This window comes from Magallana gigas, chromosome 8 (assembly GCF_963853765.1).
Source record: "Magallana gigas chromosome 8, xbMagGiga1.1, whole genome shotgun sequence".
In the NCBI taxonomy this organism is placed as follows: Eukaryota; Metazoa; Mollusca; class Bivalvia; order Ostreida; family Ostreidae; genus Magallana; species Magallana gigas.
In genome coordinates, this window is record NC_088860.1 from 44591633 (window position 1) to 44735811 (window position 144179).

The window sequence follows — 144179 nt, forward strand, 5'->3', positions numbered from 1 at the left end:
GTGATATAACGGTAAAAAAAGTTTTGAATGTTTTATTCAGATGATATATCGCATTTATTTCTAATTTCTAAAATTAGATATTGTATTTTGTTTTGAACACCAAACCAGTCTCTGACTTTTTGTTTATACCCAGTAGAGAATAAAATAATATCCGTTTGCATGCATAAACAGGGACGATGAAGTACATTTACGTTAGGAAAAATCTCTTATTGAGTATTTCTTGTGAGGAAAGAAAAATAAAATTCATTTGCATGATTCATTCGTTTAATCAAGAAATATTGTATTCATAGTTTTGTTCTTCGTTTTTTTGTTAATGTTTATTTCAACATATAAGCTTAATTTTCAACTAAAAGCTAAACAAATAAAACCATTCTATTTTATAAAACTGCATAATTGCACATTGGAAGTGAATACTACATAAATAAATGTATAATTACAACAACAACAAAAGAAAAACAAAAACTTATCAATATTTTTTTACTACGTAGTCACACATCTCGTATCTAGTAACGACACATATTGATCTTGTTAATGATAGCGTGAAAGGAAAATCAATAGTAAAACATCTGTGACATTAGAATTTAAGAGTTTTATAACATTTTATTTGTCTGATACGAATAGATTGTTTTGCAGACGTGAAGACACTTTTAAAGAGAAAGTAGTTATTACCGTTGTTGTAGCAGAACAACTCCCTAAGACTTTCCTACTGACAAAAGTGGCTGTTAATACAGTTAGAGCCTCTCATATTGTATATGTATCTACTAGTAAATGGAATTTAAATGCATTCTATTACGGTAAATAAACCAATGCATAAATACGATAATTACTTTAAATAGAGCTCATCTTTTTGAAAGCAACGTAAAGGTGTTATCTCTTTTTTTCAAGATATTTATCTTCAAGCTCATCTTTTTGATAGCAACGTAAAGGTGTTATCTCTTTTTTTCAAGATATTTATCTTCAATAAATATGATAAAATTTCTTTTTGTCCTTGTCTAGTCGGTTGATTTAACCATATATGAAACGCTTCATAAAGGATTAAATCTGCGGCTTACGCTTTGAAAATGTAATATGAATAAAAAAAGGAATGGATGGGGTGGTAACTTATGTAGTACATCGATTAATATACTTATAATTATTTTAACCATGCTTGACCCTGGTAAGACCAAATGGCGTGGAATACTGCTGATATGTGCTATGAACAGTGACACAAAGCTCACTGGTTCCATCTGCTCCGCTGTGCTCTACTTATGTTGTGTGTTGTGTTTTTAGACAAAACGCCTTTTCTACACTGTCTTCATTACCAAGCTGAAAATGCGGACTAGTCTTTGGTGGGGGTTAACCTACGATTAACTGTTGTCCAATTAAGGAGGAGTATACGACCGCTTACTACCCCCAGAAACCGAAGGGAAGCACTTGCTCTATGCGCCTTCAAGGGTCACTGACTGATGCAACCTTTACATTTATATCTGAATGCAAAATGATTGCAAAGAAAAACAATAACCTGTGTATAAACAAAGCAACATTCGTGGTTATAAATGAAAATGAATCAGATATTTATTTGGGCATGGATTACGCATCCAACAGCCAAAAATAAATTTAATATGACTGTTTCATCAGTTTGCCACTATAGTTCGAAAAGAAAATCTTTTTGTCGGCCAATATTAAAACACAAGATTGTTCTTATAAAGACAGAAATCCGTATTAGTTTTGACTCAAGAATGACAAATATATCGGTATAGTAACGTTTAACGGTTTTTTTTTTTATTTTTTCAGGGAACAGACAGTACAAACAATCTCTCTTCCTTCAACATACGGTGGACACTTCAATGAACCACATCTTGCCTCCACCATATAGAGCAGGTAACCGTTGCTGTTGATGTTACCACCTCCATGTAAACTCTCTGGGTCGTTATCGATGCAAGTATATGATGTCCCAGCTGCGTGACCATGGTAACCAGCCATTAGGTAACCATGATACTCTAACTTCCAACCGTCTTTGCACACTTTTGTAGCTACAAAGGTTCGAATAATTTACAAAAACACAACACTTTTTTGTTAACTTTCGTTTTTGATTTTTAATTATTATTTGAAAAAAAAATCAAGATCATTGCAACTAGTTGCCGTACTTATTGTAAAGAAGAAATAGAAACAATGCAACATGTATTTTTGGTGTACTAACGTTTTACCCTAGTGGAACAATCATAGTATGTGTATACATGTATATAAGAAAACATGGAAGACAGGTTGGTTTCGATGCTATCAATATACGGTTTGGAGAAAATTCTCCAAATGTAGAAAATAAACCTGTGAACTTAATGATTTTATATACAAAACAATTCATATTTATTTGTCTGAAGCAGAATAATATTCCAAACTTTGTTGAGATATTACGTCATTTGAGTTTTAAATAGAAGATAGAAATATGCATGTTAAAAAATTTTAACTTAGGAAATTTGAAAAATGCTGGTGGACCGATGGAACGATTTTTTTGTTAATAATTGCGTAGCTATATTATACAGAAGTGGAATTAGCTATTAATATTATTATTGTATTATTGTATTTTTCTTAATGTTTTTTTTTTTTTAATTATTTTGATATACAACCTCGGGTCAATTTACTTTTGTTTTGAAAGAATGCGTGAATGAAAGTAATATGGAAAGAAGGTGATTAAAACTATCAAAAAAATTGAAATATATTAATAGATGTTAATAGAAATTTTGTATATTTAAATTTGAAATATGTAAATAAAAAAAAATATTCGTTTTTCAAAATATATAAATCTTTTACTTGAAATAAATCCATACGTTACATTGCTACCTATTACTAACTATTATAGTTGATTCTTTAAACGCGAAGAAGTACATGTTTAACTCTTACCTGGAAACATCTTTACTACGGATCTGTTACGAACTAAACACACAGCACACGGGACGTCATGATCATGAAGTTTGAGCCACTTGCCACTTAGATCACCTGTCTCGTATTCAGCTCCATAGATGTAAGCTTTTGCTCCGTCAGTACCATCCTTGTAGTTTCCCCATTCTGGTTTTCTTGGTAAACAAAGAGGTTCCACTGCTGCACCAGAATGTGTATGACGGGATCCCCCAACATACCCTTAAATAAACCAACGGTTTCATAGTTCAACTTTCTACATTTTTAGTTTTAATCAATGTTTAATCTATTTAGGATTTTATTTTTTTTATTATGGGGTTTTGTTTTCGTTTCTTGTTTTGTTTTGTTTTGATTTTTTTTTTTGTTATCATTGTTTTATTTGTTCGTTTGTCTCTTCACTCTTTTGTTTACAGATCTTGATAATAAAAATTACGGATGATGGAATGTGAAGATCATTTTTTTTTTCAAAATCTAATTAATTAATCTGAAAACAGTTATTTTGTGTAGAGGTTGTTGGGTACTTTATCTAGTTAAAAAGCTTTACCCGAAAGGACCAATTCTGCACCTGTTGGACAATTTTTCCTTCCCCATCTTGTGTAAACAACACTACTATTTGCTGTGTCTGAAAAAGAATGTATATATATATATATATATATATATATATATATATATATATATATATATATATATATATATATATATATATATATATAAACACAAAGAATAAGTCCAATGTTCAAACAACTTTTATCTGTAGCGCTTTCGCCCTACCGGGCTCTTCAGTAGATTTAAACAAAGACGTCATAATGCTCTTGTTTACCTTGTTTAAATCTACTGAAGAGCCCGATAGGGCGAAATCGCTATAGAAAAAAGTTGTTTGAGCATTGGACTTATTCTTTGTGTTTATTCATCCCCGGTACCAAAAAAAAAGGATTGATAGAATATATATATATATATATATATATATATATATATATATATATATATATATATATATATATATATATATATATATATATAAAAAGCACTGAATAGAATCAACAACACTAGGCATCTTTAAAGTGTCGGATCTAATAAATAGATACTAAGCCAGTAAACTGAATATAAAAAGCACTAAAAATGGCTAACGACACGAACAATAGAAATTGTCAAATTTTCGGGACAACCAGTCCCTTCTTCAGGACCAAAAAATAAATTACATGAGTACAAAACAAAGAAAACAAAATCTAAAGCTACTACTAAACTACTTAAGAAACTGTAAAAAAGAACAGCTACATTATAAACATTTGTTCACATTCTTAAAGAAGGTGTTGCTACTGTCGCCGATCGCTCTAAAGTAATCAATCGACTGCCAACTTCACGCCTGATTAAGTTAATTAGCTAATTAAAATTGGCGTCCGAGTTATCTAATGAAAATTTGAACCCCCGTAGTTAACTCGTACGGCACTTATAATATAGACTCGAATTTTGATTAAAAAGAGATAAAATTCAATGAAAATAAATAAATAAAATTGAAAAAAATGATTTACAAATAAAAGGTAGTAAAGAAACCAAAAAATGAATGAAAGAGGCGCAGTTGACAGATTTCATGAAATTAGTATGTGGGTGTCAGGTGATGTATGGCTATGAGACGTTCATTTTAGTGAAGTCCATTTGTTTGTTCATGCCATCAGGTCTGAATGATTTGAGTCTGTGCATCCAGAACTTTTCCTTGCTCTTCCTCTCCGCGTCTGTCCAATGAGGATTATGGTCAATAACCAATACTGTCATGTCTTCCCATTTGTGGCCACTTGTATTAAAATGTTCTCCGACGGGCTCCTTGACTTTTTTGGTCTTTATGGTAGAGCGGTGGTTGTTGATCCTTCTGCGGAGGTCACCTGTTTCACCGACGTATTGCTTAGAGCAGACTTTGCAACTGATGAGATAGATGCAGTTGTCTGTGCGACAAGAAGTGTTGCCAAATATCTTGTAGGTGCGACCTGTGATGGGGCTTTTAAAACTGTCCGCGTTGGTGCTGTGTTTGCACAACAGGCATCTGGTATCGGAACATGTTTTAAAACCACCATTTGGCAACGGGTTGTCTAATCTTGCCCTCACTACCATGTCCTTTAAGTTCCTCGGGCGTTTAAATGCAGCCATTGGTGGATCCTTGAAAAGATCAGCCATTCTTTCGTTAGTGTAAAGAATGGGCAGATTATTTTTAAGGATGGTGTTGAGGTTCTTAAGGGCGGGGTGATATGTAGTGACAAGTGGAACCCTGCTTTTGTCTGTTTTCTCTTTGTATTGTAAAAGGGTTTTCCTGTCTTTTGTAGTAATCTCATCAATTGCGGATTGAACTGTGTGGGCTTTATAGCCTCGATTACACAGATGGGATTTTAATATTCTGCTCTGTTCTTCAAAGATCTCATTAGAAGAACAGATTCGTCTGATTCGGGTAGTTAATCCTTTAGGAATTCCTCTAAAAGTATGGGGAGGGTGGCAACTCGATGGCTTGAGGTAGAGGTGAGAATCAGTGGGTTTGGTATGGAGACTGAATTTTATTTCACCATCTTCCAAGGTGGATGTAGTATCCAAAAATACATTTTTGGAACTAGATATGTCCACTGTGAATTTAATCGAATTGTGGAAGGAGTTGGCAAAGGTGATGAAGTCATTTAGGCAGTCTCGGTTTTCGACCCATTTCATCTCAATATCATCAATGAACCGCAACCAGCTCAAAGGTTTGAAAGGAGCTCTGAGAAGCAGGTTGCGTTCCAATCTTCCCATAAATATATTGGCGTAAGAGGGGGCCATTTTGGTGCCCATAGCTGTACCACTTATTTGTATGTAATGTTCGCCATTAAACATGAAATTGTTCAGCTTGAGAACATGTTCAAGGAGCTTGAGTAGAGATTCCGTTGACGGCTGCTGAATCGTTCTACTGTCCCATACCTCCCTGCAGGCCTCGATACCTTCATCGTGAGGGATATTCGTGTACAAGGACGTGACATCCATTGTAACGAGAAGAGTATGGTCTGGCAGGCCAGAGGAAGGTGTTTTATTCAGGTAATCTGTAGTGTCCTTGAGGTATGATGGCAAATCTTCTACATGTGGACGGAGATGTAAATCTAAGCTCCTGACCAACCAAAAAATCGTCCCTGACAATCTGACGAAAGAAGAGAGATCTGCTCTACAAAGGTTGAAAAACAGGGACGACATAGTCATAAAGAAAGCAGACAAAGGATCCACAGTGGTTGTCCTAGACAAACAAGCGTATTTAGCTGAAGCCAACAGACAGCTGACAGACGATCGTTTTTACAAGAAACTGGACTCTGATCCTACTGAAGAGTTTTCAGCTCTCATCACTAACACCCTGGACAAAATGTATGAAAATGATGAGATTGGTGTTAATGTTTATGAAACCCTTCGCCCAACCAACTGTGGACCAGGTCAATTTTATCTGCTTCCTAAAATCCACAAGGAAGGAATGCCTGGGCGCCCTATAGTCAGTGCCATCGGCCACCCCACGGAGAAAATATCTGAATTTATAGATTTACATCTCCGTCCACATGTAGAAGATTTGCCATCATACCTCAAGGACACTACAGATTACCTGAATAAAACACCTTCCTCTGGCCTGCCAGACCATACTCTTCTCGTTACAATGGATGTCACGTCCTTGTACACGAATATCCCTCACGATGAAGGTATCGAGGCCTGCAGGGAGGTATGGGACAGTAGAACGATTCAGCAGCCGTCAACGGAATCTCTACTCAAGCTCCTTGAACATGTTCTCAAGCTGAACAATTTCATGTTTAATGGCGAACATTACATACAAATAAGTGGTACAGCTATGGGCACCAAAATGGCCCCCTCTTACGCCAATATATTTATGGGAAGATTGGAACGCAACCTGCTTCTCAGAGCTCCTTTCAAACCTTTGAGCTGGTTGCGGTTCATTGATGATATTGAGATGAAATGGGTCGAAAACCGAGACTGCCTAAATGACTTCATCACCTTTGCCAACTCCTTCCACAATTCGATTAAATTCACAGTGGACATATCTAGTTCCAAAAATGTATTTTTGGATACTACATCCACCTTGGAAGATGGTGAAATAAAATTCAGTCTCCATACCAAACCCACTGATTCTCACCTCTACCTCAAGCCATCGAGTTGCCACCCTCCCCATACTTTTAGAGGAATTCCTAAAGGATTAACTACCCGAATCAGACGAATCTGTTCTTCTAATGAGATCTTTGAAGAACAGAGCAGAATATTAAAATCCCATCTGTGTAATCGAGGCTATAAAGCCCACACAGTTCAATCCGCAATTGATGAGATTACTACAAAAGACAGGAAAACCCTTTTACAATACAAAGAGAAAACAGACAAAAGCAGGGTTCCACTTGTCACTACATATCACCCCGCCCTTAAGAACCTCAACACCATCCTTAAAAATAATCTGCCCATTCTTTACACTAACGAAAGAATGGCTGATCTTTTCAAGGATCCACCAATGGCTGCATTTAAACGCCCGAGGAACTTAAAGGACATGGTAGTGAGGGCAAGATTAGACAACCCGTTGCCAAATGGTGGTTTTAAAACATGTTCCGATACCAGATGCCTGTTGTGCAAACACAGCACCAACGCGGACAGTTTTAAAAGCCCCATCACAGGTCGCACCTACAAGATATTTGGCAACACTTCTTGTCGCACAGACAACTGCATCTATCTCATCAGTTGCAAAGTCTGCTCTAAGCAATACGTCGGTGAAACAGGTGACCTCCGCAGAAGGATCAACAACCACCGCTCTACCATAAAGACCAAAAAAGTCAAGGAGCCCGTCGGAGAACATTTTAATACAAGTGGCCACAAATGGGAAGACATGACAGTATTGGTTATTGACCATAATCCTCATTGGACAGACGCGGAGAGGAAGAGCAAGGAAAAGTTCTGGATGCACAGACTCAAATCATTCAGACCTGATGGCATGAACAAACAAATGGACTTCACTAAAATGAACGTCTCATAGCCATACATCACCTGACACCCACATACTAATTTCATGAAATCTGTCAACTGCGCCTCTTTCATTCATTTTTTGGTTTCTTTACTACCTTTTATTTGTAAATCATTTTTTTCAATTTTATTTATTTATTTTCATTGAATTTTATCTCTTTTTAATCAAAATTCGAGTCTATATTATAAGTGCCGTACGAGTTAACTACGGGGGTTCAAATTTTCATTAGATAACTCGGACGCCAATTTTAATTAGCTAATTAACTTAATCAGGCGTGAAGTTGGCAGTCGATTGATTACTTTAGAGCGATCGGCGACAGTAGCAACACCTTCTTTAAGAATGTGAACAAATGTTTATAATGTAGCTGTTCTTTTTTACAGTTTCTTAAGTAGTTTAGTAGTAGCTTTAGATTTTGTTTTCTTTGTTTTGTACTCATGTAATTTATTTTTTGGTCCTGAAGAAGGGACTGGTTGTCCCGAAAATTTGACAATTTCTATTGTTCGTGTCGTTAGCCATTTTTAGTGCTTTATATATATATATATATATATATATATATATATATATATATATATATATATATATATATATATATATATATATATATATATATATATATATATATATATATATATATATATATATATATATAACTTATAATGATAACTTCGGGCGTATACTTTTGATATTGTTAAGCTTTTTCTCAACGTTTTGTTCAAGCTCTTTCATTGATTTCTCCATTCCCTCAGTAAAACTTTTGAATTCCCTCCTCAATGCTTCTACTTGATATGCTCCTAAAGCAGACGACAGTTGCCCTGTCAAATAACCCTGTAATATTTCTTTACAATTTCCATTATCTCCTTCGGCTTGTGCACCAGCAAAAGTTATCAATAACAGTATGAATTTCATCACCTATAATACACAAACAAAATTATATCATTAATCCTTAAGCATCGTTTTATCTTAAAATTTTATTTTGTCCTTAAAGGTATATGTAGCGTATTTGGAGTATAATTTTTGACATGAGTTTGAGTTGCTTTGCATGATTTTCATCAACTCATGGCCTATAGAACGTTCCATCTTTGGTTATTTGTTTTTAATCTTTGCTACACATCTAATGAATATTAATGTAATCCGCCATTTATATCGCCACTGCGCATGAGTGCGAAAAAACCTACGATGGAAGAACAGTTTGTTTAAATTTAAAATCACATTTAAATGTCTTAAACAAGATAAATCTGATATTATATTATACTCGAAGCATTTTTTTCCCTATAATAATCATGTAGAACGATATCAATTGTAAATGATGTGTAATAAAGGCTAAACACGATTTTTTGCATCATCGACACGGTAAACGGATTAAATACCCCTCTCCCTGAGAGATGCTTGTACTGAGACTGTTTATTTTTTCTTCATTTACAACTTTCTCTAGACCAAAATCCATTTGACAATTTAATTTATATCTTTTAAAGTAAAGACACGGAACACATGGAACACGAACCTGTCTACAGCAAATCCTTTACAACCTCATGATGGAAACTTAATTAAGTTCAATTCGGCTTAAATTCCTATTACGTAAATCTACATGGTCTCCAATGACGATGTTCCCTTTGTTCCTATCCTTGTCAGTCTGTCTCTTTTTTCTTCCCTTGCCAAATACAAATCTGTCAAACTTAACGGTCTACCCCTCTTTCTCGTCTTCGCCATTGATGTTGATAGACGGAGATCACGTGCCCTATTTAAGGCGGGGTTATTAAAATCTTTTGCATTTTTTAAGGCACGTAAAATGATAGAACATATGTTTTTTCTCTTATATTTGTTATGCGATTGACTTATTCAGCGTAATTTATCTGAAAACCATATCTTTAATTAAAGTAATGAAGCACATAATCAGGTCTTATTAATGTTTTTTACTAAAAAAACGCCACAAATACCTTAAAAGGGTTACAAGAGTTCTCATATTACTTACTTTTATTTATCGATTATCTAATTATCTGCGACGATATGTATAAATATATAATTGTGTATTTTACCTCAAAAAAGTTTTATCCAACGGTAATCATAAAAATCACTCGTGGTATCCTGAGATTCTTCACTCGTTTATATCTGATTTACATACACATTTGTTCGAATATTGTGGGATTGGATTCCATAATTAACACGTTAAAAATATATTAAAAATGCATTCGATATCAAAGTGTAAAATATGATATTCCATTTCAAATATATATATATATATATATATATATATATATATATATATATATATATATATATATATATATATATATATATATATATATATATATATATATATATATATATATATATATATATATATATATTAAATTTATATCTACAGGTGCATATGCATAAAAGTCCATAGTTTCTTGGTATTTCGGATACAGATTGCCTCGATGAATATTTTTTTTAATAAAACAGTATGTAATTATAAAGTAGATTTTAAAAGTCTACATTTTTATTAAATGACCACATGCAACTATAAACTTATCAAACATCTTTACACGATTCCCACACTGGTTACATTTAAGATGAATTAGATATAGACTGAGTATTTTTTTTTCTTAATTTAACATAATAATAATAATAATAGTCTAAGAGTAGAATTTATTGACATTTTCAATGACTGCATGTGTAATCTTACAAGAAAATAAATATGATTTTACACGCAAAATTTTATTTACATAGAATGTGAACTTAAATAATATATGACCCTCAAATGTATCTGAGTAAGGATTTGCAACCATGTACTGCACAAAACAAAATTATATTTTTCTTCATATGTTTTTAATCAATTATCTTGGTATTTAGCATTAGCTGCTGTTTCCTTGCGATTATCTCTCTTTTTCCATAGGCTACTTATATTCATAGTAGGTTAAAAAAAACTATGTTTAATACATATATAAATAATAACGATATGCTACTTAACGAAACAGACATTGAAATAGTAAAGAGGGGACATATACGAGGGTCAATCAAAAAATACGAAGACTTTTGTCATAGATATGCTACTTAACGTCATATCATTACTAAATTTGGAAAACATAATTTAGCAATAGTTTCAAACAATTTGCAAGAAAAAAGTGAATAAATTCCTTTATTTCTAAGAATTATTTAGAATCTAATCCTGCAAAATAAGGTCACGGCGCACGGTCAAAATTTGTGTAATGTCAACAATAAATCATATAATGTTGAAAGTAATATCTCTATAAATTGGGCGTAAAACCAAATAATATTGAAACCTCAAATTAAGTTTTGTCTTGGTATTCAATGTTCCAAATAATGACGGGATGCATTTTTTTGTCGAACAGATATTAGTAACTAAAGACAGATAGTCCTCTTTAGAATTGACTAAAAACATCTACGTCGCCGGACATCACGGCGCAACGAGTGGTACAAAAAAAATGAATTTAACCCAGGAAAAAGCCAACACAAGTTTTGAAAATGTTCATTGGTGCTAATAAAATAAGTCAACAATTATTTGCAAGTTTGTGTTTTACTGTGATAAATTTTGTTGGGGTGGTGGTAATTGTATTTTGAATATAAAACAGTCCCAAAGAGAGTCGAATATCTGTAAATATTTGGTGAAAAAATAAGTAACGTCAACCGATCGACGTTCAGGGTTATTCTTACTGTAAACTTAGAGATACACGGTTAGAAAATGAAAACTTTGAAGAACTAACTTATGATTCTCGAACAAATGTGTGCAAAGAAGATGTTAAGTGGTTCAGTGCAATCTTAAATTGTAAGGAGAAAGGCACAAGAGACTAAGCAAGATATAAAGATGGGGTATATCTATAAACTGTGCGTGTTCAACTTTAACATCATGTTTTGAACGTTACCGTGCGCCGTGGTGACAAAACATGTTGTTTTTAAAAAGGGGTAACAAAAATACCGTTTCATCAAATGGACTAAAACTTCGCATATCAATAACATAAGTGTTGGTGCGCAGATTAATCTGTTAAGTGTGACTTTCATGAAAAATATATGATAGACAGCCACATTGTCTTCGTATTTTTTGATTGACCCTCGTACATGTACCTAACAATTAATTAACGTGTCCGCAAAAAAAAAAACATGATTCGACCTCATGCAGGGATCTACATGCAGAAGGGGTAGCGGGTTCCGGACCCTCCTCTCCCCATCCGCGGAAAATTCAATCTTAATATAAATTTACTTAGTTAATTTACCAAAATAGGTTACAGACCCCGGGGTTCCTCCCCTTGACAAACACAGTAATGTATCTCCCCCTCCCTAGCGAAAAAAAATTATCTTGATCCTGCAACATCTCTAAATGTATATTCTGATTATTTATATTTTAGGTTTGATTCTAAATCCAATATATTTTTACATTTTTTATCCGACGGGAAGGTGCAATATATAAATATCATATGAAGAAGAGGGGGATACATATACTCAGCGGTTATAAACGTTACTGTCTATGTATTATAATATCAGAGTAACATTTCAAAAATTACTATTTGTTTAATTTCAATCAAATGATAAAAATTTCATACAAAAGCAATCCATACTTACAAGAGAAACAAAATGAATTAATAAAAAACAATTCTTTCACTTGGATAAAACGGAGTTTCAAGAACTTCAATGACTCGCATAACATTAAAGTAATGTATATGAATTTGTTGTAGAAGTTGTCGAGGTCTGGTATATAATCATAAAATTCCATATACGAGAGTCAGCAGTCATCTTCCAACTGCACTTCTTTCTTACAGCTTCCGAAATCCTTTGTGTATTTTTATAAACACTGACAAAACGTTAGACTATTTAGTCATTTTTAGGAGGGGGTCTTTAGATATATAACATGAAAAATGAAATCCAGATACTAGAAATATTGCTAGCGCTTTCGAGCACTAGCAACTACGTTAGTATTTTTCACTAGAATACGCAAGCTCGACTCCATAGTAGGGGATTCTGGGAATACTGTACTACTGCAGATAAACTGTACCATTTGAATTTCGTTTTATCATTTTCACATGAAGTTTTTGAAATGAAATGTCAAAAAGTAACAGTAGGTCTTATAATGCAAAGTTATGTTCAATATAATGATAGAAAGGTAGCTTTATCTTTAATTTCTTCAAGCTCGGAAAACAACTTCGGATAACTTTTCCGAGCTTACCGGAAAGGCCTGAGAAGATACGATTGCTACAAAACAGTACCAATGTTTCTTGAAAACTTTCACCTCGAAATTGAAATTACAGTAGTTAAGGCACAGTCAATGAGCTATGCCATGCCTATAGACTTCGGTTCAAACTTGGCTGAAATCATCAAGAAAACGTGGAAGAGATACTCGGACGATTGCTTCATTATCTGGAATCAGGAAATCCTTGATTTAGAAGCATTCCATGAACTTTTAAATAATATAGACCCTGACATCAAATTTACAGTTAAAGAAAGTCAACATGATATTTCATTGTAGGACATATGTATAACTCACGAGGGAGAGAGTTTATCAACAGATATATGCTACAAACCAACGAATACGCACCAATACCTTCATTTCAATTCATGCCACCCAAGTCCTACAAAACGTGCGATTCCATAGAATTTAGCACGGAGGATATGCATTATAGTGAGCGACGAAAAGAAAAGGAATCAACGTCTGGAAGAAATGAAAAAATATCTTCGCAAGCAGGGATACCCTATAAAAATAATCGAAGATGGAATTGAAAAATCACAAAATCTCGACCGGAAACAATTAATAAATACAATGCAAACTAAATGTAGCTGGCGAACTATTTCTTAACTGTTTCTCTTTCACCAGAGATATAGTTTGCAGGTTCAATACAGTGTTGATTGACGAATACTTTGCTCCCAAACAAACCTTTACTATATCCAATAATGATGACTTATAATGCTTGAATTTTCATTGTGATATAGGCACAAATGGTTTTTGGTCATCTACATTAAAACTCACAAGATTTTGTTTAAATAAAGATGGAGACGTACAAAAATAAGTAATAAAAGAATAACATGATCTGTAATGGTATATTTCCTTGTATCCAAAGAGTCCCACGTCGGTGTGTTTCTAGCCTTGTCAAAACAAGTATCATGACAGATCTTGTATTAACTACATATATCTTCATTTAAGAAGAAATGCATGTTGTTCTATTGAATTACTCTAGTAATTACCTAACACAGTTACATGTATATGTAAGTTATTAGTTTTATCACACATGATATCATCTGAAGACGACGATGGCACTGTATGTACTTTAACAAAACTAATATATTGTGGTTGAGAAAGTACAAGATACAGAAGACTTTCACACGTCCCATGCACTATTGTTCACAATAACTTTTTTGACCTTGTGATCAAGCGGTTTTTAACACACATGTTACAGTTTTGAACAATCGTATGTGCGTTATCACGTTTTCAATTCTAATTCATGTTATTTGGGTCAAATAGTCTAACGGATGACACTATGATTTTCTCTTAAATGAAATATAAAAATGTTCTTTTTAAAAAATTGCTGAAATTACGCAGGGAAATAATAAAAAAAAATTGATTGATACCGTACTAGATGACACAACACCTTTGATAAAAGAGCTGTTATGATGACAAGTGTTCATAACATACATTTTAATTGTAAATTTCATTTCTTAATGCCTTATTACTAAAGACGTTAAACGAATATCATTTATTTCAATGTACTCGATTCGAAGCAAATGAAGCTTTGTATCTCGCCTTTTATTTCAAAATTATTGGTCTCTTATACCTACATTTTTGCTATATCATATTCCCCATTTTACTACATTTGTTTGAAAATTGGTAATGGTCCTCAATATATTGAAAAAAGTGAAAAGCTGTCAATGTGACAGCAAACCGGGTTTTCTTTTATGTGAACTTTATCCATTATTCATGTCAACCCTGAATTGATAAACACTACCTACCGTGAAATGGAGTACCCATATGCAATATTTTGCCAAAAAATGACTAAGTTCAAAAGGTGGTATTTTTTTTATTATAAAGTATCAGAAATTAAATTCCTATTAATATACACATCTCTATTATATGTACAATCGATCTGCAAAAGAACAACTTCCTATCTTGAAAACTGTAAGAGGAGCTATCCGTACCATGAGGGTACCCCCTTGGCGGCAGCTACCCGCCAACCTGCCCGCCATTTTCACCATTTTAATAACCGGATTTTCCGTTGGAAAACCCGGTTAAAAATGGAGATATGCTGATTGCGTTTTCCAATAAATGGCTATTCATTTCTAACAACCCTATCAAATTTTAATTTTATTTGAATCACAAGCTTAAAATCATTTAAGGCTTTTGGGGTACCAAGCTCATATAAAAAATACATATTGATTTTGAGATTTCTCTTTTGAAAATGATAAAGAATTATTCTTAAGTACACATGCTGCCTTTAAATGACTTTAATGCGATATTTAACCGTAAAATCGCAGAAGGATATCTCATACATCACGGTGGCCCGTAATAACATTGATGTTCTTAATTTTGTTCAAAACACCATCCCTAAAATTTGAGGTCGCAGAATGGTGTTAAGTGTTGTAAACTCATACTTCTTCAAAAAATCAATTTCTAATTTTTTCGGACCTCACCGCTTTAGATCAAAGATTATCGCATTTGTTAAAATGCTATCTTGAAAACCTAAATGATTGTAACTTACAAAAGGTGGCAATAAGCTCTTCAGCTAATATTTTAAATGACTAAACTGTAAACTATCTGTTAGAAAGATATTATGAAACAACATTGACAACCTGATAACAAAGATTTTTTTGATCGGACTCATCTGAATGTACGTTGCTTTCATATTCATGTACACATTTTGCAGCAGGACACCGATCCAGCAAATTTCATTGTTTTGTAGCAAGAAATAAAAGAGCTGACGTTTCAAACACAATGTATCTGATAGTTTTAAATGTGCCAGCTAGTAAAGTATTTGCTCGTCTTGTTTTGTACAATGGTTTACAAATAATTGCCACCCGGCACCACGTGTGCCGACGGATGAGGACCTGACACTTGAATCGGTCTTTCGGGCACAATAAGGAGATATCCTAGGGTCTGTCCCTCATCAGGTGTCCAACCCAGGTTTTTGTTTAAAATTGTATATACCGATCGGTATAAGAACTGAAGATAATGTTTTATATATTATCAAGTAATACAACATGTTCATACGTGGCTCTGTGAGTCCAAAGCTGTATGCTTTTAACAAATTCAAGAGATAATATTCTCTAATGTGCGAGCTAGTAGAGTATTTGCTCGTCTTGTTGTGTCTTGTGTTTTTCTGTGGATCAGAGGTGTTTCTCTTGTACCGGATGATTTCACCCTTGATAAATCCTTTGAATGTAGCATTCGGGTACGCACTGCTGCGATGAAGGCACAGAAAAATTTCGGTGGGTTTTAGAAAGGTTTCAAATTCTAAGACTCCTAGCTATTTAAATATATGGCCTTTAAGTATGTTTGTGTCAAAAAACACAGCTTCATTTAATATGTGAATATTGTAACTTTAAGTTAAGTGAATTTGAGGTATTTATGCTCAAAGTTCGCAAGTTTAAATAACTGCATTATTTCAGTGTCTTTGGCCTTCATCGCATCGAACCCGTCGTCCTTATTCTTAAAGTGAGCTACACTACTTTTTATGTTATTCTCAAGAATATCAAAGAGTGTCTGTGGCCTTCATCGCATCGAACCCGTCGTCCTTATTCTTAAAGTGAGCTACACTACTTTTTATGATATTCTCAAGAATATCAAAGAGGCGGGGTCACTTACTTCGGGGGAGGGAACAGCCCCCATGCTGGCACCTGATATTTGTTTATAGAGGTGGCCATCTTTAAATTTAAATTCGCCCTTCTCGAGCAGAATGTTCAATAATTAAGCTTAATATTCGACCTGTGGGATTTTTATTGTAACCTCATTTTGTTTTAGTTTTGTGAGTGCTTTTGCATTAGATTGGCTGTCATATTGGTGTACAAGTAAGTTACGTCATAAGTAATAAGCCAGGTATATTTGCACATTCTCACAAAAGAACAAGAATGTAAACCCCTTTTCTCAGAATTACCGATTGTGTCTTACAAACGTAATAAAAATATTGGGTATACTCTCACCTTCTCAATAATTAAACAATAACTAATATATACTATATACATGGACAGACAGTTATGCAAAATAACTTTTGATGAGGCGGATTTGCAGCATTAAAAATTTTAAAAACGGAATACCTATATTATAAACCGATTCCTTTTTGAAAACCATTTATTACTCATTTACCTCGTATCACACCGCCGAAACAATAAATTAGTGTAGAGTCAAGTGAAGGGAGGTACACGGCTGATGGGAGCCACCTTTTTGAAAACGTAAGATTCAACTGAGAAATGATTTTGTCTGTGTGTGTGAACTAATATTAATGTCAAAATTAAGAGTCACATGGCGACAGTGTTAAACTCTTCTTTAATAAAAATATTTGCATAAAAGAAAAAGTGTGTTAAAATGACAAGTATTGGAAAGGTAACGTATGATCTAAAATATATTTTTTTTTTGTTTTAAAAATATGTCTACAAAATTACAATCACTTTTACTTCAGAACACTAAATATAACAAATGCGCCAGTATTAAGTGTTTGTGTTTAATTTTCTAAGGAACAAACAACGCAAACAAATTCTCTTCCGTCAACATAAGGAGGGCACTTCAGGGAGCCACATACTGCCTCCACCATATAGAACAGGTATCCGTTGTTGTTAGTTTGACTTCCTTGTAAGCTCTCTGGGTCACTATCGACACACTTATATGTTGTTCCAGCATTATGACCATGGTACCCTGCCATTAGGTAGCCGTGGTATTCCAACTTCCATCCGTTATCACAAGTTTTTCTTCCTAAAATATTTTAAGTGGCACAAAAATAAGCTTGCTCAAAAATTTTATTATGCGTGTAACTTAACACCAAATAAAATGACATTTTTCCAAAAGTATATATGATATTTTATTAATGTATTGACGAAGTGTTATCAATTATCAAAATAATACACTCTTAAGCGTACCTGGAAACATCTTGACAACAGATCTGGTGCGAACCAAACATACAGCACAAGGAACGTCGTGTTCACATACACATTGTGCCACTTACCGAACAATCCACTTGTTTCATATTCTGTCTTGAGTTGATATTTGAAGATGACCACATTCTGAAGTGTCAGTTAATAAAAAAAAATTGTGAAGCAACATTGACAACTTTATAACAAAAATTGTTTGATCGGATCAATCTGAATAAACGTTGCTTTCCATTTTATTGTAAACTTTTAGCAGCAAGGCGTTGATTCCCGAACAATTCTTGGTTTAGCCACATGAAATATATAAACTGATAACAATACAAACGCAATGTAAAACACACACGTCAGCCTTATTTTCAAATTCATATGACATTGTTAACCAGAAAGGACACTCTGTCTCGCGTGAGACACAATTCAAGGATATGTTTAATTGTGTTTGGGTGTAAATTAATGTTACTGTCAAAAGTAGGTGTCACAAGGCGGCATGTTGAAACTCTCCCTTAGTCAAAAATATTTGCATATAAAACAAAAACGTTTATTACATTGACAAGTATTATCACAGTAGATATATATGCTTTTATTTAGTATACCATACGCCTGTACATTGAACATATGATTTCAATTGATACTTTTCCTCTAATTTGATCAACCCTTAATTTTAGAAAGAGAACGTGTAATAAACATTGAACTATTTTGTCTTAAAGATATGTACACCAATTCCCAATAACGTTTACATAAGAGCACCGAATAAAACAAATGCAGCAGTATAAATTATTTGTTTTTATTTCTCTAGTGAACAAACAGCGCAGACAAATTCTCTACCCTCAACATAGGGTGGGCACTTCAGGGAGCCACATCTTGCCTCCACCATATAGAACAAGTAACCGTGATTGTCAGTATGGCCGCCTTGTAAGGTCCCTGGGTCACTATCGACACACGTATATGTTGTTCCCGCAATATGATTATGGTGTCCTGCCATTAGGTAGCCGTGGTATTCCAACTTCCATCCGTTATCACATGTTTTTCTACCTAAAATATTTTAAGTGGCACAAAAATAAACTTGCTCAAAAATTTTGCGTTTAACTTAACACAGAATAAGGTAACGTTTTCCTGATTTTTTTTAATGCAAAGACGACGTGTTATCAATTAATAAATAATACACTCTTGAGCGTACCTGGAAACATCTTGACAACAGATCTGCTGCGAACCAAACATACAGCACAAGGAACGTCGTGTTCATTTACACTATGCCACTTGCCAAACAATCCATGTGTTTCGTAGTCCGCTCCAGAGACTATGCTTTGTATCCATCTGTTCCATCTCTGTAGTTTCCCCATTCTGGATTACTCGGTAAACAAAGAGCGTCAACTGCTGCCCCAGTATTTGTATAATGTGATCCTCCAACATATCCTATAAAACATTTACGTTTAGATTTCTTTATAATTAATATCCTTTTGATATGAATACAATGCAAACATTTTTGTGGGGAAGATAACTTGTAAAAAGGATTAAAAAAATATTTAATTAAAAAAAAACCCACATGGCTCCTAAGGATAGATTATGATAGAATTTGTGAAATATTTCAAAGGACGGTTATGAATTTTTTTTTTGTATCGTATAAACGTCTGATCCTGCTGCTGTTTTTTACTTTAAGAAACTACATCAATGACATAATTTATAAGATAGTGTCTTTTGAATATTAGCATTCATTTGTTTTTTAAATGATTCTACAAAATATAACGTAATAATTGGGATGTTTTTATTTGTGAACACATCCTTCATGAATTAAAACTGATTTAATGATTTACAATTGACGTTGAAGAAAGACATTGCAGCTAATTAGAAAAAAATGTTTAATAACAAAAGTAATTAAAAGTTTGTAAATATAATCATGTCAAACATATTGAAGTAAAAAGGGAAACATTTAGCTAGAATATTCTTGTTTTGCCACATGTGACTTTTACTGAAGCATGGTTTCTTATAATAGCAAAAATATTAAATATGATGTAAATTTTATTTATTATAGACATTTAGTGTATTAGAAAAAATATCTACTCATGCGCTTGACAACTTAAACTATGAGTAAATATCATCATTAAAAAAAATAAATATGATTAAGAAAATATTAAATTCTACGTTTATACTAAATACAAAGTCAGCTTAAAGACACATTAAAAATCACTAGTTTTTTTTTTATCAAAGTTGCTTGATTTAAATACAGTAACTTTTTTTTTTATCAAATCTACATATCAAAGATTACCTGACAGAACTAGTTTCGCACTTTTAGGACAGCTCTTTTTACCCCACCTTGTGTAAATAGCGCTTCCATTTGATGTGCCTGTTATATAAATGGATATGAATTTACAATTTAAAAAAAGACACTATGGCATTAATATTATTCGGCATACTTTGGATGCTTCTCAGCTTTGTCTCAACATTTCTTTCAAATGCCCTCATGGATTTTTCGATGACGTCAGTAAAACTTTTGAACTCCCTCTTTATAGGGAAAAGCCTACCAATTATTTTCCCATAGAACTCTATACAAACCTTAGGACCTCTCAGTACTTTACTATGACAACAGCAGCCCAATCTTTGGTATCATTTGAAACTTCATTTTAAGCACTTTCAGAAATTTCCAAAAAAAATACATGGTCCCGTGGCGTTTATAGGTCAAATTTGCACTTGTTTACAACTTACAGCGATCAGCAGTAAATGGCACCCTGCATAAAAAATTAACCCCCACTCCTACAATCTCCTCTGGCATTTCTGTATTTTCTGCAATATTCCCTCATCCCATCATTTCTTTCAAACATTTATATTTTGGCTTTAAAATGAAAATAATTACATACCTGAATTCAGCCAATCGCCTGACGCCTATCCATTTATTCCGTGTTACAATGTTCTATAACTTTTTCTCTGATGTCAACATCCGGTGCATTGGTACTCTTATTCCTATACTTATATTGTTACCTACCTCAGAATTAGTCCATTTTACAATTTTCAAAGACTTTACACCTACCTGTGTATGTGTATGAAATTTGAGCCTCGGGACTTCAGTGTCACAGATTCTGTGACCATTTCAATGATGCCATCCAACTGCCAACATCGGTGTAATATGGAGTGATGAACTTTACAAACTCTGTTCCTATATGGATGAAAAAAGTGACTGTAATGAATAAAACAGTTTTCAAATGTCTTGTTTTTGTTTTTATGATGTTAATAAAATGATATAAACTCATGTTTGTGTCAATTTCTTCATAGGGGTGGATTCTACCCAGAATTTGAGAGTAGCCTCAGAAAATCAAAGAAATTTAGGAATTAATGTAAAAAATGGAGGTTTTTAATTTACCAATTAGCAAAATTTTTGATCTATATGAGAGGAAAATTATCCCTGACCCTAATGTAGCTAGTGATTCCTATCTGGACCTTCCTGCTGATTAAGCATGTTTGAGATGTATCACCACCCCCCAAATCTAATGCAGCTTCAAGAGATAGCAGGTGCCCCCATCATCTTTGTTTACAATTAACTTAGACAAGAGAAAGTCCATCATTGTTGAAAACGCATTAGAGTTCAGACACTGGAGCTTCACTCTACACAAAAATTAAGGGAGACTTTTGAAATCTAAGACTGAAAAAGGATTAATTTAGAGAAATGCCAAAATTCAAAAGGAGAAACAATTGTGGCTTTAAGGCAAGAAATGTACCCCACAATAAGGGGGTAGCAAGTGAAAAGTTGCAAAATTCCCAAGGACAGTACAGGAGACTGCCTGAGGATATGGACCAAATGGTTCGAGACTGTCCGTCAGCCTCCGAACGAGAGGAAATGCTCCTCCGGCCCAACTGCTACCATCTCCTGAGGCCGAGGAGGCTTAGGGCAAAAGATCATGAAAGTTGCCTAGATGGAAATGAATCAGAGCAGTAAGTCAAATTTTCAGAAAACGAGTAAGACAGGAGATTTTTTTCCCCAATTTTCTTACATTTACCCCATTCAAATATCTGCTATATGGTTAATTATCCAAGAAAATGACCTTAAAAGGGTGGGGTTCATGTATTTAAAAATTACATGTAATTACATGTAGGTACATGAGAAGTCAAGTGTGATACATGCAGCTAAAGGGCATTTCAGTAAATTGAGACAAAAACAAGAAGCTTAGGTTGCCTAAAACTGAAATTACATCAATTTGAAATTGTACATGTCAAGCCTGTTAGTCTAAGGGAAGTAACTCTAATTACTGCTTGCATGCTCTGCATACTGGTGACTGTTTCAAGTAAACAAATCATTGTGACTTTACCTAGGCTGGCTGATCAAAATTCACATAGACTCCTCCACCTGGGAAAAACAGCTGAGATGTGGAATGAGGTTCTCCGACTTCACCAGCAGGAGACACCTAAATGCACTGGACTTCTGTCCTGGGACTTGGCGTCGGAAGAGAGGCGGGGACTTGGAAGCAGAATGGGGCTCCGCTGCACCAAGTGTACCTACTCGTCTAGGCGTTACAACCTGTATGAGGAGGTAGATACCAAATCCCCGGGTAGAAAGGCAGCTAAAATCAATTATGGTCTGCAAGTTGGGCTCAGTCAAACTCCTGTGGGTAATGATGGGATGCGGAAAATTCTTCTCTGTACTAATACTCCTCCTCCTGCTCGTAGGTCCCTACAAAAAGCTTCCAATAAAGTTTTGCCCTTGATCCAAAACATCAATGAGGCTGACATGAGTGACAGGTGTCGCCGGCTGGTAGATGTGAACACCCTGAGGGGAAATGAATCCCCACATGCCATCCCTGTACAATGCGATGGCATGTACAATAACCCCCTCTACTCGGGGGTGGGTGAGACACCCTTCCAGCCGGCGACACAAACTGTGTACTCATTTGCTGAGAATGTCACCTCAAAACACCAAATAATTAAAATGGTGACTAAAAATAAGATATGCTCAAAACATGGTCACTTACTTGATGAGGGCTCTCGTGACCATCAATGCAACCCCGGGGTCTGTGGGGCAAACCTTCCGATGCATCACACGATAGGGGATGAGTTCACGTGGGCCAGGGAGGGTATGGCGGAGCTACTCTGTGAAGATGGCCTGGAGGTAAGGGAAGTCACCACCGATCCAGACAGCTCTGCTGGTCGGGCTGCAGACTCCCTCTATAAGGATGGTCTGCTGGAAAATAAGCCATGTCACTATATTGACACTCGTCACCTGTCTGAGAGCATAAGAAAAGCAATCAAAAGAGACCAGAGACTCTTGGAGATCATGCCGAAAAGAACCAAGGCAGAAAAAACCAAACTTTTGCACAATTTTGCCCTTGATGCTGTTGACAGGTGTACAGCCGAGATAAATCAAGCGCATGCACTATATGCGGGTGACGCAGATAAAATAAAAAACAAGCTCTCTTACACCAAACATGCAGTGGTTAAGTGTTACACAGGGGATCATGCCTTATGCAAAAAACACTCATTAGTGTGCAAAGGGAGGGTAAATAATAACTGGGTACGCAAGAGTTCTTACCTAGGTCAAAATTTTTCGATACCGTCCTCCGACGAGAATGAAACAATGCTCCATGCTTGTTTCTCAAAGCGGTTGTCTCCAGCTGTCTTGGACAAGACAATCAAAAACAGTAATTCTCAGAAGGTTGAAAGCTTCAACAGAACTCTGCGACGATCACTGCCTCGCAATGTCACCTTCACAAGAAACTTTGCTGGCCGGGCTCACAGTGCTGCTCACTCCTGTAACAACGGTCCCGGCAGCTCCCTCCGAGGTCTCTGCGCAGGGGTTGGTGCTTCCATACCCTCTGGTGGCCAAGTGGACCAGACCCTAGATAAAATACAAACAGATTATGAGTTAAATAAATCATATCAAAAGTCTTTATCTTACAAAGCAAAAAGAGTAACAAAACGAAAAAAAATGTACAAACTTTATGAGAAACATCAGGAAGAAATTAAATATAAAAAAAACATGATGTTGACTGAATCTCGAGCCCGATCATGCAAAAAGACTCATACAGAACACAATTATTCCAAACCAGATCAATAATTCCATGATTATATTTTAAAAACATCAAATTACACTAAAATATGCATCTTGGATGGGGATGGTGTGCCCCACTGCATACCCCCTGCTGCATGCAATGGATCCTCTCCTGATTCGTGGCATGAGGCTCCAGTGAGAGGTGCATCGGGTTGACACACAGCTTCTCATGGCAGAGATGGCTGACCTCCAGGTTTCCACCTGGAAACTGTGACCTCGTCAGACGCATCTCCACCATAAGAGCCACCCGATGCACTCTCTCAACCTTGCTCCCCTCATCTGGCCATAAAACCCTTATATACCCATAACCATTTCTCCCAACCCCCCCTTTCCATAAGACACAACCCCCCAGACCCCCAACCCTTTCACTCTTTGCTTCTAATTTGTTTCTCAATTTGTTAAAAACGTCCTCCATCATGGATTCGGTAACTAAAAATAACTACTTTCTTCTTTAAAGTCACATGACATGTCAAAAACTGGGTCTCTATAGGGAAAAGCCTACCAATTATTTTCCCATAGAACTCTATACAAACCTTAGGACCTCTCAGTACTTTACTATGACAACAGCAGCCCAATCTTTGGTATCATTTGAAACTTCATTTTAAGCACTTTCAGAAATTTCCAAAAAAATACATGGTCCCGTGGCGTTTATAGGTCAAATTTGCACTTGTTTACAACTTACAGCGATCAGCAGTAAATGGCACCCTGCATAAAAAATTAACCCCCACTCCTACAATCTCCTCTGGCATTTCTGTATTTTCTGCAATATTCCCTCATCCCATCATTTCTTTCAAACATTTATATTTTGGCTTTAAAATGAAAATAATTACATACCTGAATTCAGCCAATCGCCTGACGCCTATCCATTTATTCCGTGTTACAATGTTCTATAACTTTTTCTCTGATGTCAACATCCGGTGCATTGGTACTCTTATTCCTATAATGTCTCTACTTGGTACGCTCCTAGAGCAGACGATAGTTGCCCTGTCAGATAACCCTGTAACATGTCCTTACAACTTCCGTTTTTTTCCTCAGATTGTACGACAGCAAGAAACAGTAGAAACAGCATGAATTCCATCATCTGTGATACAGTACCTGCAACGTTATTTTTTACAAGATAAACGATAGGATAGGATTCACGCACGATAGGATAGCATTAACGCACGAAAGGATAGGATTAACGCACGATAGAACAGTATACACGCACGATATGATAGGATTGATACACGATAGGAAAGGATAAACGATGTTCATGATAAACGTATGATCGCTTTAAACGATATTTACGAACAAACTGATAATGGCAGAATTTGAGAGAGAACACGTACAAATAAAGATTTACGTGGAATTTCTTTTTAGTAACAATTGCCGAGTTGTTAATCATCGCTGCATCATTTATAGAATGTATAAAAATGACCAGTTAATTTTTTTCAACTAAAATTATGAGCTTTAATGATCAATAAATTTTCTGTATTGTTAAAATTGTTTTCATTACCGAACACCCTAGCCGATCGCCGCGAATATTTCAGCCCGAGATTAAATCACTCGGAAAATAGCGGGTTTAATTATATAAATCCAACTCTTGTATAAAGTAAATATAAAATCTATCATAAGTACATTTCTTTCTGTATAAGAAAATGATGCATAAAAAACGAATTTGTTACGGCAGAGATGTGCGGTTATGGATCGACCCTCTCGTAGATAAAACAAAGTTGACTTGGTTTTGACTGATGAAGTTTAATGTAGAACAAAAATACGGGTATTCCCGCCGCAGAGTCACAAACAGTACCAAACTACACCGTGAAACTGTAAACAATTACACAAAATTCAATATACATGTACTTGTATTGAAAATTAATATTAGAATAAGCAAATGATCTTTACACAAAATATAAATGTATTTACCTCCTTGTGCCTTATTTTCCTTACTTTCGCAATATATGAGGGTTTTCCTGACTTCGCTGCACCATGTGCTTACCCCCAAATAAACAGAATAACGTAACAAGATATAAAATTACCTCACTTGACAAAAGAGTTCTACCTATGGTAGCCTGTACGGGTGTAACAAAATTATTACAGTCAAGTTAAATAAATATCTACGCAGATACATATTCTGCGTATGATTTGTTAACATTGTTTTCATTACCACACACCCTAGCTGATTGCCGAGAACATTTCAGCCTGAAATCAAATATCACACGGAAAAAACGGGTTCAAAATACAACTCGGGTTTTAATTAAATATGAATTATATCATAAATAGTTTTCTTTCTGTAAAATATGATGCATCAAAATTATATTGCATAAAAGTTAATGTTTACGCAGGTATACACTCTGCGTACGATTAAATATAATCGATATAAAGGTAAATATGTTACCTTGTTCATAGGAACTTTTTTTCATTTTCAATGTTAACAGATATGATTTACATATGATATTGAATAATTTTGATCTAAAAAATTTAAAAATTAGTATCCTGACGGAATGTTGGATAGGATTTTACAATTCTTGTTCGATAAATATTCGTATACTGTGCACCGAACGAGTTGCAACTTAGTAATAAATTTACTTGCTTATGAAAAGGCACGAAACGATTAACACGATGGGATAAACGGAAGAATAGTTGAAATTAAACGATAAACCTGATAGGATAAACGCACGATAGGATAGGATTAACGCACGATAGAACAGCATACACGCATGATAGGATAGAATTAACACACGATATATAGAACAGTATACACGCACGATACGATAGGATTGATACACGATACGATAGGATAGGATTATAAAAAATAACGTTGCGGGTACTGTACATAGACAAACTGTTAACAATTTAAATCTTAAAATGATTGATGAAATAATGACTTTAACATTTTCCAAGAATTATCCGATTTTAAAATTTGTTGCTTTATTGTTTATAATAATAACGTGGATTATTCCCTTATCGTATACTTACCGCAGAGAAGCAATGTCCAACGTACATGGTAGTTCAAAATATTATTTACGATGTCATGAGAACACTGGATCCTTTACATCCTTATATACACACATCACATTGATTTTACACGTTATGTCAGATTGTCTTTCACACAATGCACGTCAAAATCACATTAACGTCATATTTGATACAAGGGTACCTTGTTATAAATTCAAGTTCATTTGTCTTCGAAAGTGTTTATTAATATTCTTCTTTTTGAAATAAAAAAAACTACTCTGAGTAGGCAAAATGTACGTCATTAAAAATATTGTTTTGTAAAGAAATGAAAGATGAATGTCTATTAAATGTAGGTGCATCAATATTAAGGTATAACGGCAAATAAGATTCACTCTACTTAAATGTATATAAACTTTACGGAAGCTTAAAGTTTATGGGTATGGTCCACTAATGCAATTTCCATAGGCGGTAATATTAACATTACGGTTCACAGCTCCGACCCTAATTTTTGTTCAGCAACGAGGGAACTCTTGAATAAGATGTCATCAAATTGTCTCTCTCCTGTTGAAATTTCGTGGTGTGAAGTCTGATTTGTTTTCCATCAAAATGCATCTGCATTGAAAAACTATGAAAATGAAAGTAAATGTATGTAACTTCACAATTTTGGAAAGGGTGTACATCAAACAAATTTCAATTCCTACCTTTAAATAATAATTCAATTTTGACACTTCCTTAAAAACTGAAAATCCTCTTTTCTTACATGTGTCTAGCATTCTGATTTAAAATGTCCTAATAAATGCTTATACACTCTTCAATTATAGAAACTACTTTGCCTAAGGGTATTTCTTTGTTGTCCTACCGATTCTAAAAATAGTTACGTGATTTTAAACCGTCTTAATTAATCAGTATATCATTTCACTTTTTTTTTCTTCTTTTCTTAAAATCTTAGGGGCAATTTTTTTTAATCGTCTATTCGATTGGAATAAACGAACAAAACCAAAAGCAAGTGATCTTCTTTATATGATAAATAGGGCAAAATAATGATAAAATTTGTCATGTGATTCATATGAAAGCAGCTCAAATTTGAAATGCATACCTAATGCATTGGCAAACTTTTTGACAATATCGGAAATAGATAACTGATTTGAATTAACATTACTCATTCATATAAATGACGAATATCACTTCAAACAACAGACAGTAAGCACCAATTTTCGAAAAAAAGTCTTCAACACTTAGGTTTTGGTTATCTTTGCAATGAGTAGTAATTTCTTTTAAAATAATAAAACAAAGTTTCAGTACAATATCAAACTATTTTCCTTGAGACTCTTCTTTGAGTCTAAAATTTTCAAATTGTAAACGAATTTTTATAAATAAATATTGCCATACCCCTGTTAAACCATTACTATTTAACTCTACACGATAAAGTCCAGCCTTCGGCCCTGGGCAATAGTTTGCGAGCCGTTCCGACAGATCAACTGTTGTCCTCGACCCAAGTCAACAACAGTATATTGTTAAACTATAATCAAATACCTACATGTACAGATCATAATCACGTCTGCTGGAAAATAAGGTCAGCGAAATTAATAAGCAAAATATGTTGATCGTATTCGTAATGACGGCTTTCAAGGAACAATGTCACGATGTGCGTTACAAATTTATTTTCTTTATTAAAAAATTTTAAACCTGATATATGATAACTGTAGCGACAATAAAAAAAAATATCAATTGTAGAATTTAGAGCAATTTTGAGAGTCAAAAGTACTTTCTTAAGCCCTAGAAAGCCTCTGTTGAGTAAATAACAATAACCGGCATCTTGATTTATATCATTTCTTCTATCCACCTATTTTTATAACACTCATAGCGACAAGAAGAGAAAACATGACGGCATTAAACATGAACCAGAGCTCCTTAAACCTGTAGGAATATTGTACATTAATGAGAAGAAGTAGGACCAGTTTTATTTTATTTGGTAAAATGTTATCCAAGACAAAGTAAAACTTAAATTAGTAATTTAGTAGTGTAAACTTTTGAAAAGTGTTTCTCGTACACCAGATATAAATATTACAAGTTTAACTTAGTTTGTCGATAATATTGCCCACAAAAGAATCATTATTATATCTAATAATGCTGACTTATAATGCTTAAAGGATGTATTTTATGTACCTGTCACAAACAGCAGTCAATTCTTATTTTTTCATACGTAAATTGAGCAGTTCACAATTTACTTATGTCATTGATGTGTTTAACCAAATATCTTGACTTCTTTATGAACTATGTGCAGCAGCGCTGTATTGCAATGACAATTTCTAACCCCATGATGCATCTAAACAGCAAGGGGTCTCAAGATGCCGAATGAGCTAGACTATAAGCTAAAATAATTTTTTTGAAGCCAGAAAAAGGCTTAAAACGTTAACCTAAGATGAGTTATAGTGTTTTACTATTTATCAATCATTATTCTGAAATTCTAGTGTTGTTTAAATTCATGTTTTTGATATAAATTAATACATGTTTTGCTTCTAAAATATTTTTTCGGAATTAATTATCTGATGTTTTGTCGGAACACTAAAAGAAAATTCTCAGCCATACCAGGTACAGTGACTCGTTTATTATTATTTAATTTCGTAGTTCCGGCAAATTCAGTTCCGGCGTTCTTTTTCGCTCGTCATCAAAAATATCAGTCCTTCCATTTCTATTTCGCTGATGCTATTTGTAAACCATTGTCCTAGACACGTGTGGGTCATCTCCAGCAGGATCTAATTTTTTCCGTCTTTAAACTTTTAAAAAATGTCCTTCAAATTAATGTTAAGTCATATGGATTATCGTACATTTTATGCAATTAAACAATACATTTACTTATGATAAAGAAAAACGAGTACACAATTGAAAAAAAAATAAATTTAAAAAATGCTCTTTGAAGCAGATCATATCATAATAATTAAGCTGTACTTTTTTATGGTGCATGTAAAAAAATCTAAATGTGTACACATTTTTTCGAAAATACATGTATGTTAAATTTAATCTGAAATGTTCGCTTGAAATATGCAAAATGTCCGCTTACAATCAAATTTGTCTGCTAACAATAATGGGAACAACCCTTGAACATGATCATTAAATGGATTTTAACAAAAACCATTACAGATGTATATCAATCCTCCTGCAAATCCACACTACTAGTGTGTGGTGTGTTATAAAAACAAATATTGATCTGGTTGTTAATGATAGCTTAAATAAAAAATCAATAATAAAACATGTGTGACATTAACACGCAATATATTACTGTGGTCTTTTTTTGAATGGGCTAGGTAGTGGTAAACATGCTTAACACAATTTTTTCACAGCAAGGCATAGTAGATGATATTAGAATATTTTAGATCTAATGAAATTACTTAGCTGAAATCAATTACAACCAACATAAAGACCTCTTTGTGCACCGTGCAATGAGTAACTTCAAATGCACTGGACATTTGTGATAAATGATAAAAACAAGAAAAAAAATGACTCATCTTTACTTATTAAATCTTTAAAAAGTTTACCCCCAAGAAACTTATATCATATTTTAAGATATTAAAGATATTAGTTATATAATGACTTGTTTCTAAAAGAGTGAAAATTGTCACTGCTAATAATAAAATACCATCTAATGCACATTATAGATTTTTCATTGCAGTGGTATTTTTCACCTTCCAAAAAGTAGGCCAATCAACTACTAGTATTTGTCTAGTTAATATTTATTGAATATTTAAGAATAAAATAAGAGAAATTTTTAGAACTTTAACTGAGATTTTCTTATTTGTGAAAATATTAGTAATAACTTAACTCTTAAAAAAATAAAATTTATTAATAGAAGTGTAGCTAAAAAAAGATACAAAGCATTAATTGTTCAGTGACAATTTTTAAATATATATTTCAGTCGGAATTTTCTCGATAAGTTTTAAAAACCCTACCTATTTTTGATTCATTTTAACCAAAAATATCTGAATGATGATAACACTTAATCAAGTATAGCAGTAGACGTATTTTATGGACCTTATTTTGGTTAAAAGAAATTAAATAAATGATCAAAATCTTAAAGTTCTAAGTCTTTAATTGTTTTAAGCGTTTTTCTCCATTGCGTATGAATGAGTAAAACCAACAGAAAAGATACAAAATTACTTAGACTTACAAATTAAGTGAAAGACAAAATCCAAAAAAAATTCTGAAATTCTGCTGTAGGTCTGGTTTGTCCGAGCTTATTTGCCAATTGCATAACATAGTTAAAAATATTGAATGTTCTGCAAAATATAATGAATGCTATAGATAATTTTTATCTTTAGAACAAATTTTAATCATAACATGGAACTTTGTAATCATTTGACAACTCAAATCCTGAGTAAATAACATTCTTTAGTGCTGTATATTGCACATGCATAAATGATGATGAATTGCAAATGAAGAGTGCTTGGTGGTCATGCTTTTTTAAAAAAGTGTTTTAATATCCTGTAGAGGAAAAGAGCTTTATAAAAATTGCAGAAATTTACAAATGATAAAGCTATATAATTTGGATTTTTTTCTAGTCTAAATATAATTTAGAGGAAAAAAATATCATATTTAAAGCGTTATGATAGATGATTTTGTTAAGTAATTGATATTGGTTGCCCATTAATCCAATTTTGAAAACCCACAGTAAAAGAAAACTAACAACTCATATTCTTTCGGGTGTAATTTGTAGAATGGTATCTAGATCATATGTATGAGCTTATAAATACCTTTTATCTTTGTTTATTGCCATTTTTTATGATATGAAAAAATTGTAAAAATGAATTCAGAGGTATATTTACAAGTAAAATGTGTATTTGATTGCCATCTTTGTAAAAGTTTAAGCTATGCCACAACATACAATTTACTCGAAATTACATATTCCTGCAAATCCCATATTTATATAATAGTGTTGTGTTGTGCATATACTATGCCTAAATAGTAGTCAGGGTATGATACATAGTGGACGAGCCGGAGGCTGATTTCCAATTGATTGATTATTTAATTAACAAGTTGTTGTACAATTAAAAATTAACAAAGGTTTACGTTCTTTTCAAGAAACGAGAGACGTTTCATCTTATCAAGAAAACTCGAAAGGTTTAGCAGACGAAATCTCATTGAATTTTGTTCTTGTACATTCTTTATCAAGCGTCATTTAAAAAAGCGTTTTTGTGATTCTCGTGTAGAATATCTTTCGAAATTGTTTAATCCATTTGTTCAAAAATGTATCAAAACTTTAGCTTATGAAATTATCGTCAATAATGAGGTGTTTTGGAAAGATTAATAATTTTAATTGCTTGGTGTCAATCGTATGTTTCTACGTTTTATATATATAAATACTGACAGATACATCATCGGCTGCTGTAGTGTAACGGTAATGCGTTGGACTTCAAGACATAATGTTTTCAGTGGCAAGAGTTCGAAACCCACCGTCGGCGCTTGCAAAGTTTTCTTTGTAAACATTTGCCGTGCCCTATTTCGGCATAGTATGCTTACGCTATATAATCCCATTGAATACTATGCGAAAATAGATAAATATTAAATATATAGCGACAAATTGAAAGGAGGCATAATAATATAACTTAAAGTATTATGGATGTTTTTGCGCCTAGAAAATGTAGCACATATAAGATGTCAGTGCTTGTCTTTTGCTAAAACACTAATGAATAATTCTACAAATATCTACGGTCTGTTTGATTGCGCTGCCTATGACGTGACACAAAAATCAATGTCAAAGAGGGTCATTGTTTATCATGATGACTACAAACTTGTCAGCTGTAATCAAGTAAAAGATAAAACATTGGTAGTAAAAAGTATGAACTGCATTTTTATTCATGTTATATTTAGAAATAATTCTAAAATATACATCGTTATATTTGCATTCAAGGTTAATCTTGTGAATTTACAAATCAAATAAATATCTTATCTTGTTGATTGAACAGTTTATCTAAAGACAAGATAAGAAGGAAAAAGAAATTAAAAAATTCTTTGTATTAGTCTCAATTATTTTCTTATTCCTTCTTTTACGCATTTCTGGAAAGTTTTCCATTTGTACGCATTGTAAAAATATTCCTTCACAAACAAATATTAATGATCACTTTTACAACAAGCGTAGCATTGGCTCGTAAAGTCGTTTTAGGATAAATATGAAGTATAAACAAATAAATATAAATATCCTTTAATTTTTTTTAGAAAAGTGGCGTAGTTTATACACGGTGGGGAAAACAGAACTGTCCCACAAGTGCAGAACTAGTTTACCCAGGTAGTGTTTCCAAACTGAAATATAACTCAAAAGAGTACATAGTTCGACAATAGGAAAGAAACAAAATACCAACAATAGTTTATTTCGAAGTTCATTACTTTTGCAACACTTAAATGTACAACTACCGCGGGTAATTTGTTGCAAAAAGAATGCTTTTTAATGATTTAGTCATGTGCTGAACATATGGCTCAAAACAAAAGACGGAAATGGGTATTTGTTTTGTTTTATAACACGGCATGAAATGGAAGGTTCTAAATAGATATGTTTTTGTCATGATTATTATTCTTCCATTTACAATAACTTGCTATATATTTAAAGGTAAAATTTTATAGATAAATCGAAAACATAGATAGTAGCCACACTCAAAATATGATGACAAACATGTTAAAGTTATTTTTTTAATTTTGAAAACATGCATTTTAAAAAATCGTAATAAAAGTCTTCATTTACAAGTCGTGTACTTCGATTCATAAACAAAATCTAACAAGGAAAAAAACCCAAATACTAACTGCTGGAGGTTCCCATTACACTTATACTGGAGCGGCAATGAATTCTTTTTATTTAGCAAAATATTCCAGAGTGGAGAAGCTACAAAGATGGTGTGGATGGATATAAAAATTGAATTTACGGCGCCAAATATTAAACACTTGATCTAAGTGGTAAATAGCTGCCACTTCATAATCCTGGCGTCCCGTGTTCTATATGTTTGGCTCGAAACAAAACAGTGGTAGAAATGTTTCCAGGCTTTAGTGTTTATGAATGTTGCATCATATCTTAAAATAAATTTATTCAAATCGTAGTCTTAAAAACGAGAATCTTTTCAAGACTGATTAACGTTAACGTGCTTTTAAAAAGGCAAAGCAACGAGTAGGTCTTCCGTTGTGCTGCGAGTTGAAAATTTATATGATTTGGTGTCAAACGATTATAATGACTAACGACTAAAATTTCACTTCTGCTTTTGCTATAAAAACGTGTTGTGATTGAAAGCCTGTATAAAGACAGGAAGAAATTGTTTAAGGAAAACTATTTGTCGAACACAGTTTGTGTAATTGTTTTGGAAGTTCTTTAAGACCCTGTCACACCACGTTGCGTTCCCAGGGCGTGTTCATGGCGTTGTAAAATTCATGGAATCGCCGTAGAATTGCAAGGAAAATTCAGAATAGATATACAATTTTATTTTAAAATCTTACAAGTGAAAATGTCACAGTACCTGTCGGCGACTGAGGTGTTCTTACAGAGCTCCCAACTACGTTTCCACAGAGTTCTACTTGGCGATTGACTGCGCTCTAGCTGGGTATCTGCCGAGCGCTCATGACGTGCTAGGAGTTTTTACCGCTCGTCCACGGCGTGCTCTGCGCGCTGACTGCGTGCACATGCGCTGTTTGAGACTTTACGGCGCTGTCACGGCGACCTTACTCCACTTCAACGGCATGTTTATCAGAACGCAGAGCCACGACGCGTAGTTTGTGAATGTTCAAAGTGCGCGCCGTCGCATGGCATTCTAAAATGTTCTAGGATATCCCACCGCGGCGAACGAAGAAGCCGTTGCGTTGTTACGGCGCTGTAGGAGACTCTAGCTCGTTTACCATGGCGTTTTATATTTTTCAATGACGCAGTGAGGACACAACTCCACTGTGACAGGGGTTTAAACAATGAGACGTTTAATGGCGAATTAAATTTTTAAGGGTAGCAAGGATTGTTATATACATGTACTCATGATTCATGTAAGGAAATGTATTTAAAAAAAAAACGAACTCGCCTTAAAAAACCCACGTAAATTCTGTAATAAAATATTTCTATTTTTTTAAGACTATGTGCAAGTTTGAAATTGTTGCGTGCTCTCAAAATTTGGTAAATAGACAAAATTGATGGCATCTCTGAAAATTTCTTCAGGGCTGATATTATTTAATAATACGAGTAGACTTGAACATTCAAAATAAAAATCTAGTATCAAAGATCATCGGGAGAATTTATGCAGAAGTGAGCGTTTAAATTTTACACCTGATATACAGACACCGGTATGTATCGTAAAATTAAATAACATTATATACAGAAATGAATATTACTTCTCTCGACGCTGCAATAATATGCAAAATCTCTATTTTTATGTCAGTTTTTTCTCCTTTTTCGGATCAAAAGCAATTCTATCGGAGAAAGTTTACGTTACTATGTATTTTGAAAGAAAAAATAAACGGGAGAAACTTCAATATAAACAGGCGAAAGTAAAAGTGTTACGGCTTTATTTTCAGTTTATTTAATTAAACGTGACTAAGGGGCATATTCGGTCGAATTTTTGGGGTAACATGTACATGAATTAATTTGATGCAAGTTCCATGTTTGTTTTTTGTGGGTTTTTTTTTTTTTTTTTTTTTTGCTTTTCTCTGTTTTATCATAAAGATATATCAGAAAATTACGTACATGTCACAAGCAATAATTGCCTTCTCTATTTATCTTGTATTTTAATAGATTGGGTATTCATTGTTGACCTAAAGCTAGTATTCCACTGGCTGTAGCTAACCTTGTAAGTAAATTTAGTTGCATGACAACCTCATACCACACAACTTCAATAAAACGTTTTATTTTTTTGAAATCAGTTTTCATATATTTAGCAATAAAGAAAATCCCCAAGAACACATGTCCATCTCACTGAAGTGTAACTATTTTTGGAGGCAGAAATGTCGCTATATTATAGTCTGTAAGTCAAGTGAACTAATCTGTCAACACTTGCAATACTTTGATGATTTCTACGGCGACCGCCTGCATAGCATAATGTAGTCGTATTTCATAACATCTAATCCCGAGAACAAATTACCTTTGACTTAAAACTTTTAATTAAGGTCTTCCGCTGGGAGCAGAAGACCTTACTATTATCCTGAAAATTTTCAGATTTCTTCTTATTTTTTTTTCTTCTAGACGCCAACTTTGATCGTTAATATCTCGCTCGTTTGTTCGCCGATTGTTTTGAAATTTTTAGGTCTGATAACATGCCGCGCGATGTTGTCCTTGCATATCTTAGTTGATGAAAATCCCCATCCGGTTTTGAGTTATTCCTCTTTTATTAAAATTTAACGACCGCTTTTGTCCGGTGGGTTTAGCTCTAACAATGACTGGCAGAGTCTCAAAGATAGACTGGTTTGGAAGCTGATACATTGAATTTGTGCGAGACATATTTTATTTGTTAGTTAAATGCAAATAAAAGGAGTGGTATAGATGTTGAAACAAAGGTTAGAAAAAATGCAAAAATAATTGCCTATTTTCCGTTTTAGTTTTCAACCTGATAATAATTTGTTATAAGATGTTTTTTTTAAAAGTTCTTGGTCTTAACTAGACCTTTCATTCGGTATACAGAAAAAGAGGCTGGCCACTATAATTAGGGAGTTAGAGGCGTCAAAAGTTTTTTGTCAATGACTTGTAAAGGAATAAAAATTTATAATGCATTATTGAAGCAAAGTTGAAAAGAAATTAATTCCAAATTCTTCCGTACTATTCAATTTAATGTTTTCGTAATTTATAGTCAGTATTTGCAGAAACAATTGTTGTCAGTTCGCTCCATTTTTGTGGGGGTGCGCACGTTTAGGAGGTTATGAAAGGGCTTCTTGTAATGCACTAACTGATACATGTAGCGCGCAAAAATAATTCCACATAAAATTCCCAAACGTTTTTATTCATATGTACATTTTCATTTCATAAAGATGAACCTCTTTGACCTTATTTTTGTTGTTTGTTTCAAAACAGTGCCCCTGTCTATATTTAGATGCATTACGAGACTCAGGTAACCGATCGATAGGAGAGTCGCTAGCTGTATTCCGGCCGTCGCCTAGACGACAGTGCATGTGCTTGTAGAGCTGGACGTACACGTTTAACGCCCTACTGTGTTACTGTAACAGAGACATTTTGAATTGTTTCAGTACTGGGAGATGTGTTAATGAAATGGTTCCAATGCATGGTAATTAAACTCAACTTTTGTACAATACACGACCGTCTTATAAAGCACAATGTGTATTACTGACATGACAAATGCACGCTGGCAATTTAAACGAACACAGGATTGCTTCCGATAGAACGTTTCTTTTAAAGAAAACTACTGATTTACGATAAAGATAATATTATCATCGTGGAGATGATTTGTAAAAAGTGAACTTAATATTCGTATACGATAATATTTGAATCCAAAGCCGCTTATTTTAAGTTACGGTTATTAAGGATATTAATTATGACTTGCCCCGCGCTTCGCGTTATCTTATTTGCAAAACATCTACAAACGAAAATACCAAACAACCTTCAACAGCAACTTATAAATTATTTATTACGTACACAATTCTAAAGAGGTAAATAAATTTTATAAATGCGTTATAACTGTACTCGCTATCTTCCATGGAAAAAAGTTGCATGGAAAAAATGTTGTTCAATGTTCATCAAATACGCTGTAGCCTTAGAAATCGAAAATAATTAACAAACTTTATATTGATAGATTGACACATTAACAAACATTCAGACCCGCAATGTGGTTTTTTTGTTTACATTATAAAATGTAGACCCAATGACTGAATTCTTTACCGTTTTCCGTCTGGATTAATTTGAATCACGTGTGTACGCTATGTGTATATATAGATAGATTAATAGCCATATAGATAACACTTGTGTTTAATTTTTAAAAGAAATTGTTTACATGCAAAGCAATGCAATACTAGGGCAATTAAGTTCGATCAATGTATATGGTGAGGGTCGGACTGATTCTGGTTCTGCTTTTTCTACAAATAACAAATGTAACTAAAGACGAAGTATTGGGGTGTTATTTTTTAAACAAAGATAAAACACTGTGCCGGATAATTATGCCAGTGCCAAGGTGGCATTTTATCACTTGCTTAAGATGCAGTTTCGGAAAAATCCATGTATACCAAATGATAGACCATTGTCTAGAGAGTATAAAACCACTTTTGTTTTTAGTGTGTTTCACCTGACAGGTGAGATATTTACCTTTAAAAATGAATATCCCATCGGAAAATGATAATTTCCATATACTGTAAAATCATTAGATTTCGTGGTGGCTTATTTTTCGTGGAATTCGTGGGTACCTCTCATCTACGAAATAACATCCTTCACGAATTGATGAATTAGGGTAATAAAGTAATATTCCCTTTTGTAGATATATATGAATACACGAAATTACGTCCCCACGAACCTGTAAAATTTAAGTCATCCACGAAAATTGGCCCCCACGAAATTTAATGATTCCACAGTAGGAGAATTGATTCTCCTACAGGAAATATTGAAAATCCTGTAGGATTTTTAAAAAGTCCTATAGGAATTATATTTCCTATAGGAGAATGGTGTTTCCTGTAGGAATTTGATTCAGACATGTAGTTTCCTAAAGGATATTAAGTTTTCCTATCGGATTTTATCAAATCCTATTGGAATTGAAATTCCTATAAGAAGTTCTTGTATTCCGATAGGATATTTCAAATTAACTATAGGAATATTATTTTTCCAATGAGAAAAATTATTTTCCTATAGGAATTTATCTTTGAAAGGTAAATATCTCACCTGACAGGATAGTATGATAACAAAGGTAGTTGTTAACTCTTTAAGCAATGGTCTATCATATGGCATATTTGAATTTGCCGACAAATGCAGCTTAAGCGGGTGCAAAAATACCACCTTGGCACTGGCATAATTATCCGGCACAGTGTTATAAGTAATGCTTTCTTAAAAGATTGCATTACTAAACAAAGTATTTCATCGTAAGCATTATTAGTTACCTTCGCTACATATGTGTAACTCTCTATCTATATCCCGGGAAAATTGACTACCATCCGAAATTTTTCATACAAGGGCTACAGACTTGCAGCTAACGTTACCTTTAAAAATACATTTTAGAATGTGCCACTGCTCATAAATTCATTAAAAGACGCGCAGATTCAAGTGGTAATATGTCGTTTGATATGGGATTTATGACGTCTATTTATATTGTTTTCATTAAAATTATTTCATTATTTCAAGCTTGTGGGTGGAATGAAAACAGTTTCACATGTTATATGACACAGATTAACAATATTCAAGGTTTTCCCTCGAGCTCATTTTCAAGCAATGATAAGAAGGACTCTCAAAATAAGAAAATAGAAGCAAAGTAAACTGCATTCACGGTATAAGGTCACATTGTATGATCTGTCTCAAAAGTTCCTTTTTTGGACTCGTCTACTATAACTGCGAAAAATTAATGAATGGGACATTCTGGCGCGGAGTCTTGTAAATAAAATTTCCAGTGGTCAGAATTGATTCTTTTGTGAGGGTCGGGGTAGGTATAAAAACCAATTTAATCGTTCAAAATCGTTTGAATTATTAACAATGATATATCAGATCGAATGTTGAACGATGTATACATCCATAATACAGTCATTTGTAATCGGTTGACGTGTGAGCATGATTGTGTATTTAGTAGGCGAGCATCCTACACTCTATAAATTTAATACAAATGAAATTGTCCAGCAAATAGAGAAAACAAAACCCCCTGGCATTTTAGTTCTTCCAGTTAACTTTACAGATTGCATGTTATAATAAATTAATGATTTTTTTTTGTTAATAATAATTCAACATCAATTATAAATTAACGATGAATGTACGCTAGTACACAATTTTGTTCACCCCCCCCCCCCCCGGTCATGATACTTATTTCTAAGTCAGGATTACACACGTGCTTGCATGTGGCAAAAGACAAGCTGGAACTTAACTGTTAAATGAACTATAAGTTACCGATATCATCTCTTTGGAAATGTATTTCTCCCAAGTAAGTACGTGTAGTAACTGATACATGTAATTGTGAAAACCATGGAGGAATGCATGCATGATCTGCGCATAATAACTGCTTGATACAATATTTCTTTTTTTCCAACATGCTTTAAGTGTTTGATAAAAAGAAACTATATGATTGACTTCATATCGGAAAATATGCTTGACTTCATATCGAAAAATTCAGGCACATAGAATGGGGGGGGGGGGGGGGGCAGGGGGGCCTCTCCCCCCCCCCCCCCCTTCCCACTTTTTCTCGCAACAACTAATTTTTTAAAATTTGCATATACAAAGATGAATTATTATGGAGTTGCCCTCCCCCTACTATTTGGGTTGTTGTTTGAAAACATTATTTATACAGTTATTAAAACATTTAAGACTTACAAACCAACCATTTAAATATGTCTGACGAGTATTTCCGATTTGGAGAAATATCGCTTTTATTAATTTTCAGAACGACTATCTAATTTACTCTCCAATGTTTAATCTAAATAAATACAAAATGAACAAACTTTGATAACATAAAATTAAAACAGTGTACAGTGTATATACGGCTATATAAACTCAAACACATATTCTTATATACATTATATTTATAGACATTCTTTTTTTTTTTAACTTAAAACCCACAATTGATCTATATGTCTGATATTGCATTAGACCGAGAATGGCATTGCTTTAATTAATTAACTGAACGATTTCTTAATTGACACTATATCGTTTAATCCAATTGAAGAATAAACTTTTATGTGTAATCAAAACTGAAACAATTCTTCAGTTCGCAGCTAAATTAACTCATATATGAGAGACACAACTCTCGTGTATAAGATAACCGGTAGTCCAGCCGCGACCATGGTGACCGATTTTCTCGACAGCGGGCGAGAGATAGCTTACGTAATGATACGCACAGAGCTCTGATTCAAGGTGGATTTTAAATGCATGCAGTATAACTAAAATGTAATGCATAGATTTTTTTTCAATACCTATATTGTGTTTTACTAGAAAAGAAAAAAAGAATGTATTGTTTTCCGATTCTCGTCTTTAAGGATTGTGCAGTGTAAGAACTAAACACAATGACTTAAACTTCTTTTAAAAAAAAACGTGTTCTATTTTTTTTCCTCATGAATTAAAGCTCCCTGTATAAACCATCATACCTTCTGTGGTAACTTAATGCCAGTTTTACCTACAAAGACTTTCGTTAACTTGCCAAAAACAGGTACATGTTAACATGTAAAGCTTTTTACACTCATGCTACACAAATCACAAAATAACATTGTAACGACTTTTATGAGATCCCAACAAACAACTATTCCAGCGACAGCTATATCGAAATCGTAACTGTTTATGAGTTATAAAGCAACATCTTTTAAGGGATACTGACCCTTAATTTTAGGGGCCAGTCCTTTTTAATTGGTGTCAAATGAAACCCCTTAACATTATGCACACTTTTTGTTCTACATGTATATGTATCTAGGAAATATTTCAAACTTAAAAGTTACGAAGCTAAAAGAAGAGAAAAATTTTGCTATTTTTAAAACATAGATTTTGATTGATTAATTCGAGTGGAATAATGGAAAAAAAACTAAAATACATAAATCAGAGGACAATAAGTGTCAAAAATAAAGATGATTAACTTTAAATCATTTGCTACGGGCCATTTTGGAGCCTTTGTCTGGAAACTAATGCCCCTAAAATATTAGAAAAAGGGGAATAACTCCAAACCGGAAGTTGTGATTTCAATTTTTTGTGCTCTAGAAACCTAATTTAATTTACAATATACCGTGAAAATTTGAATGAAATTGGATGACATACAAATAAGTTATTGAGGTTTTAAACACGTCTAGAAGAAGAATTATAATAATGAAGAATTACCATCAGAACAAGGTACAAGGTCTTCCGTTGGAAACGAAAGACCTGAATGATACCTTTTTGTATATTTAGATATAAGCTCAATGATTGTAGCAAGAACGTCGTGTAACAAAGGATGGAAACTAGAGTATAACGGCTACTTGATGGCGGGATATTATAAATATAATGCTGGAACAATGTACAGATGTGTCGATCATAACCCAGAGAGTTTACCTGGAGGCGGTAATACTGTCAGCAACGGTTACCTGTGTAACCGAGCAGTAAGGAATTCCAAAAGCCAGCCGTTTTGTTTAACAGATTTATTAAGCGTTTTAAAGCATTGACCTATAAACAAAGAAAAATACATTAGACAAAATACAATTTTACATGTACATTCAATATGTTTTAGTTTCGATATTTCGTTGATAAAAATGCAACCGTTACTTCAGTATTCATTTATATGGTAAAACATGTTTTGTAGCAATTTAATATTAGAACTTACAAACAAGTTTCAAAAATTACAATGGCAAGATTAACTGCAAAAATACGATAAAGTATAAACCTTGCAATAAAATAATATGCCCTAATCACTATTATGGTAGTAAAGAAATATATAACTAAATATAATATTAACCTACCACAAGATGCAGCTGATATACACTGGATTGTCCGATGCCGTTAAAATGAAATACTGCCCAATTGGACTTAGGTTGAACGGCTACTTATACTAATAGAGAATCAAATTTATTGGATAATAATATGAACCAATGAAATTAAAGAACCATACGCGTGCAATAAAACTTTAGATGAATAATATTTAAGAATATACTGCACAAAACTTTAGATGAATAATATTTAAGAATATACTGCACAAAACGAAAATAGAAAATACAAAAACGAATAAATACATATGAAATAGATAGTAATAAATCTGTTCTACCACACCTGTTTTATATGGTGGAGGCAGGTGCAGTTCATTTAAGTGTACCCCGTATGTCGATAGTCGAGAAATTGCTTGTGCAGTATGTTCTTTAGAAAATTAAATTTGCAAAAAATAGTATTCCATATTGTAAGTTGTCCTTAATTAGAATTATTCTTCACAAGAAAAATAGGGAAAAGTGCAAATGAAATATTTATGACTGATGCTACGTGTCTGATATATGTTCCTTTATGTATGCATTCATTGAAAATGTTTTTAATTTGGAAAAAGATAATTACAATATATTTAAGTTAAAACTATATAGGATCTTTTATCAAATTAGTTTAGTAAATAAATTATCAACTAAAGATAAATATCTATCAAATAAATTCTTATTAAGGTGTGTAAGTGATTATCATTCACCTTACTTATGGGCTGTAGAAAGTACATTTGTATAAGATAAGTGATACAAATAAGATTGTGCTTTAATATAGATCTAAGATAACTGGATGATTTCGTTCGTTGTCAAACAAAAGTAATCTCTGCAAATATTTTGGAATATAATGGATCAATCCTTAAATTAAATGCTGTGACTCTTGACAACAAGCATAATGCATTATTTAACAGATTCATATTTGTTCTATAAATACTTTTGTGAAATGTCAGTTACATTCATAGCATTTATCATTTAAGAAGCAGTTTCATAAATTTGAAGAAAGGTGAATTCAAATCGTGTTGGTTTTCTTACCACAGAGATTGTGAAAATCCTTACTTTTTGAATTTCTACTGAAAAAAAAAGAAAAAAACCAAAATTGAAAAAAAAACAACCAAACACCACCCCTAAAAATGATAAAAGAACACTATATATCGTTATGTTGAAGACTGTATTTCTGGTACATAAATGTACTTGGTATATTTTTTTAGAAACTGAGGTTTTTCGGCCAAATATATGCAATACCAAAAACACACTGCATGCAGTACATATATGTCTACACTGTATTAATACACTCTGGGGTAAGTATTCACGTCCTCCAGAATCAAGGGCAGATTTCGTTATACGGAAATACATCGTTAGATGGTCAAAATTAGTATCTTTTTAGAATTTAGACAGAAATATATTGAATAACGAGGAACCATGACTATTCATTTCAATAAACATATATCAGGAATTTTAACGATTGTACGCGACATGATGTGATGTCAGAAATATTACTCCAACGTTTCAACATCTATGTGATATAACGGTGAAAAAAAAAGTTTTGAATGTTTAATTCAGATGATATATCGCAGTTATTTCTAATTTCTAAAATTAGATATTGTATTTTGTTTTGAACATCAGACCAGTCAATGACTCTTCGTTTACACCCTGTAGAGAATAAAATAAAATACGATTGTATGCATAAACAGGGACGATGAAATGCATTTACGTTAGGAGAGATCTCTTATTGAGTATTTCTTGTGAAGAAAGAAGAATAAAATTCATTTGCATGATTCATTCGTTGAATCAACAAATATTGTATTCATAGTTTTGTTTTTTGTTGTACTAATGTTTATTTCAACATATAAGCTTAATTTTCAACTAAAAGCTAAACAACTATACAAGTATTCTTTTTTTAAGAAACTGCATAATTGCACATTGGAAGTGAATACTACATAATTAAATGTATAATTACAACAACAACAAAACAAAACAAAAACAAAAACATATCAATATTATTTTACTACGTAGTCACACATCTCGTATCTAGTAACAACACATCTTGTTATTGATAGCGTGAAAGGAAAATCAATAGTAAAACATCTGTGACATTAGAATTTAAGAGTTTTATAACATTTTATTTGTCTGATACGAATAGATTTCATTGAAGACGTGAAGACACTTTTAAAGTGAAAGTAGTCATTACCGGTGCTGTAGCAAAACAACTCCCTTAGACTTTCCTACTGACAAAAGTGGCTGTTAATACAGTTAGAGCCTCTCATATTGTATATGTATCTACCAGTAAATGGAATTTAAATGCATTCACTTACGGTAAATAAACCAATGCATAAATATGATAATTACTTTAAATACAGCTCATCTTTTTGAAAGCAACGTAAAGGTGTTATCTCTTTTTTCAAGATATTTATCTTCAATACATATGATAAAATATCTTTTTGTCCTTGTCTAGTTGGTTGATTTAACCATATATGAAACGCTTCATAAAGGATTAAATCTGCGGCTTACGCTTTTAAAATGTAATATGAATAAAAAAGGATTGGATGGGGTGGTAACTTATGTAGTGCATCGATTAATATACTTATAATTATTTTAACCATGCTTGACCCTGGTAAGACCAAATGTCATGGAATACTGCTGATATGTGCTATGGAGAGTGACACAAAGCTCACTGGTTCCATCTGCTCCGCTGTGCTCTACTTATGTTGTGTGTTGTGTTTTTAGACAAAACGCCTTTTCTACACTGTCTTCATTACCAAGCTGAAAATGCGGACTAGTCTTTGGTGGGGGGTTAACCTACGATTAACTGTTGTCCAATTAAGGAGGAGTATACGACCGCTTACTACCCCCAGAAACCGAAGGGAAGCACTTGCTCTATGCACCTCCAAGGGTCACTGACTGATGCAACCTTTACATTAAATCTGAATGCAAAATGATTGCAAAGAAAAACAATAACCTGTGTATAAACAAAGCAACATTCGTGGTTATAAATGAAAATGAATCAGATATTTATCTGGGCATGGATTACGCATCCAACAGCCAACAATAAATTTAATATGACTGTTTCATCAGTTTGCCACTATAGTTCGAAAAGAACATCTTTTTGTCGGCCAATATTAAAACACAAGATTGTTCTTATAAAGACAGAAATTCGTATTAGTTTTGACTCAAGAATGACAAATATATCGGTATAGTAACGCTTAACTGTTTTTTTTTTATTTTTCCAGGGAACAGACAGTACAAACAATCTCTCTTCCTTCAACATAAGGTGGACACTTCAATGAACCACATCTTGCCTCCACCATATAGAGCAGGTAACCGTTGCTGTTGGTGTTACCACCTCCATGTAAACTCTCTGGGTCGTTATCGATGCAAGTATATGATGTCCCAGCTGCGTGACCATGGTAACCAGCCATTAGGTAACCATGATACTCTAAATTCCAACCTTCTTTGCACACTCTTGTAGCTACAAAGGTTCGAATGATTTACAAAAACACAACACTTTTTTGTTAACATTCGTTTTTCGTTTTTAATTATTATTTGAAAAAAAAATCAAGATCATTGCAACTGATTGCCGTACTTATTGTAAAGAAGAAATAGAAACAATATATCATGTGTTTTTGGTGTACTAACGTTTTACCCTAGTGGAACAATCATAGTATGTGTATATATGGGAAAGCATGGAAGAAAGGTTGGTTTCGATGATATTAATATACGGTTTGGAGAAAATTCTCCAAATGTAGAAAATAAACCTGTGAACTTTATGATTTTATATACAAAACAATTCATATAAATTTGTCTGAAGCAGAATAATATTCCAAAGTTTGTTGAGATATTACATCATTTCAGTTTTAAATAGAAGATAGAAGTATGCATGTTCAAAAATTTTAACTTAGGAAATTTGAAAAATGCTGGTGAACACAGTGGAACGATTTTTTTGTTTATAATTGCGTAGCTATATTATACAGAAGTGGAATTAGCTATTAATATTGTTATTTAATGTATTTTACAAAAAATTGAAATGATATTAATAGATGTTAATAGATGTTAATAGAAATTTTGTGTTCGAATTTGAAATATGTAAATAAAAAAAATATTTGTTTTTTAACATATATAATTTTTTTACTTGAAATAAATCCATACGTTACATTGCTACCTATTACCAACTATTATTGTTGATTCTTTAAACGCGAAGAAATAGATTTTTAACTCTTACCTGGAAACATCTTTACTACGGATCTGTTACGAACCAAACACACAGCACACGGGACGTCGTGATCATGGAGTTTGAGCCACTTGCCACTTAGATCACTTGTCTCGTATTCAGCTCCATAGATGTAAGCTTTTGATCCGTCAGTCCCATCCCTGTAGTTTCCCCATTCTGGTTTTCTTGGTAAACAAAGAGGTTCAACTGCTGCCCCAGGATGAGTATGTTGAGATCCTCCAACATATCCTTAAATAAACCAACGGTTTCATAGTTTAACGTTCTACATTTTTAGTTTTAATCAATGTTTAATCGATTTAGGATTTTATTTTTTTATTATTAGGTTTTGTTTTCGTTTTTTGTTTTTTGGGGTTTTTTTTGTTTGTTATCATTGTTTTATTTGTTCGTTTATCTCTTCACTTTTTTGTTTTCAGATCTTAATAAAAAAAATTACGAATGATGGAATGTGAACATCATTTTTTTTTTACCAAAATCTAATTTATTAATCTGAAAACAGTTATTTTGTGTAGAGGTTGTTGGGTACTTTATCTAGTTAGAAAGCTTTACCCGAGAGGACCAATTCTGCACCTGTTGGACAATTTTTCCTTCCCCATCTTGTGTAAACAACACTACTATTTGCTATGTCTGAAAAATAATATATATATATATATATATATATATATATATATATATATATATATATATATATATATATATATATATATATATATATAACTGTTTCTATTAAGAAAGAGGATTTTCTATTCGTGTCCTCTTTTTTTCAGTGCAAAATGAAAAATGAACACAATGCAAAAACAGAAATAAACATGAATTTTATTCATTTTGGTCGTTGAACACAACAAAAATTGGTGAACCCACCATCTTTTTTTACACAAAAGCACATTTTACAGTATCTTTAAACCTTCATATTCCACAATGACAGTCATAATATTGGTGATTTCACCAATTTCATTCATCGATTGTTTCACTTAAGAAAAAACTTGGTGGGTCCACCAATAATAAGATAATGGCGATTCTGTTATTTAAAACAGCATCAAATATATCAAATACACAGGACCCTGGTGATTCCACCAATTTTATTCATCGACTAACTCACTTTCAAAAAAACTTGGTGGGTCCACCAATAATAAGATATTGGCGATTCTATTATTTGAAAAGCAAAAAATATATCATTCACACAGGAAACTAGAACCCTGGTGGTTCCACCAAAAATCAATTGTGAATTTGACTGTTTACAGTTTTGTATTTCATTCAAAGAATTGGTGAACCCACCAACAATGCATATGATAGAACATATGACAAAAACAAAAACTTTCGAATGCCTAAAAATACGTAATTTTGCAAACATTGTTTGGTGATTCCACCAAAAGTCAAAGAGGTAAATTTTTTTAATATGTCAATAATATGTCAATATATAAATACTACACTGAACAAATTTTAGGAAACTTGTCCAAATTGAAAAATGCTTTCGCTATTTCAATACTTGGTGGATCCACCCATATAAAATTGTGCGAAATGTGAAATAAAACTATAGTTCCAAATTGGTGGACTCACCAAGAATTTTTAAAAGATTAAAAGCTGTTAATAAATCGCTGTGTTAAATAGAGCAGGTTTGGCAACCAAAAAGATGAAAATTTTAGCTTCTGTACAAGACAAGAAAGTTGGTGAAGCCACCAGAAATATCACATTAACATATTTTTTGTTTTCGCTGATGCAGACTAGTGGAATGAATTTACCTTGTTGCACTTTCACTTTAAATTTACATACTTGGTGGATCTACGATGACTTATTAATCAAAATAGATTACATAGCTGGTGCATGCACACAAGAATATAAAATCCATCAAAAACACTTTGTTTATCACTGTCAAATAAAAATATAGATTTGTCGGAGTCTGCTCTTTCTGTGGGTCAAAATACGTTTTCCTTTTTAACGGGATTATCAATGACAGAAAAGAATTATATCATAAAAGATAAAAGCAAAAATTATCATCACTAACTCCTAGGTGCAACTTATAAGGATTTCCACCGATGGTAGGTGTTGTAAATAAACTAGTCACCGTCACTATTCATCATTTCGATAATTCGTTGATTATGATCCCTTAGAAAATCACCGATACTACTCTCTGGTCATGTTTTATAGAGTTCTTGAAAAATCGACATACGCATAGTGTGTCTTTCCTCCTCATGCTTCCAGATGGAGGTGGTGCCACAGGGATTTTATGTGTAAACCAACACAGCGATCTGTAAAAAAGTACAAAACTTTACTGGATATTATGAAAATGGAAAGAAATTTTCAACTTTCTTTTTGATATGATAAACTTTCACAAAGATGATTTTACTTGATTTTGTCAGCTCAAGTACAGAAAAAATGAAAGAAAATATAATCACATAAAGTCAATGTAGAGGTCATGGGTTGAAGTTTAAAATAATCAACAAAATGTTGATATCACGAACAAAATTGCATAAAGAAAACTAGGTACATGTACTCAGTTTCAGTGTCGTATAGAAATAATGACAATAAATAATAATCAATATGTAATCAATAAATGTTTTAAAAAGTTCTAGTCTCTCATGATTGTAAATAATATTTCCTAATTTGTTTGCTGGAAAGATAGTTTTACATATGTATTGTTTCATGAAGATGGCTTTCGAATACATATTTTAACTAAACAGCCCCTGCAATTATCCAAGGGCCGGAGAGCAATTTTACCGGATTAAATGAAAATAAAACTGGTATAATGCTTCATATTTCACTTAATTTGCATTACTTCTCGTATCAACATATCTAAGAACAGAATTCGGCTCTTCCTTAGCACATTGTATTGTATAAGACCATGACCAGGCGCCTCAGTCCGTACCCGCTTCACCCGAGTTTTATACGACATGCGACAAAAGAATTACGTAATAATGGCAGCTACCGAGTGTCTCTTTGACAAACGAAAAAGCTTTCATTCAATACATACAACTATTCCGTTTACCTCGTGGTTATTTTTACGTCAACAGACCTTGCAACCGCCAATGCAACTTGTCATCTAACGCCTGGCTATTCTACTTGGCGATGTCACTTATTCAAACAAAAAGATATTGCAACTTGTCACTGCTCAGTTCTCTACCTAATGTTACATTGTAATCAAATTATACATATTATACCACAGTGATACTCTTTTTCTGCGTGCATGTACTTCTTCTGCATCGTATATTCAGTTTATTGAATATTAGACAACAAAGCTTAAGCTTTCAGTATTCATTTTTACACTTTAATAGAAATACAAACAACCATATATGTATATTGGTGAAAATATCTGGCATTTAAGTCCAAAAATATTTTTATAACATATTATGCAGTGTTTTGGGGTAGGAAATTGTTAATTTTTTCTATATTTACACCCACCAAGTATGATTATCTCAAATTTTAACAGAAAGGATGACTGCACTTAAGGACATATTTGTGAGAAAATAAACCTTTACAACAAGAATTTTCTTTAAATTGCAGAAATGGTCAACATCTAAACTGCAACTTTACGTAATTGCGTTAAATAAAAGTATGTGTTAACAAGTACGAATTTGTTTTTATAGGCGGGGGTCATTACGATTTCTTGAATATCCATACGATAATGAGGACGCCCACTTTTACACTGACTTCATACAAAATCAGCGCATATTTGTCTATTGTTTTACGTTTAACAGTAGTTGTATATTTGCACCATCAAAGAGAGATTAATAAACAAACATGCGCTCATGGTTTAAATGAAAAAAAAAACTGCTTCTTCTTAATTCCGCTTTCCCCGTTGTAACCAAGGGTTGATGCATGTTGTATATTATATAAATCATCACGTGATTTCTCACCTAAGGTAACTTTGTGAATACAAAATTCTATCACATGACGTGTAAGATAGCATGTTGTCTGCTTACGAGGACAATATTTTCAAGAACGTTAAGTTGTCAAGCATTGATTTAGAGGGACTTGGGCCCGATTTAAGCTCAATTTTCTCAAAATTTATTTTGTCTTATTTAATGTCTAAAATAATCAGTATGAGTGTTTTTAATACTTTGTCAAAACTTGAAAGTCCAATATCAAGTTACAAGCGAGTTACAGAGGTAAAAATGCTTGAGCCTTGTTATTGTTTACATATGTATTTTAATGAATGTTTCAATCTAATGTTACTTTTTGTTGTTGGTAACATTATTTATGAGCCAATTGAATGAGTTTATCTTGTTTCCACAAGTTATTTTGTCAAAGAAATTGTAATTTCTTTACTTTACATTATTTGTAAGCAAATATAAGACTCGAGCTCTGTGTACATAACAACGATTTCTTTCCTCTGTCTCTCGCTTGTAACATGACTTCTAACATTCAAATCTGGATAAATCGTTCAAAATACACAAGAAAACTTATTTATGTATACAAATCAAAAATAAAATTTTCATCTGAAATTGTGTCTAAGTCCTTTTAAAGTTTTCTGTACTTGCATAGGCGTGGTCTAATTGTTGAAACCATATTAGATAGTATACTTGTACAATATAGAATAGATAGGGTTATGGTGAAAGAGTGATCACATAAATTTTATACATGGTATTGTTATTCATGCTAGACTAATTTTAGTACCATTTTGATAATGTCAGCTCCACCTCTCATGGATATTAATATCAATCGTATGTTTGATCAAAGGCAGATAAGCAAAAAATCTCCTTTTTTCGAAAGTTGTAAGGAGAAAAACATAAAAAGAGCTTAATATATCACAGTCATGTTGGAAATTGACTAGACTCTTCAAAAATTTTAACAAAAGTGGAACTACATGTAGGTTAAGAAAAATACGCAACAGAAGCGACCAAAAAGGGCCCAAAACCCGGCGCCAAGTGCAGTCATCCTTTATGAAATATATAGATATGTAGACACTCACATAACTGAAATCTACCCAACTCTCTTTTCAGTTGGTCAAAACCTAGAGTGACATAGGAAAAATCACGGACTGCACGAAATAATCATATACATATACATCTTACTGATGTATATGAATTGTAATTTAAATAGTTTTTAATTACTTTTGACGATCATTTCATCAATTTGTTAAAAGAATGGTGTATATACAAACAGAAACGAGGGTATGCTTACTTTGATGATTCATACAGGTTATATAAAGGTAGCGAAAATTGCAGAAAAATTTCCTAAACCCGATAACGTGAATTCTAGCCACACCCTGCGATAAGAAACCCTACCCTGTGGTTGTTGAATTCATAATTTTGGACTTTATAGTCTTTCTTAAAATTCATTCAGTTTCAGTAGAGAAAAAGAAGAAGAGTTTCAACCATTTTACGTGTATATTAACACTGCATGACCATATTGGCCTACTGAGTGCATCAGGTGACAAAACAAAATCATATTTGCGCGTATGTTAATTTGAAATCTGATTAAAAAAAGTGGGCGCTAAAGATGTACATTCGGCGGGAATCTGTCCGCACACGGAGAATGAAAATTCCATCGATCAATTTTGCACATTTTCCGAATTATAACGGTTATTTGGTTTTTGTTGGACGTGAAATGGGTAGAAAAATGTTTGTAATGCAAAGGTTCTATCATAATATGGGTCTACATGTTAATATAGCAACACGATTCAATTCATGCAAAATCCTACTTATTTATTGCTGTCTTTGAATGATTTTGTCGTATCTGGGTCTTCTCTTTTAGTAATAATAGTTATAGTTGTTTACGTGCTGAAAAGTTGCAATTCACGTGGCAAATAGCTAAAGCTAATTTTTGAACTCATTAATCTGAAGCTTACTTTCACAAGGTCTGTGGATATGATTAGTACCATCGATATCTCTAGACAAGTTTTTGCTTTAAAAGCCTCGTAATATCTCTAAAAACCGTTAACCGACCTCTGAAAAAAGTAAGCTAAATTCGCGTGCAGATCAAGTGTCGTCATTTATACGTGTGAACAAACTACAATACTTCACTTACATGTAAATTATTTTGGCTAAGCGAACCTAGTGGTTAAAATATAATGATTTAGTTTGATTGATCATTCCTGTCTCCTTATGTATTTTCCCATCATTTTCCTGATTATTTTTGTAAATGAGAAAATATTTTTTAGGCATATTATAATAAATTTCACTGCACTGAAACTATAGAAAAAAATAGCTTTGTATACCTACGCTAGTGATTAACTATTCTTTTTCAATGGAAATTTATTTCGCACGTGTTAAAGACTTACATTTAGATCAAATAAAATCAAAAACACTTAATATTTTTAAAAAACCATTATGACAGCAGTTACAGGCACGTATCATCGTTATTGAAAGTGTGTGGGGGCAAACTCATCCCAAGCAAAAAAAGGAACTTTTAAAATCATAAAAATCCTAATCTGTGGGAAGGGGGGGGGGGGGGGGGTCAGAACATAGCATATCTATAACTTCATATAACATCAATTCCTTTCAATTAATTTTTTACATTCTCCCAAAAAGGGGCAGACAACTCCATTTTAATTTCCCTCTTTATATGTAGATTTAAAAAAAATGTTTACTGCGCAAAAAAGCAGGGGAGATGCTGCCACCCTCATCCCTACTCCACCCTCACCCCCGATGCTACGTGCCTTAGCTACAAGGTACTTGTATATAGGCCAGGTCAATGATGCAGGTCAATGATACAGATATGGCTGTTGCATTTGTAATGTTTATATAACTTCGCATTTTTTTCTGCAGTTAATTGTGGACAAGGTTAAGTAACATTTTCCAAGTATTTATGTTGAAGTGTATTACTTACCATTACTAGGCCGACTTCATTTGTTGTCTATTTCTTTCTTCATTTATCCCACCATCGGCATCCATATATATATATAATTCTTTTCTTCCCTTTCACACACAATATCCAATATTTCGGTCATTATTCAAACAGATGAATCATTATATTTCGTGGTAATTCAAAATTCCGTTGTTGTTTATCTGTATGTCCTATTTTAGAATGTTGGTCATTCGTACTGTAAACTGTTCTGTGCATGCCCTATTCACCCAGCCTTCCATCGGTTGATGGTATAATGTTTCAGAGGAAGGCACAGCAGGAAGTCTTTATGCAACCGTTATTTGTTGACTGTGCCGTGCATTTCAAATTCAAAATAAATAAAATACTATATCTAGCTACATTTAACTGTATTTATTTGTTGAATAGTACTAAAAATAAGCGAAATATTTTTCAATTATGCGATCATTGGTTCTTGTTTTACAAGTTTTTCCGACCCACTTTTATGAACCACACTAGTCCATAATACATTATTCTATTCATAATGATAAACTACATGTAACCTTAAAGGGAAACTTGTTAATCTTAATCTAGGATTAAATCGTTACAAACAATTAATTGTCATAAATTTTCTAAACACTCTTCTCCTAGAATAAACAGAAATTTGATTAGATCAATACTCTCTCTCTCTCTCTCTCTCTCTCTCTCTCTCTCTCTCTCTCACTCTCTCTCTCTCTCTGCAAATTATCTATGCACTTTTTTTCCTTTCTTTATCTCTCTCGCCGATCTTGCTGACTTTGACATGTGTCTATGTGGGAATTTTACGACATCCAAGAGCAGTGAAGAATTCTCTCTCTCTCTTTCTCTCTCTGGGGAGGGTTAACTATTACCATGACCTTACATACAGACTCAGGGAAGCCGCCCCTCTCTACTGTTGGCCGCCCCGATTACGACACCGAGTGCTGATTTTGAGGCGGGGAATTTCATCGGATAAAGTTCGATTTCTCCTCTTCACAGGCGGGCCCGACTTTTAAAAATAGTTTTCGTTTCGTTAAAATACATTTCGTTACCGTTCAAATGAAAACTTGTTAAATAGAAAGAGTTGAATGCATCAAAGAGAAAAAAAATTGAGGATGGGGGTGTCTAAATTTTACTTATTGTTTGATGATGAAGAGTTTGGGGGACAAAGTCATCATATCGTACATAAATTGCTTTAAAAGCTTATCATGAATTAAGTGTCTGGTAACTGGAATGGGTTCTTTCATATTAATCGGATTGTTCATCTATTTTGAGTACAAAGAATCATAATAAAGAGACATGTTTTGAAGGGTACTGCTTAAATCAACATTTTTTGTATTTATTTGAATTAATCAGTTAGCAATGTTTAAGCGTTCCTTCGCTTTTTGTTGAAATACTCATATCACATTGCTGAAAAATGCCACTAAGAAATCATATGCATGTATATAACCAAAATATATACTTAGTATTCTTAGCACTTTCTTCAAATATCTGTAGTATCCTTAAGCACTGGATTACTATAGATTAATATCGATTGTCAATGACCCATCACGTGGAACACACTATGCATTTCAGACTCTTTTAATCAAGGGCAATAATCCAAAGATACATTACATACAGAGTTATTGTTCTTACATATAATCATTACATTCCTCCTTTTCTTAAATTTAAACATAATTCAAATTTATTTGAAATTTAAACTGAAATGAGTTTTAACTTTAAAGTCCAAAATCAAGATAAAATTCACTGAAATGAGTTGCGTCAAAACTTTTTAAACAGTCCATAAAATTTTCACTTTATGTCAAAACAAAGTCTTTGAACCGATCCGGTAACTTGTGTTGCCGAACTGGTCTTGTACGCACAGAGTCTCCACGGTCTGTCTCAATCTTCTGGTCATCGTCCATGTCAGTGATCTTCAGGTCGTCCCCATCATCTGGTAGTTCACTTTGTGGAAGATCTAGGTCAGTCACATCGTCTGCATCATCAAGTGGAACGCTACCGTCAATCTCCAGATTTTTCACTTGCTTTACGTTCCTGCGATATGTACCTCCATGTGGTGCCTTCAGCAAAACTTCATTTCCTGTACGTCCAACGACCTCATATGGTTTTGTCTCAAAGGCAGGTGAAAGTTTATTTTCTTTTGGCTGCTGAACCAACACTCTGTCTCCAACTTGTACTTGGCTGTATTTTGCGTTTCTACTCTTGTCTGCATATTCTTTCTCTTTCTTCTTTTTTATCCAGTCTTTAACTCGGATATCTTCCTCATCTCTCTCTGGAAAACTGGGAATCTTGGTCTTCACTGGATATCGGAAAATGAGTTTGTTTGGTGCAACTCCAGTTACTGTATGTGGTGTGTTTCTATAAGCTGATAGAAATTTTGGTAACTCCTTTCTCCAATCCTTTCCCTCAACATGAGCTGTCCTGATAGCCTTGAGTAAGGTCTTGTTCTGTCGCTCGACTTCTCCATTAGCTTGTGGCCAATAAGGTGTGGATGTTTCATGGTTGATGCCGTATTCCTCTAAAAACTTTTCAAATTCTGCTGAACGAAATTGGGCTCCATTGTCACTCCTCAGGGTGTCAGGAATACCATATCGAGCAAAAATCTCCTCCAAACATTCAATGATCTTGGTTGATCCTGTGTTCTTCAAAATAAAAGTTTCAAAGAAACGGCTGTAATAGTCCACATACACCAATACTGATTCTCCTGTTGGAAACGGTCCCATTAGATCAATTGCTGTTGCTTGCCATGGATAATCTGGAAGCACTTTACGGCGTAACGGCTCAGGTGACGATGGACCTCCTACTACTTGACATGCGTAACATTTCTTGCAAACACGTTCAGCATCACTGTCAATCTTTGGCCACCATACTTTCTCTCTCAGTCGTTGTTTGGTTTTAGTGATTCCTTGGTGTCCCTCATGAGCAGCGCTTAAAACTCTCTCCCTCAAACTGGTTGGAATCACAATACGTGTACCTCTGAGGATCACCTTTCCTATGCTGCACAGTTCAGTTTTAACGGATACGTAGCTTTCCTCACAATCTGTCCAATTTCCAGTTAGTAAGGCTTCCTTCACTCGGTGTAACTCAAGATCTCCAGCGGACTCTTTCTCCACCTCCTGAATCGTCAAGGTTCTTGGTACGGCTTGCAGAGCCACGAATCTCACAAAATCCTCTGATATTTCACTTGGTGAGGGTGCATCAGATTTATATATACACAGTCGAGAAAGTACATCAGCAACATTTTTGTGTCCGGGAATATACTTTACTGTGAACTGAAAGGGTTGGAGTCTCAATACCCATCGCTGAATGCGTGCACACGGGTTTGATTTCTTGCTGTAAATGAACTGTAAAGGCTTATGGTCTGTCAGCAAATCAAACTCGATGCCATACAAATACATGTAAAAGCGTTCACACGCCCACACCAGTGCTAGGGCTTCTTTCTCGGTCTGCGAGTATCTTCTTTCAACATCTGTCAAACTTTTGCTTGCAAAGCAAATAATACGGGGCTCTCCCTGTTGTATCTGTACTAACACTGCACCAAGCCCCACAGGACTGGCATCCGCTATCACTTGAGTTCTCGCTTTTGGATCAAAATATCCTAAAGTCTCAGCTTTCGATAAACTTGTCTTCAGCTTTCGGAATGCTTTGTCTTGTTCAGGACCCCAGGTAAATGGTTGGTTTTTCCTCGTCAAAAGTCTCAACGGTTCTGACAGTGATGCGAGGTTTGGAATGAACTTTCCACAATATGTAACCAATCCCAGGAAACTTCTGACTTCTGATGCGTTTGTTGGTGGTCTAGCTTCTACTATAGCTTTCACCTTCTCTCGGGTCGGGTCGATTCCTTTGTCTGATAAGACGTGTCCCATGAACTCTAGTTTTCGGAGACGAAGTTGACATTTTTCCTTATTAAATGTCAATCCCTTGCTGCCTAATTTCTCAATCACAGCTAGCAATCTGCGGTCGTGCTCTTCCATTGTTTTGGCATGTACAATAATGTCGTCCGACATATTTCTCACTCCCTCACATCCATGAAGTGCCTGCTGAATGGTGTGCTGATAAATCTCAGGTGCAGACGTGACACCAAAACTAAGTCTCTTGTAGCGAAACAGTCCAATATGAGTAACAAAAGTGGTAATGTCACGAGATTCATCAGCTAGCTCCAATTGATGAAAACCCCACTTAAGGTCTAACTTGCTGAAAATACAACTCCCATTTAGCTCATGCAGGATCTCATCAATGGTAGGTATTGGATGTCTCTCTCTAATAATGGCCTCATTAGCTTGCCTCATGTCCACGCACAGACGAATATCTCCAGACTGCTTCGGTGTGACAACAATAGGGCTGACCCAAGATGATGGTCCCTCAACTGGCTCAATGATATCCATGTCCTGTAACTCCTTGAGTTTTGCCTCAACCTTCTCCCTCATAGCGAACGGAATCCTCCTGACTTGCTGTGCTACAGGGGTAACATTCTCATCTATATGTAACATCAACTTAAAGTTCTTTAACTTTCCCACACCATTAAAGTACTTTTCATATTTGGTAAATATACTGGCTTCTGACAGGAAATTTGCATGTGCCACCTTCAGAATTCCGAGCTCTGTTGCTGTTTTATGTCCTAACAGGGCCTGTCCTTTACCTTGAATCACAATGAACTCTGCTTTCACTGAAGAATTTCCCACTGAAATGTCTGCCATAAAGCTTCCTAGGGTGTCCAGTGGTTTTGAACTTCCATACGGATAAAGTTTTTTACTAGATCGCTGTGACGTACATCTTACTCTTTTCTTCTTTAACTCCTCCCATAAGGAGTGATCCAGTACGTTACAACTAGCACCAGAATCGACAATCATCACAATATCTTCTACTCCACCAATATTTGTGGTAACGGTTGGGTGATACGGTCCATTGACTGTTAGTGTTTCAAGTGTTTCTTGTGGGTTATCCATAGACAATGTAAATGCATAAGCTTCATCAGAATCCTCCTGATCTGTTGTGTCCACCAGTCTAACTCGTGGCTTCGGTTTGCTGCGTCCGGAATATTTGTGACTATAATTGTGAGTCTTTGGTGTAAACGATTTACAGCACTTAGCAAAGTGATCAGGCTTGTTGCATTTAAGACATTTTTGACCGATGGCTGGACATGCTGGATCTGACTTAATGTGTCCTCTTTGACCACACCTATAACAAGTTATACTGGAGTTCGGTTTGTGTTTTCGTACACTTACTTTATTCACAAAAGCTTCTGAATTCCTTCCTCCTTCAATTCCGGTAGCTTGTTGTTGACTTTGTTCAAAAGCCCTTGCTGTAGTTAACGTTTGCTCGAGTGTCAAATCACCCCCTCTTTCCAGTAATTTCCTACGTAAGTGAGATGATTTGCATTTTTCGATGACTTGATCCCTAATATGTTCGTCTGCATTGTCAAAATTACAATGTTGCGCTTTCTGTTTCAATCGAGTCACAAACTGATCCACACTCTCTGTCGGTTCTTGTGTCATCAAACGAAATCCATGCCTTTCGAATGGTGTGTTTACTCTAGGCCGGAAGTAGTTGTCAAGTTGTTCCATAGCTATGTCGTACACCGTCTCATCTCCATCAGGTTCGCGAGCCGCGGGAAATGTGAAATATATATCTTGCATCTTCATACCTCCGCAATGCAATAATAATGCTCTCTTCTGTGCCGCATTTTCTATCCCTTTACCGACAACAAATAACTCAAAAGCTCTGCGCCATTTTTGCCATCTGACCCCTACCGTAGTCGGTTCTCCATCACAATCAAATGTAGGAATTCCCCCTAAATCAGTCGTAATTAACTGCGCCATTCTAAATCATAGAGTTTATTCACAATCCTCGTCGCCAATGTAGTATCCTTAAGCACTGGATTACTATAGATTAATATCGATTGTCAATGACCCATCACGTGGAACACACTATGCATTTCAGACTCTTTTAATCAAGGGCAATAATCCAAAGATACATTACATACAGAGTTATTGTTCTTACATATAATCATTACAATATCATTAGAAAAAACTTCAAGGTGGATTTAGGTCATATAATATTTTTCAAATTCTAAACACACAAGGAAAGGTCGCTAGGATATAGAAGTCATTTTGAATTGAGATAAGGAGACACAAAACGCGGTTCCTCTTGTCCTGCACAAGGTCAGCAATGTTTATCCTCCCGCTGGTGTGAAGACCCAGCGAATTCAACAGAATGTAGCCTCCCGCTGTGCCGACCAAGAAAGTGATCTTACAGGTGTTTGTAATAATCTAATGAAAGACCTCCCTCTTTGCTGAGCTTCTAGCACGGAATTATTCTGAAATTCTCAGATATTGCTGAATTTTACGTAATTTACATTACGTTGCGATGTTCTAATGAAACATGCTCCTGGAAAGTGACTTTTAACTCAATGAATATAAATGTATATCTTTTCAGTTGAATAATTGTTAAAACTTAGAAGCAATTATTAAAAAGTCTTTACGTAAAAAAAAGTATGTACCTTACAAAAATACGATTGAGATGAACTGACTGAGCACCCACAAAAGTGTTTATGAAGCTATATCTTATAAATAAGAAACTTTCGAGAGGCGGGTATGACGCATCTTACATGGAATCTTCATGTGCTGCTTAATATTTGTCTATTCTTAGGACAACTTCTGATACTTTATGTACATGAATGATGTACATGTGCTTATTTCTTTTTTATTTATTCGCCGACGCATCAAATCCAACAGTTTGAATAAAATATCAAATTTGAGAATAAATCATTCATTTGGATTTATTTCTATTCATTTAATGAAAATGATGTTTATTTAAGATATGCATTAAACAGATGCATAATCTTTTCCCCACGCAAAAAAACAGGATTGTTTCTGATGCTTTTAATAAAAATTCGCACATACGTACGCGTTCTGTCCGCCGCCACTGTATTTTTCAGAGTTACATGTATACGCACGTCCGCCGGTGGACATACATTTGTAACGTACGTGACGATTTTTTTTTTTAGAAAAAAAGGCAACGGCGAACATAATGTGACGGCGGACAAAACGTGACTGACCCACCTCATATGTAATAAGAAATATGCAAGTACGTGATAAGTTTATAATACAGAATACACTGAATTAAAAAGTGAAGTCTGCCCCCAAAAGACAATGCAGTTTTATAGAATGATATAGAGGGTTGTTATAATGGTTTGTCCCCTCCCCCTCCCAATTCATCCGAGCTTGCAGAGATATGAGGAGTACATACATGAACAGTATGTAGTATTAAATAATAGAACCCCCCCCCCCCCCCCAACCATCCTCGGGAATATAGGAATATACCAGTATAGTATACAACGCTTTCTCCTACCGTTGCCACCCCAAATGTTTAGTTCTATATACATGCACATTTTTCACATATATGTACATGTGTATTTCCCTTTTTAAAACCAAAAATCCTGCACTCGCGCCTGAATATTGAGAGAGAGAGAGAGAGAGAGAGAGAGAGAGAGAGAGAGAGAGAGAGAGAGAGAGAAAGGAGAGAGAGAGAGAGAGAGTTTACATAATTTCGTTACTTTCGCTGCTTGTTAACTACTGTATGACGTGCTGATCATTTATCTATACTTATTTATTTAAACATTTTGCCAATAGCAAAGAAAAAAAACCACCAGTGGCAATGTTCATGAAAGTATCTTAAAATCTGTATTACGTCATGTCCTAGATGTAGGATGTCTTAAGACATATCTTATGACCACTCTAATACAAAACATAAGAAGTAAACCGAAGCTGTCTTATGTGTACTAAATCATATATAGGGATATAGAGGGGTTTTCAAAGCAGAAAAATAGGAATGGTCTCTGCATAGTGTATAAACTTTCAATTCTTCACGTGATCTGATATTTTATAATTATACTTATTTCTTGCATTTCTTACCCAGGTAAATGTAGACAATGGTGTGTACATGCATATACATGTATATATGAATACATGTCATAATACTTATCATGTTTATATCAAATTTGAATTGCGTGTATTGTTTTCTCACACCATTAGATTATTTGGATCTATAAATGTTATTTTCGATCAGATTTAATTTGCCGATATTAGTTTTTTTAATAAAATGGAAATTGCAAAAGGCTTACTTAGATCTACATGTAAAGATTAGACGGGGAATCTTCTTAAAATTTAGAAAACGGATTTTGTACTCAGTGTATGTAAGTAAACACAAGTCATGCGTGGATTGGGAAGAATGAATTTAATTTGAATACAATCACATAGTAAAGTTACTGAAACTAGCGCTCGGAACCTCCACCCACCTTTTGGAGAAATGCAAATTTAGATATGATCAAAAAATTGTCCTTGTTACAAACCTTGAAACGTTCTACTTTCCCATTTCTTCGTGAGTTCAACGTGCGCTCATAGTGAGCCCAATGTGTGTTCACTTGCGCTCTCCGCTCCGCTCCGTTCCCGCTTACCGTTCACAAAGCTCTCATAATGCGTTCACTGTGCGTTCACAAAGCGTTCACCGTTCGTTCAGCGTTCACGTATTGTTCAGTCAGTTTTCATTCGGAACTCCAAAATGAAAGAAACGGTCTTTGCATGCGAGACACAGCAAAATGCAGAGGTTGTTGAAAATAAATTCTAAAAAGTTCGTCTTCTGCCCCAGATGACATTTCATACAGCTAAAAGTGTCTTTATACGATAGAGAGCTCCACAATTATAAAAAGGCGAGGGCGAAAGTGCGAAGACGCGAAGGCGAGAGTGCGAAGGCGAAGAGCGATAGTATTATCGCTCCTTCGCCTTTGCAACTTCGCATTCTCGCATTCGCATCTCCGCACTTCGCCATCGCATCTTCGCACTTTCGCTCCTTCGCCATCGCACCTTCGCACTTTCGCCTACGCAACTTCGCACTCTCGCATCTTCGCCATATAGGCGAAAGTGCTAAGGTCGATGTGGCCCCATCGGAACACCATAATGTTGTCCTTATTTCCGACGAAATACAATGTAAAGAAAATCTCCGAGGCACTCCAAATATATCGTTTCTCTTGCGTTCACAAAGCGTTCACATATCGTTCATCGTGCGTTCACCGCTCACTTTTCGCTCCGCTTGCGCTCTGCGTTAGCTCATCGTTCATTAGCGTTCACCAAATTCCGTTCAGTGTGCGCTTACCGTTCGCTCAGAGTGCGCCCACCGTTCAAGTGGGAAAGTAGAAAGTTTCAGGGACTGTACCCCCCCCCCCCTCCCCGCGCTATGAAAATATGTACCGCGAGACGGATTGGTTGTCCACCTTATGCATAATTTGTAAACAATAAACAAATGGTGTAGATACGTCTTTATGCACATGGATAAATTATTTATGCACAAAACGGGAAAGTTGATGGGGAGAGGGTGACCCCTATCCTAAATTTTTTTTCAAAACAGTATTTTATTTGAAATTCTTATTTGGGTGAATGATAAAAATAAAAGGGACCTAAATCACAAAATTTTGAGATACAATGCACAAAATATATACCCACTTACTGGTTTGATATAAAAAAAAATATTTTTTTCAGTCAGCTGCATAAAAATAATTATGGCCACGTACATTACGTTAATCATGAGTTTAGATTTGTCAACCCTATCCTCTCCTATAACTTTTCATTTTGCAATTGCGTTAATTTTATTTTAATTTTAAGGAAAAGGTTAAGAAAGTTATTAACAAAAAACACGATACGTACAACATTAACTAAATATTCAAGAAATTGAGATATTAAGCATTTCATCATATCAATGTGTAAGTGATACATGCAATATTCGAGCTTGTGCGGGATATCATCTAGTTTTAATGCAGGGACTTAGTATGGGGGGGGGGGGGCGTTTTTGTCGCATCAATGATTTTTCTTAAATTTACATATAAAAAATAGAATTTTGGGACCAAGTAAAAAATAAAATTGAAAATAAGGAAATGAACAGTAAAATCCACGGATTGGGATTTTAATGATTATGGAAAGGTGTCTTTTTACTTTTTTCCATCCGTTTTTTTTTTTTGGGGGGGGGGGGTGCTTGTCAAGATTTTGTTGATGAGTCTGTCCCCCCCCCCCCCACACACTTTTAAAACTATGCTACATTTCTGTTAATGATGGAGACGGGCGTCTTAATCATAAATTTTTCTTCTCTTTTGTAAATTGCTATGAATCATATCCTCGGTACTCTTTGCTGCTGTGGAAACATTCACTTTTTTAATAGGTTCTGTTTGTGGATACTGTCCTTTACAAAAAATAGGTCATTGGGAATCAATTCAAGTGCAAAAATTTCATTATCAGGATCAGGATTATTTCTCGAAACTTCTTTACAATTGCTTTTAAATCTGGCATACATGTCAAAAGGATTTCAGGAAGTCGCTGGAAATCTCAGTGTCATTTGATTTCATTTCTACATAAAGCACAGGATCCATTTTTTTCTGCAAAAATATCCCTCTTTTCAATAAAAAAAGTTGCGTGCGCTGTAATGCCGTCAATTACATTTGCATCTACACTTAACGACCTAGAGCACACCGGCGCTGAAAACTACGCACTGTAATTGTGGTTGGAACTGCATGCTAGCCTAGGTCCTGATACATGAACATGTAAGTTGAGGTTAAGGGAAATCGCTTGACCGGAATGGGCGTGAATTGTATACCCGGTACACATATCTGCACCAATAATCCGTTCGGAATTTCTTTAACATTTGCTAGTAATGCCCAGTGCAGAAAGGATTTATTTGGAACGATTATCGACTTAAAATTACATGCAGCGCCACCAATTAGGACCACTGTACAACTCGATCGATCAGGTTGTACTAAAACCCGATTGACACTCGATCGAATGGTGGTCCTCCAAATGTTAATTCACCAAGTAAAATCCAATTAGCGCTTCATCATTTATCATAGATCTGAGATAAATTTTAATTCAGATCGGTGATATCCGGACGACTGTCCGATTCCGGCTGATGTTAAAAGTTTCAACAATTTTTCAAACAAACAACTACATGTATATGTACATGTAACGTGTGAAAAATGACAAATTGATAATAAATGTAGTACAGACTATGGAAGCAAAGTAAATACCACTGTAAAATATAAATAAACATGTACAGGCACATGTAGCAAATTAACCCCCTTTGAACAACATGCAAAAAGATGACAAGTGAGAAAACCCAATTTTTGTTCACCAGCTTAGTATATTTCCCGTTCGTTAAAATAGTGTCATGTGCATCGTTGAACTTCCTCATATAGAAACGAAGTTGAGCGTCTCTCTCTCTCTCTTCTCTCTCTCTCTCTCTCTCTCTCTCTCTCTCTCTCTCTCTCTCTCTCTCTCTCTCTCTCTCTGAAATATAATTAAACATGATAAAGTTCGGTAAGTAATAAAACAAAATATTCACACACAAAAATCTTTGGATATACATGTGTATATTTCATCTGACTTCATGGCCTCATGTAAATGGGTAAATTGCAAACCCTTGTTGCATTTATTCACACCAAAGCCAGATACCCCATCCCTCACACGCGGGCAGGTGTTACACATGTGGATACATCAGTGTATATACATGTATATGTGTTTTACTATGATAAAAATCCCTCACACGCGGGCAGGTGTTACACATGTGGATACATCAGTGTATATACATGTATATGTGTTTTACTATGATAAAAATATTGGTTGTGTACAATAAATTGTAATTGAATGAAAAGAATTTAGCGAACGTGAATAACTTAATGTAATTATTTTTAACCTTGAAAAAAAATTTGTTCAGATTTAGCAAATCAATTTAACCCTCACCCTAATCCTGACTCTGGGAAAGTTTGCTTCAGTCTGGACGGACCGGAAACACAAAGACAGTGCTGTTTTGGGCCCGGCTCCGGATGCGGTAGACCGCTTCCGAAGCGAACACAGAATGTACCCGTTGACGCCCGATTCCGCATAGGCTCTATGGTGATGCTTGTCTTGTCCGAGCCGGCGCTACGGATATGGCGGCAGACAGGGAAGAATGGCCTGTCCGCAGAGGCTTTGCGTCTATGGTCCGGCAAGTCTGCTCCGGTGCTCGAAGCGATGACTTACTCGCAGCAAGGATCCACAGACCCTTCGGACGAAATGACAATACCCGGCGCTCGGTGGGAAGATACACGAACATGTATCAAGCAGGGGCATTCCCCGTGAAATGGAGAAATCGCACTTTCCCTGATGAAATTCTCCACTACAAAATTGGCACTCATCAAAATCGGAGGGGGGGGGGACCAAGCAGAAGACAGAAGCGATTTCCCTGTGTCTGCATTGTCGGTCTGGGCTAGGGTTAACCATCATCCAGAGAGAGAGAGAGAGAGAGAGAGAGAGAGAGAGAGAGAGAGAGAGAGAGAGAGAGAGAGAGAGAGAGAGAGAGAGAGAGAGAGAATGAATTGAAATGAGGCATCTACATGTCGTAAGATCATTATATAGACATATCAAAATCTGTAAGTTTTGGGTGAGATAAAAAAAAAAGAAAAAACAAATAGGTAGATATTTGTCTAGTAAGTAAAGCTTTATAATTCAGAAAGAGTGGTCAATAAGGGGCGTCTTCGATTTCAAGTATCTTGACATTCTTTTGATATGGAAATTGTTTCTGTTTTGAATCATTCATCAAATTTCGGAGATTGCAATAATTATTGCTGTTCAATTAAGAATTACAATTGTTACAATGTAGAAAATGGTTTGCGCTCACGCGATAACCATTGAGACTTCAAAAAAAAAGATTTCTTAGTGGCCTACGAGATGGAGAAAAGTGAATATTTCAGGAATCAATAAAAATGTTTTCTTCTATAAAATCACGGACTGTGTTGACTCTGTGAACAAATGACAGACTTCCAACCGTAAACCATGTTTAATTCGTAAAGCCTCTGCCTATTCCCTGGTCATCGTCGGTACCATCTGACATAGGTATGCCGACAGACCTTCCATATATAGAGGAATCGTTGTTCCTCTAAATCACCGCCAGGATCAACAATACTGCACGTACTTTTGCTTATTTATTGTTTTTAGAGAGAGAGAGAGAGAGAGAGAGAGAGAGAGAGAGAGAGAGAGAGAGAGATTTGAACATATTTTATTGTATACATATATATAAAATACATATACAAATGGTTTGGACACAAGTTCTGACAACTTACTAGGTCTTTACCATTAAATAGAAAAATTATACAAAACTTACAACAGTTTTTACTGTTCTTGCATGATATAGAATTATTATTACGATAAATGAAAATAAGTGTTGTATACGAAAATAAGAAACATGCACATAAACTATATTAAACAAATCTACCAGTTTCGTTGATGTACAATTGAATTAATGAGAATAACTGCTTGTTAATATCAATGGATAATGACTCATCGCCCCATAATAAAAGATGAGTATTAATTATACGAAAATGATCTAGTTGTAGCAGATTAAGAAAAAAATTATTTCTAGCGATTGTATAGTTTTTGCATTTGAAGAAAAAATGGTAAGCATCTTCGGGTGATCCACAACGACAATTACCGCTTTGAGAGAGAGAGAGATATAGATAGAGAGAGAGAGAGAGAGAGAGAGAGAGAGAGATTACATCCTTACAATTATTAGGCTTATACTTCAGATCAATTATAAACGTGTAAGTCATATTATTCACGGAAGCTTTATGATACATATCCTCACATCCTCCCCTTACATGGGGAAAACTTACAGTAATCGTTTTATTTTTTAACAACATCAGAAAAACATTTTCCTTGAACATGTTCCCCACATGCATATTTACGATGTCTCGTTTACAAACATGCCTGCATCAATAACTATTGTATAACGTCTGTCTATCGCTTGAGTTTTTTTCCATGCACATGATGTCATCTTACTCGTATGACGACTTTCTTTGTTGCTTGACTATTTGATCACAAATTTCATTTCTAAGCAGTTATGTAAATTTTATATACTTTTATATCGCCTTAAGATCTGTTTAAAGATCATTACAAAAGTTGATATTTTTGCGTCGCCTCAAACGCTGACGTCGCCATTTTACTACGCAATGAAATAATTTTTTATGGGTGAAAAAAATGAGCATGAACAAGTTTTATCCTCTTTTTAATTTCTTTATCATTTAATTTGAAAAGTACTTTTCGTCACGATATTCATTTCTTTATGCTGATTTTAACTTTTTATTTTTTATTTCATTATTAAGTGAATAACCTACTTATCTACGCAATTTTGGGACAATCCTTGTATAACATTGTGAGTTAGTTTTTGATATTAATAAGAAATATTATGTGAACAACCCTGTTAGGCTTGCAAAGTTTTACAAACCCGTGAATCAAATGGCATGACTTCTCTTATGGCTGTATGCTTACAAATTACAAACAGTGTCTATTTGTCCGTTTATTGGCCTACATGTAAATGTACCTGTCCGTCTCTCTCTCTCTTTCTATCTCTCTCATATAAAAGTGTGTGATATAAAGTAACATCTCTTCCGTTTACCAAAACACTTGAATAAAATGAGAGAGAGAGAGAGAGAGAGAGAGAGAGAGAGAGAGAGAGAGAGAGAGAGAGAGAGAGAGAGAGAGAGAGAGAGAGACTTTGATAGATCATTGAGCATGTCACATATCGAAAGAAGACACGTCTGTTGTTCATTGGGAAATAAATCTAGACTGAGTGAGTGGTCTAAGGTGCGGCCTAATTAGTGAAGAACGGTTGCTGTGGAGCCATGCTGTGTCGTTTTTGTATTTGCATAAACAGGTCGGTCTGCGCTATAGAATTGTTTCAGATGTTTACAAGCTTTGCATTTCGAGGATACAAACAACTTATTTGAATACTGCACGTAAATCATGGATGAGGAGGAGAAAAATCCTAAGTCAAAGGTACGTTTTTAAATTGTTGAAGTTAAAATATAAAGAGAAAATAGACTAGTTTGAGTACAAATTTTACGTTACGAATATTTTGCTTTTTTTTCGAACCAATAAGAACATAATCTTAAGAATTCCCTACATTAATACTAACGATGTGGACGCTGAAAAAATGGGTCAAGGAACAGACGATTGTGAAGATTACTTTTGACGTTTCTCTTTTGGATAGCGGGTCATGCCGAGAACAATCCGATTGTGTCAGAACATCGGAAGGCTTCAAAAACCTATCATGCCTGTTGGCAAATAACTCTATGGTTAAATTTCGAATTTCTATTTCATGCAGTGCATTTTTAGGAAAAAATATCTCAATAACATTGGTGGTAATCTCGGCATTTCTATCGGCGATTTGTCTGCATTGACCATGTTAAGACACTGTCAAATTATTCTAATGTTCCTTTTTTTCCGTTTAGAAGACTCTTACAAAGCCTCCTCCGTAATGTGCCGTGATTTTCTCGAACACCACGTAAAAGGCTACACGCTCGGACTCGGAAGTTGCTGTGATCATAATCCTACGTTTGAATCAGATGTCACAATACTAATATTCAAGCGCCTGTTAATGTATTTACTGGCTGAAAGGATCCATTCAAAAGCATTACCCGAAGGTAGGTTGTCATACACTAAACGTTTATAAATATATCCTTTTATATAGTAAAGATTATTTGTATAGTCTTCCTTTTAAAAAATCACAATATTGCATCAATATTGGGACATGAAGCTACAGAACTTCGAGCTAGATAAATTCGTCGTAGTCTTCAAAGGTCTGTCAAAGAAACACAAGTATATGTAGAAAGGTTTGATTTTCATTAACTAAGAAAAACGTTTAGTACAGGCTTACATGAAAATTCAGAACATTTTCGCAAATTCGAAAAGAGCACACATTTAGTTCAATGTGATGCATACCGGTATTTATATTGATATATTTGCTTCTAAGATTATAACACATGTTTTGATGTTGATGTCTTTTACGGTAGAATGCTTTGCTTATATTTATGAAAGAAATGAATTGCAAATATTATTTGCAATATTTGTTTTTCATATTTTGATTCATAAAACATGGATCTCGAATCAAAATTTAAAATGCCCCCTCCCCCCCTCCCCCACAAATTAAGTGTCTTGTTTATATAACAAAAACATGTACATGTAGTTGGGATACTGACAAAACCGTTGTATGGATTAAGTGAAAATAGCTCTTTCTATTTACGTATGACCACTGTTCTCTATCATTTAAATAGTATTGCCATACAGAGAAATGTTATTTATGTAAAGTTTATATACAAAAAACTGCATTAATGTATAAATCTCAACGTCACTGAGGATCCCATATTCTACAATAATGTATGACAGATAATGATCACATGTTAAATAATTCAAGGTCACTTGAAGTATTAATGAAATTTAGAATTTAACAACATGAATGTACAATCTCCCAGGGCTCTGATGCAAAACAGAGTACTGATTTTGTATGCATTATACTGATCAAGTTTTGTGCGCAGCGATATTCATTTTTTGTCTGTAAAAATACCAAATATACAAGACAAATCCCTGTTGAAAATCAAATAAATGAAATAACATATGTTCAATTATATGAAAGTTGCAATAAAAAAATATTTTAGAACTTGTAGTATACAATGTCCTTATAGTAAGTAAGTAAAAAAAAAACCCTTAAATAACTACCTGTCTATTAACTAAATTAATAATCTGTCGAAATGAGAAATTAATTTTTGTCATCCAAACAAATATCGGACTTTTATCTTATCCTTATTCGTGTTATTTACGTGCCTTGCCCAGCTCAGCCAAGATACACACTGCGCATTATCTCATTAGTTCATCTAAATTCAAGTTGATGTTGAACATTGATTTAGATACTTCTTAATATTAACTTAAGTCACAAACTTAAATTAGAATAATTAAAATTAGCTGGACTAGAAAAGAAATAATATTATTTATGCAGACGACCAATTTGAACTTCATAACGATTGTTAATTGTTGAAATTTGTGCTGGGGGATAATCACGAAAATAATGTATATCTGGTCATTTTTGCGATAATCAAATACTCGCTTTTTCGCAACAATTATATTCAAATTCGAATGCTACTGCCTAGTTTTTTTTTAATCGCAGAAAATGGCTGACGATAATACAAGAAGTTACAAAATTTTCATATTTTTTGCAAATTTTGTGACATACGAAAAAGGTTGGGATATAAGGTATAAATATAGCTTCGAAAAAATCTCCAATTTCACAGCATGGCTAAAGTCATCATATAATCGTTTAGGTCGTGTGGCCTCATGTAAATAAAAACGTTGTTTCCCCAGCTTAGTTTTTTTATAACAGAAAATAAATATGACGTGTACACAAAACAATGAAATTGCATTTCAAATTGCTTTTTATGAATCAAACTTTGCGACATTTTGATGTATAAAGTTAAACACTAAATTTTAATTAATGCATCAGCTGTTTGTAAAAGTTTTTACATTATAAAATTGTGTCCTATTCAAGATTTGATTTTCATCGAAAAATTGATAACAACTGATAAAGAATCTGTTTGTACTATATTAATTAGGTTTATGCTGATTTGCGTTAGTTAAGGAAAAAATATTCTTGACAGTCTCTATGTATTCTGATTATTTAAGTCATCTGTATCCAAATTGACCGCAGTTGAATTGAAAGTAAGATTTTATTGATTTACCCAAAATATCTTAATTATTCAATTAACAACAACTTCTTTTATAAATAGTAAAATGAATTCACAGGCAGTTAACATGTAAATTATGGGATGGAAGTAGTAAAATAAAATCCATGTTTAACAAATGATACGTATTTGATATACTAGATGATAAACATTAAGGGGATTTGTGTGTTCATCAAGATTTTTTGTACATTACACTGTGTACGAATTTTTCCTTATTTCTTTACCTTGACTTATGTTTTAAAAATAGAATGAAGTAGCAACTGGTGTGATATTCTGAGGAGTTGACAATGCTTAAAAACTTAATTGAAATTGATCATATATAATTGTATTTAGCTGATGTACATGTATGTTGCTTAGATTTTTTTTGTTGCATCTGACGGGAAAAATACAAACTTTTCCGGCTTTCCACTGTTCAATATGCAGTTTAATGATGCAGCTGAAAATATTACCGTTTTTGCAATATCTATTGTATCAAATATGAACCCATAATCGCATAAATATACAGCTGTACATGCATTAGGACATTGAGTACAGACGGGGAAGGGGATGATTAGTGGGACGTATCTCTTCTAGATTTTGTTCTTCAGGTTAATTGTCGCTATTGAGTTTTATCACCGTCCCAAATTAAATGTATCATATAAAAGACTGTTTTCGAGAAGAAGAAAAAATCCCCCACACTCCTGGTGTCCGTTGAAGGTGTAAGCAGTTACTTCATTATTTTATTGGCAAAATGTATTCATTTGTAAGGATAGAAATGCATCATCACTTTTGATATAGGAAACATAGATTTGTTGCCTTTATCGAAGATCTAATTAAAAAGATTGAAAAAAATATGTATTTTCAGGTGCCATTTTCTTGTGCACATGAGGATGTATGATTCAGCAACGAGGCTAAAAAACTGAGGAGTAAATGATGCCGGAACGTTCGATGATCCCATTGAGCTACTTCTTAACGTCAACATGATTATTAATTTAATTATGACATTAACACCCTGATGCAAAATAGTATGTGTGAATTGAGAAAATTTACTCGACCACTTCACTACAAGATTACAAACAACGATTAGATAGTGAAAACGTTCTACATAAGGATGGATGACTCTCCTACATGTAACAAGAAACCCAAAGGAGGTAAAGAAACATGGTTAAAGTGTCGCAAAATTCGTAGCATAAGAGGAATGCCAAAACTTTTCCCATTTATCTTTAACTGCATTTTGGAAGAAAGAAGTTTAATCCACTTGACTGATTGGAAATGGTCAATAAGTTGTCATATTGATTACTGCAAATCATCTGTGAAAAAAAACTAAGCTATATAACAACAGTAAGGAACAATGCTGTGATTAGATAGAGACATTGTTTCGCACATGCGCAGGAAATATGTCAAATGTTTTCTAATTAGTCAACTCTTCATGAAAAATGAAAAAAGAGAAAATACGTGCAGACACAATACAAAACGTGATCATGGTTGATGAAAAAAGTTACAAGTAAACCCTTTGTTTAAAGACAGTAATAAAATGTTTCACGACTGTAATTCAAAAATACTTCATGATATTTCAATATTCTTTGAAATTTCTTTCTACACTTTTTTCCCTTTTTGATGGTTTTGTAAATCTAAAGGCAATTATGAGTTATGATGATATGTTGATCTTTCTGGTGGATTCACAAACTTTCTGATCTTTTATGTAAACTGAACATAGCATTCATATTGGTGGGCCCACCAATTATGTATTCAACAGCAGCAATAAACTAATTGTTACCGGCCGAGGGTTTCTTTGGTGAGTCCACCAACTTTGTAATCTGTTTTTTTAATAATTCGTATAACTTGATATCTGGTGGATCCACAAAGTAGGGGTATTTTGAATTTTGTCAATCTCTTTGGTGGCTTCACCAACTTTCTTGTTTTGTATATAAACTGACATGTATTGTGGTGTTTCTGTTTATTTAGTGCCATCGATGAATGTTTAGAAACTTTTGGCGAATGCACCAACTTTGTACTCTATATTTGTTTGTATAATTTCATTTTGGTGGATCCACCAAATATTTGGATAAGGAAAGTCTGAGTTCACCAAATTTAATCAGTAAAGTATAAGACAAAACGATTATTGCATATTTGTATTTAAGTGGAATCACCAATTAAGGTTTCATTAAAACGGAAATGTTTGATAACATGTGTTGCTTTCATTGCTCTGTTGGTGGGTTCACCAAATCTTTGAATGAAATACAAAACTGTTTACGGACAAATTCACAATTGAATTTTGGTGGAACCACCAGGGCCCTGTGTGAATGAGATATTTGATGCTGTTTAAAAAAATAGAATCGCCAATATTTTATCATTGGTGGACCCACCAAGTTTATTTGTAAGTGAGATATTCGATGAAATAAGTTGGTGGAGTCACCAATGTTTTGACTGTTATTGTGGAATATGAAGGTTTAAAGGTACTGTAAAATGTGCTTTTGTGTGAAAAAGATGGCGGGTACACGAATTTATGTTGTGTTCAACAACAAAAATGAATAAAATTCATGTTCATTTCTGTTATTGCATTACGTTCATTTTTCATTTTGCACTGAAAAAAAGAGGACACGAATAGAAAATCCTCTTTCTTAATAGAAACAGTTATATATATATATATATATATATATATATATATATATATATATATATATATATATATATATATATATATATATATATAATAAAAAATAACAGAAAGCCGATTCAAAACTTTACCGGTTTCATTATAATCTTCAGGAGTTTATAAAAAATTAAAAAAATCCTGAAGATTATAATGAAACTGGTAGAGTTTTGAATCGGCTTTCTGTTATTTTTTATTATTTAATAATTGTGTGGATTAACTTTACTCATTTTGGACTTATTCTTTGTGTTTATTCATCCCCGGTACCAAGAAAAAGGATTTATTGAAGATACATATATATATATATATATATATATATATATATATATATATATATATATATATATATAATAAAAAATAACTTAAAGGTATATGTGGCGTATTTGGAGTATAATTTTTGACATGAGATTGAGTTACTTTGCATGATTTTCATCAACTCTAGGCTCATAGAACGTCCCATCTTTGATTGTTTGTTTCTATTCTTTGCTACACATCTAATGAATAGTATTGTAATCCGCCATTTATAACGCCCCTCGCAGCGCATGAGAGCGGAAAAACCTACGATGGAAGAACAGTTTGTTTAAATTTAGAATCACATTTTAATGTCTAAAATAAGATAAATATCTTATTATACTCGAAGCAATTTTTTCCGATATTAATCATGTAGAACGATATCGATTGTAAATGTTGTGTAATAAAGGCAAAACACAATTTTTTGCATCATCGACACGGTAAACGGAGTAAATACCCCTCTCCCTGAGAGATGCTTCTACTGAGACTGTTTATTTTTTCTTCATTTAAAACTTTCTCTAGACGGAAATCCATTTGACAATTTGGTTAATACCTTTTAAAGTAAAGACACGAAACACATGAAACACGAACCTAACTGTCTACAGCAAATCCTTTACAACTTCATGATGGAAACTTAATTAAGCTCAATTCGGCTTAAATTCCTATTACGTAAATCTATATGGTCGCCGATAACGATGTTCCATTGTTCGTATCCTTGTCAGTCTGTTTCTTTTTTCTTCCCTTGCCAAATGCAAACCTGTCAAACTTAACGGTCTATCCTTCTTTCTCGTCTTCGCCATTGATGTTTATAGACCAAGATGGAGATCACGTGACCCATTTAAGGCGGGGTTATTAAAATCTTTTGTATTTTTTTAAGGCACGTAAAATGATAGAATATATGGGTATTTTTCTCGTATATTTGTTATGCGATTGACTTATGCAGCGTAATTTATCTGAAAGTTATATCTTTAATTAAAGTAATGAAGCACATAATCAGGTCTTATTAATGTTTTTTTTTCTTTTTTTTACAAAAAATACGCCACAAAAACCTTAAAAAGGGTTACAAGAGTTCTTTTATTACTTACGTTTCTTTATTGTTTATCTAATTATCTGCGACGATATGCATAAATATATAATTGTGTAGTTTACCTCTAAAAAGTTTTATCCAACGGTAATCATAAAAATCAATCGTGCTATCCTGAGAGTCTTCACTCGTTTATATCTTATTTACATACACATTTGTTCGAATGTTGTCGGATTGGATTCAATAATTTACACGTTAAAAATACATTAAATATACATTAAAAATACATTAAAAATACATTCGATATCAAAGTGTGAAATATGATTTTCCATTTCAAAAATATATATATTGAATTTATATCTACATGTACATATGCATAAAAGTCCATGGTTTCTTAGTATTTCGGATAAAGATTGCCTCAATGAATAATTATTTTAAAAATTAAAACAGTTTGTAATTATAAAGTAGATTTTAATAGTCTACACTTTTATTAAATGACCACATACCACTATAAACTTATCAACCATCTTTACACGATTTCCACGCTTGTTACCTTTAAAATGAATTAGATACAGACTGAGTATTTTTCCCTTAATTTAACATATTAGTAACAATAATAATAATAACTAGACACGATCTCGTTGCGAGCAACGAAGAGGTCTTCCGTCCGATTTTTAGAATAAGGAATGACCTTACTCTTGATCTTCGTCAACGAAACTTATCCGGTAAAGGAGTCGGAATCTATGAGTGTAATGGGTGAAAGACTATCTATCCCTTTGGTGTCCCTTATTTGAAAGATCAGCTCATTTTCATTCATTTTAATTAAAAGGTATTGTGGTATTTACGTCGGGCTCGGTGCAACTTAACAATAGAAATCAATTAAACTGAACACTAATCAGCGCCTTTATTCCCTTGTCCTGGAGACGTTCACACGTATTTCTAGGATTGAGGACCTGGGCCATCTACTGCTGACCTTTTGGTAAGCTTTAGTATAGATATATATAGTCACAAATATAACATTGGCGACGAGGATAAAAATTAGGTCACTGAAATTTACAATATTTTACTTTAGTTACGTATTTTCCCGTACTTTCCCATTTTGGCGCTAAATTCAAAAATACAACACAAAGATCGGGGGTTTTTTTTTCTCGTTCTTTATTAGGATTTTTTTTTCGTTTATTAAATATAGTTTGACGGTTGTTTACACAACAAGTTAAACTAATCATTTCGTTTTTCTTTTTGGTCCCTCAATTTTTTTCCCTCTTTCATGTTTTCAAAGTTCTGTGTTCTTTAACAATGGGCACAATACATCTCCAAACTGCTTCAGAATTTGAATTATCGAAATTACCGATAACTCACCATGACGTTGACGACATTATTAAGGTTAGAAAAAATTGTGCAACAGTTGAACCTAATGTGTTAGGTAAATACACAAACATCCCAAAAAGGAAATGGTTAGAGTGGGAGAGAAATGGATTAGTTTCTTTTGGTTCAGGGGATTTATTAGATTCAGATGGTCAGGGTGACAGGTGTGAGAAAGCACTGAATGTGAAATTAGAGAGACAAGGGGCAGAAATTCAGCTAGAGAGAGAGAGAGAAGATTGAAAGCAGAGCACGAGTTAGAAGAACATTTGAAACAAAAGAAACTGTTAGATGCGATTCCATCAGATGGAATTTACACCCCAAGATTAGGCACATTCAAAGACAAAATTGCATCAACACAACAAATGGATCATGAAAATACAAGGGGAAGAAAAACATATAGACACACGAGACATTATAGTTCTTCAGATTCAGATCAATCATCCTCAAGGTCTTCATCTAGCAGTATTAGTTCAGACAGTGACATGCGTGAACCCAAACACAGAAGACACAAACACAAAAGTCGCAGCCCAACATCAAAAATGAGTACATTTAGTGGGGATGGAAAAATTAGTTGGGACACTTTTATCACACAATTTGAGAGATTGGCCGAGAGGCATGAATGGGGAAAGAGGAAAAAATCAGACAAATTATTGAGTTGTTTAGAGGGGTTGGCATTGGAATATGTGTGTAAACTAAAGTTAGATAAGTATAGAGACATCAAAAAAGAAATGAGCAGAAGATTCAACACCAAAGACAATCCGATTTCTGCCAGAAGGAAACTTCAGTACATCAGACAACATGAGGATGAAAGGTTACAAGAGTTTGCACAGAGGGTTCACTTTATCACAATCGATGGATATAGTGAATCGGGTAGAAAAGCAATAGACCAAATTTCTACAGAAAATTTTTTGAGGGGTTGTAGAGATAAAGAGGCTGCTAGGTCGGTGATGGAAAAAAATCCAAAAAATATTCATGAAGCCTTAGATCTAATTAAAGCATCAATTGCAAATCAACAGGCAGTGTACGGTAGTAGCAAGGCATACTATCATAGACAAGTCTCTTTTGCCCCATCAGAACAACACACCGACACTGATCATGGTGAAAACAAATTTTCAATTCAACAGAAAAAAATTGAACAGTTAGAAGAAAAAATTACAAAATTAACAGATATGGTGTTTTGCATGAAAGAAACAATAGATGAAAGGTTGCCAGTGAATAGGTTTTCAAACAATACACAGCAATTTCAATCAAGGCCCAGATCACCTAGTCCTTACAGATTCTATGACAGGCAAAACGCACAGAACACTAAACCATATCAATCTTTCAGCAGGTCATTGTCTCCTCTCAGATCAAATCCACGATCTCCTGCTGGTAGTCCATTTAGATCAACTACTAACAAACCTCAGGGCCCTACAAACTCTCCAAAAATGGTACAAGATTTAAACTCTGTCCAACCAGCCTAGCTGACCGTAGACTGGTTACCGAAGACATAGGTCAGGATCCTAGAATTAACCTTAACGATAACTCTAAAGGTTTAACCTTGGAGATTCCCATTGTTGTTCAGGGTCATCAAACTACAGCAGTTGTTGACACAGCAGCTATGATGACCTTGGTCAACAAGAAGGTCTTTCCAGGTAACAACTCTTTTGATATTACACCACAAGAGATTTCTTTGAAGGGTTTAGGACAGCAAAATGTTACTGGGCAGCTATTCAAAAATGTTGAGTGTCAAATAGGATTGCATTCTTATACACTAGATATGTGTGTAGTGGACATGAAAGATTCTGTCATTCTAGGGTTAGATTTTCTTGAAGCTCACAAGTGTATTGTTGATCTTAGGAGAAATTTAGTAGAAATTGGAAATGACAAAATAACAGCGAGTCTCAAACACATGACTAAAGATTCTGTTACAATATCAAGGGTCACAGTTCAGAGCAAAAGTATTATTCCAGCAAATTCTGTAGGTTTTGTCAGTTGCTCTTTAAAAACCCCTATAGATACCAAGTACATAGTAGAACCTTTAGAATCATCCAACTTTTTATGCTCATCAGTTCTTGGTCAGGGTGATACTGTGAAACTCAAAATTGTAAATGACTCAAACAAAAGTGTTAAATTCAAGGTAGGACAACACGTTGGAAATGCAGAATCAGTAGAAATACAGTTAAATCAGTTAGATTCTGACATTGCCATTAACAAAGTATCTGTTGAAAACAATGCACCACCAAATCAAACACTTCCTAATCATTTACAAGAACTTTATGACAGGTCAAGTGAGGGGTTGGATCAAGATGAGTCTCAGATGCTATTTCAATTGTTATCAGATTTTTCAGATATTTTTTCTACTGGCGAAATGGATCTGGGTTGTTTGAAAGGTGTTAAACATCATATAAACACAGGGAATGCTACCCCAGTAAAACAAAAGTTCAGGAGAACACCATTGGGTTTTCAAGACCAAGAAAAAGAACACTTACAAAAACTGTTAGACACAGGGGTTATAACACCATCATCATCTGAATGGGCCTCTGCTCCAGTTTTAGTTAAGAAAAAAGATGGCAGTGTTAGATATTGTATAGACTTTAGAGATTTGAATTCCAGAACTGTCAAAGACTGCTATCCCCTACCCCTGATTGCTGACTGTATGGATGTTTTGTATGGCACAACATTTTTTAGCACATTAGATCTAGCTATGGGGTATTATCAAATAGAAATAGATGAGAACAGTAGAAATAAAACTGCATTTTTGACAAAGTATGGGTTGTTTGAGCACCAGAGAATGGCTTTTGGTTTGTGCAATGCCCCAGCAACATTTCAGAGGGCTATGGGTTTAGTTCTGAGAGGTATGGACTGGGAAGAACTATTAGTGTACTTGGATGACATTATTGTATTAGGCAAAACATTTTCAGAATCTTTGGAAAACCTTCGAAAAGCATTTCAGAGATTTAGAGAATACAATCTTAAATTAAAGCCAAAAAAGTGTTGTCTTTTTCGAAGAGAAGTAGAATTTCTCGGGAGAATTATCAATTCCGAAGGTGTACACATTTCCCCAGATAAGATCGAAACTATTAAGAACTGGCCCATTCCCCAAGACAAGAAACAGGTTCAAGCTTTTCTGGGTTTTGCAAATTATCACAGGGACCACATTAAAGGCTTTGCAAACATTGCAATACCCCTGTATGATTTACTTCAAAAGAAGACCAAATTTGTATGGGCCCAAGAACAACAATATGCTTTTGACTGTTTAAAACAAACCCTCATCAATCCAGAGTGTCTTAAATTTCCATCTCCAGACGGTACTTTTCTACTGGATACTGATGCTTCAAATCATTCTATTGGGGCTGTTTTATATCAGATCAATAATGGTAAAGAAGAAGTTATTAGCTATGCTAGTCACGCCCTTCTTAAAGAACAGAGAAAATATTGTACCACAAGAAAAGAGTTGTTAGCCGTGGTCAAATTTTGTAGACATTTTCGCCATTATCTATTAGGAAAACCTTTTTTGATTAGGACAGATCATCACAGTCTCACTTGGCTGATGAGATTTAGACATATAGAGGGTCAATTAGCAAGGTGGCTAGAAGAACTATCTTCCTATGATTTTCAGATTAAACACCGGTCTGGATCTTCTTATGTAAATGCAGATGCCCTCTCTAGAATTCCAGAAACTCTTTCAGAGTGTGCATGTTATGATGCTGGAAATTCTGTAGAAAATCTTCCTTGTCTGGGTTGCCACTATTGTACACGGGCTCACCACCAATGGTCTAGGTTTCAGCTTGATGTTGATGATGTAATCCCTCTTTCCATTAAGTCTGAACACAATAAAACACCTACAATATTAAGAACACAGTTAAATTCAAACAATCAACAACAACATGTAGGTTGTAACTGGTGTGACACTTTTCAAAATTTAGCTCAACTTCAGAAAGATGATGCAAATATTGAACCAGTTATTCATTGGCTTAAAAATCAAGTAGATCCATCTGATCTTGAAATCAGGTTAACAAGCCCCGAAACAAAAGCTTTGTGGTTGTGCAAAGATAGGCTTCTCATTCAAGACAATGTTTTACATTACGAATGGCTGAAACACCCAGATACAATTCTATGTCTTGTAGTTCCAACATCTCTAAGACAAGAAGTGCTGAATCTTTGTCATAATGTTAAATCTGCAGGTCATTTAGGCATTGAAAAAACATTAGCAAATTTAAAATCAGCTTCTTACTGGCCAAATATGACCGTAGAATGTTATGATTATGTAAAATCTTGCTCAGTATGTAACCTAAATAAAAAACCTACTAAAACTGCTAGGGCTCCTTTGAAATCTTTTCAGGCAGGGTATCCCATGGAAAGAGTACATCTTGACATCTTAGGTCCATTTCCTCCTAGCGAATCTGGAAACATATATGTTTTGGTAATAGTAGATCAGTTTTCCAAATGGATTGAGTTAGTTCCTATTCCAGAGCAAAATGCAGAACAAATTGCAAAAATGTTCTTAGAACACCTCATTGTTACTTTTGGTTGTCCACTAGAAATTTTAACTGATCAGGGTAGGCAATTTGAATCAAAATTGTTCAAATCATTGTGTGAGACATTAGAAATTGTAAAGAAGAGAACAACTCCATATCACCCTAGTTCTAATGGGCAAGTTGAAAGGTATAATAGGACTATTGTTCAAATGATTCGCTGTTTTATAGAGAATAAAGACAGACAGTGGGACAAATATCTTCCTCTTTTAGCCATGGCTCTTCGAGCAACTATACATAAACAAACAGGCTTTACCCCAAATCGGTTGATGTTAGGTAGAGAGGTGATACGTCCTTTGAACATTATGACGGGTGCTCACGATCAGATTTTGAAGACTGCTGAACCATCCTGTTGGGTACAAGAATTGGAAAAACATCTGTCTGAAGCTCATGAAATCTGTAGAACAAATCTCAAGTCTGCCCAACTTCGGCAAAAGAAAAATTATGATTTAAGAGTTTTAGAAAACAGTTATCAAATTGGTGATGTAGTTTTACTGTTTAATTCTGCCACCAAAGTTGGACAGTCAAGCAAATTGAAATCCCCATGGAAAGGACCTTATTTGGTAGTAGATTCAAAACCCCCTCTATATACGATTCAAAATAAAAAAGGAAAGCAAACTGTACACCATGATCGAATCAAAATTTCAAAAGGCCCCATTCCATTTGCTCTCAGACAGATGCGTAACCAATTATTTCTTCCCAATGAAGAACAGGATGAGGTTGCCATTGATTGCTCAAGCAATGACATTCCTGGCACTTCTATGGATAATGCATCCCTCATTTCGGTACCCTGCAAAACAGATGACACTTCACATAATGCACCAGGGGTATACCAAACAAGAAGGGGGAGAAATGTCAGAGTGCCAGGATACTTGAAAGATTATTGTAGTTAAATCTTTCATTATTGTATTTTTTTATGCTGTTAAGTACTTTTAAGCAAGACTGGTTTGTTATGAAAATTATGTAGATATTTGATAAGGTTGAAATCTTAAAATCTGTTGAAAGAAGTTTACACTTTATTCACAGATTTAAGCATTTCTGAATATGTAAATACATGTATATATTTTGAGAAATAATAATTTTGGACAGTGATCTGTTGACTACAGCATAAAGTATTCAACAGATATATTTTTTCCCATTATTATAAAGATTACTTTTCTTGCGTATACAGATGTCAACATCATAATGGCTTCCACTGAGGGTCTTCTTGATCTCGTGTTTGATGAGATGAATTTTAAGCCTGATTACAGTCCGGATTCTGATGATGAAGAAAAGGAAAATGTGCCAGTTGTAAACATTTCTAAAAAGAAAAAGAAACAATGTACTTTATGCAAATTTCAAGCTTCTGTTATGAAGAGACACATTATCTTAATGCATTTACCTTGGTTTATTTACCCGCTCACTGCATGTTGGGATTGTCAAGTACAACTTTCCACACCTTGTAAGCTTTTTCAGGAGCATATTAATGTTCACACTGTCAATCAAAAACATTTTGATAATGATCAATTTTTGAAATGGTGTTTCCTTATACTAGGGTTTCTGCACACAATTTCACAATTCCTTGAGGTTCCATTTGGCACTTTACTCTCTTTCGTACAGCAAAAGAAAGAACTGCATCCTTCACCAAGTAAAGAACCATCATTTACCTATGTTGAAACCTGTCTCTTCCAAGAATTTTGCAAAACAGTAGGTTATCAAGATATTCCAACTACTTTTACTGTTAACCCTCCGAACCACATTATTTCCTTATTACACTGGAAGTTGATTAGCAATATTCTAAAATTGTTCAGCAAAGATCAGCAATCAAAACTTTCATTAGTAAAATCAATGACAGATATATCTGGGAAAGAGTTCAAAGAAATTCCCTCAAGCGTATATATTACAGATGTAGTAGTGGACTCCCATTTTCATCTTGATCAGTTGTGCAAGAGAAACCATGTATTGAATTTTCAAGTTTTGGCTGATTATTTTCACAAAAGCATTCATGTTTTAGATTTTGTTATAGCAAACTATGTTTTTCCCTTTTCTTGGAAGTTGTGGCAACAACAAGTTAACTTGAATCCTAAAATTTTTGTTACGTTTGGGATTCATCCTCATCTTGTTGACAGAAATTGGGGTCACTTCTGGAACGACTTGATTCATCTTGTATCCTCTAATTCTTGTGTAGCCATCGGAGAAGTAGGAATCGATCTTACTTCAAAATGTTCCATACATAGCAACTGTCATAATGAAACATGTAGTCAAAGAATTCGCCATCAGCAAATACAGTTTTTTCAGGAGTGTGTTCTACTTTCGAAAAATGTTCAAAAACCTTTAGTAATACACTGTCGTGATTCAGGGAATGGGGAGGCAGCCAATATTGCTTTGAATGTTCTTAAAGATTCTGATGCTCTGCAACTACAAATTCATCGCCACTGTTTTTCAGGAACCATTGAAGAACTGACCCTATGGATTGATAAATTGCCAAATGTAAAGTTTGGCATTACTTCTAAACATTTAACTGCTAATACTTTGAAGAAAATTCCCTTGAACAAACTTCTTTTGGAATCAGATAGTCCGTATTTATCTCCCCATGGACCTTGGTATATTTCATCTTTGGCTACATAAGTATCGAAGATTTTGAACATTCCGCCAACCGTTCTGATCAACATCTGCAACAAAAATGCTAGGGAAGTTTACAATGTATAAAGTACAGAATATTTATTTACCTGTACGTTTTTATATCTCTTGATTTTATGCCTCCAATATACTATGTTTACACATCTTAGTATCATTTTTATGCCGTTCATACGAGTAGTATCGAGAGATAGACAGATTTAAATTAGTATGTATCTATAGCTTCATTTGTCTATAGACTTCATTAATTGTCATATAAAAAAAATGGCAGTGTCTTATCGAGATGTTTACACATCTTTTTGGCACTGTGCATTACAATGTACATAAATGTAAGTTATTTATATAGCTTTATTGAATATAATGTTTTTTCTTACTTACTTTTGGTATATCGTTGATAATCCACGCGTACCATGCGTACAGACGACAATTGATGTATTTTTCAACCTCCTTTTGTGAAGAGTTCATTTTGGATAACTCATACCATAATTTATTCGTATATATAATAAATTTTCTACATGATTGGGGGGAATGTGGTATTAACGTCGGGCTCGGTGCCACTTAACAATAGAAATCAATTAAACTGAACACTAATCAGCGCCTTTATTCCCTTGTCCTGGAGACGTTCACACGTATTTCTAGGATTGAGGACCTGGGCCATCTACTGCTGACCTTTTGGTAAGCTTTAGTATAGATATATATAGTCACAAATATAACAGTATTTTTGTGTACCGCTAATAAGTGTTTAGAAATTAGTTACCTTTTTTGAGATATCTGGGAAAAATCGTTTTGATATCCAGTCCTAAAACTCTTTCTAGGGTCCAGATAACAAACAAAATATGGTTGTACATTGTTAAGCACATTATTTTGAGCATCTTTTGTTAAATACTGCTTTCCAGAATTTTCCTCTATATCGAGATATTGAAGATCAAAGTGTTGGACTTCTGGCCCCTTAAAATCCCGAATTACATAACATAGGAGTAAATGATTACCATGTATAGGTAAATAACCTTAGAATGAACATAATTGGCTCTATAACGTATCACAAAATATTTCACGGTAAAAAGTTATCATTAAAAGACTTTAGAGCCCCCTCAGCCCCTTATTTGAAGGGCCAGCCCCATTTTCTTGATTTCATAAGAATGCTCTTGTCAATTAAAACCCATTTTGTTCAACAAGTGTTTACAAATTTTGTACCGTTCTCGAGATATCTTGAGAGGATCGTTTCAGGGGCCGACCCTGTACCTCCTTTTAGGGACTACATAACAAAGAAATTATGGTTGCAGATTGTTAAGCTCAATGTTTTGAGCATCTTTTGTTCAATATTGCTTTTCAAAATTTTCCTCCATTTTGAGATATTGAGCATCAAATTTTTGGACTTCTGGCCCCTTAAATCCCCTAATTATGTAACATAGGAGTAAATGATTGCCATGTGTAGGTAAATAACGTTAGAATGAACATAATTTCTTCTATAACGTATCACAAAATATTTCACGGTAAAAAGTTATCATTAAAAGACTTTAGAGCCCCCTCAGCCCCTTATTTGAAGGGCCAGCCCCTTTTTCTTGATTTCAAATGAAAGCTCTAATCAATTCAAACACATTTTGTTCAACAAGTGTTTACAAATTTTGTACCGTTCTCGAGATATCTTGAGAGGGTCGTTTTAGGGGCCGACCCTGCAACTCCTTTTAGGGACTGCATAACAAAGAAATTATGGTTGCAGATTGTTAAGCTCAATATTTTGAGCATCTTTTGTTCAATATTGCTTTTCAAAATTTTCCTTCATTTTGAGATATTGAGCATCAAATTGTTGGACTTCTGGCCCCTTAAAATCCCTAATTACGTAACATAGGAGTAAATGATTGCCATGTATAGGTGGATAACGTTAGAATGAACACAATTGCTTCTATAACGTATCACAAAATATTTCACAGTGAAAAGTTATCATTTAAAGACTATAGAGCCCCCTTAGCCCCTTATTTGAAGGGCCAGCCCCTTTTTCCTGATATCACATAAAAGCTCTTGGCTTTATAAAGATTTTTTGTTCTACATGCTATAACAAAATACAATCGAGGAAAGAGATATTGAAAGAAAACCACGAATAATCACGACGCTTTTTTAACTGTAATTTTCGAGCTCGGGCGAGCCTCGGCGCTTTTGGTCACAGGAAAATATATATACCACATGTCAGATCTACAACCTTTTGTCTACAATCCCTGAAATTTTGAACTCAATATCTCAAAGTGTTTAGGAGTTTACCCCTGGACAAGCCGACTCTCTTAAAATCGTCAAATTGTAAATAACTCAAAACCGGAAGTGACGTCATCATTAAAAAAAATTCCAATAAGGTTCAGATCATTAGCTATCAGACCTGAAAGTTTCATGTAAATCGGTTGAGTAGTTTTAGAGAAATCGCGTACAAAAAATTGGTTGGAAAAAAAAGAAAAATAACTAGAGCAAAGCTCTTTGCAAAGCAACGAGTGGGTTTTACGCTAATGTCGAAAGCAACGCTAGAAGTACGTCTAAGAAGCAGAGTTCTTAATCTAGTAACAAAGAAACCTAAGTACAAAAAGATAAAAAAAAAAAATCGAATGATTCTTGGTACAACTTAACATGTTTCCGAATGTTTTTAAGTACGACTTAACCAAAAACCCTTAACCATTTCAAGAACGACTTAACAAAAAAACCAATGTGTTTAAGTACGACTTAACAAATTTGACTTCATTTTAGGTACAAGTTTACTTTACCTTGAACTAACATCTTTTTTCTTAACCCAGAATGCAAAATTAAAATTTATGTAAAAAATCAATTTTGTTTAAAACATAATTCTGAGCAACTTTTCCTCTTCACTGCTTTTCAAAAGGTTGACCTTTCGTACTGTGTGCTCGTTGCGTCATTAATTGTCAGAAACTTATCGATGTTAAGTTTACTTTACTGTACTTCTGTGAATATTTTCTATGTAAAATTACTATGAACCAGACAACATTGAAATGGTGAACATTTCAAAGGGCCCCGCTTATGTTATTTCAGAGAATTCTGCTTTGACCTTGACCTATAACTTGAAATTTTTCCAGCTGGCATAGAACTTTTAATTCAATTTCATTCCCCCTAACATACATGCATTTTTGTTCAATCTGACCAAGATTAAGCATATTTGGAAAATAATCTACTATTTAAAACTAATTTTAAAAAGATCTGCTATGACCTTCACATTGACAGACTTGGTTCAAGGTCACTGCACGCCATTAACCAATAAACTCTGTAAAGGTAAAATATTAGCCAAATAGGGGCTAAAAGGAGAGTATATCTATGCTCTTAAAATATGGATTTTTGTGTGATCTGATATGACCTTGACTCTTCATCTACAAATATCATTCGAGGTCATTGCATATATTTTGAACAAAGGCATCATGTGGGTAAAGTATGAGGCTGAATGGAGCAAAGGGAGAGAAGATATACTCCGGACAAGGATTTTTAAAAATATAATTCTGATATGACCTTCACAGTTTCTTTTCACTGAAAATAGGTTCAAGGTCACTACACACCCTTTCACCCTTTACTCAAAAGCTCTGCTTATGTGAAGTCTGAGCCAAATAGGGGTTAGTAGAAATTATATATGCTCTCAAAAAAGGATTTTTGCATGATCCGATATGATCTTCACCCGTTACCTAGAAATTTCATGCAAGGTCACTGCACATCGTTTAACCATAGAGACACTCTGTGAGTATTAGCCAGATTGGACCAAAGGGAAAAAAGATATGCCCCAGACAAGGATTTTATATATATAATTCTGCTATGACCTTAACCTTATACCTAAAAACATGGTTCAAGGTCACTGCACATCCTTCAACCAAAGGAACCCTGTGGATGAGGTATGAGCCAGATTGGGCCAAGGGGAGAGAAGCTATGCTCCTGTCAAGCCATCTCGGATGGACAGACCGACAAATTGATCACTAGAAGGCCCCCGCATAAACATGCCTTTTTATCTAAAATAGTATCCATGCTATCTACCCATGGTGAATAGTCATCAAAACCATTCATTAGCAGAATTTGATTTCCCTCCTTTTTAAGGTGGTATGGGACATCTGTCGATGTTAATGTGGATTAAAGTACTATATAATTGAAAACTTTTCACCGGTTTAGAATTTTCAAATTTTACAATATTCAACCAAAAAATAGCTTTTAAAAATATTTGAAAAGGTAAAAATTGTAAAAACCCCAGCGGGATTCGAACTCATGACTTACAGGTTCCTAGTAAACCCTCTAACCCACTGTGCTAAGGAGTTAGGTGACCATTTTTGAGAAGAAACTACATGTACTTATATAATTACACTTTATTTTATTGTTTATTTCGATAAACAATACGTCACAACATGGAAGTGTCCCATATCACCTTAAACTCGGATTACCTCTGACCTAATAAGATCGCCGCATTAAATACAAAGTTTGATTTAACTCTAATTTGTTTATCATCAAGAAATTCTGCATCGTTGATAAATGAAGTTTTCTTCTGTATAATGAAATACCAATTAACTGACTATTCGGACAATAGCAAGTTTATTGTCCCATTCAACAGCTACTATTTCCCTTGGCTTTGCCTCATTAAATATTTGCTGATTTGGGGGACAATAAACTTGCTATTGTCCTCATACCCAGTAAATACTAAATAGGCATATAATATCCCATCCACCTACATTTCATGTTATATAACCTCCCGTTTGTAACCTTCAATTTCACTGTAAAGTCAACATATCTGTCATAGCCGCAAGTTTCACAATTTATTTCTGCTTCTCATGTACTTAAAATTAGGGGCCTTAATATTGCTTACCAATTCCAACAAGAGACATCCCTCTAACTATTGATAATCATTGAAATTCATTTCATGAATCTACGCAACAATGATAAACCTTCAAGTACAGTCACTCTCATTACAAAAATATTGACAGTACTTTATCCAAAACTGTTCCTTGTACCTTTAACTTAGTACACTAACATTTTTATGAAAAGACGGTTTGTCTTAGAATAAGAAAGCTAATGCAATTCTGAGAAAAAGAATACCACATATTGCCAATTCCATTGAGGTTTAATAAAAATATGGCCATTTAAGTGAACCCACCATTTCCAATTTCCTTTAGTAAACACAGATTTACAGGGTTCTCCATAGTAAAACATCTTTACCTGACCTTTTAGAGGTCAACTTTTGTTCAACCACCTTTAAAAAGAAACCTTATTCAATACAACATATGCCTACATGATATAATCATGATAAAAGCTTCACATCACTTAGAAATACCCTTACATGTATACCCCCCACCCCCCAATCTTTTGATTTTCACAAAAAGTAATGGTTTGAAATGTTTTACCTAATTTTATGAAACTTGTGGCAATTTCCTTGAGTCATTTCTCACACATATTTGAAAACAATCATCAATGATTCTAAAATTTGATCTTTATTTGTTTATTGTATGATTTGTACCATTTTAATTAACAAATAGACAGCTGTGATTTCTTGTTTTCATGAAAAAAGTAAGCTAACAATCATATTTAGTGAATATCTAATCTATTCTGATTTCTAGTCTTCTTCTAACCATGCTAAAACAGTAAGTTACAACCTACAAGTTAGACATCTGCCTTAAATTAGAATTAAATTCAAACACACCCAGGTAGCCGGAGACAGAGTTGATTTCAATGAAAAATGTTCAAATTTGACATGTTTTTCTACTTTTTTATGCATATATACCTTAGAAAGGTAGAAATAGGTTGTTTCTTGTTCATTTCAAAAGTAATTATCATAGCAGATGTTATTTCAAAGTCAAATGTACATTTACATATCCTACATGTAATCTTAATGCAGACAATTAAATAGGGGGGGTGGGGGTTCAATTATGTAAACACATCTAAATATCTTTATGAAATAAAAAATAAAGGAAACATAATTGTATACTTTTATTGAAAAACAAATTTTCACAGCAATTATGAATTTCTTTAAACAGCCTTAATTTTGTTTTCATAATTTCTTATCAAACACAAACCACAACATGGCATGATGCTTTCTTCAAGTTCCATTATTGTTCATGCATTATCGGATTTAATTTGAATTACCAGTAAATAGTCTGTAGAACACAAGGAATATGCATGTGGATAGAGGTGACAGGTTAATATCAGGAGCTGACCCACAAGAATCAACAGGTACCGGTAAAAGCCATGTGGTAACAAGAGTCTGTTTTGAGCTGAAATAAATAAAAAAAATAATTAGCTGTGTTTACATACATGTACTAGTAATAGCTGTGTTTACATTAACATATGCATAGTATTTCTGTAAAAAATACACTGACCATGCAGTGTAATAAGTATGACATATCCCAATACATGACATAACATTTAGGCAGTACAAGATCAAAAATTTGCATATCAAGTCATAATATAATATTAAAAAATTTTCATAGGTATAAACACTTATCAAATTGAGAAAGAGAGAGAGTTTGAGAGAGAGAGAGTTTATTACCATACTTGTAGTGCAACAGTCAATATTTCAATTCGTAAATTACAAACGAATATTACCCACCGAACAGCGTCAAAGTACATGTACTGGTATTAGCTTCTGGTATACCATTTTTTATCAATTCTACTGTGTATTTTTTGTTTGCAAATAAATTTAGCGAGGGTTTTTGTTTATTTTCTTATAAATTACATGTTTTAAAAACAATACTACGTGTAATAAGCATAAAACATGTATGAGTAAACTTAATGAAGAATTTTTAATAGATTATTTTTCAAAGGATGTGGTACATTACATGTATGTCAATCTTTATAAAACTAGCGTATATTTCGTGCGCCATAAATTGCAAGTTTTTTGTAAATATCATTTACTTGCATGATAGGTATATATGGTCTAACCAAAATTTTCTTCATAAAGCTACAGCTGTATGTACCACATATATGTTTTGTCACAAGTATACATTTTTAAAAAAAATACCCAAATTCCAACAGTTTTATTAAACTCAACTCATTCTCTGATAAGTTCATTGTGTTTTGTGCGTGCATATCTTATTTGTCTGCTGCAACAGCAGCCAATCAGCTGTAAGCTGAATCCACAAAAGGGAAGTTTGTGTTTTAGGAGCGGGTAAATTGTTTATGCGACACTGTCAAGAAAACCACACCAAATAATAACAAGAAACATAAATATTCACTTAAATGTATTCTGTTGTAAAGTAAAGGTTTTTAACACTTATTGCATCTTGCAAAACATGTGATGACCTTAATCATCTGTCATATATCTGATATACATGTATATGTAAAAGATGGGAGAAATAACGACGGAACAAAGTGGGATTCGAACCTGGCCCTCTGAATCTCTTGTCAAGTGCTCTACCAACTGAGCTACATGTATCTGGCACCAGTATTCAAACCAGTCTGACCGTCACATTCCTCCCCCTTAAATGATCTTCACCCTCGAAGATCATCCCTGGCAGGATCGAGTTAACCTGTTAGTTCCAGGGGTTGGTCACTACACCAATATTGTAACAGGATGGGAGAAATAATGAAGGACCAAACTGGGATTTGAACCTGGGCCCCCTGAATCTCTAGTCAGGTGCTCTACCAACTGAGCTATCTGGCACTGGTATTCAAACCGGTCTGATCGTCACATATATAAAGAATTATTTTAAACAATGTTGTTCAATAAAAAATAACACTCGCAACCTTCAGTTTTTGTCTGTAATTAATCAATATTGGCGTGCGATCAGTTCTCGCCGAGTACCATTTCTCACCAGTGCATTGTTACGTCATTTTATCAACACATAAAATTATATACGAAAATATGATGTAACAGTGCACCAGCGAGAAATGGTCCTCGGCGAGAACTGCTCGCACGCCAGTACTGCCAGTAGTCAGATTAAAAAAAGAGAATAAAAAATTACATTTAAAACATTAACAAGGACAATTTAAGTACACATCATAACTGCTAAACAAGAAAAATTATGTGAACTGGTAGAATGGTACGCATAGTTCTAACTTGTAACCTACATGTACAAGTACATGTACCAGGTACCCGTTGGTCTGCTAAACCTCTTTAATGATACAATGATCGGCATCATAAAGATATTAAAGTCATGTTTTAACTCTGAAGTCTGAAGTATACAATTTTATTTACTTGAAGTTATGTCTACAGGGTATTCATGACTACATTTGGAGTCTTCAGCACAAGAATATATGATATGTTTCTAATTAGACCCTGCTTTGAATTTTGAGTTGAAAATTCACAATCTGTTATTTTTTTAAATAGATAAATTCAGTTACCCTTTCCAGTCCCCCATGAACCTCGAGCGAGTCTAAACATCCATGAAACATGTAAAAATTACACGTTAGTAAACAAACACCCACACCATAACAAAAACATCTAACAGTGTGCACGTACTTACATGTACATCTATACTATATACTAAATTTTAACCAGTTAACAAGAAACTTTAAAAGGAGTAAAAGCCTCACCTTCTTCAGTAACATCCACATAAATCACACACTTTAATGTCCATCTTTTCTCCTTTTTTACTCGTAGCTTATCAACGGCTGATCGTCGACAGAAGTGTGGCTGTCAGAATTTCCTCGTAAACGATTCAGGGAACGGGACGTTTCGCCCCTATTGACGTTTCGCGCTGAGACGTTTCGCTCCTAAAGACCTTTCGCACTGAGACGTTTCGCACCTATATTATTTATTATGTATATTGCGATGTTTCCAGGCAAATATTATATATATATATATATATATATATATATATATATATATATATATATATATATATATATATATATATATATATATATATGCATGTAATTAAAATTGACTTTATTGAAAACATATCTACAAATGATCATGTTTAATGTGGTACATTCACTGATAATTTTAATAATGTAAAAAGCGATTATCCTATCCACGTTCCAATATAATTATGTTTGTTTAGCAATCATTATTAAGTGTCTAAATCGGTTTTCTAATTAAGATATTATAACTAATTTGGAGGCTCTCCATGTCAAACTAAGGAGATAAATTAATTATGAGCCGGGTGTTAATTATGAGAACTAGCGGCTACATATGCGAAGATCCCTTCTCCATTTTCATCATCATCAATTCAGTGTTGAAATTTAAAGATTCATCTGAGAATGTCTGGTAAGTAATATAAATTTGTTATAAGTTATTGTTAAAGCAATATGAGGTGTATTTTTTTTATAATTTAATTTTGCTGCAAAAACCTGCTAGTTTGATAAGTCTGTGTGTAACTTAAACTTTTATGATAAATAAGATTTGAATGAATCATTAATTTTTGTCAGTAGAATGATTTCTCTTCAAGATATTATAACTTATAATTGAATGGAATTCATCTTCAAAATATCCCGTTAGATTATTATACCCCCTTGTTTCAATCTTTGCAGTACATGTTTTACATGTTTATACAATATACATAAGCTAATATTTGTGTGTAATGTTTGTTTTGCAATGTACACGTAAATCAATCATCTACGCTGGTGTGTTTGACGTTTGAGGTGCGATGTGATGTACTGTGATGTACTGTGATTCTGTGAAACATTGTGTTTGTGTTGAGATAACTTACTTATTCATGTTTGTATATGATATTGTTTATGTATGTGTTACGTATTCATGTTTGCAGTTGAAAACATTGAAAATAAAAAAGAATATTTATTTTGCCTAGTTTTGTTGTTTTATCCAGGTGTTATCTCTAAATCATTGTGAAGGAAATATTATTTCATTTATACAAAATATTATACTTTGAGTAAATATTAATATGAAATATATCGTAATTCATCATATAAACATTTATAACTATTTATATAATCCGATGTTAATATATATATATATATATATATATATATATATATATATATATATATATATATATATTAGAATAATTTGATTAGCCAAAGGTGTTAAAACTTATTTGGAGGCTCTCAATGGTAGGTTAATTTTAATATCAATTTACTGTTACCACATAATTAAAAGCCGCAAAACATCTAAATCAAGCAATCATAATTTTTAATTACCCTAAGGTGTTATAACTCATTATTTGGAGGCTCTCCATGCTGATATCAATTTACTGTTACCACATAATTAATAGGCGCGAAACATCTCGGGGCGAAACGTCTCAGCGCGAAAGGTCTTTAGGGGCGAACCGTCCCGCACTCAACGATTCACACGAGAAAAATATCCTCCTTAAACAAATATGTAGTATTGTTCCCTGTGCATGTTCATATCTTTCACAGCAAATTGAAAATGCATGTGTACACCGAAAGAATACACAACTTCTCTTCTGCATTACGGCTTTCTCTTTTCTACAATCAATGCCGTTCGTTACGGGTAACTAGAATTACCGGAATACCCGCGATTTACCGAAATGCCCGGTGAAAACACCGAAATACCCTTCAAAAACACCAAAATGCTTCATTTGAGCACAAATATTTAACATCATAGTTTGAATCTAAGTGTTTAAATATATTTCCCAAATTTTCAGTTTGATAATGTAAGTATTTTGACTTAAATAGCGATTTTTAACGTGTACACATTGGGTCAAGAACGATAACTCTTGCATGAATTGCTTTCACTCGAATAGAGGTGTGACATTTTATTCCCCAGAATAAAATAACTAAGAATTAAAAATACAGTTCATCGGCTTTTATTTTCTAATATCATATAATAATTTTACATGATTATACTATAAATATTACTGTTTCTACCATAATTGCTCCTTTCGCGTGCACACGCATATAACACAAGCTCAAGTATCATAATGAATATACATGTCATCAAAAATCCATATAGAGTGGAAGCAACTATAAAAATAGCAACTATTTTAAAGACGTAATTCCTATCAGAATTGCCCCTTTCTCTTGCACACGTACATAATACAAGTATCATAATAAATATACATGTCATCAAAAATCCATATAGAGTGGAAGCAAATATAAAAATAGCAACTATTGTAAAGACGTAAGTTCACGTCATTTTAGAAAAAATATCAAAAATGAGTAAGCATGGTGGCAGAACAGGATGCATTGAAATAAGGAAAAGAAAGTTCAATGACTGGACATCACTCAAAAATAATTATTTAATGTACGACAGTCGATTCCTACCCATTAATTGGGCACCTCAACAATAAGGTACGGCGTTCGCACTGAAGTATCATTAAATAATTAAGATTTGTGTTTTTTAATTGTCTGGGTCCTTTCATTGACCTTCCTTTTCCTTTGACCTAATTTTTTCCCCAATGACCGTGGCTTAGTAAAGGTATTTATTGAGTGTTTCCTTATTTAAGAGGGACTATAGGATTGATACCGTATTGTATGCATTTATAAAATTGTTATAAAAAAGATTAAGAAGATTAGTTACGCTTAAAACTAATGTCTCCTTTTTACGCTGAATTACGAAATATAGTAATAAAGAGTTTTTATTACCAAAAAAAAACAACAAGTTTTTTTTTTATTTTAAGCTACTTATCATACATTTATGTCAAGAGGTTATATTGTGCATTCATCGATTTAAAAAAAGCGTTTGATTCTATTGATAGACGACTTTTGCTGCTTGAATTTATATGTTAACTTAACGATTTCGAAAATAGCTTTTTAAATGCCGGTTGTTTGTCTTACGAGTTATCTTCCCTAAATCTGTTTCTTTTAATGTACGCTGATGATATGATCCTGTTCTCTGAGTCTGTGGAAGGTTTACAATGTCTTTTGAATGAACTACATAGCTATTGTAATACTTGGAAAATGCATGTTAATGCGGAAAAGTCAAAAATTGTGGTTTTTAGAAACAATGGCAGAGTAAAAGATAGTGAGTGTTGGCATATTGGTAATGATGTTTTAGAAATTGTACAACAATTCACTTACTTAGGAATACTTTTCAACTTTAACAACAAATTCACCAAGAATATACGGGGAATGTCATTCAATATAGAAACTTTATTGTCGCTTTTTGATTGTTTTATTGGTGGAATTGTTAATTACTGTTCAGAAATATGGGGAAATAATTCTATTCCCATTAAATTACAGAAATATATAACTTAATTACGACTATCGTCACATCGCCTGGCTATTGAAACTGGTAGATATAATAACACAAATAGAGAAAATAGATTTTGTCCACATTGCAAATCTAGTGTTGAAGATGAATTCCATTTTTTATTTGTTTGTCCTCTATACAGAACATTGCGCAGATTATACAACTTTTTAATACTGACAATATGTTGTTTTAGCGGCACGTGCCACTCCATTATCCTAGGTATATAACATGTACAATCTTCGATGTTGTTTTAGCAGACACGTGCTGTGTATAGGGGGTAGATATACCCATGTAATCTATTCGATCAAACTAATCAATCGTTGATAATGCTAATATATGCCATTCTAGTTATATACACGTTGATAGATTTCGAGATTAAAATTAACGTGATTATTAAATTAATTCTATGTAATTTAGAATTTTTGATAGTAAACAAAACTAATGAACTAGAAATGGATGATACCTTAACGAGGAGTAGTAAAATATGATTAAGTTGCCTAAGTCATACATGTACATGTAAATTTCATAACTTAGTGTAAGTAAGAAACAGGCTTATTAAACTTTAAAAAATACAAATATGATGACGATATACATTACAATACAATACAAATTCTGCACGTAAATTATAATTTTCATAACTTATCAATGCTTAAGCATAAAAGATAAAGGCGTATTAAACTTTCAACAACAAAATACTAATATGTTACCGATATACAAATTCTATTTACAACTATTTAATTGTCCGACCTTTAATAAGATTTGCATTTATCTTGTTACTCAAAGACCAATGATAAAATTTAGGACTAAATACATTATTAAATATTCGAAAATGTACAATTTCATTTTTAACGTTTTTTCAATCTATGTATGCAAATCTAATTGAAGGTGGGACAAAAAAAATATTCAAAGTATAAATACCTTTTAAGGGACTTCTCTTGATCAAATCCGTTGTGGTTACAACAGCAATTTCTGCACAGAAACGATAGATGCGATTGCGACCACACTTTAAGTTGGGTTGGTGACATGGGCACACATTGTATATGCACCCATTTGTTACAATCACTGCATTGAATTGTGTCATTTTGACATTGAGTTTTACATTGAAGGCAAGGATACGACCCTGCCATCCTGACTTTTTGGAAGACAGAATTCAAATGATACATAAAGTAGTACCATTTCCTCTAATAATTTTTTAATTTGGAGACGAAAATTGTTCGGTATTATTTTTAGTGCAAAGTAATTATTATGATTAAAGCATAGCATGTTAGATCTTTAATTATGAGCATCAAATTGTTTAATATTGAAGATTAAAGCATAAAATGTTAGATCTTTAATTAGGAGCATCAAATTGTTTTATATTTTTTCAAAATGTATTTGATCTATGTTTAGCGAAAGCGTGAAAATAATTGTGAGTAGATAATTGGTCACAGGGCAATAACATGTTAACTTAATGAGATTAAAACATTTATGTCCAGTTTAAATTAATTATTCAAAACAAATTTAATTATTGTTATTTACAAGAAATAAATTAATAAAATTTTTAAGTTACATTGGGTTTTTATCAACACGTTAAAAACTAAATTAAATGAAAGAGTTATCTTTCTTGGAAGAATTGCATTTTAATCAATAACCACGAAAATCGGCTGATTTATTAAAAAATATAACTTTATATACAATAACTATCTATATAACATACTAGACATATACTTTTTATGGCATAATAATGTGTATTTTGATGTTTTTGAAGGGTATTTCGGTGTTTTCACCGGGTATTTCGGTAAAGCGCGGGTATTCCGGTAATTCTATGTACCGGTTCGTTACTGTTTACATTCGGCGCGCGCGCGGGGGTTACAAACAGGGGCGCCCCGACAAATAGTTGCACATAGAACGTTTAAATAATGTGTGTTCATTGAATTCATAAATGATATAGGTGAAAAAAAATGAAATTGAATCACAACAATTTATCTAAGACGCAACACAACATAATGCAGTAAATGCCTGGGCCTTAATGTGGCATTTGTTTGCTTGTGTGTCTATGTAGACATATTAACTCGTTCATGTACGATTCTCACATATTTGTTTTATGAAATTTGAAAAACAATATAGCACAGAACTTGTTTAATTTGATACCAAATGACATTATTTAATATATTAACAATAACTGAATTAATTTTTTTTTCATAAAATGATAACGATGTTTGCTATCAGAAAAATACGTGTATGAGCTGCTGACCCCTAATTATAGGGGCCAGCCCTTTTTTCTTAATTTTAAATGAAAGCTCTCGTTATTCTAAACAACTTTTGTTCTATATGTATTAACAAAATATTTTTAGTTTAAAGGTTATAATACAAAAAGCAACAAAATTTCAGCCCCGAAAAAATCTTAAACTTTGGCGACAAATAGCTCAAAAACTGACAAAGTAATTACCAAAATTTTCATGCCAGCAAAACTATAAAATGTTACCGACAATTTCGCCAAATTGCATGCATCTTTCATCTGTAGTTCCCGAGGTCAACTCTGGACAAAAGACCCCCAAATTTTCAATTAAAGGGCAATAACTCATAACCGGAAGTGAATTTTAAAAATTTGAAAAAAACGTCTAGAGATATTAATATCATCTACATACCCTGAAAGTTTCATAGCAATCAGACAAAAAATGTTCGAGAAATCTCGTGCACAAAATTTGCGGGAAAAAAAAAAAAACTAGAGCAAAGCTCGTTGCAAAGCAACGAGTGGGTTTTCCGCTAATGTCGAATGCAACGCTAGAAGTACGTCTAAGAAGCAGAGTTCTTAATCTAGTAACAAAGAAACCTAAGTACAAAAAGATAAAAAAAAAACCCGAATGATTTTTGGTACAACTTATCATAATCCGAATGGTTTTAAGTACGACTTAACCAAAAACCCTTAACCATTTCAAGAACGACTTAACAAAAAAAACAATGTGTTTAAGTACGACTTAACAAATTTGATTTCATTTTAGGTACAAGTTAACTTTACCTTGAACTAACATCTTTTTTCTTAACCCAGAATGCAAAATTAAAATTTATGTAAAAAATCAATTTTGTTTAAAACATAATTCTGAGCAACTTTTCCTCTTCACTGCTTTTCAAAGGGTTGATCTTTCGTACTGTGTGCTCATTGCGTCATTAATTGTCAGAAACTTATCGATGGAAAGTTTACTTTACTGTACCTCTGTGAATATTTTCTATGTAAAATTACTATGAACCAGACAACATTGAAATGGTGAACATTTCAAAGGGCCCCACTTATGTTAATTCAGAGAATTCTGCTTTGACCTTGACCTTTAACTTGAAATTTTTCCAGCTGGCATAGAACTTTTAATTCAATTTCATTCCCCCTAACATACATGCATTTTTGTTCAATCTGACCAAGATTAAGCATATTTAGAAAATAATCTACTGTCTAAAACTAATTTTAAAAAGATCTGCTATGACCTTCACATTGACAGACTTGGTTGAAGGTCACTGCACGCCATTAACCAATAAACTCTGTAAAGGTAAAATATTAGCCAAATAGGGGCTAAAAGGAGAGTATATCTATGCTCTTAAAATATGGATTTTTGTGTGTTCTGATATGACCTTGACTCTTCATCTACAAATATCATTCGAGGTCATTGCATATATTTTGATCAAAGGCATCATGTGGGTGAAGTATGAGGCTGAATGGAGCAAAGGAAGAGAAGATATACTCCGGACAAGGATTTTTAAAAATATAATTCTGCTATGACCTTCACAGTTTCTTTTCACCGAAAATAGGTTCAAGGTCACTACACACCCTTTCACCCTTTACTCAAAAGCTCTGCTTATGTGAAGTCTGAGCCAAATAGGGGTTAGTAGAAATTATATATGCTCTCAAAAAAGGATTTTTGCATGATCCGATATGAACTTTTCCTCTTCACTGCTTTTCAAAGGGTTGACCTTTCGTACTGTGTGCTCGTTGCGTCATTAATTGTCAGAAACTTATCGATGTAAAGTTAACTTTACTGTACCTCTGTGAATATTTTCTATGTAAAATTACTATGAACCAGACAACATTGAAATGGTGAACATTTCAAAGGGCCCCACTTATGTTATTTCAGAGAATTCTGCTTTGACCTTGACCTTTAACTTGAAATTTTTCCAGCTGGCATAGAACTTTTAATTCAATTTCATTCCCCCTAACATACATGCATTTTTGTTCAATCTGACCAAGATTAAGCATATTTGGAAAATAATCTACTGTCAAAAACTAATTTTAAAAAGATCTGCTATGACCTTCACATTGACAGACTTGGTTGAAGGTCACTGCACGCCATTAACCAATAAACTCTGTAAAGGTAAAATATTAGCCAAATAGGGGCTAAAAGGAGAGTATATCTATGCTCTTAAAATATGGATTTTTGTGTGTTCTGATATGACCTTGACTCTTCATCTACAAATATCATTCGAGGTCATTGCATATATTTTGATCAAAGGCATCATGTGGGTGAAGTATGAGGCTGAATGGAGCAAAGGGAGAGAAGATATACTCCGGACAAGGATTTTTAAAAATATAATTCTGCTATGACCTTCACAGTTTCTTTTCACTGAAAATAGGTTCAAGGTCACTACACACCCTTTCACCCTTTACTCAAAAGCTCTGCTTATGTGAAGTCTGAGCCAAATAGGGGTTAGTAGAAATTATATATGCTCTCAAAAAAGGATTTTTGCATGATCCGATATGATCTTCACCCGTTACCTAGAAATTTCATGCAAGGTCACTGCACATCGTTTAACCATAGAGACATTCTGCGAGTATTAGCCAGATTGGACCAAAGGGAAAAAAGATATGCCCCAGACAAGGATTTTATATATATAATTCTGCTATGACCTTAACCTTATACCTAAAAACATGGTTCAAGGTCACTGCGCATCCTTCAACCAAAGGAACCCTGTGGATGAGGTATGAGCCAGATTGGGCCAAGGGGAGAGAAGCTATGCTCCAGTCAAGCAATCTCGGATGGACAGACGGACAAATTGATCACTAGAAGGCGCCCGCATAAACATGCCTTTTTATCTAATTTAAAATAGTATCCATGCTATCTGCCCTTGGTGAATAGTCATCAAAACCATTCATCAGCAGAATTTGATTTCCCTCCTTTTTAAGGTGGTATGGGACATCTGTCGATATTAATGTGGATTAAAGTACTATATAATTGAAAAATTTTCACCGGTTTAGAATTTTCAAATTTTACAATATTTAACCAAAAAATAGCTTTTAAAAATATTTCAAAAGGTAAAAATTGCAAAAACCCCAGTGGGATTCGAACTCATGACTTACAGGTTCCTAGTAAACCCTCTAACCCACTGCGTTAAGGAGTTAGGTGACCATTTTTGAAAAGAAACTACATGTACTTATATAATTACACTTTATTTTATTGTTTATTTCGATAAACAATACGTCACAACATGGAAGTGTCCCATATCACCTTAAACTCCGAACACCTCTGACCTAATAAGATCGCTGCATTAAATACAAAGTTTGATTTAACTCTAATTTGTTTATCATCAAGAAATTCTGCATCGCTGACAAATAAAGTTTTCTTCTGTATAATGAAATACCAATTAACTGACTATTCGGACAATAGCAAGTTTATTGTCCCACTCCACAGCAACTATTTCCCTTGGCTTTGCCTCATTAAATAGTTGCTGTCTTGGGTGACAATAAACTTGCTATTGTCCTCATACCCAGTAAATACTAAATAGGCATATAATATCCCATCCACCTACATTTCATGTTATATAACCTCCCGTTTGTAACCTTCAATTTCACAGTAAAGTCAACACATCTGTCATAGCCGCAAGTTTCACAATTTATTTCTGCTTCTCATGTACTTAAAATTAGGGGCCTTAATATTGCTTACCAATTCCAACAAGAGACATCCCTCTAACTATTGATAATCATTAAAATTCATTTCATGAATCTACGCAACAATGATAAACCTTCAAGTACAGTCACTCTCAATTTTACAAAAATATTGACGGTACTTTATCCGAAACTGTTCCTTGTACCTTTAACTTAGTACACTAACATTTTTATGAAAAGACGGTTTGTCTTAGAATAAGAAAGCTAATGCAATTCTGAGAAAATGAATACCACATATTGCCAATTCCATTGAGGTTTAATAAAAATATGGCCATTTAAGTGAACCCACCATTTCCAATTTCCTTTAGTAAACACAGATTTACAGGGTTTTCCATATTAAAACATCTTTACCTGACCTTTTAGAGGTCAACTGTTGTTCAACCACCTTTAAAAAGAAACCTTATTCAATACAACATATGCCTACATGATATAATCATGATAAAAGCTTCACATCACTTAGAAATACCCTTACATGTATACCCCCCCCCCCCCCCCCCAAATCTTTTGATTTTCATAAAAAGTCATGGTTTGAAATGTTTTACCTAATTTTATGAAACTTGTGGCAATTTCCCTGAGTCATTTCTCACACATATTTGAAAACAATCATCAATGATTCTAAAATTTGATCTTTATTTGTTTATTGTATGATTTGTACCATTTTAATTAACAAATAGACAGCTGTCCTGCTTGTGATTTCTTGTTTTCATGAAAAAAGTAAGCTAACAATCATATTTAGTGAATATCTAATCTATTCTGATTTCTAGTCTCCTTCTAACCATGCTAAAACAGTAAGTTACAACCTACAAGTTAGACATCTGCCTTAAATTAAAATTAAATTCAAACACACCCAGGTAGCTGGAGACAGATCGAGTTGATTTCCATGAAAAATTTTCAAGTTTGACATGTTTTTCTACTTTTTTTTATGCATATATACCTTAGAAAGGTAGAAATAGGTTGTTTCTTGTTCATTTCAAAAGTAATTATCATAGCAGATGTTATTTCAAAGTCAAATGTACATTTACATATCCTACATGTAATCTTAATGCAGACAATCAAATAGGGGGGGGGGGATTTTTCAATGATGTAAACACATCTAAATATCTTTATGAAATAAAAAATAAAGGAAACATAATTGCATACTTTTATTGAAAAACAAATTTTCACAGCAATTATGAATTTCTTTATAAACAGCCTTAATTTTGTTTTCATAATTTCTTATCAAACACAAACCACAACATGGCATGAAGCTTTCTTCAAGTTCCATTATTGTTCATGCATTATCGGATTTAATTTGAATTACCGGTAAATAGTCTGTAGAACACAAGGAATATGCATGTGGATAGAGGTGACAGGTTAATTTCAGGAGCTGACCCACAAGAATCAACAGGTACCGGTAAAAGCCATGTGGTAACAAGAGTCTGTTTTGAGCTGAAATAAAAAAAAAATAATTAGCTGTGTTTACATACATGTACTAGTAATAGCTGTGTTTACATTAACATATGCATAGTATATCTGGAAAAAATACACTGACCATGCAGTGTAATAGGTATGACATATCCCAATACATGACATAACATTTAGGCAGTACAAGATCAAAAATTTGCATATCAAGTCATAATATAATATTAAAAAATTTTCATAGGTATAAACACTTATCAAATTGAGAGAGAGAGAGTTTGAGAGAGAGAGAGTTTATTACCATACTTGTAGTGCAACAGTCAATATTTCAATTCGTAAATTACAAACGAATATTACCCACCGAACAGCGTCAAAGTACATGTACTGGTATTAGCTTCTGGTATACCATTTTTTATCAATTCTACTGTGTTTTTTTTTTTTGCAAATAAATTTAGCGAGGGTTTTTGCTTATTTTCTTATAAATCACATGTTTTAAAAACAATACTATGTGTAATAAGCATAAAACATGTATGAGTAAACTTAATGAAGAATTTTTAATAGATTATTTTTCACAGAATGTGGTACATTACATGTATGTCAATCTTTATAAAACTAGCGTATATTTCGTGCGCCATAAATTGCAAGTTTTTTGTAAATATCATTAACTTGCATGATAGGTATATATGGTCTAACCAAAATTTTCTTCATAAAGCTACAGCTGTATGTACCACATATATGTTTTGTCACAAGTATACATTTAAAAAAAAAAAACCCAAATTCCAACAGTTGAAATAAACTCAACTCATTCTCTGATAAGTTCATTGTGTTTTGTGCGTGCATATCGTATTTGTCTACTGCAACAGCAGCCAATCAGCGGTAAGCTGAATCCACAAAAAGAAAGTTTGTGTTTTAGGAGCGGGTAAATTGTTTATGCGACACTGTCAAGAAAACCACACCAAATAATAACAAGAAACATAAATATTCACTTATATGTATTGTGTTGTAAAGTAAAGGTTTTTAACACTTATTGCATCTTTCAAAACATGTGATGACCTTTAATCATCTGTCATATATCTGATATACATGTATATGTAAAAGATGGGAGAAATAACGACGGAACAAAGTGGGATTCGAACCTGGCCCTCTGAATCTCTAGTCAAGTGCTCTACCAACTGAGCTACATGTATCTGGCACCGGTATTCAAACCAGTCTGACCGTCACATTCCTTCCCCCTTAAATGATCTTCACCCTCGAAGATCACCCCTGGCAGGAGTTAACCTGTTAGTTCCAGGGGTTGGTCACAACACCAATATTGTAACAGGATGGGAGAAATAATGAAGGACCAAACCGGGATTTGAACCTGGGCCCCCTGAATCTCTAGTCAGGTGCTCTACCAACTGAGCTATCTGGCACTGGTATTCAAACCGGTCTGATCATCACATATATAAAGAATTATTTTAAACAATGTTGTTCAATAAAAAATAACACGCGCAACCTTCAGTTTTTGTCTGTAATTAATCAATATTGGCGTGCGATCAGTTCTCGCCGAGTACCATTTCTCACCAGTGCATTCACTGCATTGTTACGTCATTTTATCAACACATAAAATTATATACGAAAATATGATGTAACAGTGCACCAGCGAGAAATGGTCCTCGGCGAGAACTGCTCGCAGGCCAGTACTGCCAGTAGTCAGATTAAAAAAAGAGAATAAAAAATTACATTTAAAACATTAACAAGGACAATTTAAGTACACATCATAACTGCTAAACAAGAAAAATTATGTGAACTGGTAGAATAGTACGCATAGTTCTAACTTGTAACCTACATGTACAAGTACATGTACCGGGTACCCGTTGGTCTGCTAAACCTTTCTAATGATACAATGATTGGCATCATAAAGATATTAAAGTCATGTTTTAACTCTGAAGTCTGAAGTATACAATTTTATTTACTTGAAGTTATGTCTACAGGATATTCATGACTACATTTGGAGTCTTCTGCACAAGAATATATGATATGTTTCTAATTAGACCCTGCTTTGAATTTTGAGTTGAAAATTCACAATCTGTTATTTTTTTAAATAGATAAATTCAGTTACCCTTTCCAGTCCCCCATGAACCTCGAGCGAGTCTAAACATCCATGAAACATGTAAAAATTACACGTTAGTAAACAAACACCCACACCATAACAAAAACAAACAGTGTGCACGTACTTACATGTACATCTATACTATATACTAAATTTTAACTTTAACTTTTTTAAACTTTAAAAGGAGTAAAAGCCTCACCTTTTTCAGTAACATCCACATAAATCACACACTTTAATGTCCATCTTTTCTCCTTTATTACTCGTAGCTTATCAACGGCTGATCATCGACAGAAGTGTGGCTGTCAGAATTTCCTCGTAAACGATTCACACGAGAAAAATATCCTCCTTAAACAAATATGTAGTATTGTTCCCTGTGCATGTTCATATGTTTCACAGTAAATTGAAAATGCATTTGTACATCGAAAGAATACACAACTTCTCTTCTGCATTACGGCTCTCTCTTTTCTACAATGCCGTTCGCTACTGTTTACATTCGGCGCGCGCGCGGGGGTTACAAACAGGGGCGCCCCGACAAATAGTTGCACATAGAACGTTAAAATAATGTGTGTTCATTGAATTCATAAATGATATAGATGAAAAAAATGAAATTGAATCACAACTATTTATCTAAGACGCAACACAACGTAATGCAGTAAATGCCTGGGCCTTAAAGTGGCATTTGTTCGCTTGTGTGTCTATGTAGACAAATTAACTCGTTCATGTAACGTTACGATTCACACATATTTGTTTTATGAAATTTGAAAAAAAATAGGGCACAGAACTTTTTAAATTTGATACCAAATGACATTATTTAATATATTAACAATAACTGAATTAATTTTTTTTCATAAAATGATAACGATTTTTGCTATTAGAAAAATACGTGTATGAGCTGCTGACCCCTAATTACAGGGGCCAGCCCTTTTTTCTTAATTTTAAATGAAAGCTCTCATTATTCTAAACAACTTTTGTTCTATATGTATTAACAAATTATGTTTAGTTTAAAGGTTATTATACAAAAAGCAACAAAATTTCAGACCCCCCAAAACCTTAAACTTTACCGGCAAATAGCTTAAAAACTAAAAAACATTTTGCCAAAATTTTCATGCCAGCAAAACTATAAAATGTTACCAACAATCCTGCTAAATTTCATGCAACCATCTTTTGTAGTTCCCGAGATCAACTCTGGACAAAAGACCCCCCAATTTTCAATTAAAGGGCAATAACTCATAACCGGAAGTGAATTTTAAAAATTTGAAAAAAAGTCCCGAGATATTAACATTGTCTACATACCCTGAAAGTTTCATAACAATCAGACAACAAATGTACGAGAAATGGCCTACACAAAATTTGCGGATAAAAAAAAAAAATAATAATAAGAAACAGTAGAATAACAGAAGGGTTTTCCGTTGAAAAACGGAAAACCCTAATAATAATAAGAAACAGTAGAATAACAGAAGGGTTTTCCGTTGAAAAACGGAAAACCCTAAAAAAAACAATAGAATAACAAGAGGGTCTTCCGTTGAAAACGGAAGACCCTAATAAGAAACAGTAGAATAACAGAAGGGTTTTCCGTTGAAAAACGGAAAACCCTAATAATAATAGGGAAAAAGAAACCAAATGAAAACAATAAGGTCTTCCGTTGGAAAACGGAAGACCTTAATAATAGAGTAGAATGTATTGACATTTACAGTGACTGCATGTGCAATCTTATAAGTAAATAAATATGATTTTACACTCAAATTTTTATTTACATAGAAACTTAACTTAAATAATATATGTATCTGAGTAAGGGCTTGCGACGACGTACTGCATAAAACTAAATTATATCTGTCTTTATATGTTTTAATCAATGATCTTGGTATTTAGCATTAGCTGCTGTTTCTTTTCGATTATCTCTTTTTTTCCATAGGCTACTTATATTCATAGTCGGTTTAAAAAAACATGTGTTTAATACATATATAAATAATAACGATATGCTTATTAACGAAACCGATATTAAAATAGTAAAGAGGGGACATATACATGTACCTAACAATTAATTAACGTGTCCGCAAAAATAAACAAAACACGATTCGACCACATGCAGGGATCTACATGCAAAATGGGTAGCGGGTTCGGACCCTTCTCTTCCCATCCGCGGAAATTCAATCTTAATATATTTTTTTTTTAGTTAATTTACCAAAATAGGTTTCAGATCCCGGGGTTCCTCCCCGTGACAAACACAGTAATGTATTACCCCTCCCTAGCAGAAAAAAATTCTCTCGATCGTGCAACATCTCTAAATGTTTAATCTAATTTTTAATATTTTAGCTTTGATTTTGAATCCAATATATCTTTACATTTTTTATCCGACGAGAAGGTGCAATATATAAATATCATAAGAAGAAGGGGGGGGGGGGTACTCAGCGGTTATAAACGTTACTGTCTATTATTATAATATCAGAGTAACATTTAAAAAATTACTATTTGTTTAATTTAAATCAAATGATCAAAATTTCATGCAAAAGCAATCCATATTGCACGAGAAACAAAAATAATTAATCAAAAATAATAATTTCACTGGGATTAAACTGAGTTTCAAAAACTTCAATGACTCGCATTACATTAAAGTGATGTATACGAATTTATTGTAGAAGTTGTCTAGCTCTAGTGTATAATTATAGAATTCCATATACGAGATTCAGCAGTCATCTTCCAACTGCACTTCTTACTGACAGCTTTCGAAATGCTTAAAAATGCGCATACATATGCTACAATGTAAAAAATAGTTTCATGTATTTTTGAAAGCACTGGCAAAAACGTTAGACTATTAAGTCATTTTTAGGAGGGGGGTCTTTAGATATATAACATGAAAAATGAAATCCAGATATTAAGAATTATTAAACGGTAAAATCTGGCATTCGTAGACTTCTTTTTGAAGATCTGGTGGTGTAATGATAGACTATTTGCTTTTGCTATAATTACATCGGGTTCGGTCTGCCCACTTTCATACGTGTTCTTCAAAAATGGATGCTCCCTTGTAATGGAATGCATGAAATTCAAAACGGTGAATAGAATAACTTTTAAACTTTGAATTAAACTTGTCATACATTGTAATTGATCCAAAAAAAAAGACGCTGGTGATTCCAAACCAGATTTCAAAGACATAATTGACAAACAGAATGAAAAATTAAGACTCCAGGATGGAGGATGTTACCAAGTACATCAGCTTTCCGGGCGATCAATTTGAATTATATGCCAAACTGGTATCTAACATCTCTTTGTGTCTGCCTGTCTGTCTGTCTGTCTGTCTGTTTTTTTCTCTCTCTCTCTCTCTCTCTCTCTCTCTCTCTCTCTCTCTCTCTCTCTCTCTCTCTCTCTCTCTCTCTCTCTCTCTGTTTTTTGCTGACGTTATTCTGTCAAACAGTATTTTATAAGGGTGGTTTGAGATCCATGCAAACAATCATAGTCTGCAGTGGTCTGTCCCAAGTTAGTGTTTTTTGTCACATTTTGATGATTTTCATTTAAAACAAATATACAATGTACTTGTCAATGAAGTTCAATTGCAATTGATAAAATGGAGAAAAAAAGCATCCAAGATTTCTTCATTGATAATTACCTGTTTTTTACATGAAGAAATTCACAGGAACAAATACAAACATTGTACATAGATTCAAATAGAAATGTTTACATTTTTACTTTATTCGGATATTTCTGACACCTTGCACATTTTTTAACGTTATCATCTTTGATACTTACATATCTTTTGCAATGCAAAATCCCAATGGACTTTCTATTTTTGGTTTAGTATTGAAACCTTAAGTGAAAGAAAAGTCATTTCAGAACAGATAATCTGGATTTCTGTCATCCTAGTGAATGGATGTAGTTTGGGCACAAAGGTATATATAATTATCGAGATATTGATAAAAAAAAAAGTGGTGGAATCAGAAACTTGGGACAGAGTTTAACATTATCTGAGATCCCTTTGTCCCTTACCCATGCTTTTATTTATCTCTTTCATATGTCATAATACATGGCCATAATTAATTTTTTTCTAAACTGTCTTCTGAGACAAAATGTTTAATCGCCGAGCGGAGCAAGGAGAAAAATATTTGGGCAATTGACTGCCTGAGATAGTGCTTAATCTTGGATTCTAGCCATTTCCTGGCTAGATGCCATTTCCTCGTTTATAGTAATGCTTTTAATGACTGATGATTCTAATGCATGTTATTTTCTCTCATTCTACTGAATCAGCCATTGAGATGTATTTTTGAATCCATATCAAGTACAGTGTAGAACTAAATAAAACTGATTTAGGATATGTCTTCATTTTAATATTTATCTGCTGTGTTATCAGAGTATTATTTGAGTTGGAATTATTTTGATTCTTGGAATTTTGGGCTTTTAAGAAAATTGTCAGTGGTTAGACTATTCATAAGGGAAATTCATGTTAGTTGACTAAGTTAGTTAAAACTAACACATCAAACAATAAAAATTCATGTTACTTGTCTAAGTTAGTCTAACTAAGGGCATTTTTCTTAAAATCCCTAAATTCCAAGAATAGAATTTAAATAATACTCTGTTTGTAGAAGAAAAGAATAAAGTATGAATAAATTAGACATCCTTATAATATACAACACAGAAAAATGTGGTTATAGATCTAGGATATACTGCTGTGTACCTTCAGTCATAAACAACAATTCAAACATCATTATATGTGCATAATAAACTCTGAGTTCAATTTAATTCTGATCCAATTTTTTTTTGAAAGAGTTATGCCTCTTGAACTTTGAACAAAATTGGAAATTCATTTTCCGATCATTATATATATATATATATATATATATATATATATATATATATATATATATATATATATATATATATATATATATATATATATATATATATATATATATATATATATATATATATATTCTCAGTTTTCGCTTTCTAACTTTTGCAAGGATGCATAGTTACAATGTACATATATAGTTGATATTACAGATCAAGTTTGAATTTAGTTCCAGTTTCGATGATTTTTGAACTAAGGAAAAATAGAAAATTTGTAGTTTCTGCTATTTAACTTTTAAAGTGATGCATGTATGAAATTTATAATTTTAAAAATAACAATTTCTATGAATATATAAGTTTAGGTGATAATATAAGAAAAGCAAAAAATTGATGATTTTAGAATCGGTTTGTAATTCACTTGGTGTATTTATATACCGTGTAGTCCCTTAGTGTGCACCTGCATTTAGAACATACCAACAAGAAGAAAATTACTTTGGCAAGGAAATATTCAATATAGTTCTTTTAGACTGTAATTTGTTCATGCAAATTTACTTCAGCAGGGTGATCATTACTTAGGATTGTACTTTATTCTAGCCAATGAGAGAGAGAGAAAGAGAGAGAGAAAGAGAGAGAGTATACTGTATAAACATGATAGAGAAGAGAGAGAGAGAGAGCCATATACGAGGGTTGTTCGGAAATTATTGAGACAAATCGGTTATTTTCTTTTCTGAGTGACGAATTTTGGTGAAAATTGGCATACTCAGACACTGAAGAAACACCAACAAATAATAAAACAAAGTAATATTAAAAGAATATTAAATATTTTGTTTACGACAGTAGATAAACAAGTCGGTAGTCGGGGTACCCGGCGCAGCCATGAACTCGGAGATTTAACAACTTAAACATCTACTTTATAAGTGTCCGTAGAATTACAGTTAATGATAAAAGAAATCAAATTAAAAATGTTCATTTTGCTATTCTTTGCGACTAACTGTTGATAAAGTTTCACTGATGTTCGAGTTGAAATACGGATATGGTACACATATATTTACCAAACAATAAAAATCTGACAACGACTTTACATTGAATTTTGACGTCAAGGCGGCGCAACAAAAACCATTAAACTGGTGGAAATCTCAGAAAAAAACCTTTAAAAGCCACGCAATTGCGTAAAAAAAACTATACGATGACAAGACTTCAGTTAATCATATTTTTTTCACTGAATGTTTAACTAGAATTAGGCCAAAGGGATTAATTAACAACTTTTGACACACTTACTGTTGTCAACAGTTCTAAAATATGTAAAACATGACTGCAGGAGACATTCACAGTAATTAGACTTTCAGGTAAAAATAACTCGATTTTTTCTCTAAAAAAAAACAAGAATGAGAGAAAATGTAAATTATGACATCTTGAAATTAAAAAAAAAAGATGAGAAATAAAGAATAATTCTTATTTCAGTTCGTTTGTAAGGTGTTTAAAACACGGGAGCAATAAGAAGCGTTAAAATGACGTTGCGAAAAGTTTGTAGTTGCGCCGGGTTACAGGACGAAGGCACGTTGGTCAGCCTACTAGGAATGATCTATTCATGCCATGAACAAGAAACTTTTCACATTGATAAACTCTATCCTGATTTACGTTTTGGTAAAATTTCAAGAATTTATCTTTTTTACTAAAAGAATAAGAGAAAATGTCTCAATAATTTCCGAACAACCCTCGTAGATATAGTGTGTCTTGAATTAAGTAATTTATAAGACATGTGTATTTGAAAAATGTAATTAATCAAAAAGTACGATGCAGCTCTACAAATTTTGAAACTTGCATTACATTTATGATAACAATATCATTCTCTATATATCGTGATGATATCGATATTCATATATTTTCTCATTGTATTTCTATCGATTTAATGAACCATTTTTTCTGATATTTTAAAATCCTAAATATGAATATACAAAAATATATTTTGAGGTCCCCATTACAAATACACACATACTACACAAATGTATTTTCACGTAAGGAAATTCTATATAAAATCTACTAAATAAATAAATGTAAATTTTGATTTCAGGCCCGAGCTAGTTTGCTTAATTGTTTTTCGCGATAGGTAGAGATGTTCGGCCATGACTCTGGAAATTATCAAATGTTTTCAGTACAAAATCATGGACAAGTCCAGTTTGTTTTTAATATTCGGCGCTATCCGTGTCTAGTTCCAAACTCTGTATATAGCTGAAGAAACATTAAACAAAGTGATTGATTCACTTCCAAAATTATAGCTTAATCAACAGTTGCGGAAATCAACACACACGTTTATAATAGTGGTAGCGCACTTTTTGCTGTGAAAATTATTTAATTAACTAATCACATATTGATTAAATCTTGATGCAAAGTTTCCGATAATTCTGCTGGTGTAGTTTATGATAAAACTAACTGATTGTATCTGATAAAAATAAAAAATACTTAATAACTAAAATACGAATAAAACAACGAAATGACGCCCCCTCTATCCTTCCATCCCCACCCCCATGTTCTATTGAATGAATGTTCTATTCAGTTAATAGTAAGGTTTCAATTTTTTTAAATTAGAGTCAATCTTCAATGTGAGACGAGTTGTGGAACAATGACCCACGTTCGTTGGATGGCATCTGTAAAACAAAAGAGATATATGTTATTGAAGTGCCTCATACCACCTGAACACAGAGTATGAATTTAAAAAAAACGTTATAAAATCATTGTAAAAGAACTACAGTGCTTCAATTTGTGACATGTAGATTGTAAAGTGTTCAAACCAAACCACGACCACTTGACCAGTATAATAGGACTGAAAGGGCGCGATGCACAACACTTTGTGGAATTATTATGCTCGCGGCTCAATATATCTATCTATCTATCTATCAATCAATCTCTCTCTCTATCTATCTATCTATCTATCTATCTATCTATCTATCTATCTATCTATCTATCTATCTATCTATCAATCTATCTATCTATACTTGAACAACGTCGCCTCCTTTTTTTGAAATTGGGAGACCCCTCTCCTCCGTTTAATTAATGAAAGAAAGAGAATTTGGAAAATGATACAAAAACAAAAACAGAAACAAAACTTTAAACCAATCGCAACTTTCCATTATGAAAAAAAAACATGTTGTGTCATTGTATTTTTTTCTGGAATTATATTTTCTCCCCATGCTGATTTTGTTTTTCTATTATATACTTCGGGTGTTTTAAGCACGGGTTTCGGACACAAGTCCCTTCAACAGTTTTCATCCTGAGTTATTTTAATAGGCAACCATGTAAGTTTAAAACATTATAAGAAGTTTATGCTGGTGTTAATTTTCATAATGTGTCAGTAATAAGACCGAATTTTGGTTTATATCTGTAATTAACAATCTCGCTATTTTTAGTATCATGCTATTTTCAGTGCAGATTTTCTAGGCCTTTTATATAGAACTATAAACAGTAAAACTCAATTCCTTTATGTAAAATTTTGATATGTATGATATCATATGATGATATTTTATGTATAATTTTGGTATATGAACAGTTCATTTATTGTTGGTATAATTTTCCAGCTTTCACAGAATGTCCCACAAAAGGACTGGTGTCTGTTTCCAGACGTGTTTATGTTGAATAAATTGAAGATACAGAATCTTTGGGATATTTTGTATTACTGACTAAACAGTGAAAGATGGACCCAAGGACTACCAGGAAACTCACAGAGAAAGGACAGGGATATTTTGAAGATGAAGTGCAGAGGTATTCTATAAAATTAGCACGTTTACACAGACTTATTGATGAAAATATCCTCATCATTGACCAGACAGAAAATCAGGACACATTGAAATTAACACAGGAACTCATAAAGAGAGACTTTTTAGAGTATGTTAGAATCCATGATGTGTTTTGTGATTATCTGAACAGAACAAATACTGAAGACAGTTATAAAGAACTGAAATCTCACATGCTCATCTACACAAGTGTGCAATTCAAAGTGAAAGAAGCTCTTAATTCAGGCGAGAAATTAATAACAGAAAAACAACCTCCAGTTCTAAAGACTGAGAATATCGCCAACTCGAAGAAAACTCCCTCGAGAAAGTCAAGGTCAGTTAAATCAGTACACAAGTCATCAAGATCACATTCATCGAGTACAGTCTCCGACCTATATGTTCATCAGAAAATAAAGGCTGAATTGGCACGGAAAAAACTGGAGTTTGTCGACAGAGAAAGTGACCTCATGCGTCAAAGAGCAAAGGTGGAAGCTGAGGCCCTTGTGCAGAAAACTACAATAGAGAGCCAGCTGTTACGTGTAAAGGCTGAAGAGGACACAGAATTAGCTGAACTTAGTGTGAAAATTCTTGAGGAAGAATTTCAAGAAAGTTTGGACAATGATAGTGAACACAGTGATTGGACAACCTCACACACAAATCGTTATGTGGTGAATCAGAGTTTGAATGTTGAGAAAACTGAAAACGACAACAACAGACTGTTGACACCAGAACCAGAACACGTAGCGCCAGTAAGGACCCCTTATGTGACAACAACTCTGCCAGTGTTTCCAAATGTGTCTTCCCCACCTCCATTTCTACCGGATAACAACGAGTCGATTACCGGTAAGCTTATGAAAGCAGAAATGTCACCTCAAGTGAATGGACACCTTCAAAAACAATTCTCAGCTGAAAATGAATATGTACAGGCAACTTCCAAGAATGCTGTTAACCCAGATTCTGTACCAGACAAAAGACTTAATCCATCTGCCCAGCCTTTTGAAGGAAGTTGTACATCAAATCCTAATGCTCTTAATTCACGCACAAGTTCTGAACTCAATCAAGCTGTGATGGACATGTCAAACTTTTTAACTAAGAAAAGCTTTATTCTTGAACGAGTGAAGCCCTTCGTTGGAGATTCAGAGTTCTACTTGGCATGGAAGAATACATTCAAGGAAGTGATGAAGGAGATTGATGCCTCACCATCCGTGGAACTTGACCTTATGATACACAACCTTAAAGGACAGCCTTATGAACAGGTGAAGAGTATCAAGAACTCTAACACAAGTGACTCATCTCTTGCGATCAAAAGAGCATGGGAAAGATTGGATTCCTATTATTGCAGCTCGGAAAGAATCACAAAGGCCCTGAAGAACAAGTTAAATGATGTAATCGAGAAATTTGACTTCAACAATAAGTTAGACTATTTCCGTCTGTCCGATACCTTGAACGAAATAAGTGCCGTAAAGGATGACCCAAAGTACTGTCAAACCTTGAGCTACTTCGACACAGCTGATGGAGTAAACCCAGTTATTCATAAAATTTCCTCGGAGCTACCAAAAATAAGTGGCGCGACAAAGCTATTCTCAACAATGATGTAGTGTACCCTCCATTCAGTATGTTTTGCACCTTCGTACAGGATATGGCATACGTCATTAATGACCCTGGTTTTGACTTTGACAATGTACCTCAAAGGAAAACATCGCAACGATTTGCATCACAGAGCAACTCAGCGTCACAAACCAAATCTAACAGACAATTTCACAGACAAACCGTTACATCCAACAAAACTAGTGTAACAGAAGAAAATGAAAAGATACGCTGTGCGATTCACAATTCTCATCACCTTACCAGTGATTGTAACGCCTTTCGTTCAAAGAGCATCGGTGAAAAGAGGGACATCTTAAGAAAACATGGGCAATGTTTTAAGTGTTGTGACGGCAAACATTTGTCAAATAACTGTCATGTGTATGTGAAGTGTGACACTTGTGGTAGCAGATATCATTGTGCTGCTATGCACAATAACACTAACAGACCCGTACAGGTGTATGGCGGGGAGAGATCGAGCTATGACAGAACATCATTGCCGCATCCTAATACTAACAGGGATCCCGTTTCACAGTTAAACGCTGTGTGCACAGAAGTCTGTGGCAATTTCAAAGGCAAGTCATGTGCTAAAATTGTGCTCATCAGTATTCATCACAAGCACAGTCAACACCCACCACTTAGTGTGTACGCCATACTTAATGAACAAAGCAACAAGTCTCTGGCTAAACCTGAACTGTTTGAAATTTTTGATCCGAACGCAGCATGTGAATCATACAAATGTCTACCTGTAGTGGATCCTCTATTGTCAGTGGTAGAAGGTCTCATGGATTTGTTATCAGCTCATTGGACGGACAAACAACATTTGATTTACCTACGTTGATCGAGTGTGATGCTATCCCTAATAACCGACATGAGATACCAACTCGTGAAGTGGCCATTTATCACCCCCATCTCTCAAAGATAGCGGTCTTGATCCCACCCATGGATGATTCGGCAAACATATCACTACTCATAGGCAGGGATCTTTTAAGAGCACACCACGTTCTTGACCAGATAAGAGGTACTTCCTCTCAACCTTATGCTCAACAACTACCATTGGGATGGGTAATTATCGGAGAAGCATGCCTAGGTGGAATGCATACACCATCATCTATTGATGTTATGAAAACTATGATATGTTCTCAATCTGAAGAAACCCCTGTTGGTTTTTTTTATACCTTGTGATCAGAAAATACATATTTCAGAGTGTGTGGAGAACAATTCAATATTCAAACGCACAAGTGAGGACAATTGACCATCGTTGTCAGTCGAAGATCGAGCTTTCCTGAAAATAATGGATAATGGTATGAAAAAGGATTCATCGGGACACTGGACTGCTCCCTTACCTTTCAAAGAACAACGCCCTGCTCTCCCTAACAATCGACAACAAGCGATGGATCGAGCTCTTAGTCTGGATAGGAGCCTTCAAAGGAACCCTACGAAGATGATGCACTTTTATGAATTTATGAAGAATTTGTTTGAAGCTGGCCATGTGGAGCAAGCACCGCCCTTGACCCCTAAAACTGAATGTTGGTATTTACCTCTGTTCGGGGTATACCATCCACAGAAGAAAGATAAAATCAGAGGAGTATTTGACTCGTCGGCAAAGTGTGATGGACTGTCCCTTAATGATGTACTATTAAGTGGACCTGATTTGATGAATAACCTGTATGGAGTTTTGCTGAAGGACAATGATTTTGAAAAACCCCTAGTTGACTACCAGATGAAAGTACATGTTTTTGGAAACAGTCCCTCCCCTGCAGTGGCGACTTACGGCTTAAGAAAAACAGCTGACATTGCAGAAGAAAAGTATGGCAAAGATATGAAGAAATTTGTTCATTTTGACTTTTATGTAGACGACGCACTGTCTTCACATGCAACCACAGAAGAAGCAGTATCGTTACTTCAACGGACAAAGAGCGCTCTGGAGGAACACGGTCACCTACGTCTTCACAAGATAACTTCTAACTCCAAGGAAGTACTAGCTGCATTTGATCATCAAGATCTAGCGAAAGACCTGAATAATTCGGAATTCTTGGCTGATGATCTTCCAACAAAAAGAAGTCTGGGCGTTTGCTGGAATCTTCAAGGGGACTTCTTCACCTTTAAAGTAAACATAGGAGAGAAACCCTTCACTAGACGTGGTGTCCTCTCTTCTATACATAGTCTGTTTGATCCTCTTGGATTCGTAGCCCCAGTGACAATTGCAGGAAAAGCAATTCTCAGAGAGGCCATGACGAGTGGTTTGGATTGGGATGAGCCATTGCCGCCTGATTTTATCCAAAGATGGAATGCGTGGAGGTCATCATTGTCGGGTCTTGAAATGCTTAGTGCACCGCGTACTTATGGAGGAGTACCGATAAGCCAAGCACATAGAACAGAACTTCTGGTTTTCTCTGACGCATCTGCAATGGCTATTGCTGCAGTCGCTTATGTGAAACTGGCTTATGGAACAGAACAACGACTTGGATTCATTATGGGAAAAACCAAGCTAGCCCCAAAGCATGGACACACCATACCGCGGCTGGAACTCTGTGCAGCTGTTTTAGCTGTTGAACTGTATGATCTTATTACTAGAGAAATTGACATTAAATTTGACAATGTTTTCTTCTTTACTGACAGTAGAGTTGTCATAGGTTACATTAAAAACGAGTCAAAACGATTCTTCACGTATGTAGCAAACCGTGTGGATAAGATTCGCAGACTAAGTGAACCTGAAGACTGGCACTACATTTCCACAAAGTTGAATCCGGCTGATGAAGGCACTCGCTCAGTGCAAGTGAAAGACTTGCAGAATAGCTTATGGTTAAATGGACCACCTGTAACGCATGAATTGTGGAACAATGATCAAGAACCTCAACTATGTGGAGAAGAATTTGATGATGATTCAGAAGTCAAATCTTGCAAGATGGAAGTGCAACCATGCTGCAATTTAGGGTCGCATCGTTTTGAGAAACTTTCAACCTGGAGTAAACTCACTCAGGCAATCTTGCTGATTCAGAAAGTTGTTAGATGGAACTTACTACACAAACGTAGAAATGGAGAGGACAAAAATCCACTTACCTTGAGAGCTGCTGAACTTCTGATCATTCACGTCATTCAACATGAGGCTTTTCTGGATGAGATTATCGCCTTAAAATCTGGACAGACTGTGCTTAAAACGAGTCCCATTTATGACCTCGACCCTTACCTTGACGACACTGGATTGTTGAGAATTGGAGGAAGACTTCGCCGTTCAAACCTGACTACCCAGGAAAAGAATCCAATCATTATTCCCAAGAAGAGTCACGTTGCAACTCTGCTCATAGATCATTTTCACAAAGAAGTAAAACATCAGGGTCGTTTGTTCACAGAGGGTGCAATACGTAGTGCAGGGTATTGGATCATCGGGTGTCGTCGTCAAGTGAACTCTTACTTACAAAGGTGTGTGATCTGTAAGAAACTTAGAGGAAAACAACAGCAACCTAAAATGGCCGACCTTGCGGAAGTTCGTCTTCAACCTGCCCCACCATTTTCATTTGTTGGAGTAGATGTTTTCGGACCCTGGGGTGTAGTTACTAGAAATACCAGAGGAGTGAAGGCGCAAGCTAAAAGATGGGCAGTTATATTTACCTGTTTGGTCATTCGAGCAGTTCATATTGAGGTGTTAGAAGAGATGAGCTCTTCCAGTTTTGTTAACGCGTTACGCCGTCTTGTTGCACTAAGAGGAGAAGTACGGTTGATATGCTCAGACTGTGGAACCAACTTTGTTGGAGCTGTAAAGGAACTGAATGCTAGTGTTATTGATGTAAATGATAATATTCTCTCTAATTTCATGAAGAAAAAGGAAATTCAGTGGAAGTTCAACCCCCCACATGCATCTCATATGGGCGGATCTTGGGAGCGATTAATTGTTGTTGCGAGGAAGATCTTGAACTCTCTGCTCCTGGACGCCAAAGTCACACGCCTTACTTATGAAGTACTGGTAACTCTAATGGCTGAGGTAACTTCCATCATTAACGCTCGTCCACTGGCTGGAATCTTCTATGATCCTCAGGAACCTTATCCTCTTTCTCCAGCGACTTAGCTGACCTTGAAGACAACCCATACTATGGACTCTTTCAACCTTGAGGAGTTTTCCCAGAAAGATCTACACAAAAACCAATGGCGCTGTGTACAGTACCTTTCAAATTGCTTTTGGAAGAGATGGAAAATTGAATATCTATCTTCACTTCAACAGAGAAAAAAGTGGCAGAAGGATGAGAGAAATCTGACGGAAGGAAACATTGTCCTCCTTCGGGACAACACTTTGCATCGTAATGACTGGCCAATGGGGATAATAGAGAAAACACACCATAGTGATGACTCGCGTGTCCGCACCATCGAAGTTCGCGTGGGCCCAGAGAGGAAGATCTACAGGCGTCCAGCAACGGAAGTCGTGCTTCTTGTACCAAAAGAACAGTAGAACTTGATTTAGTTAAAAATCCGTAGAAGTTAAGTGAATGTTATTGTGAATTTTTGGTTAATTAATATTTTGACCGTGTTTAAGTAAAAGGGTGATATTATCATATCAGACGGGGAGTGTTGTGTCATTGTATTTTTTTCTGGAATTATATTTTCTCCCCATGCTGATTTTGTTTTTCTATTATATACTTCCAGTGTTTTAAGCACGAGTTTCGGACACAAGTCCCTTCAACAGTGTTCATCCTGAGTTATTTTAATAGGCAACCATGTAAGTTTAAAACATTATAAGTAGTTTATGCTGGTGTTAATTTTCATAATGTGTCAGTAATAAGACCGAATTTTGGTTTATATCTGTAATTAACAATCTCGCTATTTTTAGTATCATGCTATTTTCAGTGCAGATTTTCTAGGCCTTTTATATAGAACTATAAACAGTAAAACTCAATTCCTTTATGTAAAATTTTGATATGTATGATATCATATGATGACTTGATACCTATGTATAATTTTGGTATATGAACAGTTCATTTATTGTTGGTATAATTTTCCAGCTTTCACAGAATGTCCCACAAAAGGACTGGTGTCTGTTTCCAGACGTGTTTATGTTGAATAAATTGAAGATACAGAATCTTTGGGATATTTTGTATTACTGACTAAACAAAACATAATAGTAGTTTTACCTGATTACGCAACTATTCTGATATTTACATGAATTATAGGAAGGGAACAAACTACTAGCATCTTTAGAGTTTACGTTCTAGTATTAGAGAGGTGATTGGATTCACCATAATCAGCAGGCTTACACTGTTATATACACTGTACGTTTAGTTAACTTATTTCCAGTGGTACATTAGTCACAACCTCATTAGACCTACAGAGGAATTAGAACACTTTTTTCGCTGTGTTTCTCGTATCCACCAGTAATCAATTACCAAAGCTAAGAACCGACAGTACAGATCCCATTTTACTCAACTTTACTTACAACAAATAACACATTTAGTGATCATGACCTCAAGAAATATTTGAGGGTCTTTTTTTGTTTCTGCAGGATTTGGTTGTGGATTGTCTTTCATTGTCACACTGTTACATCATTTATACTTGATGGTGAGTTTTGTAAAATCATTTAGTCACGGTCATCTTAATATTACTTTACTTTCTACTTGTACACACACGGCATTTTTTTTAATATGATAATTGTAATGTAATTTTTATAACTCATTTTATGGACAGATATTATAGATGCAGACATTTAGTAAACAGTGATACATCACGACCAAACAGATATACTATAGCTGTAACATTTATTCAAAATAAAATTGTGAAATTTGAAATATACAAAGACAGAAACCAATGAAAACTAAACATTCAAATATTACTGAAGAACCAAAGAAAGAGATAGACAGATGGGACTGAACACAAGGGTTGATGTAAGAGTAATGTCCAACAAAGTATAGCACTTTTCACGTGCGCTGTATCCTAGAAATAGATATGCAATAATTTCCACAATCATAATATAAATTCGAATGAAAGTATTGAAAGACATTAATTTTCGTTAAATTATTAAAATGATAAAACAACATCAATACGTCATAAGTTACAAACACGACACCGCCATATTAAAAACACGTTCATATTCTTTGACTCTTTGTATTTCAAAACAAAATTCACAATTGATAATCTGAAGAAATTCATGATGAGACAAGCAATTACTGAACAGTTAATTATATAGAAGCATGAATGTCGATCCCCCGAGAGAGACATTATTGAGGCGCCCATGTTCTTTGATAGAGTGATTTCTCAGAATGAAAAATTGTCTCCATTTTATTTAAATTGATTGAAACGTATTACATTCAACGTTTAGAATCAAAGATTTGATTTGAAGTGAACCAAAAACCCTTGGCTAGCGAAGATGCAGTTACTGTTTTAGTTGGTTTCAAATTTCATAAATTTCAAAAACTTGAATGTAACAGATGTTCTGTAAAACAAACCGATATATTTTCGCAGCCGAGACGGAACGACCCAGAAAAGGAGGGGGGGGGGGGGGGGGGAGATAAACACATGTACATGTGTGTGCGGTTTTTATACATTACGGATGCTGTAAGACTGAATTTTGAATATAAAGACCATTCTTTAGTTCGATTCGTCCCACTAGACAAAGCGTATGTTAGATAAATAAAAAACACTGATGGATAGAATAAAATATCAAAAAGAAGGGAGGAAGAAATGGTTTTAGAGCTGACCTATTCTTGTCGGGAATGAACATGTGGTTAATTGTAAGAAATATATATATATATATATATATATATATATATATATATATATATATATATATATATATATATATATATATATATATATATATATATATATATATATATATATATATATACACCCGTTCTCTATAGTGTCGGATCAAAAGATACACGGTTATAAGATGAGATATAAAAAAGCAATAAAATTAACCAACGACACGAACAATAAAGTAAAATATTGTCAAATTTTTGGGACAACCTGTACCTTCTTCAGGACAACAAAATAAAAACTACATATGAAAGAAGAAAAACATCAACAGAACTAGCACTAAACTGAAAACTAAATAATATATAAACACCGGATAGAAACGTGGCAGATACATCTTTGTATTAAAGATTTCAAGCCCGACAAAGAAAAAAAAAAGATTTTTTTCTTTACACACACACACACACACACACACACACACACACACACACACACACACACACACACACACACATATATATATATATATATATATATATATATATATATATATGTATATATATATATATATATATATATATGTGTGTGTGTGTGTGTGTGTGTGTGTGTGTGTGCGTTCGTAAACACTGGCAACTGAGAGCCGACGTCAAGTTACACAGCAACAACTGAGAACACAAAATTCAAGTGAGGACAAAAATCTGGTCCTCACTTGAATTTCACCTTAGAAATGCTTAAAATCATGCCATAAACCATATATGTGAAAATTGGTGCATGGACCAGTTGGAAGTATTTTTCCGTTTTGTGTATGTTGTGTGTATATAATTATCAGCCCGTCAGCATGGCGGTATACACACCACGAAGGGTAACACGCATGCGCGGGTTAAAACGGAAGTTTACATTCTATCTGGATCATATAAGCGCTTGAAAACATACAGATATCAAGGACGATCAATGTCGCGTAAAAAGATAAAGGTAAGTATTATTTGTTTTGGTTTTTAAAAAATATTTTATCGCATAGTGTGTGTTATAAATATGTTAAGGAATTTAATCAACAAACGGAAATTTACATCCATACTTGTTTTATCGATTAAATTGAATCATACCTTCAGTTACAAATACAGTGCAAGAAGCCGTGTATGATCGATACAAACTGGTATAATGGTAAATTATTTCCAACAGTATAAGTCAGTATTTACTTAAAATCGTTAATAGTATACATGTACATAAACCATCACATACAATTTCATACAACTAACTAAAGACGTCACAACAAAAATTGCTCATTATCCTCTATAGGCATCCATATTAACAGCCATTGTCTTTGCAGGATGATCATTGTATTCATTTATTACATACAGACGATGTGCAATTTTCAGAGCAATATTAATTAATGTGTTATCAAACGAAAAGCTAGATATGCACAATAAATATGCCATACAAATATTAATTCCATGGCGTTAAAGAAAATATCCAATGGCATGTAAACATGTAATCAGCAAGTACTGGGGACATGTAGAGGAAAATAAAAGCAATAATTTCATTTTGAGAAGTTGCTAACCTAGCTATCATGACATGAAAACGTGTTATAACCATTATAGTTTGTACATTGTTGATTTTGAAGTAGTTTGTACTATATAAACACAATATACATGTATCAATATCATCCGCGCCTGTTTGCATATCATTACATCATACAACTTATATATGAATTAATATGATATCCCAGAAATTTGTCCTTTTTTAAATGAAAATATATCAACGAATCAATTTAAGCTATAAATGCACAATCAATATAACATACCAATTGCAAGGCGTAAAAGATTATTAAATGAAAAGATACCAACGAATTTAATACACACATATAAATATAAAGACTCAACAAAAAAAGAAAACACATTGTAACCGCTGGCAATTGGAAAAAAAATGAAGGCATTACAATTAGCGTCAATTATCAAAATTTAATTATGTAATGACTATAAGTATCCATCATTTTATTTTTTGTGAAATATATCGTTGTGTATGATTTTAATTTTTGTGATTGATTATTTGCGGTGTATCTTCTCGTCTGAGGCTGTAACTAGGGTTTTAATGCGTACATTTTTTTTTAAACACAATTTAAATAAATCATGACTTACCTTTAATGTTACAGTTTAATTTATATTACGTTTAATAATATTGCTGTTTTCATTTTTATCTGTCTAAACATTTGCATAAATAAAATAACATGTGCTTTAATAAATTATATCATGCCAGGCGCGGATTCTACTAAAAAAATAAGGCTGTGAATTCTAAAAGAGGAAAAAACATAGCAGGGCTGCGTTCAGGATCGTAGCGGCTACGTGGGGCTACGTACATGTACATGTAACAGCTACGCTGTTGAACAGAAAGCTAGCCAAGCCGCTACGTGGATATACCTAGCATCAAACTCGAAATTGCTACCTCAGTTACCACTTTGTACCAAACTTGATATTTATCCTATTTAGTTATATTTAGTTCATAGGATAAGTTATTATGAATTTTAACTTGTACTGTACGTTATATTTCCGCTTGAAATTAACAAAATATGTCGGTTTAATAAGTGGTTGGCTGAATTTAAAGACCTAGCGGCTAGGCTGGTAGCTTATAGTACTGTTCAATATACCTAGATATCCATATATATCCATATATATCCATATGTTCCTTCGCCCTAAAACGCGTTCGCCCTTTGACGCCGTTCGCTCTAATTTCCGTTCGCCCTGAAATGTGTTCGCTCAAGGTCCGTTTGCAATATTAAAACATAATTTTAAAGCGATTTTTTGTAAATAAAGTTTCAAATTATATAAGATAAAAAACCGCATTCAGTGGATTCAACACATATATTATAGTGTCCAGATTGCCAACATGTAGCTGCATGGCCAACTTAGAAGATTAATTATTAATTATAAATAAGATTCTTTTGATAAAATTAGGGCTATAAAAACTTTTATTCAGAATCAAAAAAAGCCGCTGCTCGTATCCTCATTGGATTAAATTGTTTTCAAAACAAAGCGAACATATAGAAAAAAGCTTTCCGTAATTTTCAGTTTAAATTATTAACCATTAATTAACATTATCCACTCAAAGGTTTCAACCTTATCATTTATGAATATTACATTATAAAATTAAATGGTTTACTATAGTTATCAGGTTATAAATACCAGATATTTCCTTTTTATTTATTATAAATTCCATATTTTATTTTTTTGGCAAATAACTTGACATCTAAATGCATTTATAAAGTTTCTGTTTGCCCCATTATAGTTTTCTATGTAAAACTACGAATACGACATATTCTGAAACAGTCTATTTGTGACCTTGACTGGAACTCTTCAGCATTGGAGATGTGAATGAGTGTGGAAATAAATTGAAAAATAAACAAGTTCATATTTTGTGGGATATAAATCTTTTAACGGTAGGAACGTAACATTTTATGTTGATAGGGAGTTAAAGAGATGTTCAAAGTAAAAAGCTGAAGCGAGCAGATGATTTAATTCAGCGTATTTCTAACATAACAACCGGCCGAAGTTGGGGCAAATTTTCCCGAATCACTTTGTGTGGCACTGGTCTGAGATTCGGAAGAGACGTCCGTCAACAATTTTTCAGTCTCGACGAATCTCGCTGAGATTAGAAGTCCACTCGTTGACGTTGAGACGATGTACCCAATCCTTCGTCGTTTTTAAACCCCTCTCTCTCCCCCCCCCTTCTCTCTCTCTCTCTCTCTCTCTCTCTCTCTCTCTCTCTCTCTCTCTCTCTCTCTCTCTCTCTCTCTCTCTCTCTCCTGCTTTTGACGAAGCTCCCACTGGACACATTGAACTGTTGAAACATTGAATGTTGTGATGCTCTAACTGTCAGGATTTGTTATACACAATTTTTGGTGTAAATTAAAAAATAATGTTTGAAAAAACTTAATTTTTAGCTAAAGAAGAAACCCATTTTCACAATAATGAGGCTTATTGTTATTTCTTGCACAAACCCTATTTATGAAAATTGACTTCCTAAACAATGTCAAGTGCTAAACACGATGTACTTAGTTACATTTTTAGAGCAGAAATAATTTAATGATTTTTCAAATTGTACATTACACACGTGTAATTCGGACAATGCGTAACATTTCCATAAAAAATTGCTTTGTATCATTAGAACAACAACATATTCAAACTAAGACCAATTCTGACTGATTATTTATTAGTCCCCTACTGGTTTTCACCGGAGGGGACTATAGCTTTCCTCTGTGTTCGTCCGTCTGTCTGTCCCACTTCAGTTTTCAATAATTTTTTGCTTTATGTGTTTGAGAAATAATATGAAATTTGCTGAACAGCTTCAAAATGTCAAACTACAGATCAAGTTTACACTTTTTTAGCGTCTGGTTGACATATTTTCGAGAAAATTAATTTTTTATATTCCAATTTTTTAATGTTTGGGTTCGATATTCTGCATAACAGTGCATTGTTTTCACAATTTCCACAAACCGGTAGGGGACATGTATTGCTTATGCAATACTCTCAGAATGCTTGTTTCCTGTGTATTAATTCGCTTCTTGTGTTTAATGATTAGCAGCGTTCACGACCGCTGGTAGACTGCAAGCCCCGGAGGCTTCTACACCTCTAGAAATTAAGCCCCGCCCTCACCTGATATTTACCACCCAGTAAAAATGTTCGGCCTTTAAGGACAGTCAAATGGTATAAACATTATTATGTTCCCCCACCCATAACTAATATTTAGACTCATCTATAAAAGTTATCTAACAGTTTCTTGTTATTCGACAGAATGATAAGGGTTTTTTTCTGTTTACTTTTATGATCATCAGTTTAAAATTTGTGATTATACACAGAGAAAACTGTTTTATAAACTACCGGGATTTACTATAATCTCTCAATCTTTGCAGTGTGGAAAACAGTAAACAAACAAAATAATGGATGTGCTTTAGCATATTGAAAACCATGTCAAGAAAAGATCGAAAAAGAGTTATAATCCCATTGAAGAGTCAAGGAAATGGAGTGAAAAGAATATTGATCCACCAGGATTTAATATAAGTTTATTTGAGAACAAAGGTAAGGAAAAATTTTTGAATTGCCCTAAATTAAACTTCTGAATTTTGTTTGGAGACCAATCTAGTTGGTATTATTCCTCTGTTGTGAGTTAAATATTTCATGAATCCTATTTCTTTTGCGTGCTTCATGGTTATCAACAGGTATTACTCCATATTATAAATAAATTCTGCTATATGGCCCGCTGATAGCTGCACAAATATATATACATTAAATTTAAAACCAAGGAACTTCATTTTCCAAGGAAGTACATGTAATATTGAATAAAAAATTCAGTTGACTAGTGACTACTGTGGATTCATCATTGTGGAAGAACATTTTTTCGGTATTAAAATTTTCACAGAAGATGTTCCTAAATTAGTTTAAATAGTCCAAAACCATGTGGAACTTTTTGTGTGCAATAAATATACAATTTTTGCATGGGTGGAACTGTAGCTCTACGGTCTGTCAACCTGAATTTCACGTGGAGCTATATACTGTTCTGCAAAAATACAAAAATTTTCATTTGTACAAATTCTTTGACATGATATCAGTGCAATTCATCTAATACATGTAGTATATACATGTACATATGACAATAACATGTAAATTGAAATCAACAATTTCTTTATAATTTCCATGTAGCTTCCTGTACGCTTATATTATGTATTATAGGCAGAGGAGTCAGAACAACTGTCCGCAGAAATGCAGGCGACTTTTTGTTAGTGTATACAGGAAAGGTTATAACAAAGAAGGAAGGTGAGAACTTGGAAGAAGGGTTCTTATCTGGCTACAGATTTCGTTTACAGAGATTTGTGGTAAGTGTCTAGATTCTCATGAAATACTTTTTTGTTTTCTTACGTACCTAAATATATGGATATTGGTTTAATGCCTGCAGGCCATGGCTTAATCAAGTATAGCTAAACATATTTGGCTGGTTTTATGGTGGTAGTCAAGGGTTCCAGCAGTTGAAAAATTCAACATTCAAAGATTTTAGAAAAGTGAACACCTAGCTTGTACTAATTATTTGTATGGACTAAATAATGTTGTCACAGAGATAGCTGTCATTTCTCTTATGGTAATTAATTTAAAACATATTTTTCCATCACTGAATCTCGCAAAGACAAATGAATCTATTTACAACTTTTTTTACATCATCCCAGAGGGAAGTCAAATTACATACTTTATTCCTGTGCACTGTTTGAATCTTAAATAAAAATCCCCTCTCTGTTATACTACTCTGGCTCCAATTGATGACTATCTCAGATCATTAGCTTCAATTAATCTATATATTGATAAACTAGTTCCATTTCTACATCACTCTAACTCTATAAAAATCTTAAAGGGCCTAAAGAAAAAATAGGTTTGTTTCCGCTTTCCCAACCAACCCTGAAAAATACTGCCATCTCAAAACTTTTTTTTTGCCATTTTTCAGTGAGGGTGTTAAATTTTCGTTTTTTTTTCAGATCATCTATTTTTTAAAAATTTAGTCAGAGAAACGTTTGGACAAGTCTGTTTATTACATCAACGTTGAAAAAACGCTTGAAATTAAAAATGGCAGGACATTCTGCAAACAATAGCACCCATGCAAGGCTCCGATTATCAAAAGCTAACTCATAAAACTTGACCACTCTAGACGTTAATTTGCTTCATTCTTAATTACCCTAACACCTACAGCTTGAATTGTCTGAATAACGCATTCTAAAATCACTATAATAATTACAACTAATACACTAAAATTTACTCCTCATCACATACATGAAGAAACATCACAACTACTAGTATACAACAGTCTGTATAATATTATAATAATTAATGAGAGTGTGTTGTGCAGTACTATGTTTATATATAATACAATAACCAGGAATTATTTGCATGCACTTGCTACTTGTTTCTGTGACAGAGAAAGAAAAAATATAAAAACATTGTCATCTATCTGAAATGCATGTTAGGCCTTACAGTACTTAAGTACTGTAAGACCTAACATGCATGTCTGATAGATGTATATATTTTTAAATTTTTAACATGTCTTAAAAAAATTAATGTATAATAGTTTACACAAGCCTATATTATTTTTATTTCTTTGATTTAAACAAAGGCTCTATCCAACTTTTTACTAAAGAAAATGAGTTATTGTAGTATTATAAACATATATTTAGGTACAGTGCTGCTATCCTGAAAGTTGACAAGGATAGGATAGGATAGGATGCAGGATGCACGATACATGATAGAAATATAAAAGTTAAGTTCTATCCTATCCTGCATCCTGTAGCCAATCAGATTCGAGTATAAATTTCAGAGTTATTTTGCGAAACGAAAATTGGCTAAGCAATGTATTTTCAACGTCAATTTAAAACGTTTAACAAGTTAAACCATTTAAGAATAATTATTATATCAAGAACGTGGTGCATAACATTAATGCGCGCTAAAATGTCGGCGCTACATCTTTGTCAATGCGTACGCAAGTACGGAGTTACTGCGAAAATTCGTTGCAACATTTGACAACGTCAGAAATATATTTCTGTATTTACTTCATTTAAAGTTTGCAAATTAATAAAAGCTTGAATTTATAAATGACTAATTTGGCATTTTAAAAGATAAACATGTAATATTACAAGAATCAGACATTGATGCACGTTTAATATAATTTCTTCGAAGCCCAGTAACAGGGACGCATATTTTTGTCCGATATTAACCTGAACATATCGAATTAATAAATGTTAGCTAGCTATAAATGCTTAAGAATTTATACTTTAAAAATACCTCCGAGTGGTTTAAATTATAAACGATATAAACTTCCTAAAGGAATTACTTATTTTCAGATCGTGTTTACATTTATCGCCGAACGAATCGCTCGAATAATGAGAATGACGCTCAGTTGTATGTGATAAGAAAATAATTTGAAAAAAAATATGTGACTAAACAGTTCCTCAATCAGTGCATCGAAGTTATCTTATAATATCTGTTTTTTATGCCTAAATATAATTAAATCAAAAATCTAATCGCTTACCTGTTTGTTTACGTTATTGTGTCCATCCCGCGTACGATTTAATTTTACCGTAGCACAGGTAAGTAAGTTATCCCGCTCGATGAATATTCGGTTTTAAGATTTAATTATTCATTTTGAGTACTATATTCATTAATAAAATCATTTTATCTTTAAATTTCGTTTCATTTAACTTGCATTCCTATATTTTGAAAGTATGGGATAGGATAGGATAGGATAGAGCTTATTTGCAGGATAGGATGCAGGATACAGGATATAGGATAGGATAGGATAGTTTTGTCAACTTTCACGATAGCAGCACTGTATGAATCTTTTATTAATGGAAGCAATTAATTTAACTCGATCATTTATAGTGTTGATGCATCAGAAGAAGATGGTAGATTGGGAAGGCTTGTGAACCATGGGAGCAAGAAAGAGATCAACTGCAAAATGAAATTAATAGGGGAATTAAGTGCTATGTCTTTTTGGAACCAGGTATTTACAAAATAATTTTGCCTGTTTACCGTGTACTAGGCTTACTGGTACTGAATTAATTATCATGATTAGGCCAACATTTTTTTTATTTTTAAGTTTATGAACCCAAAAGTTTTAAGTCCCAAAGGAGGAGAAAATGAAAACAAAAAAATATTTTTTCAATACATTATCAACATTATTCTGTCATGTACATTATATAAGTTTCACTGAAAAGATTTATTATAACTGTGGTTTTTCTCAACTTGGTAAACATATTGAGTAAACATATATGGAAACAGGCTCTGTATATTGTTGAAGCACAAATTTTTGTGGGGTTGAAATTTCGTTGTTTTATAGCAAAATAATGTTTTATTGAGATTTAATTTCTTCATTTTAAGAATATCTTAAATGTTAACTATCTGGTTTAAAATTCTCATCTCCCCCTTGGCAGATTTAGTGTAATTCATATAATGCCATATAGCGGTTCTTCTGAGTTATTTATTGTTCTTACAGCATCACTTTAAAGTATGTCACAACAAATACCGAAAATAAATTTCTCTTCAGCTCATCCTGTAGGTGCAGGAAGTACTAGATAACTTGAGATACATGGTAAAAACTGCCAAATGTATATATCTTCCTCAAACTAATTTTTCTGGATTCGTGCAATAAAAGCAAGTATCACTTTGCGCCGCCGTTACTGTGAATAAGCTGAATAAAATGAACAATTTGATTGGATGCCCTGAAAAGTCATTATTAATAAGCAAGTTATGTTGAAGTTGGCTAAATCTGCCCAGGGGGAGATGAGAATAATGAATCCGACATTTGGCTAGCGAAGATGCTATGTCTTCCATGTTATGGTATTTTGATATCATTTCAAACTGGTCCAATGTGGTAACAATTAAAATGTTAACAATATATCAACTCAATTTTTTTATCGGTAAATTATAGTATGTGTAGTAACATTGATGTCCATTCTAAAGGGGCATTATGTTGCATGAAATTTGATTGTATTAATTATTTGACAAACAGTAACCAATCATAATGAATGTCTTATACAGAAATATGTTCACTAATTTTGAATTGAATTAAATCGAAATTGATCTAGAATGAACCGAATATCAAAATTAATTTTGTCGTGAATTGTAATGCATTTGTATCATGATATTTCACCCCTATTGTCCTTATACATGTTATACCCTGTCAACAAGTTTATAATGAAATGTACTTATTTAAATAAATTAAAGTAATTGGTTACAAAACTTTAGTTGACTATCAAATTTTACTATTATTCACAACAGAGATATACATGAGGGAGAAGAGCTAGCTATTATATGACTATGGACTCAAGTCTTATCCATGGAATTCTAAGGTACAGTGAAAATTTGCTTTTAAAAGTTGGATTTTGATAACTTATAGGTAAATCCTCCATCACAAGGAAGCTGGTGTCCGGCATATTCTTTAAAAATAAATAGTCAGATTTTGTATTATTCATTGAATGCAAATCAATTTATTTAGGAGAAAACAAAACCTAGTAAGTCTAGCTTAAATTGTAATATTACAGTGGTCTTTATTACTGACAACATTCCTTTTTAGCTCACCGAGATGAAGTCAAGGGGAGCTTATGCTATACCCCCGGCATCGGCGTCCGGACCTGGTTAAAGTTTTTGTTGCAGGTCCTGTATCTAAGCTATTACTTGTCCTATCTTCACTAAACTTGCATGGATGATGCATATTGACCTACTTATGGACCTGAAAGACTCGGATGCTGAATCTGGGTCCTAAATTACAGATGCTGAAGGAGGTTAAGGTTTTTGGAGCAGGTTAAAGTTTTTGTTGCAGGTGCCCTTTGATAGCAATATATAAGTTACTCCTGGTCCTAACTTCACCAAACTTGCATGGATGGTGTGTCTTATGATACTGATGCACCAGACAGGCTTGAGTGCTGAATCTGAGCTATAGGTTTCGGATGCTGGAGAAGTTAAGGTTTTTGGAGCAGGTTAAAGTTTTTGTTGCAGGTGCCCTTTGATAGCAATATCTAAGTTACTGCTGGTCAGTACTTCACCAAACTTGCATGGATGGTGTGTCTTATGATACTGATGCACCAGACAGGCTTGAATGCTGAATCTGAGCTATAGGTTTCGGATGCTGGAAGTGGTTAAGGTTTTAAGAGCTGGTTAAATGTTTTTGTTGCAGGTGCCCTCTGAAGATAATTTCTTATTACTGCTGGTCCTTACTTCACCAAACTTGTATGGTTGGTGCGGTTCATGATACTGATGCACCTGACAGGCTTGAATGCTGAATCTGAGCCATAGGTTTTGGATGCTGGAGGTGGTTAAGGTTTTTGGAGCTGGTTAAAGTTTTTTGAGCAGGTGCCCTCTAATGTTATGTCTTAGCTACGCCTATAGTCATAACTTCATCAAACTTGTGTGGATGGTGTGTCTTATTATACTGATGCACCTGAATGGCTTGAATGCTGAATCTGAGCCATAGGTTTCGGATGCTGGAGGAGGTTAAGGTTTTAAAAGCTGGTTAAAGTTCTTGAAACAGGTGCCCTCTGATGATGATTTCTTAGTTATTACTTGTCCTAACTTCACCAGACTTCCATGGATGGTGCGTTTTATGATACTGATGCACTGGACAGGCTTGATCAATGCTGAGTCTGTCTAGCCAAAGGTTTCGGATGCTGGATAAGGTTAAGGTTTTTTTAACAGGTCACATGTTACATAGATAATAGTACTATTTCAAACTTATATAGTTGATTAAACTGTAATATGAAAGAATCGCAGAGGAAGCTTCAGATGCAGAGCTTGATCTCCATTATCAAGGATGCTAAAAAATATATCTTAGTTATTACAGGTCCTAACTTCACCAAACTTGAATGAATGGCGTCTTATAATACAGATGCACATGATAGGCATGAATGCTGAATCTGAGCCTTAGGTTGCGGATGCTGGAGGAGGTTAAGGTTTTAATTGCTGGTGCCCTCTGATGATGATATCTTAGTTATTACTGGTCCTAACTTCACCAAACTTGCATGGGTGATGCGTCTTATGATACTGATGCACCTGACAGGCTTGGATGCTGAATCTGAGCCATAGGTTACGGATGCTGGATGAGGTGTAGTTTTTTGGAACAGGTCACATGTGTAATAGATGATAGCTTGCATAGTTGATTTAACTATATTATAAATGAAACGCAGAGGTTGCTTCAGATGCAGAGCCTGATCTCCATTATCAACGATGTTAAAGAAATCTCCTACCTCAATTAAACCTGCTTGATAGAAAGATGAGGTTGTTGTTAAATGATATAACATGATTCCTATGATTAAGTATTGTATGATATAAAACACTATTGTTTAATATGATACAATATATCATATGTTATATTGTAAAAAGTTATATGATACAATATAATATTGTATCAATTTTTTTGATATTTTATGATATGATATTATATCATGATATTGTTCTGTATAGTATTGTATATTATGATACATTCTACTACAGTTATTGCCGAGATCAAAGAGATGCCGCGGACATTATTCTTCAATATACCACGAACGTCATCAGTAAATTATTAGATCAGAAATACCTATTTGTCTCGCACTGATCATGGAAGTACAACTTCAAACCGTAAAAAGTTTTAAAACCATGTCAATTTCACGTGTTAGTTCCAGTCAAAACAATGTGTATTGCCTCAAATGTTTATTTTTAAGAGATCAATGCGGTTGTTCCTAGGACCTCCCTGGCACATTTTCACTGCGTGTTTTTACATAAAATATATAACGTGTAGTAGTAATAATCGTATTAAATTGCCCTTAAAATATTAGGAATGTGATTCAAAGATATTCAATAGATAAGTGAACTTCAAGAGTATTAAAATCCTAAGAAAAAGTCTGTCGTCTGCATGTGATTCCTTTGATCGATACACATGTAAACATTACTAACAAAACCGTTGGGGTTACACGGAACAGCCGTCAAAATGACCTAGATCATCTCTCTATAGGAGAAACGATCTGTAGAAATACTGGCTGTTAGTAGTATAGAAATAAAGTTCTTGTTTTCGTGAATGTTGCAGGATAACCTCCTCGGTCTCGAAATGTTGTTTGAAATATAAAAGCCTCGGCTTTTATATTTCAAAACAACATTTCTCGACCTCGGAGGTTATTCTGCAACATTCACGAAAACTCGTACTTTATTTCTTAATCCATGAATATCCAAGATCATAAAGTATGATTTTCATATAATATGATAAAGGTGGTCTCATAAAGGTGATGTCTCATAAGGGTGCATGATGCCTCGTCTCGATGAGCTTTGTAATCTGTGATTACCTATGTTTTTATATTCTAGGAACATCTGCATTTTTTGCAGAATTATTGGTTTTTTCATATTGTTTTACTTCTAAATTTATTTACTAACCAGTGAGATGCCCCTAATTCAAACGAGAGGGGGATATACTGTTTTATCCATCTGGGTCTGTTTGTTCATCTGTATGTTGGTAACAAATTTCGGTCACATTCTTCTTAAATTGGCAACTATTATTTATACAGTTGCTTGAGATTTTAACACACTCATTGTATAGGCATATGACATACATGTATGGTGGGAGTGGTTTTTGTACAAATGAGATGTCACTTTCCTATGAAATGACAAATGTATTCTTAGACTTGAATTTAAAATAAATTTTCATTACAGTTTTCTCAGAAATTGCTCATCGCAGATGCGAGAAATTTTAACACATGTACTCTTTGTTAAGTGGTAGGCATTCCATTTAATGGGATTCATTTTTGAGCACATGTAATGTCCACTTTCTGTTACATTATGACTGTGTTTATTTTGTATATTCACATCAGGGTGGGGTATAACTAGTGAGTACAGTGTATTGACTCACAGATTTCTTGTTGTTTTAGACAAACCATCTGCCCCTAAGGGACCATTCAGTGTGTCCAATCTCACTGCTTCATCTGCTGACTTGAATGGAAGCCAACAACAAAAGATAACGGTTCTCCAGTCACAGGCTATGTTATTGAGTCCAGACCTAGCACCAGAGCAAGATGGAGCAAAGTGGCCAAGATGGATGACAACACCACCAAATACTCTCCCAAAGACCTCATTGACTATCTGTTCAGGGTGTCTGCTGTTAATGAGGAGGGACAAGTCTCACCACTAGAGACCAAAGAACCTGTGAGACTTAAGAGGAAGATAGGTAAGAGCTTACATATGTTGAAATGTATGCTTAAGTGTGTAAGATAATGTATGATTACTGATTAAATATCTTTGTTTCTCTTTAGATGTTTTATCTTCACCAAGACAAGTCAAAGTGTCTAAACTTGGTCCCGATTTTGTGACACTGGATTGGAAATCACTGTCTTCAGATGGAGGCTCCAAGGTGACAGGGTATGTGGTGAAGCAGAAGAGAGGCTCTGATGGTGACTGGGAGGAGGTGGCCACTCTAAAGGCCATTGAGACGTCTTACAAGGTCCCCAAACTTGATGAAGACCAAGAGTATTTCTTTTCTATAACTGCCCTGAACCAGAACGGACAAGGAGAAACCTGTGAACTGGACACGTCTGTTGTTCCAAAGAGACCTCCAGGTAAACTTGAGCTAAAACTCATTGTTTAAGCACTTCATACACTGTATTTACAAAGCTTGGTGTATGAATAAGGCTAACCAAATTTTTGTATTTACATGATCTTTGATTAGGTCTGCCTGACTCTGCCATCAAAAGCACTGAGTTTATTCAGTCTGTAACAATGCCATTTCATGAAAACGTTTTCAATACACATCATGTATTTTGAGTACTTTGATTTTTTTCTGTTGTTGAGATTTCTTTTCAAATGCATATAAAAAGTGTATTTTATGTGCATTTTCAGAAAAAACCGTCGCCACCAGTTGGTCCAGTCATACTCTCAGACATTCAGAAAACCTCTTTGGTGTTAGCCTGGAAACCCAGCAAGAGTGATGGCAGATCTCCTCTAACAGCTTACTATATTGAAATGCGGGACCCTAATAATGGATCCTGGTCTGCAGTCACCAAAGTGACCCCAGACATCACCAGCTACTGTTTCTTATGATTTTGTTTTAAGATTGTCTAGGAATGGTGTTATGAACTGGAGATAAAGAAGATCCCCCAAGCAAAGAACTTAAAAAGCAAAGAGGTATTTGTCTGAATTAAAACAGAAAGTATAAAACAAAAAATTAAAGTACATTATATAAGCTTCTGCCATACAAAATAGCCACGCAGAGAGTAATGCATGTTTATGTATTTTTGAAGCTGGGTTTTATGTCAATATGTTATTTGATTAAGGCAGTTGAACTTGTAAGTTTTAATTTGTTGTGTTACTTCCAGGTTTTAAAAGAATAAGTGGAAAAAGAAAACCTAATGAACAGCAGCTGAGAAAGCAGCAGTTAAGAGGCAAATGGGCCAGTTTTTAAATCTAAGGACCCTGCCAAAAAACATGACTGTGACCTGGCTCTTCAAAAAGAAGAGAGTTTGAAAAATTGAACCTGGAAACAAGTCAAAGACTTTGTTAGAAATACAAACTTTAAAAATGAAATGTATGAAGTTTTTAGTGTAAATTGACTTGTTTCTATAATGAAAAGAAATTTTATAATATTCAGAACTAGAGACAGATCAGAAATGTAGTATATGTGCATTGATTTACTTGTTAGTTTTCTAGAGAGAGAGACAGAGAAGCTTTTGCTTTTGCTTTAAAAGTAATTTTTAGTATCTTTATAATGATTTTGAATATTCATTGTAATAGTGGTTGTCTAATGAAGAAATTTTTATGACAAGTAAAATAAAGCTGTAAGCTCAGCTGTTAGCCTTCATGATACACATAAACCTGATAAAAGCCTTTTTATAGTGACAGACTTGGTGTCTCATGTATATCATGTTGGACTGCCTAGTGACATGAATGCTAAAAAATTGATGAAAATAATGCCAGATCTTAGCTGTTATATACATGTATTTAATGATCTTTCCATATGAAATATTTACTACATATATGTACAATATCCTTAAGGATTTAACCATTTCATGCTCTGTTTTGCATGTACATGAAGTTAAAATGAAGGTGAATTTGGAATGATAAAGATCTACAGCAAGAGCGTAGTTGGCTAAGCTATTGTTAATTACGGTAAATGAATTCAGTCAATGTTATCTATTTTATATTAAGAATGAATTTGCTATGCTTAGTGTTCAATTAGCTCTTGTTGATAAAAGAAATGTTATTAAAGTTGTATTTTGCCATTTAGTGTGATTTTCGTTTTGATTTCTTTTTAGGTCATTCTTTTTAAAACTAGTAAAGAAATGCATTTATTTATAATAATTTTTGGGTATAATAAAGTTTTGGGGATATAGGAATCACCTTGTCTGTCCGTCTGTCTGTGCAATCATTTAGGTCCATATCTTTCTAATGTAGGAACATTACGATTCCCCACTTCACACAAAGGTGCTTACAACCTGAGGGTGTGTTGTGATCTTGACCCAAGGTCATTTGTGCAAGTACAAGATCACTGGAAAGAAAATTGTATAATTTGTGTCTGGTCTTTATCTTTCTTATGGAAAAACAAGGGAAGTCCCTACTCCATAAAAAGATTGCATATGACCTGAGGGTGTGTCATGATCTTGACCCAAGGTCGTTTGTGCAAGTTGAAGGTCACTCCAAAAAATTGCATAATTCATGTCTAGGCCATATATTTTGTAATGGATAATGATTAGAAGCTAAAACTTGATACATGGATTGCCTGTGACCTGAAAATATCTCATGACCTTGAGCTTTTGTCATTTGTGGTTCAAGGTTACTGGAAGGAAAATGGTGTATCCATTAATTAAAACTTTTTGATCAAGACGAGTAAATTCTTCATTAATACATTAGGCTTTTAATACCCCGCAACTTTGTTAAATCATATTTACCGAATTCCTTCTCATATTGAAACTGCCGTTACTATTCCATAACATTAGATGATTGCCTAAAATGTCCTGCTTTTGTTACTATACCCCAGGGGTGCGTTTTACTACAGAACTAGCGACTAAGTCGTAAATCTGTTAAGTCTCACAAAATGAATCTCAACAAATGGAATTATTACGTTAACACTCCTGTCAAACAGTTTCAATATTTTAGGTACAGTGTATTTTTTTCTGGCATTAACTTAAAATTCTAAATAAATTTTGCATTATGTGCATTTTTAATTTTGGTCATATTTTTTAAGTTCTTTTGTTAAGCGCGGCCTTTTATATTTTTGTGTAGAACAGCAAAAAAAAAAATTCATAGCGGGGGTTATCATTTAATTGTGAGCTTGCTCAAAGTATCGCTAATTTAACATGAAACTGTCATGCGATCAACTATATATCAATGCGTAAATTACAAGAAATTTAGAGATTACGTAATAAAATTTGTATTGTTTATAGGCAGATGACGACCTATTACAGACTCTAGTCTCGTAAGTTTTGCCCCACGTTTTAATCTAAGTTAAAGGAAATCTTTTATGAAAATATATATATTTACAAACATGTACATGTATTATGAAAAAAAGTACTTGGGCTTACAAGATAGTGCAGATGCCCATTGGTTTAATCACAAAATGCAATTTTTAAATTTCTTTTTAGATTTACTTTTATAAATTCAATTGCAAACCTCTAGGCTCTTCTGTGGATTAAAAACTGTAACAGTATTAATAATAATAACCACATTTTAATGTGCATGGTCACAGCTCGGCTGGGTAAAGAACAAATAACCATTTTTTTAGGCAAAATTCTTTTTGCCTGTGTGTGTATGTGCAATGAAGTCCTCATTTGTCCGCGTGTGTATCAAATTGGCCTTATTTGACTGTGAGTATATTAAAGTCCCCATTTGACAGTTTGTGTATCAATTTGAGCTCCACCCATGACTCCATGAGTGATCATAAAGTTACGCATGATTATGTCAAACGAATTAAATCGACGCTGTCGATCAAACCGGTACTTAAAATGCATGTACATGTTGTACATGTACTTTTCCAGCACACAATAGAAAAACTATTCCGGAAAAATAAGTTAACTATAGGACCAAAAGATAAGCCATGGTTTGATTCAGCTTTTCGTAATGAAATTACATGTATAATAAGAAAAATCTTCTAAACGTCAACAACACCCCCCCCCCCGTAATTTGCAAAAGAAATTAAAGATTTTCTACACATTGAGGTTTTTAAATTCTTACTTCCATGCAGTGTAATAACACATTGCCTTGATAAATATAGCAGGGGTATGTTGTTTACATCGATTTCTCATTGCTCATTTTGAGAGCCTGTTTTTTACATGTATATGAGCGCATTTATTTTAATGTTTCAAGTTTTTGTAAATATGGTTAATGAAAACAGTTACATTAATCATTCACATCCATGGAATAAATTGAAACAGCCGTGCGTTCATTTGTTTTTTATTTAAAAAGTGCAAAATCTTGTGTGCGTGTCTCTATTAGGTGCCTTGTTTACGAATTTCAACCCGTCTTGCCCTCATGAATAACAATCACGTGCACGTGATTCAACTCTATTCACATTCACGCTTTTAGCATACCTATTCCACATCGTGATCGAAAATCAAATCACGTCATGTCTCGTCAAAATCCTTTTTGTGGGTGCAGTTTGATGCATTGGACAAGGAGGACCCTATCAAATATTGGTACAGTTAAAGTCTGGAGCACGCTTAGTGAGCAGCTGTGCGCATGTTGCATAAGTACGCATGCTGCATCAGTACTGTGGTACACAGAAATTCAGAGACTTGCAATGTACTTCAGAGTCAAATTATTCCCGTTAGTTTTCTGGACTGTACCTACATTGATTTTTTTAGAAGTGATAATACTGATATTCAATTACAATTTTTTAAAACGATTTATTCCCTATACAAAGAGCGTAGTTCAATTTAGCCGCATATTTGTCGGAACACTCAGATTTTTCAAAATTATATGCTTAATAAAATAAATTCTAAAAATTCACGGAAATATAATAAGATCTAATTATCTCTTAAGAAAAAAGGGTTCTGTAAATTATGGAAAATATTGTATCCATTGTCAGGCGTTCTATTTACATCTTCGATTTGCATTTTAAGCGAACATTTTAATCCAACGAATTATTTGCCGTTAAATAATTTCAAAGACATCTCGTAAGCAAAATCTAAATTTCTATTATACTTTGTCGGTCTCAAGCTTAAAAAAGGTGAGGTGGGTTTTAGATTGCTTTCTTTGGTATCACTTAAAGAAATGATACATGTATACACCTCGAACACACGCTAATATACTCATGCATACTATTCGCACGCTTGAATGACGCCCCGCCTTTTTATTCAAATAATACAATGACCTACATCACCCCTGCGAATGTTATTGTCATTTAAATTTTAGACCACGTGATTTTATTTGACCCTTTCAGTTTCGCAGTAAAAATCATGCCTCGTGTTTATAGTCTATTTCATAGAATCTAGGTATTTGTAGTCAAATATAAATCTAGAGGTTTATTGATTCTAAACTTTATCTTCATTAATAATTGGTGGATAAAATGTGTTCTAGAAATAAATGCGACAATACAAAAAATAGTTCTGTCTGCTTTTGCAACAATTAACATGCTTGTAGAGATCCCCCTGATGATTAATTTTCGATCCGCGCCTGACCTAGTAATAGCATTAATAGTGCAACAGACTATACTATTTTATGCAGAATGTTCCTTGAAAATGGCTCGATATACTAAGTTTTTATACAAAACAGACACCCATTATTTCTCTAAAAACATGGTATTGCACACCACAAGCATCATACATGGCTATGATTTTATTAAGCAACCTAATGTTTATACTTTCAACCACTTTACACGTGGTTGAACACGAACGATAACTCTGTTCTGAATATTAGCGTTTAATATAAATAACCGCTAGATGGTGAAATAAGACATACATCTTGAAAGGTTTTCATGTTTTAACATAAATCCAAGTAGGATATGATATAAAAACGACCAGTACTTACGTATTTTGAGAATATTATCCGAGCACTCATACTTCCGCTCGAAATTTCACAGGAACTGAGCACATCTCGGTGAAGTCTCGTGAACTTTCATTCGGGCACCTTTGGATTTATTACATACTTAGCACCGATAAAGAAAACATTCCGAACACATTCGCAGGGGTGTACATAGCCGTAACGGCTAAGTTTGCACTGAAGTATACAATTTTTGTGATCGGCTTCGGTCGATCACAGTGCATCAGGCAAACTTAACTATCAGCGCATACATAACGTCTCGCGCTACTTTATTAACTATGCTATGTCAGCTTATTCGATACTTTTATAACTAAGGAACATTATTTTAATGCATTTATCTTGACATTTAAACATTTATCAATTTACACAAAACATTTATCAAGTTATACACAATGATTCAGAATTTAACTAAATGTTTATATTTCTTTCCATGCGTAAGCCGAAGCACGACCTTGCTATTTCGGACCCCCCCCCCCCCCCAAAAAAAAAAAATATATAAAAAATATTGGCGTTTAAAAAAGGGAAAAGATCGCAGTGTTTAGAGGATTCATTCTTTGCAAAGAAATTCGTGTATGAAAAAACATTGTAAGAAAACTATGATTTTTGTTATGTTATGATACAGCATAACATTTAAGCCGCATTATGTTCTTTAATAATTCTTTTATAAGACACTAAGTTCAAAATAAGAATAAGATTAAAAAAAAAACAACATGAATCCAAAGGAAGGAGGATCGCTCTTCTGCCTTCGACTTTCACTCTTTCTTGTATACTCGAGCTTTGCGGTCGCATCTTTAAATTTGCAATATCGCAAATTCATACCCGCATGAATCACCAAAGTAAGCATTTTATTGTTTAAGTTAAGGTGGTATGGGGCACCTGGCGATATTAATGTGAATAAAAGTACATTATAATCAAAATGCTTTCATCGGTTTAGAATTTTTAAATTGTACAATATTTGCCAATACGTTAATTAAATTTTTTGGAAAGGTAAAAATTGTAAAAGCCTCGAAGGATACGAACTCATGACGTACAGATTCGCAACCGACGCTTTAATTGATTGCGCTAAGCTGATAGGTACATACTTGTGAAAGAAAAATTATATAGAATTAAATTGAATTTTTTGTTTATTTCGATAGGAAGCACGTCGCAATATGGAGGTGTTCCATACCACCTTAAAAGAAAGATGTAAATATAACCACGCGGGTTATGTATTTTTTCTCCAATGTCGATTCCTTCATTCCCGCGTAAATCATCAAAGACAGCATTATATTGTTTAAGTGAAAATAATTAATAAATGTTTTCACTATTAATGCACAGCGACACAATCTATTTTGACAGCTGCGACGATTATAATAGCCGCCCCATGACCATAAACTTAATCACTGGTGAAATCCGTGCATCATTCACTGATTGGTTGCAGTTATCAAAGTTGTGCGAAAAGTACCGATGAAATTGAAGTGATAATAATCAGCTGCAGGCATATAGCGGGGGGGGGGGGGGGGGGCAGGGGCAACAGAGATTTTTTAAAGAAATATATAAATTTGAATTTGGAGGCATCTGCCCCCCCCCCCCCCCCCCCCACACACACACACATACTTTGTAAAAAAAAAATGGTATGCATTTGGAAATGAACAAAATAAGCACTATAATGCAAGTTTGAGTAACTTTCAGACCCGATTGGCGAATTATGTTTTTTTTGCTTGTGAATTGTGAAGTCTGCTCCCCCCCCCTCCACACAATTTAAAAAAAAACGATGCTACGTGCCTGAGCTGTGTGTATATTTTTTACCGTAATTTAATGTGTTTTTTCAGTTATGTACTCACGAAGCGATTGGTAGTGGACTTTGGTTACTAAATTTGAGACATACTGATTCTCAGTTGGCAGTGTGTGTACGTATATTAAAGTCCTCATTTGACGGTATATGTATCAATTTGACCTCATTTGAGAGTGCATATATATATAAGAGTTTTCATTTTGACGGTACATTCTCTAAAAAATTTACGTTCGATCTCCGTGCGTTCAGTCGAGCGTCGCTAACCGTGCGCTCTCTGTTCACAAAGCGCTCGCGCTTACCGTTCATAAGGCGTTCACCATTCGCTCATCGTGCGTTCAACTTGTGTTCTCAAATCGTTCACTCAAAGTTCATTAGTCATTGTCATTCGGAACTCCAAAGTGAAAAGATCGTTCTCAGAAAAAAAAGAAGATATGAAAACACTTGTATGCACGCGATGAAATCAAATTGAATTAATTCAGCGAGATCATCAGAAGCTGGAGTAACTATTGTAAAAACTAAAAACTTAAACCTACTACGAATTGTGCCGATGTCATATAACATCAAAGCCTGCCTTCAAAATACGCTAAATACACATGTATCCGGGAATTCGTTACACGATTGACGAGGTACATTGTTTTGTTTTTATCTTCATAATGCTTTATTTACATTATCATCTGCAATACAAATGAATGTAAAATGAATCAAGTTTTCCAGTATGTCCAAGATCCCAGCGTGTTGTTAATTTTTAATAAATATGACGCAATAAAGAACACGTAAAATAAAAAGCCTTGAAAAAGATACAATATTTTTATAATTTATATTAAAGAATGATATATGTTTAAGTATATTTTCATATACAATAATATGCAATGCAGTTTTAAGATATTTTTAATAGCAAACATATATCGGTAAATAAAATGGGTTTTTTTCCGCGATCTTGTCTTTATTTACTTCTTTGATATAATTCAAGGCCCGATTTAAAAAATAATTCTCATAAAGAATTTAAAGTACAATACATGTATTAAATTTATATTTTCTAATATTTAATGTATAGTCTAAAAATGTGCTTCTTTTTAAAAATTGTTCCCTCCCACGATAGGAGAGAGATAAAGAAAGAGAGAAAGGTGTAAATGGAATTTAACATTAACGAACATGT

The 144179-nt window shown here is 33.9% G+C and overlaps 4 protein-coding genes and 2 long non-coding RNA genes across 15 annotated transcripts; 3 read left to right on the forward strand and 3 right to left on the reverse strand.

Moving 5' to 3' along the window:
• Positions 1-1729: 1729 nt before the first annotated feature.
• Positions 1730-75168, reverse strand: LOC117690337 (uncharacterized). Of its 2 annotated transcripts, none has more exons than XM_066069048.1 (5): positions 75096-75168; positions 8572-8803; positions 3437-3514; positions 2878-3114; positions 1730-2012 (listed from the first exon to the last, which is right to left on the reverse strand). In XM_066069048.1, exons 2-5 carry the CDS (start codon positions 8798-8800, stop codon positions 1762-1764), a joined length of 795 nt encoding a protein of 264 aa, XP_065925120.1. In that variant the 5' UTR covers positions 8801-8803; positions 75096-75168; the 3' UTR covers positions 1730-1761. The 2 variants fall into 2 exon arrangements, with proteins under 2 accessions (XP_065925120.1, XP_065925119.1); XM_066069047.1 differs by lacking the exon at positions 75096-75168 and adding an exon at positions 9928-9989.
• On the reverse strand, positions 19299-24922 carry LOC136269743 (uncharacterized). Of its 3 annotated transcripts, none has more exons than XR_010708731.1 (7): positions 24813-24922; positions 23460-23765; positions 22903-23111; positions 22243-22604; positions 20359-21095; positions 20211-20288; positions 19299-19360 (listed from the first exon to the last, which is right to left on the reverse strand). It is a non-coding gene; the product is annotated as an uncharacterized lncRNA (long non-coding RNA). The 3 variants fall into 3 exon arrangements; XR_010708732.1 differs by lacking the exon at positions 24813-24922 and adding an exon at positions 23866-24275; XR_010708733.1 differs by lacking the exons at positions 19299-19360; positions 20211-20288; positions 20359-21095 and adding an exon at positions 21177-21845.
• LOC117683765 (retrovirus-related Pol polyprotein from transposon 17.6) lies at positions 55239-59261 on the reverse strand. The gene has a single exon (XM_034453583.2). The coding sequence runs from the start codon at positions 59259-59261 to the stop codon at positions 55239-55241; it is 4023 nt and encodes a 1340-aa protein (XP_034309474.2).
• On the forward strand, positions 68035-73492 carry LOC136271060 (uncharacterized). Its single transcript, XR_010708853.1, has 3 exons — positions 68035-68288; positions 68744-68935; positions 71868-73492. It is a non-coding gene; the product is annotated as an uncharacterized lncRNA (long non-coding RNA).
• A 41183-nt stretch (positions 75169-116351) lies between the features above and the next one.
• LOC117689941 (uncharacterized) lies at positions 116352-119501 on the forward strand. Its single transcript, XM_066070086.1, has 2 exons — positions 116352-119039; positions 119277-119501. The coding sequence occupies exons 1-2, from the start codon at positions 116352-116354 to the stop codon at positions 119499-119501; spliced, it is 2913 nt and encodes a 970-aa protein (XP_065926158.1).
• A 3038-nt stretch (positions 119502-122539) lies between these two features.
• Positions 122540-137499, forward strand: LOC117686794 (myomesin-3-like). 7 transcript variants are annotated; one of them, XR_010708499.1, is made up of 9 exons: positions 122540-122710; positions 126642-126807; positions 127459-127601; positions 130144-130264; positions 131542-131612; positions 135153-135448; positions 135534-135836; positions 136117-136401; positions 136593-137499. XR_010708499.1 is itself a non-coding variant. In XM_066068963.1 (8 exons), the coding sequence occupies exons 6-8, from the start codon at positions 135316-135318 to the stop codon at positions 136203-136205; spliced, it is 525 nt and encodes a 174-aa protein (XP_065925035.1). In that variant the 5' UTR covers positions 125064-125168; positions 126642-126807; positions 127459-127601; positions 130144-130264; positions 131542-131612; positions 135153-135315; the 3' UTR covers positions 136206-136406. The 7 variants fall into 7 exon arrangements, 1 of the variants encoding a protein (XP_065925035.1); XR_010708503.1 differs by lacking the exon at positions 122540-122710 and adding an exon at positions 124951-125168 and having other exon boundaries at positions 135618-135836; XR_010708498.1 differs by lacking the exon at positions 122540-122710 and adding an exon at positions 125064-125168.
• Positions 137500-144179: the final 6680 nt, after the last annotated feature.

What these genes read in the sequence shown, in the direction of transcription:
- LOC117690337 (XM_066069048.1), bottom strand. Translation starts at nt 8,800, where the DNA reads ATGAAATTCATACTGTTATTGATAACTTTTGCTGGTGCACAAGCCGAA. An exon ending in AAAGCTTAACAATATCAAAA is followed by an intron (nt 3,515 to 8,571) that starts GTATACGCCCGA and finishes ATTCTTTTTCAG; the next exon opens with ACACAGCAAATAGTAGTGTT. An exon ending in TGCAGAATTGGTCCTTTCGG is followed by an intron (nt 3,115 to 3,436) that starts GTAAAGCTTTTT and finishes GGTTTATTTAAG; the next exon opens with GGTATGTTGGGGGATCCCGT.
- LOC117689941 (XM_066070086.1), top strand. Translation starts at nt 116,352, where the DNA reads ATGGATAATGGTATGAAAAAGGATTCATCGGGACACTGGACTGCTCCC. An exon ending in TGGTAACTCTAATGGCTGAG is followed by an intron (nt 119,040 to 119,276) that starts GTAACTTCCATC and finishes TCACTTCAACAG; the next exon opens with AGAAAAAAGTGGCAGAAGGA.
- LOC117686794 (XM_066068963.1), top strand. Translation starts at nt 135,316, where the DNA reads ATGGATGACAACACCACCAAATACTCTCCCAAAGACCTCATTGACTAT. An exon ending in GAGACTTAAGAGGAAGATAG is followed by an intron (nt 135,449 to 135,533) that starts GTAAGAGCTTAC and finishes GTTTCTCTTTAG; the next exon opens with ATGTTTTATCTTCACCAAGA. An exon ending in TGTTCCAAAGAGACCTCCAG is followed by an intron (nt 135,837 to 136,116) that starts GTAAACTTGAGC and finishes GTGCATTTTCAG; the next exon opens with AAAAAACCGTCGCCACCAGT.
- LOC117683765 (XM_034453583.2), bottom strand. Translation starts at nt 59,261, where the DNA reads ATGGCGCAGTTAATTACGACTGATTTAGGGGGAATTCCTACATTTGAT.